The sequence below is a fragment of the Lemur catta genome, chromosome 15, assembly GCF_020740605.2.
Source record: "Lemur catta isolate mLemCat1 chromosome 15, mLemCat1.pri, whole genome shotgun sequence".
In the NCBI taxonomy this organism is placed as follows: Eukaryota; Metazoa; Chordata; class Mammalia; order Primates; family Lemuridae; genus Lemur; species Lemur catta.
Window position 1 is genome coordinate 29756396 of NC_059142.1, and position 121896 is coordinate 29878291.

General features: G+C 40.6%; 2 protein-coding genes and 1 long non-coding RNA gene across 3 annotated transcripts; all 3 read right to left on the reverse strand.

Annotated features, from left to right (window-relative positions):
• Nucleotides 1-50607: 50607 nt before the first annotated feature.
• On the reverse strand, nucleotides 50608-90589 carry ANKFN1 (ankyrin repeat and fibronectin type III domain containing 1). Its single transcript, XM_045527004.1, has 7 exons — nucleotides 90584-90589; nucleotides 86398-86564; nucleotides 83529-83679; nucleotides 81763-81931; nucleotides 72071-72237; nucleotides 65089-65302; nucleotides 50608-51410 (listed from the first exon to the last, which is right to left on the reverse strand). The coding sequence occupies exons 1-7, from the start codon at nucleotides 90587-90589 to the stop codon at nucleotides 50608-50610; spliced, it is 1677 nt and encodes a 558-aa protein (XP_045382960.1).
• A 4662-nt stretch (nucleotides 90590-95251) lies between these two features.
• On the reverse strand, nucleotides 95252-103681 carry LOC123650589. Its single transcript, XR_006739423.1, has 3 exons — nucleotides 103548-103681; nucleotides 102960-103076; nucleotides 95252-95462 (listed from the first exon to the last, which is right to left on the reverse strand). It is a non-coding gene; the product is annotated as an uncharacterized LOC123650589 (long non-coding RNA).
• Nucleotides 103682-103723: 42 nt separating this feature from the next.
• Nucleotides 103724-118160, reverse strand: LOC123621169 (ankyrin repeat and fibronectin type-III domain-containing protein 1-like). Its single transcript, XM_045527005.1, has 5 exons — nucleotides 118066-118160; nucleotides 115654-115744; nucleotides 109934-110041; nucleotides 103993-104092; nucleotides 103724-103739 (listed from the first exon to the last, which is right to left on the reverse strand). Exons 1-5 carry the CDS (start codon nucleotides 118150-118152, stop codon nucleotides 103724-103726), a joined length of 402 nt encoding a protein of 133 aa, XP_045382961.1. The 5' UTR covers nucleotides 118153-118160.
• Between the last annotated feature and the right edge of the window lie 3736 nt (nucleotides 118161-121896).

Here is a 121896-nt window from a genome sequence, read left to right on the forward strand (position 1 = left end):
ACTTAATGACATGATGCATGTTTAGACCTAGCATTGTGCCTGACTTGTGGGAGGTGCTTGGTTAGTGTTTTCATTTTGTCCCCTCTCCCATCTGTGGCTCCACCCTCTCTTCTTGGCACAGTTCATATAGATTCCTCCCCTTTTCCCCACACTTTTTTTTCTTTGTGGGTATGAGGCATAATTATGTATCATTATTGCAGCCAGACACAATTGTGTTCCAATTTCAATGTGGCCTTGAACTTTGTGTTATGATATTGAGCAAAATATTTAACCTAGCTCAGCCTCAGTTTCCCCATCTGTAGAACAGAGTTAATAAAAGCTATCACAGGATTCTCGTGAGGTTTTTAGATGAAATGATGGTGCAAGGTGGTACTTCAGTGTTTACCAACCAATGCAGTGATGTATTTTAGATGATTATCCTTCACATGAGTTTAGTCATGACAACAACAACTACCATTTTGGTGTGTAATAGCTTACAAGCCCCTGTAACCACTTTATGTTAATTTTATTCTTATAAGAAGTCATGAAATTGTGTCTGGGAGAGGTGAGGTAGCTTCCCCAATGTCCCACCACTAAAAGTTGGGGAGCCACATTTCTGCACCAGGAGGAATCCCTTCAGCTCATTCAATGGTGCTTTCCTGACTTGGCTCCTGTTCCAGCTGCAGAGACCCAGGGGCATTTGTCAAGGTTCTGAAGCAAATGGAGCACATCACCTGAGTTGGTACGAGAGGATCTCTCCTCCTTGCTGGCCTTAATCCTGCCGAGTCCTACCTGGACTCTCTCTAGGAAGTCCAGGGGGCTGGAAGGGTGTGGGTTCCTTAAGTTCACAGTTCTTAAAATAGGGAGGGCTGATCCCCAACCAAGCCTGTCTTTTTGAAGTCTGTGATGGGAGGTGATCTCATGGGGGAGCAGGTCCCCAGGGAAGAGTGAGGTTAAAGAAAGCCAGACTGGGAATGACCTCCGCACACTGGCCTCTCCCTCCTGACCTCCATCCATCACTGCTCCCCTCTCCCGGCGTCTCCAGCCTCCTGGGGGATGGCTGTCTCCTCTTTTCTTTTTTCTTTAGCATCAGGGAGGATGACTCAAACACTGCCTAAGGGCACCAAAGGCATCCACAAATTGGTCCCAATCCCAGCTAATGAGGAAGGCAAGAGAGGAGACAGGCAGGCTGGGTCCTGTGGCTTTGGGCTGGGAGAGGAGGGGAGACGGAGGCAGCCATCTAGGCCCCTCCTCTGACCCCACGCAGCTCTGAGGCCTAAGGCCCCATGCCCTGGGCCTGTGGATCAGGTTTTTCTAAAACGTCTTCTGTTCCAAACCAGTAAATAAACACATCTCTTTCCAACCTCCCCCCCCCTTTCCATGGACACATTTACCCACATGAGATCAAGTGGCTCTGGCAGTATAGTAGACGGGTCAAAAGCACATCTTTCATTCAGAGCCCAGAAGATCTTCATTTCCATCCTAGCTTGTGGGTCCCAGGATAAGCCGCTTGACATCTCTAAGCTTCAGTTTTCTCATCTGTGAAATGGACGCAGTAATACTCACTTTGAGAGAGCTGTCAGGAGGAGGTTGATTTAGACATGTGAATTGCCTGGAACCCAATCCTTCAGGAAGTGGTGTCTTTTACTATTTTAAACAACCTCTTCCCCCTGACACCACCCCAACCCTCCACCCCCCACTCCAACACACCCATTTAGAGCAGGCGACTACAGCACTGACACAAACCCAAGACCCATTTTTCAAATCACTCCCTTTCTTCTAAAATTGATCCTTATATGACTTCCGCAGGGACCTTGCTCTCCTAGGCGGAACTGAAGCATCAGCATCACTGATTAAATGCTCTTAGTGTCACATTGGCTCAGCCCACTCCCTCAAATGACACGGTTGTGGGGGAGGGGAAATACTAGCCAAATAATGGCCAAGGGTGTTCTGAACTCTTCCAAGCTAACTCCCTCCATTCCCCATTGCTACGTAATCTCTGCTAATTTAAGGTGGTCTCCTCGGTTGATAAACTCAGCTGACTTCCTTTTTTTTCTTTCACGCCTGGCTTGAAGTCGGAAATTATATTGGTAAGTCTCACTACTGTGGATGTTATTAATGTGCTTAATGGGCACTCAAGGCAGTTTAAAGATCTTAGCCTTTGCACTGCGCCTTTATCCCACCCTGGGGGTAAATAATGGGGATGCTAACACAGTCTGTAAAGGGGAAAGAGCAGAGGTGGCCTGCCTGCTTCACAGGGCAGGATGCTTTGATGGCCTGTCTGCAGGCGAGTGATGAAATCAGCTTCCCTCGTTTTTATACCCCCTTTCAAAAGGCCAATTCTCCCAACACAATGGACATTTCCAAGTCGTTTTTAATTTGGCATGAAAATGTCTTCTTTATCCCAGACAGGAGGCAGCAGAGTTAATGGGAAGCACACATCTGGGCAGCGGTGCTCTTCTGAGTGAGGAGCTGAGCAGCCGGGACAGGAGTGTGGTAAGGGATTAAAGATGATGGCACTCAGCCCCCATCAACCTATGAAGATTTAACCCATCACACTGGCATTGTGAGCTACCTGTGGCTCCCAGGAGTGCTCATAGATTCCCTCCTTTTCCTTCCTGGAGGTGAGGTATAGGGCAGTGGGGGTGTCAGTTAACCTTTTTGGTGGTCTTTAGTTCTTAGTCCCAGGCTATGGGGTGGTGGGATTCTCTTTGTGCTCTCTGCTGAGTCCAAATCCTTTCCTGGCTGGTCCCTCTTCTGCTGTAGATATTCTCCATGCCTGACCCTCTGGCATGAGTGCTAAGATGAGGGTGTTGGCAGCAGGATGATGGGACAGGCTCTGAGCACACCCATGTCAAGCTTTCAGGATACGCTATGGCTTGTTTTCCTTCTCTCCCCTGATCAGATTCTTGGTGTATGAATTCAAATTTAGCATGGATTTTTATCCAACATAAGTAGGTCTTGATGGACAACTTTATGCTAATAATGACCTAGTCTGTGAATGCTTTGGGTCCCAGAAGAGGGTTCTTTGTTTAAGCTCATCCCATCATTTTGTTGGTCTCAAGTTTTAGGCATACTTTTACCATATGGTAGTTTGTATTAATATATTATTTTTTTAAATTGCTCTTTTAGGCTGACATGTATAGCCTGAAAAACGCTGGGGTCTATTAATTCTTTGGAATTTCTGTAAAAAAAAAAAGGCTGCAGTTCCCACTGTAAGGTCCAGCCTCCAGAAAAGAGCAATCATGAAACTCTTCGAGGATGCTGGGGCCTCCCTTCACAAATTTATTTCTCAAAGTGTTGGTGAAAGTTATCTTTTCTTGATCTTCCCACTGTGGGTGAGTAGGTCTTAAATGACAAATCTACTCCTTAACATTCCAGTCTCCCTAATCCTTTGAATCTCTTCCTCTACATGAAACCAAGGGAGGCTGGACACTTCCAATTCACTCACGGTGGCCCATCCTTTGATCCAGGTTTCAGCCAACCAACCAAACTGTTAGAGCCTCCCCCAAACTTTTTTTTTTTTTTTTTTTTTGAGATAGGGTCTTGCTCTGCCACCCAGGCTGGAGTGCGGTGGCATGATCATAGCTCACTGTAATCTCAAACTCCTGGGCTCAAGCGATCCTCAGCCTCCCAAAGTGCTGGGACTATAGGTGTGAGTCACCATACCCAGCAGCTGGAGCCATTTTTAACTTTCTGAGCTGCAACATTAAATGCAGAATCTCTGCATAGTGAGTTATAGCAATAAATTGAGCCTGATCTAACTTAGTTTCTTCCATCACTATCCCACACCGTTAATAGCCATTCTTATTCATATTCCCCAAATTTCAGCTTGTATAAATTAGAAAACTCAAGTACTGTCATGTGTCACTTAATAATGGGGTATGTTTTGAGAAATGTGTCATTAGGTGATTTTGTCATACAGCGTACTTACACAAAACTGGGTGATATAGCCCACTACATACCACATACCCTGACTATATGGTATAGCCTATTGCTGCTAGTCTGCAAACCTGTACAGTGTGTTACAGTACTGAATACTGTAGGCAATTGTAACACAATTTTAAGTATTTGTATATCTAAACATAGAAAAGGTACAGTAAAAATATGGTATAAAAGATAAAAAATGGTACAGCTGTATAGGGCCCTTACAACGAGTAGAGCTTACGGGACTGGAAGTAGTTCTGGGTGAGTCAGTGAGCGACTGAAGAGTGAATGTGAAGGCCTAGGATATTACCATACACTACTGTGGACTTTATAAACACTGTACACTTAGGCTACACTAAATTTATAAAAGTCTTTCTTTAATAATGAATTAACCTACTGTAACATTTTTACTTTATAAACCCTAATTTTTTTAACTTTTTAACTCCTTTGAAATACTTTATATTCTTATTCTGTAAGCTCGTTTCCATTTTTAAACTTTTAAACTTATTCTTTTACTTTTTAAGCTTTTTTGTTAAGAACTAAGACACAAACACCCACAGTATGCTAGGCCTACACAGGGTCAGGATTATCAGTATCACTGTCCTCCACCTCCACATCCTGTCGCGCTGGAAGATCTTCAGGGGCAATAACACATGGGGAGCTGTGATCTCCTATGGTAACAATGCCTTCTTCTAGAATACCTCCTGAAGGACCTGCCCTGCCTGAGGCTGTTTTATAGTTAACTTTTTTTTATAAGTAGAAGGAGTATACTCTAAAATGATGATAAAAGTATAGTATAATTAATACATAAATAACATGGCTGTTCATTATTGTTATCAAATATTATGCACTGTACATAAGTGTATGTGCTATACTTTCATACAGCTGGCAGTACAGTAGGTTTGCTTACATCAGCATCACCACAAATACATGAGTACTGCACTGCTCTACAAAGTTAAGACATTCAAATGGCTGTGTCAGGATGTTACTAGGTGATAGGAAGTTTTCAGCTCCATTATAATCTTATGGGACCACTATCATATATGTGGTCCGTAATTGACCAATAAGTTGTTATGCAGCGCATGAATTTAGTTGTTTTGAAGCGTAGGGCACCTCCTCATGGGCCATACTTCATATCTCACCTTTAGGAGTCTGCTGAAACTTCAGTTTAGTTCTAGGTCTAGAAGCAAAGAGGGTGGTAAGGAAGGGTCCTGGGGAGAATCAGCATTGTCTTGCATGGTAGCTGCCCCATAGGAGACTATCAACATTTTCTTAGGCAATGCAGGATTAATCCCCTCAGACAGAGGTGGTAGGGCCCCACTCTGGGTGGAAATGCTGCTGCCACTGGGAGTGGGGAAGCCACTTCCACTGCGGATGGGGAGAATGTTTCTACTGGCAAACAAGACTCATTTAGGGACTCGATGGCCCCACCTTCATCAGGTCTTCCCACACATCCTCATTCCAATTTTTTTTTTTTTTTTTTTGAGACAGAGTTTCACTCTGTTGCCTGGGCTAGAGTGCCGTGGTGTCAGCCTAGCTCACAGCAACCTCAAACTTCTGGGCTCAAGCAATCCTTCTGTCTCAGCCTCCCAAGTAGCTGGCACTACAGGCATGTGCCACCATACCTGGCTAATTTTTTTTTTTCGTATGTTTTAGCTGTCCAGCTAATTTCTTTCTATTTTTGGTAGAGACAGGGTCTCACTCTTGCTCAGGTTGGTCTCGAACTCCTGAGCTCAAAGGATCCACCCACCTCGGCCTCCCAGAGTGCTAGGATTACAGACTCCAGCCACCATGCCCGGCCCCTCATTTCAATTTAAAGGATTCGATTCTTTCCCAATCAATGCCCAGACTTTAACAGCAGACACCCTGCAAAGCTGGGAATTCAGCTTGCATTGCAATTAAGCCAATCACAAAATGAGGTTCTGCATTTGCTTTTCAGCAATTTCAGCCCTGTGGCTATAGGAGATAAGGCCCTCCTTCAGTGTATGCCTAGAAGCTTCCAGGTCATTTATGCAGTGCTTGGGCTCGGAATTCAAATCCTTCAGCTCATATTTTTCTTTTACCACTTTGTTCAGTGACATTAGGAGCAACCACCCAACATCATTATATTCCTTTGATTTCCAAATGTGTTCAAAAGTATTATATACAGAGTCACTAGCACCTTGCTTCTTATAAATGCTTGATTAAGAGCGTCCAGTGCAGATATTCTTTTTATCTCTAAAACAGTTTACTCCATGGATTATCTCTGCTTAATTTACTACTGGAAATAGTCATTAGTGTCTTTAAATCTAATCAGATTGGAGAGCCAAGTCCAGAAACCCCAGAACCAATTCAGAAAACTCATCCTTAAAATTGTGTTCCTCTAGAACGACTCTCAGTACCAAAATCTGTAATTTATGGAAGCTGAGAAATCCTATGATCTCCCATCTGCCATCTGCAAGCTGGAGAACCAGGAAGGCCAGTGTTGTAACTCAGTCTGAGTCATAAGGCCTGAGAATTGGGTATGGGGTTGGGGGTAATGGTGTAAGCCCTCGTATCAGTCTGAAAGCCTGAGAATCAGGAGCGCTGATGACTGAGGGCAGGAGAAGGTGGATATCTTAGCTCAAGCAGAGAAAGTAAATTTGCACTTCCTTTGCTTTTTCCTTCTATTTGAGCCCTCAGCAGATTGAGTATTGTCCACTCACGTTAGCAAGAACAATACTCTTTACTCAGTCTACCAAATCAAATGCTAATTTCTTCCAGAAACATGCTCATGGAAATAAATTTTTACCAGCTATATAGGCATCCCTTAGCCCAGTCAAGTTGACACATAAAATTAACCATCATGGTGTCTTTAAAGAGAAACACACTATTTATAACATTATAAATTGATGGGATTATGGAAATGTTGTGACCAGAGGCTTACAGGAGCCTAACCCTGTATTTCCCCTAGGTGCAATGCCTCAGTATTTGCTAATTCAGGTGACTTGATAAAATACAAAATGAAAATTGACTGTATTGTGTCACTCTTGCTAAAATTAATTGTTTCATGAGACAACCAGGTTGCAATCAGTCAGACTTGGTTCCAAAACCCTGCTTTGCTTCTTATTAGTTTGTGACACCTTGAGTGGTCACTTCCCCTGGATAGGCATCAGTTTTCATCTCAGTAGGATGAGAATGATGCACTTGGGGTTCCCTTCTCCTTTGTCTTGAGGTGAGCAGCCTATACTTCCTCGGGGAAGTAGGCTCTCTTGTGGAAGGAAGCTCTAGATGACAATTATGGGTGCTTTCCTGTGCCTGAGACAGACTGACCTCTCTGTTAAGTCCTCTTCTGATTATGACCGGAGTGGGCTCCTCCTAGGGCCTCTTGTTGGGGGTGCTTGTCATTGCACATCACAGTGGAATCCATCCCCTCCCTTCTCTACCACTTCCTCTTTTAATGGACTGTCCTCAAATCTGCAGTTCTCAGTCCCTAGGAGCCCATGAAATAGACCTACCATACTGGTAGCATCCTGGTCTGTTTTACAGGTACACAATAAAGCCTAGTGGGGAACATCTAAATGACCCAATAAAAAACAGGAAGACAAAGGAGTCTTCACTATCATGTACAGAGTGCCACAAAGAGTTGGGTATTATACTATGTACTTTAATAAATTACCCTATGTCCCACAAAAACTTTTCAAGTTAGATATTATTATGTCCATTTAAAAACAGATGGGAAAACTGAAGCTAAAAAGAGTTAAGACGTTTGTCTATTATACTCAATAATAAGTAAGTAGCAGTGTGAAGAATTCAAACTCAAGTTTTTCTCACTCCAAATCCCATCATTTTCACTCCTCCATGGCGCCTCCAATAAAGTTTGCTTTTGGGGGTGAGGATGGGGGGGGGTCCACTTTTGAAGTCACATGATCTTTGACTCCCTGGGGAACTTTGAGAGAGAAAGCAGATCATACTGTATAATGGAAACTCCAGAGAGGTCAGTAATTTCTCAGGAACCCTGGATCCCAGTGCCCCATCTGCAGACCCTGGTGTAGGAGCAATAGTGGCCTTCCAAATTAGTTGTTTCCCCATGGGCACCGATGGCCTGTGGCTGCTGTTTGTGGAAGGTCATCCTCTTAGCCTTGCTTGCTTTCTGCTGCTTTCGAGCACCCTTTTTCAGAACAGGAGCTCAGTTGCAACACTCTCTTTTGCTTGGCTCCAGGACAACTTTTCCACTGTCACCGCCTTGTAGCCTCAGCTGGCAGAGAAATTCCAAAATAAATGAATGTGTTGTAAATCGGGAGAAAATATTGTGTCCTTGTGGTGTTGATGTTGATTGCAGCTCAGCGCTCAGGCAGCGATGACCACAGCTCAAGCTGCATATTTCTTTACCCAAACACGCAGAGAGGCTGCCGAGGCCAGGAGGTCTGCAGACGCCTCCGTTCAATATGCACTTCAGCTTCTTAAAGGTGTGTCAGGCTGACAAAGTGCTGTTGATCTGCAGTCACCAGCCAGGTCAGGGGCCCAGCCTGTCAAAGCCAGGCTGAGACAAGACGCACCAGTCTTCCCACCGTGGTGTTTGGGAACAGAGGCCTGCCGATAACACCTTGGCAGGAGGTACCCCCCGGAGCAGCGTGGTGCTGGCCTTGGGAGTGGCCCTCAGGCCTGGGATTGATTGGTGCTGGCACAGCACAGCCTGTAGCTAACCGAGGCCTTGTGGTGAGAGGTTTCCTGGGCTGAGGGTAGGGTCTGGATTTGCGTGTCAGAGTTTGGCTGCAGGCTCTGGAGGAGTCTTGAAAGTTTGACCACCCCGCATCATTTTGGCAGGGAGACGAATAAAACAGAAACAAAAATCTTTAAAAAGGGCTACAGGCAGGTGGAGGGAGAAACTGATTTGTCACAAGGATTAGTTTTCCCCCCCAGAACAAAGATTCGGACTGAATTTTTCAGGCAGCAACAGGGATTCCTGTGCAGGTTACTTTCCCAGAGTGTTTTGGATAAGACATCTGTTATTTTTCTCTCTTCCGCAACCTCCATGCGCTGCTTTAAGACATTGCTCCTCCTACCGCCCAATCATGTGACTCGGTGGTACAGCCAATCAGAGTCTCTCATGCTCCTGGGTGTGAGAACGGGGTGTGGAATTGATCTGCCAATCACAGGACTGCATTCCTCTGACAGGAATAGGCGTTTGACCCCAGCTGGACCCATCAGGATCTTTTCCTCGTACTTTTTTTCCCCTTTCTCCTTGGGATTTTGGATTTGGAGGAGGAGGCGGCTTGCCTTTTGGGCTGGAGAGCTAGCAGGATATGAACTGGGGATGGCAGGTGGCCGTCTTCTTTACAGTTTGGGGACGACCCATTTGCGAATAGGAGAGAATGAAGGCCACACGCAGAGCACGTCAGTATCAAGCCATGGAGAAGGGGGTCGGAGAGCGTCTTCAAGATTATGCTTGAATCCGTGGACGTAAGCATGCCTGAAGCCAGGTTCATCCTTAGATTTTTCTGGTTAAATGGGTCCATATAGTCTATGTCTTTTTTTTTTTTTTTTAAATCTCAACTAGTTCGAAAGTTCTGTCTAATACAAAAGTAATAGCTTGTGGCTCAGCCTTGGGCAAATCAAAAGTGGTTTCTGAGGGGGAGAAGACTGGAGTTGGGAAAGAAATATGGACAGTTATTTTATGAAAACCATGAATGACAATGGTCTGAGGTCCCACCTCTAGTCCTTCCCATTCATTTAACATGCATAGATGCACTAAATGCCCACTGTGTGCCAAGTCTGTGCCAGGGCTGCGGCTGTTGAAATGAATAAGGTTAAATCTCTGCCCTCAAGTAGTTCACAGTCCAGTTGGAAAAACAACCAGGCAACGATAATACATTGTGAGGTAATACAGTGCTAGGATTAGACTGCACTGCTAGGATGGAAGACTGGTCCCTGGGAACATGGAAGAAGCCAGCTAACCCAGGGGTGAAGGAGGATCAGAGACTACCAGAGGAGGCACACCTAAGCTGAGTGCTAAGGGGCAAGGCTTCCTGGAGGTGGCGGTGCAGATGTAGCTGGATGTTCAGGAATAGCTCACCATCCCAAGCACCTTCAAATGAGTTATCATTTCTGAGCATATTGTGGGGCGCTAGAGAAGAGCTAGTGTCCTGAGTGGTACAAAGTAAGTTGCAGCAGATTTAGTCCCTTTTGAAGTGAAAAATCTCCAACAGACTAATTTAGTAAAGAGAGAAAAGACAAATGAATATACAGCCATAGAATTAAATTCAGTAAATATGTGTCATGTTTTTTTGGTACCATCTCTGGTTGAGTTCTGAAATGGTTAAATGGCCAAGTCCCAGACAGCAAGAACCATAGGTCATTAGGGGTAAAGGTTGTGAACCATATGCTTATATGAGAGTAGAAATAACCATACAATGCTTTTTAAAAGTAACTTTATTGCTTATTTAAAATGCTTATTGCTATTTTTTTAAGAAATAAGAAGAAAACCCACAAATCCCTCAAAATACTATCATGCAGAGATTTCTACCACTAACATTTTGGTGAACTCCATCTAGGCATTTTTCTAATGATATATTTATATAGGTTATGTATACATAGAGCTATATGGCTGTGATTTTATGAAAATGGGATCATACTGTATATGCATTCTTATGTAATTTGCTTTTTATAACTTGATGATCTGTTGTGTTGAACTTTACAATTTAACAAAGAAATATAGAACTACGCTATAATTTTTTAGTGGCTGCGTAATATTCCATTGAATGGAAGTATTGTACATGAATGAATGCTATTAAACTATTTTTTATTTTATTTTTATTTTTTATTTCAGCTTATTATGGGGGTACAAAAGTTTAGGTTATATATATTGCCCATGCCCCCCCATCCCCCCGAGTCAGAGCTTCAAGCGTGTCCATTGCCTAGACAGTGTGCATCGCACTCATCATGTAGGTATACTGGACGCTTCGGGGGTTCCCAAATTTTCACTAGGTTTTCATAGCAGTGCTGTGATAAGCCCCTCTGTAAATGCAGTGGGATTCCTTAGAATATGCCACATTGGAGACCACAACAGCATTTCTCAGAAGCTCACTTTATCCTGTGTCTTCTCAAGCCTTGGAACATATCACTGATTCGCTGATTGGTTTGGATCTAGGCATCATGTTGTGGGTCATGTATTTTTAAACACTAGCTTCCCACGCAGCAGAACCAGATGCTTATTCTGTGTGAGGCAGTTGAGAGCTGAGACCAGTTTGAGAGATCAAGAGATTCATGTCTCCCACATCAAGCTTGCCCTGGACTCAGGCTCACTGGGTGGAAGTTTTTCAGAATCATGCACACTACTTAGATGATTTCTTTTCCTCTCTCTGTTGCAATCATATATTGTTGAATTTGTATTTGTTAAATGTTCATATAACATAACCTGCTTTATGTGCCGTATATCATTTTGCACTTGACCGATTATCTGCTTGGGGTAAATTCCTAGAAGTGAGATTGCTGGCCAAAAGTCTGAACAGTTTACATGCTGATACATATTGCCCAACGGCCCTCCAGAAATGTCATACCAATTTAGTGATTCCCTTTCACCATGGGGAAACACATTTGTGGTCATGCTTGGCTTGGGAGTTTTTCAACTTTTCTTGATTGTGGGAAGCCTGCATTGAAAAGGAATCCCTTTAGGCAGTGCTAATGAGAATCACTTTAATTGGGTGGCCCCATGGACATTTGCATTCAAAGTCTGGGCAAAGGACAGAGTATCTTTGCAGAAAGGGCCCTGAAATAGAGGCTGAAGATGCAGAGATGAGCCTCAGCTTATCCCTGGCCTCAACCTCTTATTCTAGGTTTGGGGCTAGAAGGGATTGGGGAGGAGACCAGCACAGAAACCATGGTAACGCATGACTGCGTGGGCAGGCACTGGGGGGCACGGCTGATGATCAATCAGGAGCTATGGACACTCACAGGATGTTCAAATATTCCTCTCAGGAGACGATCTTTCCAGGCCCATCACGATCCACCTGCTCTTCTCCTTCTTCCTCCCTCACATTCTCTCAATCCACTCCTTTGCTATCTGTCTGCTCTTTCCACAGTGATTTTTAAATATTTTGATTGTGTCTTCTTTCACCAGTAAAATAATTTTGATGAGACACCCACAATATGTATATATTTATTTATGTATTTCTAAATAAAACATATAAATAAAAGCTGCTATGCAAATATATTATGCAATCATAAAATATATTGAGAAGCAGAACATTTTAAAGGATAAGATAAAAATGAAATAATGTTTTAAATGTCTCACTAACCACACTAGCTAAATACACATCGGTGAATGTGCCTTTGAGGTAAGGTTAATTGTAAATGAAGGTGGATATATAGCCACCCATTTTTTTCAAATAGTCTTCTTAATATTTTGATTTTTATGGATAATTTTCTTATCATATTTGATAAAGTAGCTGATGGACAGCTCACCAGAAGCAGGGATAGTAGGATTATCATTTTTAATTTTCTTATTGTCACTTGTGCTTGTGTTATTGGCATTGTCCTTCACCCATACTTTATTTGCAAGAATTCTTTTAAAAGCCATTTGTCCATTCTGCAAAGATGAGTTTGCTTAAAATTAGGTAATATAAAACATTAATCTACCTAACAAGGCACATGTAAACTTTAATACATATATAGAAATGTTCTGAAATCAAGCAGACCAGGAAGGGTATCACTGTCAGCTTTCTGTGTTGTGGGAACCCCACTCAACCCTGAGCACACCTTGCACACTGTTTGTGCTATGTTACCTCTGACATATGCACCAAGGAAGACTGCAAGTGCCAATTTAGACATTAAATAGCATAAAGCTTAATGGATTTATTTTTAACAGGAAATAAATATGCATTGCAAGGCTAATATTTTCTTTCAGTCCTGGGGATTGTTGTGTGCATTCTCTGGAATGTTAAAACTATCTGTGGAGACTGTTTACTGATATCATAGTGAGATAGATTAAAGGTGGCTGCAAATTCTTTGTTCCTCCTCCCATTGAGCAGTAGAATCTCATTGCTTCTCCCTTGAATCTGAGCTGATCTAAGTGACTTGATTGCAGAAAGAACAAGTGTGGAAGTGACATTCCAGGATTTCAAAAGCAGAATCATACAAAGCCTTAAAGCTTTGGACTGGACCTCTTGGGACACTCTCCCTGGGAGCCCTGAGCTATTGCATTAGAAGTTTGATTACCCTGGCTGATACTGCCATGCTTAGCGTAGACTTCTGGCAATCCCAGAGCAGGTATTAGAAGTGGGAGTGAAGCTGTCTTCTGCCGATCCACTAGTTGAATTCTTCGTTGACACCATGAGAAACAGAATGACCAGCCAGCTGTGCCTTGCTGAAATTCCTGGCCCACAAACAAGTGAAATATAATAAAATGGTGTTGTTTAAGACAGCACATTTTGAGGCTATTTGAAGCAATAGAGAACCTGTGGCTTCTCACTTTCAGCTAGATGCATATGCAGTCTTTATTGCCTTTTAGTGAGTACTTCCATTCTAGCTTCATTTTTATCTCTAAATATACTTCCCAGTGGTGTTTATAGATTGTGATTGCGATCTCTGTGAGAGACAGCATCACTAGCAAAACTGCAGATCTTTTCAGACTCATGGGGAGATGTGACTATTCCTGTATCACCAATGCCTAAGGCTGGATGTGATCTGCAGCCCCTTCTCTGGATCCAGTTCTGTCTGGAGATTCTCAGTCCCAGGGCTTTTTCTCCTCCCTGGAGTGCTGACCACGTGGGAAGTTTTGTCTGAGGTCCTCAGCTAGTGGGGTGGGACCTGTACCCACTCCATCTTTTCTTACCAGTCCCCAGTCTCCCGGGTCTTGCTTTTGCATTGATGGAATTCTCAGAACAATTTCACTCAGAACTAGGCCTTTGATGCGTCTCTGCCTGGCAGCCTAGATGTTGTGTTCTTGTCTCTTCCCCACAGAGTGACTTTCTTTGGCTCCCTAATACTTGACTGAGATCTGGTTTGGGCCAAGGAAGTTCAGATAGGACCAAGTCTTTGGATTGTTGGTCTTTCTTTGAGGGAATGGCAACTTGTCCCCTGACGTCATGAAACAGGGAGTCCTTGCCAACTTCTCCTTCCCCAGGTTCCCTTTCCTCCTTACCACAAAGCCAGCCTGGCTGGGCATGCTTTACTTTTTCTCTGAAATGAAAAGTAATTCAGACATCATATCAGTTACCTATTTACACAATGATTCTGGTAACCAGATACCCCAAAACTGAGTGGCTTAGAACAATAGATACTTCTTATTGCTCATGAATCTGCAGTTTGCCTGTTGGTTCTTGTGGTCTCAGCTGGGCTTATTCGTGTTCTGCAGAAGCTGCAGGTCTGGTTGGTGGCTCTGCTGTTCTTGGTTGAGCATTCTCAGATGTTTGGGGGTTGACTGGCTGAGGCTGGTACAGGAAGCCTTGGCTGGAAAAATTGGACTGTCCTTATAGGCCTCCAGCAGGCTACCCCAGTCATGTTGTGAGGCTATCACCATCTTATGGTGGAAGTAGAAACATTCAAGTGTTTTTTTTTTGTTTTGTTTTGTTTTTTAGTTTCTGCTTTCCCACTGACCAAAGACCAAGATTAGAGTCAGAGTGGGAGGGGGCTATAAAGTTACAGGGCAAAAGATGGCCATAGGAGGCCATTAATTGACCATGAATGCAATCAACTTATCAATAAGATCAACTTTCTCTCTGCCAAACAGTTGCTAAAATCTGAGCTGGAACAACAGCGAGGCGGTCACTTGGTGGGAGCTGTAGTCATGAGGGAATGTGATTATTGGCAGACACACAGTGCTCAAGCAGAGAAGCAATGAAGAAACACCCTGCTCACACTCTCCCTTTTATTGGCCAAACCCAACCTGAAGCCAGCCAGTGAAAGAGCCCAGAAGACAGGGGCCATAAAGGTTAGCCTCCCTGGTCACAGAGCAGGACAGGGGAGGGGAGCAAGTGAATCTGGGTGCATGTGTCAAGCAGGTCATCCCAACTTTAGCCATACCACTGGGACAGCTACACTCAGCTCCCTGCCTCCCTCTCTCAATCCTTTCCTCCTTGCATTGGTTAGGTTCTCTGAGATGCAGATGACAAGGCAGGTTTAGATTTATTGGGAGAAGTGACTGTGAGGAGAAAAAGGGGAGGAAGCCAGAGGAGGTTTGGAGAGCCATTGGACCACGATGCAGGCCTGCCATCTGTAAAGGGAGAAAAAGGAGGGTTGGGCAGGTAGAGTCTCAGACTGCAGTGCAGTTCTAAAGATGTTTCAGCTAGGCCAATGGGAAGTCCTTGAACTGAAGTCCACATCAGAGGAGTCCCCTGTTTTGCAGCAACTGTGTGCCTTAGTATCCCCACCGTGCTTACCCTTGAACTGAGAGCAGCCGTGAGATGTGTGGTCTCTGCACACGCAGTGCTGCATTCAGAGAGTGGCAGCTGGAGTTATCAGTCAATTATGCACCTAGCAGCAGGACATCTGAGTCGTACATTTTCATGGCTTCTTCCCTCCTTCCCTCCCTCCTTTCCTTCCTCCTTTTCTTCTTTCAGTTAATATTTTTGGAGTGCTATTTAGGTTCCAGGCTTGGTGCCAGGTACTGGTGTTAAACAACAAATCAGACAAACATGATCTCCACCCTTACGGAGCTTGCATGCATTCTTCTTTATGATTTTTTGTATGTTCTGTTGAATGATCTCAACTGAAAGCACTTTTGAGTGGAGGGAGGGACACCTATCTAGTGCTTTGCCTTCTCCCCCACCTCTTTACCCCACGGAGACTAGTCAATTGCCTGGCACGTCATTAAGATGACCATATTTTCTAAGCCCAAACCAAGGCCATTCTTATTTGTGAATTTATTGACAGCAAAAGTCATAAAAAAGTGTGAAAGTTAAATCACATTTCTTTATACTTTTAATGAGTCTCCTTCAAGAATTAGGGCAAATTCATAGAATTGAACTGATCCCAGGAAATCCAGGGTTCATGTCAAATATAGCAAACAGGTTGACTTAGACAGACTTGTTTGGGTGCAAAAACAGAGATTCATCTAAGTTATTCATAGGCTTGTCATAAGTTTACATGTGCATGGGAGCTCAGGAAAGCTACTCAGCTGGCCTTGGAAGAGCAAGAACTCCAGCAGAACCTGGGCCACACAGAGACTGGAAGTGGAATTGTAAGGTCATCTGGAATCCTGGGTGGTGCCAGGAATGTCGGCCTCAGGAGTGCATGGGTCTTGACTCTGGTGTTCCACCGTTTTCATGAGTCATCTCTTCTCTCTCCGTGGCTTGTTCTTCTCTTCCTGCTGACTGATTTCCTTAACCTCTGTCCTGTATGTTCTCTTGACCTCATTGTTGCTAGCCCTCATAACTTCACCTTGTCCGTGATGCGTCATGGTCCCTCTGGCTTCTCTCTGTCTCATGATCTTTAGCCATCTGTTGTGAAATGCTTTACTGTCCTGGTATTTCTCAGTTCAAATTCTAGAAGGAAAAAATCTGATTGGCCCAAGTCTTCTTTTATAACAGTCCACCTAATTGGTGCTGGATTGAGGGACCCAGTTCTGAAGTCCAGTTGTGGTTCAATTATTAATAGCTGGGAGGATTGGGGTAGAACTCATATAATTCACACAGGTGCCCAAGGCTTTCCCTTATCCTGGGGCAATCAGTGTGCTGGTTTCCCTTAGGAGAGAGTCATGATTTTGTGAATCTGGGTGCATGTGTCAAGCAGGTCATTCCAACTTTAGCCATACCATTGGGACAGAACTAAAAAACCTGCATCATAACTCTGAGCTCAGGAACCAATGTTGAAAATATAGCATTTAAAAATCTTATTGGGCTGTGTACCATAGTCACGGTGAATGAAATAAGGGTATTATACACTTGCTATATCATGAGGCTTTTCATATAAATGAATCTACTCTTCCCATTTACCAGACTGATGGTAGGGAGGTCAATGTTAAGGGAAAATTTATCAAGTCCACGCTGTAGCAGGAGCTATGCTGGATGTTCTGCATTCATTATTTCACTTGATGGTGACAATAACTCCATGAAGTAAGCACTGTGCACATTTTACAGATGACTAAACTGAGACCCGGAGAGGTTAAGTAACTTGCCAGAGGTCACACAAATAGCAAGTGGTGGGCCCAGAATTCAAACCTCTGTTTTTGGCTCCATGTCTATACTCTTTCTTCTTCAAGAACCCACTCCCTGTGCCCTTCAAGAGGGCCACTTATATGTGGCTCATTCAGAACTCAAAACACTCCCTTCTCTGCCCTCTTTGGCCTGACACACAGGTTTCCTCAGGATCCAGGAAACTCTGTCTTTTGCTTATTTCAGAATCCCGGTGACCATCTAGTTCCTAAGGAAGGTGACTGTGTGCTGTCTGCTCCCATCTTCACGTTGTGTCGGCCCTCTACCATATACCTTCCTCTGAGGTGGCAAAAATCATTTTGCATTACAGGGTGTAGAAGGCCTGAGTTCAAGTTTTGGCTCTGCTACTAATGAGCTGGGTAATCTTGAGTCTGTTTTATCTGGTGACAAACGGGAAGGATTTTTATGCTTCTTTGAGTCTCTATAGGTCATGCCCCAGATAAAACATGGGTTTGCTCAGCTTATCTCCACATTTGAAAGACCATTGGCTTTGGCTCAGGGCCCCAAACCTCTGAAGACTCAGTCCTTCAGGGTAGATCAAGGTTCTTTCACAGCCCACTGCTGCCTGGAGCCACCATATGCAGTTTTTGGGGAATTGGAGGAGGCTAGGTTACCCTAAAAGGGCTTGAATTTTGAGTAAATGCTACTTTCCATTGGATTTAGGGCATTTCACATGGGAGGCATGGGAAATACAGCTGAGTAGGAGAGAATAATTCTCCATAGTCTGAATTCATTTTCTCTGGCTGTTTTCTAAGACCATGCTTTTGATTAGCCAAAGTCCCACGGGTTCACATGAATCATCCTAGCTTGCCTGAAGTCCCAGTCCTCAGATGCAGAAGTCCACCCAAGGGGAAGTCGTTGCCTTCTCTTTCATGCATATCGAGTGCTATGGCATACTTATTGGCACTGGGCTTACAACAGTGAGCAAAACAAATATGGCCCCTTCTTTTGGATTGCTCATGATCTGGAGGAGAAGATAGTCAATAAACAAGCGATAAATATGTGATTCTAACTTCTCAAGCAATTCTTCTTTATATATCTGGTGGGGAGTAAATCAAATGGTGCTAATATCTTTTTTTTTTTTAAACTGCTTCTTAGTATTATGCATTACAAATAAGATCTCATTGTGAATGATTCTTCCAAATATCCCAAGGGTTTTGTTATAGTAAAGCACGATCACAGTGAGACCAAGTAAATCACAGTCCAATCACAGGAGCTGATGCTATGTTAAATAGCTGACACACCCTGAGAATCTCCTGAGAAGCAGCAGGACATGGTCAAATTTGCTTGGTTCTGTAGTTAGTCAGGCCTGTGTTTAAATTCCCATTCCTCCTCTTACTAGCTGTGTAGCCATGGGCAAGTTACTTAATCTCTCTTAGCATGGATGTATCACTTATCAAATAACCCAGGTGATCGTGTAGTTTTATGTGAGATAACAAGTGAGTGTCCATTAAATATCCGTTTTCAATCTTTTCCCTGAGTGAATTAATAAGTGACAAAATGGATTTTGAACCAAACAGTTGAAGAAGGAAACGGTTATGTAGACATTTTTGAAGTAAGCCTATTGCTCCATGTAATTACTAGATAATTTTTGCATTTATTCTAATTACTCATTAAATATTTAATTAATTCTTACTGTGTGCCAAGGCTACTAGCTCTGCTAGGTTACGGGTTGCAGTGATAAGTAGGACACAGTCTTTGCCTCTGTGGAGCTCTTTTTAAATTTTTTGTTGCCTTTGATTACTTCCTTTTTTTCTTTCTCTCTCTCTTTTCCTCCCTCCCTCCCTCCCTCCCTCCCTTCCTTCCTTTCTTTCTCCCTTCCTTTCTTTTTTCCACCAGTGGGCTTTTCACATGGGATCATGTTTTAGAAAGCATGATTAAAACGATGTTTGAAATTATATGGGAAGTGGTGAACATAGAGACGTAGAAAATGAAGGCAAAATAACGGGGCGGCCAGTTTTCCTTTCTTTATCCTTTGTTTCTTATATGAGGAAGAGCCCATAATTAGGACACTATTGCTATGGAGAGTGACTCTTACATAGAAAGGATCCAGGGAGAGTATTTGTTGTGTAGGAGCATTAATTACAACCATGTGGGCCAACAGCCTGTTGTGGAAATAATCCTTTTATTTGTGTAGCTCTTTACAGCAGTGCGATGTACCATCCTGGAAGCTGACCTGTGTTACTCTCTGCAGGGATGCAGGCCAGGGACAGTTTACAAGTCTATATTCTATGGTTACTCTAAACAACTGGTAACTGTGGTGGGTGAGGAAGAGGCAGGGGCTTTGCATAAATAGAAAAGCAAATGTATATTTGTCGGCATTGGTCTCTTCTCCTTTGCTTTTCTCTCTTTCCAAAAATAAAGTGCATTGTTCCCAGGGAGTGGAATTTGAAGTGGCAGCTGTCTGCCTGGCTGACTCCTTCCCAAAGAGCAGAGCCCAAGGAAGTAACGAGGGTTAACTTGAGTTTGTTCTGTCCTCCGTAGACACTAGGATTCTAGCTGCCAAAATAGCTGCATTCACAGGGCATGTGTCAGACTGAGCCAAAAATGCCCATTTGCTCCCACATTTAAAAGTGATGCATGAGCTCTGCAGGTACCTAGGTCCTTGGGTTCTATGCAAGTGTTCCTCCTCATTGGAAAGACTGCTCCAAAATAGTGACATTTGTAAAAAAAGAAAAAAGAAAGAAAGAAAAAAAAAGTGACATAGCACTCCTTCTTCTAAAAATCACTTGCTCTGGGTCAATAACAATTCAAATGGGGTTTGATTTTGATTATGCTATTGTTTGTTCACCTGTTAATCTGAGGGGCTAGCCAAAATTAGGCAGGTGGACGTGGACGTGGTACTATGCTATAGGGCTGGCTTTGAGCAAAACTCAGTGTGTACTAGATGACAGCTCAGGGCTGCTGATCTAAGGTTGTTTGCCCAGGAGAGGGGAAATTTTATTCAGGAAAATTCTGTGGTCAAAACTTAGGTGCATAATCAATGTTTCTGGAATTGAGGTACACTGATTTGACTTAATTCAACAAACACTGATTAAACCCTTTGGTGTAGCCAGCACACTAAGATATGTGGGTAAAATAATCTAGCCTTTCTTCAAATGGCTGTTTCAGTGATTTTACGTTAGCAAGAGTATGATGAAGGGATAGTGTGCATGTGATCCCGGGAGCATCGATCTCAGGTGGTGGTGGGAGAAAAGTTCCCAAGAGATGGCATTAGAGCTTGGGAAAAACAATTCTCAGCCACATTTTTTTTTTTATCAGGTGCTAGCTAAATGTGTAAGGGATAATGGAAGATGGCAGAACCTCCATCTGTCCATCCATCCATCTACCCATCCCATTTTAAAAATAGACTATATGCTATGTGTTGGGATAAATTATAATAACATATGTCTCTCCCATAAAAAGGGCATTTACTGGGTTGAATGGTAAACCTCCCTGGCTCACCCTCCCTCCCCCAACATATATTCCTAATCTCTGGAACCTGTGAATGTGTCCTCATTTGGAAACAGGGTCTTTGCATATGTAATTAAGTTAAGGATCTCATGATGAGATCATTCTGGATTATCTGGGTGGGTCCTAAATCCAGTGACCAGTGTGCTCATAAGAGACACACAGGAGAGACACAGGGAGAAGAGGAAAAGGCCATGTGAAGATGAAGGTAGAGATCGCAGTGATACAGCCACACGCCAAGGATGTCTGGAGCTACCAGAAGCTGGAAGAGACAGGATTCTCTTCTAGAGCTCTTGGAAGGTGCTACCAACTCCTTGATTTTAGGCTTTTAGCCTCCAGAACTGTGAGAGAGTAAATTTCTGTTGTTGTAAGCCATCAAGTTGTGATAAGGTGTTGCATTCGCTCTAGTCAACTAATACAGGGCATAAGCAGGTAATTTTATTCTGGAAATCCATAGATGGAAGTTAGCTCTTTCTGAGCTTTCAGAGGCCTTTATAACTTGTTTATTCACTTCTGCGAGCAAACAACTCAGGGCCACTGTGTGCACTGTTCTTAGTGCTGAGTAAACAAAGGGCATGTGCCCTGTGGAGTGATGTGCATAAAACCAGGGGAAGTGTTCTTCCACAAAAAGCACTTCTGTGGGGTGAGCTACAGGTTCTCTACCCTAACCTCAGGCTCCCTTAAAGAAAAGAAAGGCTATGGCTCATAATTTATGGGGGCCTGTGGGGAAGAAAACAAAAGGGTCCTTCCGTAAGTAGGCTGGTGTGTGCGGAATTTATGTGTAGAATTCCCTCTGCGGTTGCCAGCCCTGGGTTCGAATCCCTAGGAGCTGGAGAAGGTAAGTGTTGATGGTGGGTGGATGGAGACCATTGGGTGGAGTGGAGGGAAGGAGAGAATGTTCTGTTGGAGCAAAGACATCCCTATCAAGAGTGAATTTTCCCAAAGCTACTCTTTTGTCTTGAAGACTTGTTCAAATGTGGTCACTCTTTTATTTACTGGAACACTGATTTACTCTCATGAGATTAACAAGATGGTGCTGTGCTAGAGGTCATGATGGGATGGTACTAGAAGGCAAGAAGATTCTATTAGGAGCTGATTAGTCATATAGGGGTGGGGGGAGGCACAGACCTTGGCTCTGGGGAGCAATTTAAAGCCAGGCTTGTTTAGATCCAAATGAGATTGTATAGACAGACATGATAATATAGCTATAGATAGTTAGAAAAGGGAGGTCCCTGAGGCCCAGCGTGGCTAGGAAAGGCTTTCTGGGAAATGAGGGACTCAAGGTGGGTGTTGAGAGGTGGAGAGGATTTAGATGAGAGCAGATGGAGGTTCATAGTTCTTTCTCCCTACTTCCTTCTCTTCCTTAAGCCTGGGGTAGGAAGAAAATAGCATGCCTAAATGTCTACCATCAACAAGGATTGTTATCTGGAAGAGCAGATGAAACATGTCTTAGCTGGAACATCAAATTCTGGTTAAAAAAACCAATCTTGGGAGACAAGAAAAAAATTAAAAAAATATGTAGAAAATATAATTTGTGGCCAGATTGTGAAGGCCTTGAGTGCCTGCTAAGGTGTTTGTATGTGATCTGAAAGACAGTGGAGAGCCACTGCTGTTTCTTTTTTTCTTTTTCCTTAAAAAGAATAAAAGTTATTTTCCATCCTAAAAGTAATAATGCTCATTACAGGAAGTAGAATGATTATGGAAAAGAAGAAAAATAAATCATCTGTAATCTCTCCTTAAAGAAATGATTACTGTCACGATTTTTCCTGCATATAATTTTTTTAAATAGTTGCAGGAATCACATATATACTATTTTATATCCTGCTTTTTAATCTTACCATTATAACACAGGCATTTCCTGATGTTATTTCAGTTCTTCAGCCACATAGTTTTTAATGCCCACATCTAGGAGATGCACATTAAATTTACTTAATCTTTCCCCTGTGGTTGAATATTTGATTTACTAGCCCTTTTTCATTATTATAAATCATGCTGGGACAATCTTCTTCCGTATTTATGACTATTTCCTTTGGCTAGATCCCTAGATGGGGAATCACTGAATCAAAGGGCATGAACATCTTTAAGGTTCTTTGAACATTCTGCCAAATGGCTTCCTTGGGGGTTGTTGAGCTTTGGAAGTACGTGATGAAAGATGAATGTCATAGCTGAGGACAGTCAGGGCCAGGCCAGAGAGAAAGAGCATTCCAAACATTCTAGCAGGAAGAGACATTCTGGAGTCACCGAAGCCACAGCCCTGGTGATGTGCTGTCCTGATATGAAATCATTGCCAGCGTCCTTGCCATTTATAGAAAGCCAGCTTTGAGTTCTTCCCTGCAAGGACAGTAGTGCTCCAGGCACACTGACCTTTTTCTCTGTTCCTAGAGCACCCCAGGCTCACTTCCACCACAGGACCTTTGCATTTGCTTTGTTCCTCTGCTGGGAGTGCTCTTTCTTCAGAACTTATCATGCCTAGTGCCTTCATATCATCCTCTACTTCCAGCCACTTCTATCAAGTTTGTTCTATTTATAGCATTTATTATTGCTGACCCATAGTCAACATTCAATAGGTATTTGTAGAATGATGGAAGTCATTCACTCATTTGTTTAATCTATGAATATTTTCTGAGGGCCACTTCAAAATATTCCCATTGCTTTTCAGATAAAAAGCAAAATACTAATGTAACCTATAGAACTGGTCCAGAACTGGTCCCTACCCCACCTCTCCTGTCTTATCTTGAATCACATCTTGCCTTAGTCTATGTACATCAATTATACTCATTTTCTTTACGTACTTGAATGTGCCACGCTTCTTACTGCTACAGGGACTTTGCACATGCTGTTCCCTCTTCCTGAAACATACTTCTTATTTTTACCTCATTAACTCCTATTCGTTTGTCAGATCTCAGATCAATAGCACTTCCTTGGAAATCTTCCCTGACCCCTTAAACGAGGTCAGATTCCTCTATTATATAATTTTTTTTAGTTTCCAAAAATTGTCCCCAATGAACCACATTTCATGCCCTTTCATGGTTCCCCATTTCTTTAATCTACTCTGGCCCTCTGACTCATTTCACTGCCCCCTCTCAGAATCCAGCCACCCTGCTGTAAGAAGTCCAAGCCACAGGGAGAGGACATAGGTAGGTGCTGTGGTTAAAAGCCCCAGCTCGAGGTCCAGCCAAAAGCTAGAATCAACAATCATGTTGAGCTTTCATGTGCCTCCAGCTCCAGCTGCCCTTTGACTGCAACTATATGACTGAGCCAAAGTCAGAACCACCTAGCTGAGCCGAGTCAGTCCACAGAATCATGAGAAACAAAAATAAAGGTTTGTGTTAAAACACCAGTTTTGGAGTTATTTGTTACGCAGCAATGGATATCTGAAACACACAACATTACATTGCTTAGAATATGTCATTCCTCTCCTGTGGAGAGCTGTGACTGTGTGTTTCTTGCCTGATTATTTAATTAATGGTTCTCTAATGATTCTTTTCTTACTAGTCTATAAGCTTTATGCAGGCAAAGACCATATTGAATATATATTTTGTTTTTACTTTTGGGTTTTGTTTTGGCTGAGCCAGTTGTCACTTCATGGCCACCAAAAAATGTTTGGGGAACCTACCATGGTGTGAATTTCAGGAGAGGGAGGGTTTTGCTTTCCAAACAAGAAAGCTGGAAAGTCAGATATTCCCTTTTTGCTCCCTGATGGACAGGGAATGCCACGTGCCCTGAGCACAGCCAATCGGATGTTCCTGCCTGTGCCATGAAATCTGGAGCTAACGATGCAGAGAAGCAGGGACGGCTTAGGATTCAGTCTGGGAGCCCTAGTAGCAGCATCTAGTGTCCAGTTGTGGCAGCACTGACACCCTAACCGACTCCTCTGAGGTGTAACCTTGGCTGTGCTTTGGTGGCCCAAATTCCCTTAGTTCCTGTCTAACCATTTTACGAGTTGGTTCTTCAAACTGGCTGGTGGTCCTCTGGTCTACTTTTTAGCCTTCCAGAAATTTTCTTTACACGTAGGTTAGCCAAAGTTGCTTTCTACTGTGTATGACCAAGGATGCTGACTAGTTACATAGTACCCAGCATGGTAACTAAGGCATGAAAGGTGTTTAAGAAGTATTCTTAAAGCAATGGATGAGTATGTGTCAGGGACCCAGGTGGATATCAGCGATTCTAGGATAAATAAATCTCTAATTCAGAGAAGCTTATATTTTACTAAGTTATAGATAAGCAAAAACAATAATTATAGATAAGTACTGCAAGAATAATAGAAACAAAATTATGGAAACTAACTATATCTAGGAGAGGGAGGAGGATAGGATCCCTTTGAGTTATGTCAGTGAGTGTAATTAGAACAGCAAATGTTTATTTGTTGACTGAATGGATGAATAAATAAATGCAATGTGGAAATAATGTATATGAAAAGATTTGTCAATTGTAGAGTGCTGCATAAGTGGAAAGTACCATGCTTAGACTAACACTGGATTTCTTAAGACTATATTGCAAATAGAAAACCCAAGGTAAACTAGCTTAAGTAAAAAGAGAATTGATTGGCTCATATAGCAGAAAAGTCCAGGGAGTATAATAATTTCAGGTGTCTGAGTATTCTTACCAAGATCTTCTTGGCTTTGATTTTACTTGGATTGGCATCATTCTCAGGTTATCTCTAAATGGTGGCTCCCATTTAAGATGTCCCTGTCTCAGGTTCAGGCTCAGAAGAAACAAACAAAAGAAGAAACTGTTTCTGGTTGTTCCAGCATAAAAGCTTGTGGTTGCATCAATTGGACAAGATTGGCCTTGTATAGATAATACATATGATATATATGTTACTCAAATTGGCCTGACCTAGTTCATGGGTCTATCCCTGGAGTTGGAGTAGAGGCCAGCCCTACAGCAGCTACTAGTGGTTCGGGTCATGGGCACTGAAAATGGTCAAATCTTGGTTCTGCCACTTAAGGGAAAATTACGTATTTATCTCTGTGTTAGCTGAGACATCTCTCAAATGGGAATTATCATAGTACCTACATCAAAGAGTTGGTGTAAGAATTAGATCCATTAATATATGTAAAATGCTTAGCCTGGCACATGGTAAGAGCTTAAGGCATGCTAGTTATCATTCTTAGCTATTACTTCATGCCCTGAGAATAGGGAAGGTATGGTTTCCAAAGGAAATTCAGGGAACTGTTACCAGAAGAGGGTATGAATGAATGCTTGAAAGGCAAAAACAACAAACGTCCACTACATTTCATCCCCAAGTTCTAAACAACCAACCAGTGGAGGGAAGAAGCCAATAATCTCTTGCATGCAGCCAGCTAGGATTCACAGCTGCCTCTTGGTGTCAGTCTTATCCCCCTAGGAGAAGTTCCAAAGCGCAATCATGCCCACCTGATCAACACCCAGCAGGGCTGAATGTCTCCCTGGCAATCAGTCCTCATTTTTCTAGGCTTCACCTTTGGGGCAATCTTAGAAAATTCATGCCCTGGCCAGCCCGAGTGCATATTAAAACCATTTCAAAATGTTGGAAGAGGAAGTCTGCATGCTTAATGTGTAATTTAGCTGAAAGAACTGCAACAACTTGCATTTTGGTATGTTCCTCATTTTGCAAATGAATGTTATTTTCATAATGGACCATAATGGCTCCCTCGGAGTTATTCTGGTCTGTCATATTAATGTGGATTATGGTGCTTTAATAACAGTTGACTTTTGACTCTTTGGGCTGTGCATCCTGGTTGTCTGGCTGCTCATATATCAAATCATCAGTCATTATTATTCTCATAAATTAATATTTATTCCTTATTTCATTACTTCTATGGGATGAGCAGGAACCTGAATAATATATCAACAAGCCCCAAGCTATGTCAAAGGCTTGCAGTGACAAAGGACTGATTTTTTAAGTCCTTCCAAAATTCTAGTCCAGGAAGCATAGTGTCTATATTGGTTAATTTTGTCTGAGGTCTTCTCTATGTCTTCATCGTTCTTCTCTTCTCTTTGGAGACAGATTCAAGAGATGGTCCCGACTTCTAATTTTGCTTAGCTCGATCTGTTTCATGATGGGGTGCTCACATCATAAAATAACCGGGTAAGAAGGATATTCAAGAATTCCTGGAGAGCACCTTTGGCAGAGAACTGGTTTTGAGCTAGGTTCCTGGAAAGAAAACATAAACCCTTTAAAAAAATTTCTTAAAGGAGTGCTAGAAAATCCACAGACCCTTCTGTGCTAAGCGTCCAATACCACTGCTTGGAGACACCTGGGGGGTGGCTGTGACAATCTACAGCTGTTGGGTGCCTGTGACACACTCTTCTGCTTAGCATACAGCAAGATTTAAGGCTTCCTTTGGTCTCCTGGTGCAGTATCTCGCGAGTTCTAGACTCGCTGCTAGAGGGTAACCACCAGCTTCTCTCTCCCCAGTATGCAGACCTTCTACCCTCCAGTGGGAACTGCTTCCACAAGCCCCGTTCTAAGTGGCACCTCTCATCATGTCCTGCTTCTCCTGTTGCCACCTACCTCGGTCTTAACCTCCTGTAGGACAACCATTTATTTTACATATTCCAGACAGACTCAATATCAAATGTTACATGGCTTTGTTACAATATGTGTCAATCTCTATACACATCCTAGGTTTGGACTAAATGGTCACGTGATTCTCTCTTCATTAGCGCCATTACTGAACAGTCCACAGTTGCTGCCCCATGGGACAGTAGACAGCATGGTCAGCAGGGTCAGAGAGACCACAGTTCTCATCTCAGCAGGACAAACTTACTAGCTGTGCAGTTTAGGGCAGCTGACATCACCTCTCTGTTCCTCAGTGTCCTCATCTGCAAAATGGGCATGCTCATATATACTGCAAGGGGCTTTGTATGAAAATCCAATGAGACCATGTCAGTAACACACTTTGCACACTGCTGGGCACACAGCAGACTTGCAGTAAATGGTTGTTGTTACTCTTTGCAAAATCATTCAGGAAGACAGGAGGTAGATTTGTCTGGTCTGTGGAGGACACTGGTGCCTAGTCTCCTTTTCTAAGCTCCATCGGATCCTTCCCTGTCTCTTTCTTTTCCTTCCTTCTTCCTCAGTCTCTAGTTTCCACCTTTTTCAATCCCACCCACAGCTTTGAGAAGATGGAAGAGGATAGAGCTGTTTATTTTGAGACTAAATTCAACATTGACCCTCAGAAAAAACAACCCCTGCAATATGCTCTATTACCACATAAGCGTCACATTTAAACAAAGCCTTTTGGCCTGAACTGAAAATTACTGTCCCGCTGGGAGGCATAAACTGGAGGGGCTGCCCGCGTGGAGGAGGGACGCGCAGCAGCTGGCAGGGCTGTGTCCGAGGGAAGGAGAAGCCGAACTCCCTGCTTTATGCATTGATTTCATTTGGAAAATTGTGCTCCCCTTTTTCCCTCCACAGACAGGGGAACAATAGCAATCTGTTAAAATGTTGGAGAGCAGGAAAGCAACTACTATATGTTGAAATTAATAAGACCCCCATTCATCTACCAGCTAGAGGATTCTGTTGGGACTGCAGAAAAGTCAGATGATAGAGTCTAAAAATGGTATGTGGATATGACTCTGCATAAAGAAATACCAAAAGCCAACCAAACAAATAACAGTGGAGCAGAGACACTTCCCTTTGCGTGGGTGAAATAATTTTAATTTTAATTTTAATTTTTTTTTTTTGAGACAGAGTCTCTCTCTGTCACCCAGGCTAGAGTGCCGTGGTATCATCATAGCTCATTGCAACCTCGAACTCCTAGGCTCAAGTGATCCTCCCATCTCGGCCTCCCAGAGTGCTAGGATGACACATGTGGGCCACCTCGCCCAACCTAATATTGATAAAAAGCAGGCATTTATTAAGCACTTTTAATGTACCAGGCATTGAGCTAGGTGGGGGCTTCATATACATGAATTCATTTAATTCTTATAACCACCCTACAAGGAAGGTACTATTTTTATCCTCAGTTTTGCAAATGAGGAAACAGGCACAGAGATGTTCAGTAACTTACCGAAAGTCACACAGTCTGTGATTTGAGCCCCACCATTCTGGCTCCAGAGTCCATGCTCTTCATTCCCTCCTGTACTGCCTCATTTGGTGTGAGATGCAAGTGAGTTTGCACACACTGTATGTGCACGTAGCTGGGGACACTGAACAAACCCTTGTAAAACTGCATGGATCTCTCTCTAGTGGACCTGGCACCATGTTGTCTTTGGTAGATTATGGTTATTTGCATGCATGTTTTGTCATCCCCTTAGACATTGTCAGATCCTTGAGGACTTTTCAATTTCAGTGTTCCCTACAGCCCCAAACGCTGCACCTGGCACAGAGCAGGGGCTCAATGATTGTGTGTTGAGTTGAGAACAGGTAGATGCTAACCAGGGTGATGCTGATTGTAAATGTGAACCAGACATTGCAGGGAAGACGGAGACCAGTGATGGACAGAGAGACTGGAGAAAGGTCTGGGGAAGAGATGGGAAAATTCAGATGGAGGGCTGAAGAGAGGGTGCTCAGGGTGGGGAAGACACATGAGAGAAGGACAGAAGTAGGAAGGAAGGTGGTGTGGCAGATGCTATAGGGATATCTGGTCAACCAGAGTGACAGCTTCAACTTGGTGCAGCCGGTGGTGCCCTGGGATGGCGCATGGGGAAGGCAGTGCTTTCAGGAGCCTGGGGGGCCAGTATGGCCCAGTGGTTAAGTGCGTGGAATCTTGGGGTCAAATCTCAACTCAGCCGTTTTCCAGTTGTGGGATCTTGAGCAAGTCACAAGCTGCACATCCCTCTCAGGGTGCTCAGAGATTAAATGAGATGATGTGTGGACAGTGCCTAACAGTTGACAGTGTCAACTGCACTATCTGAAACCATGAGGTGCAGGATGAACTGAGGAGAGAGACTGAGTGGGGTTGGGTGGAGGGTGAGTGAAGGGCAGGGCAATTACAATAACGACAAGAAGAAAATTTTAATATTTAATGGGGGCTTTACACTTAGGCACCTCGTCACGTAATGACCCAGGAGGTGAGTACTTGTCCTACAATCACACAGGGGTTCAAGCCGATTTGGGTCACATGCGCTGTCTGGCTCCCAGGTGGACAGGCTTCTTCCTACCATATCTTGCTGACATGGCTCAGGATATGAAGGAAATTTCACTGGTGCAAACATCCTTAGGCTGCAACTGGGGAACACCAGATAAGTGTGCTAACTTTCTGGAGGTCTCTATTTAACTCCTTCTGTCTTTAAGAAACATACAAGACTCCCTGCCCCTACCTCCCAGAGATTCTGCCAAGCCCACCTGCTCCTTTTCCTCCATAGAATCACCATCTTCTGTGTACCCCGTTAACTGAGAAGCTTTGTGTCGAGCTTAACTTTCTGTAGTTTGTTTTATGTTTTGTTGCCATTTCCAACCAAATTTATAACTTTTTAAAAAAATTTCTAGGAACCGTAGGTGAGCTCCAGGAGGGCAGGGGTTTTTTGGCTTGTTTACTGTTTTATCCTCTGCCTAGAACAGCTCCTGGCACGTAGTAGAGGCACAGTAAACATTTGTTGAATGAATGAGCGTGCTTCTTCAAACCACGCATACCTCCCCGGGAATGCTGTGTGTCCCTGGCACACGTGCAGACAATGGTAGCTGGTACTATTAATATTTTTGTGGCAATCAACCCACTCATCTCCCCCGCCTCACTTCCTGCAGCCCCAGTTCAGTAGCTAGACTGTCCATTCTGTTCAGTCAGTGTCCTGGGATCTTTAGGATCTTTTGTGTCTTATTTCTGAGTTTTGTAAGGGGCACAGCATGGAGTCGGCGCTCAGTCAATACTGAGAGACTGATCTGTTGGTGTCATGCAAGTGTGTGTATGTGCATGTGTGTGTGCAGGTGGACACGGGTGTGGTTTCCATACCAGCCTGCCTTCCATGGGGCAGGAGGATGTTTGCTGAACTTAGTCAGAATGGCTGGGACTCAGGACTCTTGGGTTCTCTTCCTATGATTCATGGGCATTCTGGGGAAGTCTGTGAAGCCCTTAAACTGTGGTGAAAGCTGGTATTTAAAAAAAGAGGATGACTTCGTTCCCTGTTCCTCTTTGTACATTTTTCCACTAGCACACAGGCTCCTCCAGGAAATTTTGGATCTTTAGCCATCCTTAGAACAAGTCATTTTATTATTAGTATTTATTTCTACTTTTTTTTTTCATAAGCTGTCTACTAATTAGGGATTTGCTTGTAACATTTCATTCATTGTTTTGACACTCACTTACTCTGCCCCTACTGTGTGCCGGGCACTGGCTGGAAGGACAGAGACGACACACATCTCTGCCCCTGGGGGGCTCCTGGGGTGAGATGGCTGACGAGGGGCTGGGAGCAGAGATCTGGAGGAGCGGTGTGGGAGGGTGGGGCAGGATGAGGGTCGGGGATTCAGGGATGGTGTCCAGAGGCGGGAGAACTCTCTGAAGGAGAGCTCGCAAGGTGCCAGGAATCATGCTAAGCACGTTATAGACATTATCTCATCCACGCCTCACCGCTCTATGAGGTAAGTGCTATTATCCCTGTTTTTGTGTGTCCTCGGATGAATTACTTCACCTCTCTAAATCTTAGTTTCCTCATCTGTAAAATGGGATCTGTAAAACCTCAGAAAGTTACGGTGAGGATTACGTGTTTGAAAATGTATGCAAGGTATTTAGCAACATGCTAAGTTGGCATTACTAGATGGCTTATAAATGTTACCTACTGGTATTATCATGCTGGGGAGTGAGGGGGGAAGGGGTGAATGATTTGTTCAAATTCCCTTAGAAAGTAAGGACCCAAGCAGGATCCTGTGCTCTTGGATGCAGCCCATACCACTTGCATGTCTGCTTGGGAGTGCAGGAAGGGTTTGGACAGTTTTTTTCTGGATGGAAATGTGTATTACCGAAAGATTTTTCAGCAGGGGTGGCCACCCTATACCTCTTAGTCTATGCCATGACCCCATTCATAGTAGGTATGCTAGTTACCTGCTTAATCTCTAAAACGGACATGGTCACCTCCTTCCCTGGCTTCCAGACACGGAAGCTCTTGTTCTAACGCGTCCTCTTTCTTTTGCGTTGTCAAGGAGTTATCTACAGTGGAAATCATGAAGCCAACAGAGGAGAAGGGATTCTGACCATGGAGTTTCTGGGTGGCAAATAATTAAAAGAAGTCATTTTTACAGGAGGTGGGTGGAGGGAAAGAAAAGAGCAAAAAAAAAAAATAAATAAAAAAATAAAAAAATTAAAAAAAAAAAGGGAAAATGAAAGCAATCCATTTCTGGCTCTGGTGCTGATAACTGAAATCATTTTTTATCCTCTGTACAGAGTCACCACCAGGCTCTTCTTGGAGCCACCTCCCAGGGCAGTTGTAAGGAGCCCTGATAAAGATTTATGTGGGTTGTTTTCTTTCCCCAAGCCTTTGAAGATCAACAGAGGAGGTAATGTTTACGGTTGGTTGGTTAACCCTATGGCTCTCTGGGGTCTCCTTCTGTGACCCCCGGGCTGAGTCTCCAGGCAGGAGGCAGCAGGCCTGGGCTGCCGCATCTGGGGAACTGGCTCTCTAAAGGCTGGGGTTGGAGACAATTTCAGGCCCAATATTTCTGGAGACTTTGCTCACCACAACAGCGTCATCCCAGCAGAACGCCCCCAGCATCTTCGGAATAGAACCAATTCATCCCACAGGGGAGTGAACGCTTGAAAATCAGCGTCAAGAGGGAAAAAGAGGTTGGGGGGTGATGCTTAGAAGGCTGGATTAGCAAGACAGGAATAGATGAATAGATTTGGCTCTGAAATGTCTAATCCTGGTCAGGTGAAGGCAGAGTTGCCCAGGGTTCTCTGGTGTGAAGGATGTTATAGGAAGATATGTATATGTTTAAAAAATAAACAAATCTCTGCTTTATTTTTTTAATGTTAATATTTTCCTGGCATTGCCGGTTAGTATTACTTGTCTGGGTGTCCTGAACTTCATTTCTGAGACCCAGCTGAAAACCCTGGACAGCTGGAGGGAGGCAGACACCTTGGAGAACCGAAATATTTGGTATGCCTTTCCGACCTTATTAAAAAACCAATCCGTTTGTTTTTTTTTTCACATGTTCCTCCACATCCTAGGATACTACTAAGGAGGGAACATTGGAAAAACGTGTCTTTTGGAGTTACGTTGGCCAAGAGTTCAGGGAAGCAGAGGGTTTTAGTTCTTTGCCTCATGCAGGAAACTCTGTAAATTTAAAGCTCCAAATCTTGCATTTCTAGCAGTGGGGCTCTCTAGAGTTCTTGCTCTAAATAACAGTCACAGGGATTCCTTTGAGAACTTAAGCTCAGGAGAAATGTTAGTTTACCCATTTATTGATTCATTGGTTCATTTTTCAGTCAGTGAACTGGCCACAAGGTACTCAGTAAATTTGCAAATCATGTCAAAGATCTCAGCGAATCCATGGAAGTCATTTCCCACTTGTTATGGCTGAGGAAACTGAGGCACTGTGAGTTTGAATAACTGGGTGCACAGCATTTCTGACTGTCTGCATTCCTCTGGGCTGCTTTCCCCAGAACCTGTACTGGAACAATCCTAGACTTGGGAGCCAGAGGACCTGAGCTCCTATGTCTTCCACTTACTTCAAGTGGGGCCTTGGGCAAGTTATTTAATTTCTTCAAGCCTCAGTCCATTCATCTGCAGAATGGAGACAAAAGCACTGATACCAACTTTGCCAGGGTTGTGGTGAGAGTGAAACCAGACAAGGTCTTCAGGGTCGTGTATGAATAAGTTTTCTATTGGGGAGTACGAGTATTGGCATTATTAGGTTTGCTCTCGTCCTAGGGTCCCAGAGGAGTGCTGCAAGGTGCCAGAGAGCCTAACTGGCCTTTCAAAGGTGTAGATCCCACCTTGGGTGCTGTGCTTTCTGTATTGGGCAGCGGTGGTCTTGAGAGCTGTCAGCTTTGGTTTCTCCACCAGGAGGTAGAAATATTTAACATAACACGGTGACCTCATCAGGGGCATACCAGATGCTATCATCCATAAACAGCCATTTATTCAAGTCGAGCAGGCCCCACATGCCACAGGTAAGCTGGGGAAAAAGAGATTGAATTGTTCAGTCCTGCAGGAGTGGAGGTCGAATAGAAAAGCAACACAACCCTTACTCATAACTTCCAATTGCTGCAAGTGTTTTTTTTTTTTTTTTAAACAGGTTAAACAGGTTTTCCATTGGAAAGGTGTGGAACAGACCCTAAGCAGGACAATGACAAAATTTTCTTTTTTAAAAAATTGTCTTCCTCCTACCCTTCCCCAAACTTGCTCTCATCTCAAACCATGATACTCCTGACTCCACATTTTAGCATTCATCGATTGCTGCTCCTGTTTCCCACCCCTGAAGGAACATGGAAGGCACAAGTGAGCCTGATTCAACTCTGTAAAGGCACACTCTTCCGAAATGAGCAAAAATATTCCCACTTAATAATGTACACAAAATATTTATGAAATGAGACGGGAGAGATTCAGAAGTTATCGTGGGAGCTGGAAAATGCATGTGAGAGCATCTCTGATGGTTTTCTTTGTGATTGCCATTTAAAATGTTATGTGTAGACATGTTCTTGCTCCCTCCCTGGAAGGCCCCCGACTCCCCACCCCCAGCCCCAGCTGCACACGCACACAAGAACCCACATATATATGCATGCACGCTCTGACCAAGGAATCCAGCAAAACACGGGGCTGTTCTTTATAGGCCAGGGAGCTTGTTGTTTTAGTCTGTTGTTTTCATTTCTGTGCACCTGCACCCCTTGCCTAAGACCCCCGCCACATTGCCCCCACCTTGGCCAACAACATGGGATGTGTGTTTCTGAATAAGTCACACATTATGCAATTTGGTTTCCTCAGGAATTTGGTAGGAAAACTCTGGATCCCCATGAATTGGGCTTAATTGCATCCTTTAGGTCTTGGGCATATTTCACCTGCCTTGGGTTTGCTCTTTGGGAACTCCCCGGTCCCCATTAGTTCCCTTTTTCCCTCCCTACCCCCAGGAGCTGCATGCATAATGAGGTTGAGGTTTCTCCCATTAGCAGGGCAATGAGCTGGGTATGTAGGTGGTAAGGACAGCCTAGGCTGCCCTACATTCTTGTGGCCAAAGGGTGGGTAGAGAGTGGGCTCCAGGCTCCATGTTGATGAAGAGGTATTTCCATGTATTTGATGTCCAGCCACGATGGAACCCTCTTTGCAAATGCTAAGTTACCAACCTGGTCAATATGGTACAAATTATCAATAGCAGCAGGGGGAATGTTGACTGCTGCAACTTGGGCTTTGAAGAGATTACTGTGCTCTTGGTGCAGTTCAGGGCCAATGAAGTCTTAAATCCATTTCCATTTAGTGGATCCTAAACCATGGCAAAGACAGCGTTGCAAAAACAAAGCAATGGCTTCTCCCTGGTGGGGGCAAGCCAATCTGGACCCAAATAAGACCCAGAGGAAAATCATCTCAGGGATGTCTTTGCCTTACTACGAAGGTGACCTTACTTTCTTAACCAGAGAGAGGACTGAAGTTTAGGGAATCAATGGTTGCTTGTTAGGATGTGAAGAATGAGATGAAAAATGAAGAATTCGGGTTCTAAGCTCATCCTCAGGCACCCAATGTAGACATCACCTTTACAGTCTCCCTGAGACGTGGTGGTCCTGCTTCTCATTGAACACAGGGATCTTCATATTGCTTCAGCATCATTCAGGGGGTACCATTCCACTCTTAGACAGTGGTTATCATTTGAATTTTTTTCTAGTAAGGTTAAATTGGTCTCCTTACCAGATCCATCTTTTTGGTCATTGAATTACTTATCTATTGCTGTATAACAAATTACCCTCCAAATTTAGCACCTTAAAAACAACAAACATTATTATGTCACAGTTTCTGAGGGCCAGGAATTCAGGAGCCGGGTGGTTTGGGCTTAGAGTAGCGAGTAGCTCGTGAAGTTGCAGTCAGGAAGGCAGTCAGGGCTGCAGTCGTCTGAGGCTTGACTGGGGGTTGGAAGATCAGCTTCCAAAATGGTTCACTCATATGGCTGTTGGCAGAAGGACTCAGTTCATGACTGGTTGTTGGTGGGAAGCCTCCATTCCTTACCAGGTGGGTCTCTCCATAAAGAATACAGTTTGAGTGTTCTCATGACATGGCAGCTGGTTTCCCCAAGAGAAAGTGATCCAAGGGAAAGAGCCAGGAGGAATCTGAAATGCCTTTTATGACCTAGTTTTGGAAGTCACACATCATCACTTTTGCCATGTTCTAATCAATAAAAGTATGTCACTAAGTTCAGCCCACATTCAAGGGGAGGGGAATTAGGCAGTTAGGCTCCGTCTTTTGAAGGGAGGAGTATCAAAGTGTTTCTGGACCTATTTTTAAGCTACCATAGTCATAGTTCTCCTAAATGGTGCTACATAAAATAAGTCCATTTAACAATTATCACAGTAGTCCTCCAGATATTTGACTGCAGTTATTATAACATAACACCTCTGGCTAAATATCTTCAATTCCTTTGATTATTTTGTGCATGACTTGGCATATATCTCCCTATTATCTTAGTCAGTATGACAATGAAGCTAAAACATGATACCTTGGATTGAATAGAAGACTCAAGCTGTGAACATAGACTAGTATATAATTGTTAGAACTCATTAACATGTGCTAAGCACAGTGCCTGGCGTATAGTAGGTACTCAACTAATGTTTGCTATTGAGAGAATGAACAAATGAATGACTATATGATTGGACCTGTTTCTGTTAAAATACCTAGAGACTGCATTTACATACTTTTTAAAGCTAGCTTTTAATTCTGTTGCTTAATTTGAGTTTATTAACTAAAATGGATACATCAATTTTTTTTTTCTAATCCTTTGCCCAGCGAAGATTCTCCCATTTTGTTCTTAGATTTTTAAAAATCTAACTGTGGAACTTTTCTTTAATCTCCACTAAATGATATCTGCTGGTCAAGACCATTTTGAATCATGAGTCTATCTTCTAGCATAATCCATCTCTCTTAGATTTATATGGTCCAAAAATGTCATCTAGGAGTTGCCCATACAAGTCCTCGATTAAATACTACTTCTTCAAGCAACCAAGTTATTTCATCTATGCATGTTTGTTTTGCCATCAGGGCTCCCAGTTTCCTGCCCCTCCCTCTCACTGGGCTCTGCATGCAATCAGCACTCCAAAAATGACAAACCACCCATAACTAACTTGTTCTAACTGCACTTAAATCCAAGCCATCCTCAACAGATGTAGCCCTCTCTCTTGGTAAAGACCTTTAGAAAGAAGGGGAGGTTCCACTGCCTCCCACAATTACCCATTTCCAGAGTCCAACATCTGGAGGTTAGGGAGAAAATAGTGGGGAGGATGATGTATTGGCAGAATAACTGGGCTGGAAAGGATTTATTCTTAGCCTTTTTAGCAGGCACCAAAGTCTTTTTTTGGGTGAGTGGGTGGAGGGAGAAGTGGGACTGGGGAGGATGGGTCACAACCCAAATCTTAACATCCAGTGGAGGTGTCCATTTAAAAAACTAATGCAGAAAGTAAGGAAGGGACGAGTCCCATACAGACGTCAATGTCTGGGGCCAGTTAAGAGAGTTCATTTGGATGAACCTAAAGATGTTAAGAGGAGGGATCTGAGTTTTCTTTGCTCATATCAGAAGTGACCAAATTCTGGGCTTAGTTTATTTTCATCTTGTTCTACTTTATTACTGTTTTATGTTACAGAAATAATATGTACTTTTTAAAAAAGTCAAATAATTCAGAATTGTGTAAAAATGTTAATAATCTTCTCCTTCCTTTTCCTAGCCCAAACTCTGAAGTTAACAGCTTATGTTTCTTTTCATATTTATTTCTATGTGTGTATATACAACACATGTATGCATAATTTAATAGGATTTAAGACACTTATAATACTTCTAGCAGGCTGGATCATAGGATACATTGTGCTCTTCCACCCTCCCTTTTTTCTTTCTTCCTCGTAACTCATCAAGGTTGTCTTTCCAGATCAATATAAATGGCTTTTACTCATTCGTTATAATATAATGCAGCAGAATTGGTCCAACTGTTCCTCTATTTGCACTCAGGTTGTCTCCAGTTAGTTTTGTCACAACCAGCAACTGTGCAATAAGCATGTTGTACACGTATCTTTATCTACTGATGTTTTTATCTCTATTGGGTAGATTTCCTAAAGCAGGATTTTGGTTTTACTTGGTAGCATGTTTTACGTTCTTTTATTTTGGTTAATGGCGCAATAAACAATGTACTGTCTTCTCTCCCTTCTCTCCTAACTCTCTAAGCCATTATTCTATTTTGTGATGCAGTGGTTGATTTCCCAAAGTGATGATTTGGTTGAGGTAAAATCCAGGAAAATGCGTCTGCTGTTTGGGTGGGGTTGTAGGGTGGGTTAACTTAAATGGACCCAGTTTTGAGACTGGTCTATGTGTGTTGGTGAGTGTGTATATATATATGTGTATGTCTTAAATGACTTAGCTGAAATGCAAGGACTAACCATATCTATAATAAATATCATTCCACATTAAATAAAATCAGTGGATTTCAACACTGAGGTATGGTACAGTAGAGAGACCAAAGGATTTAAAGTCAGAAGACGCGGGTCTGAATTTTCTGGTTTTTCTACCTACTGGCTATATGCTCTTAGAATTGATATCTTCATAAGAAAGATGGGCACGATCACACTGCCTACCTTACACGTTGTGAGAATTAAAAGAGAGATTACATTGTAAACCAGACAGCCTTCCCCATGTGTTTTAAATTTATTTAATGTAAGCAAAAACACTTTAGAGGAAGGTATTGGTCTTTTTCAACAAGCGAACAAACAAACAAACAAAAACACAAAGTCAGAAAGAGGCCACCAAGACCCTATGTTGGAGGGGTCTTGGGTCTTCCAGAAACCCAGGAGGGCAAATTCCAGCGGTACCCAGGGATCACAGAGGGGCTGGCTGCGTGGAGTGCAAGGAACCAGAGGCTTATGATTAAGAGTGTATTTAAAGACTGCTCAAGCATTTTCTGCATTTGAGGGCCCACATGTCACCTGGCTAACCCAGATTAGTTTCTTTTGGTTTTGGTAATTGGTCTAAAGATATATCTGATAGGCTGAGGCTATTGGCTGCAGTCTTGAAGTGAGAAGCCTTTGGATACTTTTCAGGTATTTTCTTCTTTCATTAGGCAACCAACCCATTGGTGGGCTCAGGACTGTCTTGGTTTTAAAACTGAAAGTCCAGTATCCTCAATCCTAAGCATGTTGGACAGTTGGCCATCTTATGTCCCCTCTTCATACCTGAGTGGCTAAAACTCTTCAAAGAAAATATGTCCTGACCATGAAAGTTGCTCTCTATGTCTCACTTCCCTGGAAGTTAGTCTTGATCCTTTAACTTTGCTTTAGTAGAATATTAATATTATGTGAGAGGAAAGGAGGGGTTTTTCCATTAAAATTGAATTATAGATACTTTTTCCAATTAATGAAAAAGAAAAAATTAAGATGACAGATAGAATTTCCTCAGTTTTCAGTTCTCCATGCATAATATGATTTCTGACTTACCTTCTATCACTTGGTTACAACTTACAACTTTTAAATCTATAATAGGATTGTATGTTAAACTAAAATTTCACATATAGATATCATGATATACCATGGAGAGCTGTGACTTCCAATGGGCTTTATCTTATAGAGTAAACTTTAGGGCCATTTTTAAAGGGCTTGCCTTGATGGAATGTTAAATAGGAATACTTCAAAAGGCTACAAGGAAGGGAAGTATATGTCCCAGTTTTTCCAGGTCATTCTTGGTAAGCCTATGTCCCAGGATCCTGTTCAGTTAGTGCCTACTCTCATGATCAAAAGTGTTCCTGTTTGGATGACAAAGTATAATATATTTTTCCCTAGTTATGGGGACCTGGTAGGAGGGAATATTTTTTTTTTTGTTACTGGCTAACATTTACTAGTGACATTCCAGGCCTTGGTTTGACCATTTTTTATGATTTTTCTCATTTAACCCTTGAGACCATAATTAGGTGCTAGAGATAAATAACCTAAGTCCCAGATGGGTTAGTAACTTGCCCATGTTCAAAAAGTTATTAAGTGACAGTTATTAATTAGAACCCATGTCTGGCAAACTCCAGAGCTTGTGCACTTAGTTGATGGATTCTTGTCTTCATCCTTTTTTATCAGCAAGTGGTCTGAGATGTTGGACTTGAGTCCCAGCTGCCTGAAATCCTCAGGAATTCCAAGGAAGCAGATGTAACCTCAGGTGGCCAGTGGGGCTTCCTTCTGGGGAAGCTGTGTCCCTTGGTTAGAGAAAGTGCAGTGTTTGTACTCATCTGAGTATTTCAGATAATCTGGAGGGACACCCTGTGCATCCCTCATTGGGATGAATGCCTGTTTACAGGCATGCTGAGCTTGTTTTTTTTTTTTTTTTATTTTCCCAATTAAAGTATAACGAATCTGCTAATACCTTGACCCACATAGCCCTGCCAGTTGGGCATTTTGGAGCAGGTAAAATGAAGAAGTATGAGGACAGCAGCCTGCCCTGGGGTGAGAAGAGAAAAGAGCAGATCTGTATGCGTCCTAGCAGCCGGCAGCTCTCCCTCTGCTGTGGCCTGTTCTGGGACTGTGGGCCAAAGGAGCCTTGGAATTGCTTAGACCTGCCTCTGTGCCTTTAGCTGTCCGGGTAAAAACATCACCTCTCTGGAGGCCTGTGCTGGAGCACAAACCCATGTATTGTCTGGCCCCTGGCAGGCTGGTCTGTGGAGGGGACACTCTAAGAGCTCTATTTTAATCTTTTGGAGCTGGGCCAGGGTAGGAATTCAGCTGCCAGCCCCAGGCTCCCCACCCCCCAGCTCTCACCCCGCCCCCACACCCCCTTCTCCTGGTTTCATTCGCTCTGACCTCCCATCATGAGAGGTGCTGGTGTTCCTTCTTTCTCTCTTTCTCTTTTTTAAACTACCAGGGCTCTTTCATGGATTTGACCTCCCAAAGTGAGGCAGACCAGGCTCCTCAGTGGGCTACTCGGGGCTCCAAGTTGGCATGAGGCCAACCCTTGAATCGTGAGATTTACCTCCAGATGTGTGTGCCTCTTGTTGCTTGTGTGGACGTGCGTATTTGTGTTGTGTGTGACTGAGGGATCTGTGTGTGTTTGTGTGTTTCTGTATGTTTTTTGTATCTCTATGACTTTTCTCTCCATGTGAAGAAAATGTATGGAATGGAAAAATTGAGGGGAAGAAAGGTTGGAGGGGAAAGAAAAGGGTGGCCTAAGCTCATAAACCTCCTCTTCTCCTCCCACCAACAGTACTTTCTCTGCCCGGAGTCAGATAATTTCAGCTGTCCCTCCAACTGGATCTTCTTTTTCCCGCCCTCAAGTCTCTTGGGTCTGTTCCTCTGGGTAGGAAGGAGTCTTGCAGAGAGACCACATGGTATATATAACAGGCATTGGCCTCCTATAATTGAACTTGAATTTCAGTCTTCACTCTGCCAAGTGCTGGTTGTGTGATATGGGACGTGCAATGTCACCTTCCTTTGAGCCTCAGTTTCCCAATCTGTAAAATGTGGATAATAATGCTACCAACTTTCACAAAAAGTAGAAAGTAGAAGATTTAATGGCATTCAAAAGATGACCCATAAATCTTAGCTCCTTTCCTGCCTACCCATCCTCTCCCAGGACTAAGTCCTAAGGCAGCAGTTGGGCCTGGCTCCTGGCTCCAGTGAGGAAGCCCCCAGCTGGTATGGAGAGTGAGAGGGGGCAGAGGGTGTGGACCTTTCTCCCCCACTGGGAATCTCCCACCTTCTCTCACCCCCATCCTTCTGGCCTCTGCCAATGATGTGCATTTTCCCCTCTGCACCGGCCTCCCAAACTGACTCATTACCTCGACAGGGTAGCAACTTCCAAAACAAAACTTGTTCAACCAAGGAAAATATAACTATGGAGAGGAAAACATTTCAATATCAGGCCTCCTGGGACCCAAGGAAATGTACTGAATGTTTGTCAGAGAATGATGCTGTCCTGACTTCACAGACTCTGCCGAGGGCAGAGGGAGAACAATGCCTGGCACTTGACTCTGGCCCAGCCAAAATGGCCCAGGCATCGTCCAGGCTGGTGTTCAAGATGGCCACGACTTGGAAGAGTCAGAGGTGTGTCTAACGTTGTGCCTCCCGGCAGGCCCACTGAGAAACAAGGAAGAGGAGCCCTGTGCTCTGTTCCATGCCAGTCTCTCCCCTTTTCTTCCACCCCAAAGGAGATGCCATTTCAGGCTTGCTGTCTGGCAAAGGGCCTGCTTGCTTCATGCCTGGGTTCTGGGAAATGGCTAATAGAGCACATTCCACACTTAATAATAGCACCCCCTGGAGTTGTGCAATGCTCTGACCCTTTCTGGGACACTCCAGGGAAGGGATCTTACGGCGGTGATCAGGGGAAATCTAAGAGAACAGCTGATGGATAGTGCTGGTGTCAAGTTAGATGCTGGGGAAAGTCCAAGGGATATTCCAGACCACATGGACTTTGGTTCCAGGACAGGGGAACTGCAATAGGTGGAATTGTTTTCTGAGAGAGACTGGAGTCAGGTGAGGCAGAAGACTGATTTAAATCTTTCCACCATAAAGAAGTTTTCTGTGAGCGAGGGAAATATGGGGAAAGGATGCTGAGCGTGGATTTTCACAGTTAATTCTTTATAATAGATTCAATGTCATCTACTTATCTTCCACAACCTATATTCCCCTATAAGAACTACAGTAGCACAAAACATATCAACAAAATAAAAACATTCCGAGAATCGCTACTCATCCCTCATAGGTACTCAATGTATTTTATATTGGTGGAATTTCAAAGCTGAAAAAGAGCTTACACGTTTATAGATGTCTTTGCCTGTAAGTTCAGAGAAGAGAAGTGTCTTGCTTGTAGTCACAGAGTGCCTGATCCTGAGCTAGAACCTGGGGCTGGTGGGAAACGGTCTAGATGCTTGGTTGTCTTGTTTGGCTTTATTTGCAATCATTACCTCTGTGTATGTGTGTAAATGTCCCCTGCATGTCTATCTGTGGGGGGTGCCTGTTCCACAGAGAGTGCTTCCAGTGACCAATTGTCTTCCTTTCTCAAAGGACCTAATTCGATAGCACATAGCACACGGCACACTGGAAAGTCAGGAGTCCTGGGCCCCAGTTTTCACTTTACTGAGCCTTACTGTAAAATGGAGATAAAATGTCTTGCCTGATAACCTCACAGGGCTGTTTGCCAAACTCAAATAGGATGGCGCTTGTGAAAGTGTTTTATAAACATATAGGAGATTGTAGTTATCAAAAGCTTGATGAAGAAAATGTTATGTGCAAAAGTGGCCTTATTGGGAACTGGAAGAATTTTGTAGGTTTTCTATGTACTTAGAGGATACAGCTTGGATGGGTGATCTGCATGTCATACCCAGTGGTGCCCAATCACTGGGCAAGATGTCATGACACTCAGGTACCTGATGGCTATCTGGAAGTGCACCATGCACCGTGAGAAAAGCATGTTTCTCCCCGGACCCTTAGCTTTCATCTAGGGGCCAGCCCCAATCAAAGTACTCTAGACATGGTGTGTGGGGTGGGTGGTGGACTTTCCAGGAAGTCCTAAAAAAATAACTTTCAAGGCAGCCTGAGGGACAAACTGAGCTTTATCCGAGCCATTTTATTATTATTATTATTTTTGTAGGGATAGGGTTTTGCTATGTTACCCAGGCCGGTCTCTAACTTTTGGCCTCAAGCTATCTTCCCACCTTGGCCTCTCAAAGTGCTGGGCTTACAGGCATGAACCACCCTGCCCAGTCTAAGCCATTTTAGAGAGCTCCAGGCTGGAGGCATCTGAAAAGGTCTTCAAGTACATTCTTTATGGAGAAATTAAGCAATTTATGCAATTTAAGCTGATTTTAAGTGCTCTCTCCACAATATCTGGTGGTCATCAGTTTATCACTCACTTAACAGGTCTTTGTGCCAGGAGCTATACGATGTGCTGGGGAGATGGTGTCCGAGAGAGTAGGCATTTGCTTTTGACTTAGAGCATCTGATCTAGTCTAATACACACCTGGTGCCTAACTTCCTCTAGTCAGTATCTAACACCAGTCTCTTCTTTGGCAAAATAACTTAATGCAAAGATTGACAGGACAGGCCCCTACAAGGGGCATTATGTAAAGGTGAGAATGCCATATGCTACCAGAAGAGGAAATGCATTTGCAAAAAATTATTGCAAAGATCTAACTTGACATTGTGATGATATTGGGCAAGAGAATTTCCTTATGAGTTTTTTTCTCCTGCTCAGTAGTCACTCTAAATTGATAAGAAACTCTTTGTTTAAACTTGCCTAATTCCCTAAAATGATTTTTCTTATTATGGAGAAGAAGGAATTATTTCTTGTTGGCAGGTGGAAATATTACATATTGCTTGGCATAACTTATCGAAAGGGCTCAGCATTCAGTGAAGGCATACTTCTGACTCAGCAGGTTAAATTTGAAAGGGCTCCTCTTACCGTTTAGCCCACTCTTTCCCCCCCCCAATACCTCCCAAGAGTGTTCATAGAAGACAGGGGATATTAAAGAACAGTGTCATCTGTTTGGTTTGAAAAAGAAGGTAAACTTTTATTTAGAGAAAGAATTAGGAAAAGAAAGTAATGGTTTGCTTAGAAAGATGACAATTTACATAGGGAAAACAGCACATTTGGGCAGGACAACAAAACAGCCCTCTGAGGCTGTCAGGAAAGCTGACCACAAACATGCCAAGAAAGAGTTGAATTTGTGTGTCTGTGTGTGTGTGTATGTTTAAAAGAATTCTGTAAAACAGCATAAGACAAATACGTGGTCCAAAGCAGCACATTTCCTGTCCTTGGGAATTCAGGAGAATCTTTGTGCAGGATCCTGGTACGGAAGTGATCTCTCTGTGGTGTTCTTAAACACAGAAGAAATCTCAAATCTCAGCCAGAGGGAGTGGGTGCAGAAGGAATTTCATAGGTGCAGAAATAGAAGGGATGGAGAAATTGAGATAGGACAGCACATGCAGAAATGCACTGAAGATACTTAAACATGCCATGCAGTGGAGGAAGAAGCAATATTAAGATGGCCAAGCTCCTGGATGCAATTGAATGAGAGTATTTGCCGTAGCAACCTGTTGCTCTATTCAACAGTTGGCAATAACCAGTTATGAAAGAGAAATAACCCAAATGCTATTAATTAATCAAGAGCTTACTGCTCAGACTTTGCTGATAATTGTCAAAACAATGCCCCAAATGATAACTCTTCCAAAATTTCACTGAGAAGATTTTAAAAGCTCAGGCTGAAAAAATTTTGTCTTTACTGAAACATGGAAAAAGTATTAGGTAAGCCAAGTACTAAGAACTCCATTAGTTTATTATTTAATTGACATTTCTCCACACTGAAGACAAAGGGCTTGGAAACTGTTCTTTAAACAGCAAAAAAATCTTATGAAGAATCAAAAATATTTTTGACTTCTTCACCCTTGAATTATTTAACACATATCAACAATATCAGGTGAGATATAAAGTATAATTAATGCTTATGAAACAAAGTCATTCCCTCTGATAGCGAAGATTTCTTCTGTTGACAATTTTTCTTGAAAATGCTATTAAGCAGGTAGGAAATTACCAAAAATACTTGCCATTAGAAAAATTATCTTAATTCTTGTTAATCCCTGACCTCTTCTTATAAATTGGTAGATTGAAGAAACATGCATTTTACCAGTGCTGTTTTTGATTGAGGGTACTGGCCGTTTACAATATCCATTTAAAATGTTCAAATAGTTTCCAAATGTACATCCTACAAAATATTATTGTTTCAAGATTGGAAGTCATATTTAACACACCATACATGATTCATCTGCATATTTACAGGGGGTTAAAGCACACAAAATTGTGCAGATAACATACTGAAGTCTAAACTTTTACACTCAAGTTGCATACATAGCAACAAGATACGATAAATTTTGAACAAATAACAACCAATAATCAGCCAGGTTACTATGTACCTATTGGGCAGGAAGCAATTAAATACTGCCAAATAGAATGTCACTGAAATTACTTTTTCTATGAAACATCTCTCCATCACCACACACACACACACACACACACACACACACACACACACACACACATACACAAATTCTTTAATTTTTTTTTCCATCACATCACAAACATAAAACTGATGCTTGTGGCAACATATGTGGAATATCCCCAAACATCTGATTTGTCACAAGGCAAGAGGCAACACAGCAACTCAGAGTGATTTATAATTTACCAGACTTGGATTTTGAAAATCAGTTACTGGATGATGAATACTGTAAAAATATATTCACACTTTCATGTCACAGACTGAAGGAAGAGGAGTAAAGAGCATTAACCAATAGCTTCATAAGCTTTGCCACTAGGTTAAATATTGGCTTTTGCTAAAATAATAAAAAAAGGAATATATCTGGAGGGAAGGACCCTAGGATAATATTTAAAATAACGACAACAACAAACCTCCTACTTCCTTTATCAAAACAGAATATTTTTCCACAGTCCACTTATTGTTAAGCAAAACCAACTGTTCTTTTGAATAACCATTTTACAAATTCATTTTTAATGGAAACAGAAGAAATAATTGAAATAACAAATATAACTACTGTGTGCAGATGCGGTGGAAAAACCAGAGACCTGAAATATGGCAAAATCAGTGCTTCATAAACAGTCAATGGATTTTTCTAAAAATACTTTTTGCTAATGGCAAAGTTCAACACCTCAGAAAAACTCTGAATTAAGATCTTAGAATAAGTTTCCAAGCTGTACAACATGGTTTCAAATACACTACCCTTGTTGTTTGTAAGGCCGCATTGAAGTTTAGCTTAACAGTCATAAGCCATGTGTTTGAACATCTTATGAGAGGTCACCAGCAAAGAAACAAGTTTTTTCATTGTGTACCCTACTATGAAGAGATACCATTTCTTTCCAAATAGGTCCTTAAAAAAATTTCCTTAAAGATATGATCTTGGAAGAAAAAAGTCCAGGTTTGCTTCATTGAATCATCTGGAAAAATGTTTACACTTTAAAAAGTGACAGTGTAGCACTTTGAATTCTCTGAGAGTGTTCTCTTGTTAATCTGTAAGTACCCTCTCTAATTGGTATGTTACAGTTTACAAGCAAATATACCAAGAGATGCGCATTCTCTTTGAATGTAGCTCTGCTACATACAAGGTTGAGAGAACTATAGAAAAATAGCATCATCTTCCTAACATGTATACATTTTCAGAAGCCACTGGATTCTGTGTGCTGTTGACATAACTGTGGAATTTAAATGTACCTCAGACCCCTTAACAGCTTGAGTTGACAGTTCTCCAAGAGAACATAAGTACATCTCGAGTGGAAGATGAAGAACAAGAGGAGGCCAAGGAGTTGGGATTTCTGGTCTGCCTTCTGTCTAACAAAGTTATCTTCAAGGGAAGAGCTCAAGACTCACCAGGGTTCACGTTTGTATGGCAGGATAACAATGAATGAGAGGCCAGCCCTCTTTTCCACTTGTCTGGCACGATCTCCTGGCAAGGATGGGGTAGGAGTTTGCCAGGTGGCTACTGGACAAGGTCTCTTTAGGGGAGTACAACAAGGCTTCAGTCATTGCTTTTCGTAAAGTGCTTTGGGATCCTTCAGGAAAGAGGACTGGTGAAATATTATTACTAACTGGCTTCACTTTTCAAACCAAATGGAACCATTTTCTCCAGTGTAATTATTGCTTTGAGCATTCATGAATGTTCTTAAAATGGAGTGGATCTCATTTTTAAGTATCCGCTTCTTAAAATGCTCATACTGTGGAGAGAATGCTTTTAATTACTGTCTCTCAGGTATGCTCACCAATTAAAAGGATGTGATAGCCTTGCAAATGGTTGCCAAGCATATACATGCATGGTTTGCACTTTCCAGGCTGTCCTCCCTCATGAGTCTACACAGCAAGAGCAAAATCAAAGTTGTATAGCCTAATGAGCACTAGGTCTGGCTGGCTGAGGAGACAGACTCTTGCCTCTTCTGAGACATTGCTGAGATGTATGGTGAATGTGTGGCTACATTCTTAGATCAGATAGTCAACTCCTTGTGGCCTAGAAATGTATTTTACCATGATTCTTTGGCCTCTGTGGGACTTAGAATAGAGATAGACATATGGGAGGGCCTTAGTCAATGATTTTTGAGGATTTTCACAAATGATGAGAGCTGAATATTACAAGTGAGAGTAAAGCATGTTAAGAAAACCCTTGAAAAGGATACCTGGAATAAGAAAGTTTCCTCCAGAGGCCTCAGATTGGAGTCAAAAAGAATGAAAGACAAAAGTTAATCATATACAAAATAAAGCAAAACAAAAAATCCTCAGACATTGTAAAGTGTCTATAATTAGGAGATTGGCTGAATGATTATAGGACTGGGAATTATAGAACATGGTTGTCTCTCACAAGAATGTATTATTACTAATTTAAACTGGGCTCACAAAGTGTTGCAAAGTGCAGGTACAGGAGAACATACCTGAACAAATAGCTAGTTATTGAGGATATAACGTATCCACTTTTCTATAGGAATATTGCTGAGAGATTTTTAAGTAGATTAAGTATGCCCATTGAAATCTAACATGCATTATTCATTTCATGGGCATGCCTTATTTCCTCATAGAAGATGAAAAAATAACCTTCTGTCCCCAATAGAAATTAGTGGGCTTGAAATTAATGCAGTTTTGGTCCAGTATGCCAGAACTTGCTGACCAAGTGAGGGGTCAGAAGGGTGGGTCAGTTTCTGCCTTTGCTGCTTGTTGAATGGCTCCCATCTGCTTCACAGTCACAGTCTTCCTCCCAGGTCACCACAATGGTCAGGATCAGAGAAGTGCTTGGCTTCTTAGTTCTTGACAATTCCAGAATCTTATTTCACAAACTCATTCAAAACATATACAATCTATCTTATTAATATAATTAGACATAAGTAAGAACTGAGTGTAGATGACCCTGTCGTTCCTGTTATTAACTAGGAGGCATAATTTTAAATGACATTTCTCCCAAATTTGCTTTTTAATTAATTAACTTAGCTTAGATGTCTATGACATGGAATTTATATTCCCTGGCAACAAGGAGTTTTGTGATATTGAAAACCTATTAGGTAAAGGTTTAGCAAAGGACTTGACGTTGGAATTAGAAGTAGATAGGTGATTTGCAAAATAGATAAGTATCCTGTAGACAATCAGAGTTGACTGTACCAATTCCCAGTTGCACAGCCTATTATAAAGGAAATAGCTCTGGGTTCTGATGCTAACTCTGAGACTAAACCAGCTCTGCAAACTTGAACAAGTCACTTAACTTCTCTGGGCCTTAACTGACCTATCTGTAAACCCAAGGACTTAGACAAATTTTATGGTCCATTCTAGTTCTAACATTGACTCTTTGCATACACATGGAATTCACTTAGACAGAAGAAAACTGCACTTTAAAATCCTTCCAGGCATGAAAAAGGAGCTGTAGTGATTCTGATCAAAATTCTTTGGGGGGTTCATTGAGTATAAAACCTCTTAAAAAAATAAAGACTGAGCTCTGGGCTTTAGTTTCCTAATGACCATAGGCCATGGGCCAAATCTGTACCTTTCCAGTAGGGTAATTATTTATGTTCAAATCAAATGTTTTAAAAATGGAAGGGATCAGAATAACATTGTGAACAGGGGACTTTGTGTGAACTCCCATGAGGAGGAATAGTAGAACTGTGTGGACAAGGATAGAGCCATAAAGAGCAATATTTAACTGAAATGCCTGTGAAGCAGAAAAGGACCATTTAGAATGTCAGTGAACTGAATGGGTCTTGGCTCCAGGAGATGAGAAGACTCATGACTTTTCTGAATATGCAGTGTAATTTGTCTTTCATTTGAGTTTCTTGTTTGTGAGAGATTCAGGTAAGGGGCAATGAGACCAAAGCAGGATTTCCAGGTGTTTCTGAGCATATCCTTGGAATGAACCACTGGCAGGGGCTTCTAAGGAGATTTTCCTTGAGGCCAATGGGCTGGATGATCTTGGGGCATAATTGACACAGGGAGGGATGGGTTGAAAAGGGGAAGGTAGACACCCCAGCCTGAACAATCTGTTCCTGAACCTGGGATGTGGGGTGAGTGGATGCACCTGTGAGGCTGTGAGGAGCCCATCACTGCTTGGCCATATCTGCAGGGCACATTCTTATTCAATGACAGTTTCATCACCTAAGAATCCGGAGCAGATCCACTATGATTTTTAGAGACACAGCCCCTGTGGACTTACTTTACTTATCTTAGAATTGTAGAGGAAATACACTTTTGCTCATGTTTCTCTCCCTCGCCTTGTCTTGTCTATAATTCAGGATTTCACTTAACTCAGCCATCTCCTTGCACCCTGGAACAGTTTATGAAGCTCATTTTCATGCTTGAATGGGAGCTGAGTGTATAGGAAGGACTACTTCCTGCCCTATTCTATCCTTGCAAGACAGAGCTAGAAAAGTGTCCTTTGCTTTTGTTTCTGGTGGTCTCCACACAGCACTAAGCAAAGAAAAGGTCTGTCCAAGGCCTACTTAATCAGGTAAGTGCTGATGGATAAATTGGACTAGGTGATTCCCGAGAACCTTGTACTTTGGAATAACCTGGCTTAGTTGACAGGGAACCCAGGACAAGTCCACTTGACCCCATGCCCTAGAGACACAACCTGGGTCTTTTTCCCTCAAACTCTTCTAAATGTTTGGAATGAAGGAAAAACTATGTTAATCTTATTTTCATCTATAGAACTCCTCCTTATCAATCAAATTCATGAAAGAGCCCTAAACCCGGGGTCAGATTACAGACTCAGCTGCAGAACAGAGGGTATCTCTTTGAGCTGGCCTACCTCAGCCGCAGGTGTCACCAACAGGGTGGCCAGTTTGAATCATTGCATCTCGGACTCCATGTTGACACAAAAGCTCCTCCATGGCCTTTCTAGGCTGATCTGGGAATGACACTGGCAACTCTGGCCTCCATCCCCACTTTACTCTAAAAAAGAGGGTCTTAAATTTGTAACCTTTGGATTTGTAACATTCAAAACGTTTGAAAATGGGTAGGAATGTAGTGGGGCAGGCTGGGGGTAGGGTGACGTAAAATGCAAGGAAGAGGGGTGGAACAGTGGGCAGCCAGGATGGGCCTCCCTAAAGCATGCTGCTGAGGATTTCTGACACCGGGGAGGTGGTGGGGCCCTCCTGGCTCATCTCTGGGCTTGTGGGGCTGGGCAGGCCGGAGCGGCCTCCAGGGGGTGGGCTCAAGCCGGCCCACGGCTTCGTGTCCTGGGCCACCAGGTCCTCGGGGTAGGGCTCCACGTAGATGCGGTGGACTGAAGGCCTGGCGTCATGGAGGCTGCTGTTCTGCCCCTCGGGGAGGCTGGCGGCGTGGGCCAGAGCCAGGCCCCGGGGCCCATCCAGGGCAGGTCCCGGCCGCTCGGCCTCCCCTGTGCCGAGGGCCAGCCCGCAGGCCCCCGGCAGGTGCTGGGTGTAAACGCCCTCGGAGAGCGACCGTGACTGCGTCTCGCTGTGCGCGCGCAGCCAGCGGTGTTGGCGGCTGAAGCCCCTGTAGTGCTGGTGCTTGCCCGGCTTCCGCTTTCCCAGGAAGCCCAGAGGCGGCCGCGCGCCCGGCGCCATCTTGGCGCGGTTCTTGGGCGCAAAGCCGCTCAGAGTCAGGCTGTGGAGGAACTCGGCGCACGCATGGTCTGGGTCTGGGCCCTGCACCGGGCCCTGGAGGTCCTGGCTCTGCCCCGCCGCGGTCTTCACGTCGTGCACCTGGAGGACGTCGGGAGCGCTGCCGCTTAGGCCGCTTAAGGCCTGCTGGGCGATGTCGTGCGACGACAGGTACACTAGGTCCAGGTCTCGGGGACTCAGGGCGTCACTGGAGTCATAGTCGCTGTCTGTGGGGAGGAAGACTTCCGAGCAGGCTTCTTCGTCAGAGCAGGGCTGTGAGTCTGCAAAGTCAGAAACGGATGTGAGGAAGAACATGAACACTTAGCTAGAGCCCGCTTCACAGGTGTAGGATGGGTACGTTGGGCACCTCCCCGCCCCCTAAGAAGGCCCCGCACTTCCGTTTAATGCTTCGCTGGCATCGCTTGAAATTCTTAATCATTTTCAACAAGAGGCCCTACATTTTCATTTTGCACAAGGCCCCGCGAATTATGTAGTGGGCTCTGATCTTAGATTAAGGGAAAGGAGAGGGAGGAGCTCTGACAGGTCCAACCCTGACAGCAGTGGGGAACATTCCCTCGTTCCCCACACACGCTTTTATTATTTGCTGGGTGTCTGTAGAGAGGATGAAACAGGAAACAAAGCTGGATGTTATTCATTCATTCTCTATTCTTATTTCGGAGATGATTTTTGCAGTTGACAAAGTAGCAGGAATTTAAAAGGGTGAAGGAAGAAGAGGTGGCCAAAGGCGGTCAACCTGGTTTCAAATCCTAGCTGCCCTCCACCTGCTTGCTCTGTGATCTTGGGAATGTTACTTAAATTTTTTTGTGCTTCAGTTAACTTATCTATAAAATAGGGATGATAATAGAACTTCTTACTTGTGGTGGCTGAAAAATAAATCAATTATGTATGTAAACACTTAACCACAGCACCAGGTGTTTAAAAGAAAATGCAGAAACAGAAGTAAAGTTAGAGGCAGAAATAAGCCTCAAAGTGTACACTGTAATGACCATGAGAAAGCTACAAGTTTAATTCTATAGATACTTGTCATTTAGTGCACTAGTTGTTTTTATATGTATATATTTCCCCAATCAGGTTGTATATTTCTGTAGGGCAAGGACTGTCTAAAATCCTTTGACTTTTCCACGGAATTTAGCCCATAGCAGGTACTTAGTAAATACATGTTAATTTTGAAAACCTGCAAGTGCTCTTAAAAAGAACAAATAATTGCTAATCTGTATAACTAAGGCAATCCCAATAAAAAAATCTTAACAGAATTTTTAAATGGAATTTAATAAATTAATTTTGAAATTAATCTGGAAGATAAAATTTACAAGAGTAGTCAACTTTTCTTTTTTTAAGGATACAACAGGGAGGAGCCTCGTTTAGCAGATATCAAAGAATACTATAGAGCTTTGGTTATTGAAACTTTGTAGTATTGGTGTAGAAATGGACAGATAGAGCTGTAGAATAGAAAAATAAAGTCCAGAAACAGTTTTAATTCTGTGTGATAATTTAACATATGGTAAAGATAACATTTCAAAGCAGAGGAGTGAATAGATTATTCAATTTATAGTGGGATAATTAGCTATCCTTTTATCAAAGTAATTAGAGAAAGTCCTACCTCATACCATATATAAAAATAAATTCCAGCTGAGGCGGGTGGATTGCTCGAGGTCAGGAGTTCCAGACCAGCCTGAGCAAGAGCGAGACCCCCGTCTCTACTAAAAATAGAAAGAAATTATCTGGCCAACTAAAATATATATATATAAAAAAAAAATTAGCTGGGCATGATGGCGTATGCCTGTAGTCCCAGCTACTCGGGAGGCTGAGGCAGTAGGATCGCTTAAGCCCAGGAGTGTGAGGTTGCTGTGAGCTAGGCTGATGCCACAGCACTCACTCTAGCCAGGGCAACAAAGTGACACTCTGTCTCAAAAAAAAAAAAAAAAAAAAGAAAAGAAAAAAAAAATAAATTCCATATGGGTGAAATATAACAAGCAAACCTAAAAGTATCAGAAGACAATATGTTTGTAATTTTGGGGTGGGAAGGTCTTTTTAAGCAAGACAAAACCCCAGAAGTCATAAAAGTGACTGATATATTTGGCTACATGAAAGTTTAATAGTTTATAAAATAAATGAAATCATAAAGTAAAAAGGTAAGTGATAGATTGGAAGAAAATAATAATGACATGTATAACTAAAGATTAATATCCAGAATATGTGAAGAACTTCTAGAAATCAGTAAGGAGACAATGCAAATGGGCAGAAGGTAAGAACCAATACTTTAAAGAATTACTAATTCAAATGACCAATAAACATATTATTATTATGTTCAATCTAGACAGTAATTAGGGAAATGGGAGTTGAAACTTCAATGAGGCATTTTTTTGCCCATCAAATTTAGAAAACACAAAAGAGTGATAATCTCATGTGTTGGTCATGTGTGGGAAATCAGAGACTCCCACATAATGATGGTGGGAGTATAAATTGGTACAGTTTTTTGGACAGCAATTCAGTAGACTATATTAAAAATGTTCATTTCACTTGTCCTGGCAGGTGTTTATGTTTGAGAAAGGTGTCTATGTTTGAGAAATTGTTACCATGTACACATGGAGGCATTTACAGATTGTTTACTACAGCAGGATTTGTAATATTGAAAAACTAGAAGTTACCTTGTGGTTGAGAGTGCTGTGAAAGGAAGACATGGAGGCACAGAAGCATTAAGAAATGAAGAATAATTTACTTGCTGAGTTCTGCAAGGGAGTCCATATTCTGAAGGACTAGCTTGCTGATTAAAAAATATTCAGGGATAAAATTTGTTTTGGTAGGGAGTCAGTATCATGGTTTTTTCTATTTTAGGGACTAGAGCTAGATGGAATGCTTTTTTGTCTTGTTTATTTTAGAGTCAGAGTGTAAAGCACTTTTTTTTTTTTTTTTTCTGACTGTAGAGGATGACATGCATAGTTCCTCATAATTGGCAAGGCAAGATGTCAGTTTTGCCTTCTCTCTGCTGGTTGTTACCCAATGTCCATTACCCTTTTTTAAGTTACAAAATATTAATTTTGTTTGGGACAGTGATGCACTCATATAAAAGACTACTTTTTTTTTCCAGCTTCTCTTGCAGCTAGGCATGGCTGTATAATTAAGTTCTGGCCACTGAGATGGAACTGGAAGTATTGTATCAAACTTCTGCAAGTCTGCATAAAGGGAGTTGGCTTAGCTGGGAGATGGGCCATTTCATTGCTCTTCTTTTCTTTCATCTGCCTGTAACAGGATGTGTTGGATAGGGTCATGAAACAACCTTGGAAATAGAAGCCATGTGCTAGGATGGTGGTGTTGAAAAACAGAGCTTGGTGTCTAAAGACCATAAAGTCCACATACCAACCCTTAATTGTCTACCGCTGAGCTTCTTTCACACAAGAAAGAAAGAAAATATCTTGTGTTTATCTGAACTTAATCCTAAGTGATACAAACCCAAATGTTCATCAGTAGGAGAATGGTTAAATAAATCATGGCACATCTGTACTATGGAATATTATCGAGCAGTTACAAAGGATGAGATCAATTTATATATTGTTCTTTAAATAATGGCTACCAAAAAAGGATTCCCTCTTCTGCTTTTTTGATTTCTTCTCGTCTGTTCAATGTTTTCCTCAAACATAATCTCCTTTAGGAAGCATCCCCCAACTGTCCCAAAAAGGATTGCTCACTTCTCTGTACTGCTGTAACACTCATTGTGCTTTGGCACTTAGCCTGTTTAGATTTGTATTATTAGTTATCTTTCTATGTAAATATAACATGTTTATGGTTTCCTGGTTAGACCATGAGCCCTTTTAGGGCAGAGATCTTTAATTCATCCATTCATTCACAATGAAGATTCTGTATTGCTTGAGTTCCTGCTCTGACAGAAGCACTGTACTTGGTACTTGAGTGGATATAAAATTAATAAGAAATTGTATCTGTCTCTAGGGAGTTTACTCTTTTAATGGAGGTATAAAGCAAATATGCATCCATGAGACTGTGGCAGAACATAGGTTTTATAAGAGAAGTTTAGCAAATAAGATGCAAGTATATAGGAAAGAGGGATTACATTTTATTGGGACAGGATTGATGAAATACTCTATCACTTCTTATTTAATTTTTTTTTACCTCCATTTGTTCATCTCTATTCTCTGTATAAATTTATTTCTTCATCCACTTTCAAAAAGTGACTTGAGGCATCTTTTAATAATATGCAAACAATAAGAGGATTAGAAACCAGAGTGGAAGAGGAAACAGTACAAATAGTCCTGTTTGACTAGATTATGGGGAGCAGAAATGGATTTTGGTAAAATGAAGCTACAAATGAAGGATGTCAGCAATTGCACCCTTGGCAATTTATCCCAGAAAAATTAGGGCTTATTTTCATACAAGGACCTGTGCATAAATATTCATATCAACTTTATTGGTAATAGCCTCAAACTTTTCATAGAAACTACCCAAATGTCCTTCAGAGGATGAATGGTTAAACACACTGTTTTCCATATCATAAAATACAATTCATCAATAAAAAGAAAGAACCCCATGTATGTAGCATTTGTGAAATAACATAATTTGTGGTGACGTTACACTTGAGTGTCTTGTTTATCGTGGTAGTTACCCAAGGCTACACATGATAAAATTGCATAGATTTGTACATGCAAGCCGTGTGTGTGTATATGTGCATGTGTGTATACACACACACACACATACACACACAGATAGGATTATGTAAAATGGTAACAGTGGGGGGCTGAGGGAAGGGTGCATGGGACTTCCTCTACATTTCTTTCCTGTGTCTATAATTATTTCAAAGTAAATGTTTTTTAAAAAGAGCATTTAATTTTTAAAAAAGGTAGAGTATAACCAGAGGAGTGTACTGAATGTCTAGATAAGGAGTTTGTACCTAACTTTATAGCCAGTGGGTAGTTATTAAAGAATTTTGAAGAATTAACAAGATGAGAGCTGTGATTTAGTATCCTAAAGAGTAAGGTAGCAGCCTGGATGTAAGATGAACTTGATGAGGAAGAGATATCAGAGAGGACAACTAGGAAGCTGTGGTCCAAGCTTTGTTTCCTCTAAGTATTTATTTTGTTCAGACTGTGGGGCTAAGCAAGAGCTGGGGTTGTGTGGAGGAAAGTAGAAATTCAGCAAAGTCGTTCATTCAAAGATGTTTACTGAGCAGGTCTTCTGTGCTAGGCAGAGTCTCTGCTTTCAAGTAGCTCATAGAGGATGGATTAGACAAACAACTGAGAAAATGCCTAAGATTAATTTCTGATAGTACAAAGTTCTATGAAGAAAATGAAAGTAGATTTTAGCTAGAGAGTGACTTAGAGGGAAAATTCTTTCAATAAAATGGCCAAGGGAAGGCATCTCTGCAGAACAGAGAATCTAGGTGAGACCTCAGTGATCAGAAGGAACCAGTAAAAGTTGCAGGGAAGAGTGTTCCAGACAATTGGGAGAAGTGAGTGCATAGGCCCCAAAGTTATTAATAGGTTTCAAGCTGTGTTTCCTGGGAAGACAGGAAATTAAACCAGAAAAGTTAAATTGCAACCCTTATTTGGTTTGGGCAGAAGAAGGGATGGCAAATTTAATATGGGATAAGTTGAGCATAGGGGATGGCCAAAACATCCAGAAGATGAAATGGGCGCCTGGTCGGATAGCAAGGTTGAAGGAAGATGTTTATGGGTATAGAGAAGAAGGAATTATTGGAGAGGGCATGGTTAAAGATATGAGTGGTGAGATTGATGAATGTAACAGGAGGGGTAATTAATTGTAAGTACCAGTGCTGGCATCGATCCTTAGTGAGAAAGATGGAAAGACTTGTACTCAGAGACAAATGGTTAGGGAAGAAGACAAATATAAGAAGATTTTAAGGATGCAAGGAAAGAAATGGGTAAAGACTTGGGCTGAATGACTGATATTTTTAAAAGTTTTAGACAATACATTTTTTCCATCTTTAGTGGGAAAAATAGGGCACTGAAGGTTAGAGGATCTCAAGATTGTTGGTTGTCTTCAAGGATGGCAAGGATGAAGAAGAGAAGTTAACTGGAGATTTGAAATAGGACTCATGCAAAGAATTCATAGTTGACTGTAGTTGAACTTCTTTCTCCATTTATCTCATCCGTGTTGTCTATTCAGCTGTTTGCATGTACTTGTTTACATAAACAAGTACATGCAATAATAACAATATTTGATGTTTACTTAGCACTTACTGTGATCCAGCCATAATGCTAACTGCTCTAAGTGCTTTGTTTCATTTAATACTTAACAACAATTCCTATTTTGCAGATGAGAAAACTAAAGCTTAGCCTTATTAAATTTTCCAATTCACATAGTTGATAAGTGGCAGAATAGGCAGCCAAATGCAAATTTGTCTTACTCCAAAGACCTGCTATATTGCCATCCACCTAGCATTTCCATAAGCCTTTCCATGGAAGCTTCCTGAGGGCTGAGGCCTGGTTCATCTAATTCACTTTTTGTGGTACCCACATAGTTATATTAGTTAAGCTCTTAGTAAGGGCTTCTTGACATTGCTGCTGCTAGGGAAACATGTTAGATCTTGTACTAGTTTCCTGTGGCTGCTCTAACAAATTACCACACGCTAGGCATTTTAAAACAACAGAAATTTATTCTTTTACAGCTCTGGAAGCCAGAGTCTGAAATCAAGGTGTCAACAGGGCCATGCTCTGGAGGTTCTAGGGGGAGAATACTTTTTTGCCTCTTCCAGCTTCTGGTGGCTGTTAGCATTCCTTGTGAGTGCATCATTCTAATCTCTGCTTCTGTCTTCCCATGGCCACTCTTCTATGTCTGTGTCTTCTTCTCTTTTGTCTCTTATAAGGAGACTAGTCATTGGATTTAGGGCCCACTCATATAATCCAAGATGATCTCATCTTAAGATCCTTAATTATATCTGCAATGACCCTTTTTTTCAATTAAGGTCACATTCACAGGTTATGAGGGTTAGGACATTGATATATATTTTTGGAGGCCACTATTAACCCACTAGAGGAAGGATAGTAAAAATGACTATAACTAGAAGCAACCACTGAGGAGTCTGTGATACTTTCTTCCTCTTTGCAGCCCATAGTCAGGTCAAGCACGTTGCAAAAGCAGTTTGTACTTTGCTCTGTCAGCATACAAATAGTGAGCATTATGTTTGGAGGGGACTGAGGAGTATATGAAGATGTGGTCTAAAGGAGCTAACATTTTAATATTTCAATGAAGCATCATAGTTTGAGACTGAGTCTCGGGGAGAGTCTGTGCTGGTTTCCCCAGCTCAGTTCTTTTGGCTCTTACAGCATTTTGTTTGTATCTATGTTACTGCATTTACCAAGTTTTATTATAAATTATCCATTTTCATATTTTTCTTCCTCACTGGACTGTGAACTCTAGAGAGCATGTACTATGTCTTACTCAACTCTGCTTAGTAAATACTGAATAAATCAGTCATTGAAGGAATGGACTAAGGCAGTGGTTCCCAACCTTTTTGGCACCAGGGACCAGTTTCATGGAAGACAATTCTTCCACAGACTGGGGGTGGGGTGTGGAGGGTGGTTGGGAATTGAAATTGAAATGAATATTGAAGTCTGGGAGGACATAGAGTCATGAGATTTGACTGTCTCTTAAAAACAATACTGAAAACATCCTGATGAAAGGATCTAATTTACTTAATCTGCCATAGAAGTTCCTGCAAATAATCACCCAAATCATTTTGCTTTATCTTTGGTGATATTTGACTGAAGAGTCAGCCCAAGTGTAGCAGAAAGGACAAGTGTTAGACAACCCTGGGCTGAAGTCCTGTCTTGCTGCTTACTGTGTATGTGATCTTGAGCAAATCACTTAGCCTCTCTGAACCTTTCTTCATCTGTAGCACATAGGCAATTATATTGCTTATTTTCTTGTAGGTACTATGAGGATTAAATTAGTTTGTTAAAAATACTTTAAGTCGTTTACAAACAAAAGATATTAATTACTCTTGAGATTCCTTTCACTCTTAGTGGAAAATAACTAGAAAACATATCAAGATCATTAAAATATAAACCAGTAATAAGATATGATTCAAGATTTTTCTGTAAGATTGCTGTTGATAGTAAAGGAGAACAGTAATTTCTTATATGATATCTTCTGTTGGTGGTGATCTAGTCCAGTACTGCATTTTCTAACTTATACTTAACAGTGAATTAGTGAATAATATAACTTATTTACTATAGATCTCAGGAGCATGGGAATTAGGAGATAAATCAAGAGAAGACCTAGTTATAACTGTGGTAACCCAGGGAGGAGATGCAAAAGGGCTTCAGTATGAAGTGGTAAATATTATCTTGTTGGTTCATAGACCCACACTTGGGAAACACTTCTCTAGTGGGAATCTAAATATTTGACTTGCATGGTGGTTGTATTATTTATTAGAAGACTTAGTGGAACCTATTGCTTAGAGTGGGATATCCCTCCCAGAACAGTCTGGGAAAATCTCCAGGATGCCAGCCAGGGCACTGGGGAGAATTTCCAAGGACTTAGGCCACTGCTACTCCTTCTCTTCCTGGAAAAGAACGCAAAGTGCAGCTTCCATTCCCAGATCCAGGCCATATGCTCCATTAACCATTGTAGGCACCTTGCCCAGTTGTTATTTTAATAAACCTGGTTGTACTCCTCAATTTCCCTCAGAGGGCCCACTAGGCAGGCCAGCACTGGTAGAACCTTGAGTTTCCCCTCTGCTTGACCCAGGATCTGTTTGATGAAAGTTCTGCCCATAGTATTAGTGCTGGCTTAGGAAGCTTGGCTTTCTTGCCATTGTAATGGATGTTGTAACTCCTGGTCTCTGTGGGTCAGGCCAACAACAGCAGAGAAGAGTTGGTGTGGATTTTGAGGGCGTTATGAGGAGATGACATTTCAGGAAAGAATAATTGATTTAAAGTTATTGCTTTTCTCTTAAAGGCAGGGGGCATGGCAGGACAGAAAGAAAGGAATAATAAGTCATATTTGCTCTAAAATCTAGCTTCACGTTTTTAATGTATCACTATCCATATATATAGACAATGTGTGTATATATATCTCTATATATGTGCTTCAGTGAATCTCTTTCCACTGTGTTTGAATAGAATTTAAATAATTTATAAATGAAGAATTTTACTGATTCTCTCATCAGGCCTCAGGGGTTTGTTCACTTTCTAGTTTCCCAAGAGAAATAATATCTCCAGATTCCTGTTGGTATTTTGAGCTATTTAGTTTATGCCATGATGTTCTTAACATCATCTGGGAAAAGGTTACCAGGAAGATATACATTTGGAAGATCAGGGTAATCTTCAAATGCATCTGAAGGTTGAAACAACGCCCCCCTCTCCTTTAGCCTCACCCATGCGTCACTAGGAGAAACAGCAGTATCGGAAAAAAAAATTGCTGCTGCCTGTGACCACTATACCCACAGAGAAGGAGTGGGAGAGAAAATACCCATGTGATGGACCAAATCATTCCACCCCCTGCCTTGAGCTGCCTTTTCTAGGAGCCAACTTTCCCCCTTGGATCCTTGGGAGATGCTTAATTTTAATTGACTCAGAGGAGTTCTACTTTGTGTTTTGAAAACCACACAAAAATGGGAAATAAGTTAAAGAGTTCCACTCCCCTCCTCCCCCACCCCCAACAGATATGCACAAACAAATCCATGGTACTCAATAGCCTTAAAACAGAATCTTGGACTGGCACCAGAGGCTAGGTTTGCAATAGGCTCTATATTTCCAGTAGGCTCCTTAGAAGTTAGTGAACCCTACCCACACAGAATGGAATTGTGCTGCAAACTTTGCCCTGTGAGTAACCCAGTGGGGATGTTCCTCTAAATTGGATTTTTTCCCCTTCATAAATGGTTTCCAAACAATTCAGAGTGGTCACACTCATGGAAAGGACCGAGTATGCAGTGGCAGATTTCACTGTTCTGAAAGGCTCCTGCTTTTGTGAGGGGATAGGACACTAAATGTTTCTCCCCAGCTCTCAACAGTGCTTCCCTGTCACTGGATTCCATTTGTCATTTGCTGCCCTCCGCATCTTTGTGTTTCATAGCCTGTGGAATCTTGGCTTCAAAGAAATAAATGGACCCAAGAGAGAGTTATATTTTAAGAAACAGAATGATGATTGCTCACATTTTAAGTTAATAGTAAAATCCAAATGTAATTGGCCAGATCCTCCCAGCAGGGAGTGTGTGCAACCCATCCTCAGGCCAGTGTGAGAGTTTGGCATTTCTGTAGCATAGAGAAGGCCACCCTGATACAGTGGAGGAAGAATCCACTTAGGACCCTGGGGCCAAGAGAAGATTAAACACTGGGAAAGTTCTGTGAGCTGAGAGGGTAGACAAGGGCTGTGAAGGTGGAAATAGAATTGAAGAGTTGTTTGTAGAAGTAACTGAACTGTGGAGCATCATAGCATATATAGCTTTCCTGTCTTAAAAAATCCACGAATGGATTAGTAAACTGTGGTATATGTATACCATGGAGTATCACTCAGCTATAAGAAATAATGGTGATACGACATCTCTTTGGTTCTCCTGGAGAGAATTGGAACCCATTATATTAAGTGAAGTATCCAAAGAATGGAAAAACAAGCATCACATGTACTCACCAGAAAATTGGTTTGCCTGATCATCACCTAAATGCACATCGGGGAAGGATACCAACTGGATATCAGACTGAGACGGGGGTGGGGGGAGGGGATGGGTGTATGCCTACATGATGAGTGCGCTCCATCTGGGGAATGGTCATGCTTGAAGGTGCTGACTCGGGGAGGTGGGGGGGGAGAGGGGATGGAGGTATGACTACGTGGTGAGTGCCAGGCGCACTGTCTGGAGAATGGACACGCTTGAGGCTCTGACTCGGGGATGGGCGGGACGCAGACAATGTATATAACCTGAGCTTTTGTACCCCCATGAAGAGCTGAAATAAAAAAAAAAATACTCTTTCAACCCTACACTTCTCCAGCAACTGCCTTCCCTCCTCCTTCCCTTTCACAGCCAAGATTTTAAAAGAGTGAATCTCTGTGTTCCCACTTCTTCACCTCCCATATACTCCCTGATCTACTTCTGTTCAGCTTCTATCTCTTTCATTTCAAAAACTGCTTTCATCAAGATTACTGATGATTTCCTTGTTGAAAAAAGTGAAACAACCGTTTTTCAGTTGTTTTATTTAACCTTTCTCCATTATTTGACACGCCTTGATTTCTTGATACTACTCTCTTGTTTTTTTTTTTTTTTTAATCTTCTTTGTCTGGTTGTTCCTTGTTAGTTTGTGAAGTCTCGCTGCCCCATTCCACAGGGATCCTTCCACACTCTCCTCTTCTTATTCTATCTACTCTTTCTAGGGAATCCCAAGCATTTTTGAAGCTTCGCATATCATTCACATGTCAACAAATTCTTAAATCTATATTGTTAGCCCAGTTCTCTTTTTCTTAAGTTCCAGACTCTCTACATCTTGTTTTCTCCTGAATGTTTCTTTTTGTTGAAATGTTCTAAAACTAACTCAATTTCAACATGCCCAGCCACCCAAGCTTGTTTATCCTTCTTTCTTACCTTTTTTTGGTAAATGGCATCATGATACTCTGACGCACCCATGTCAGAAAACTTGGTATCTCCTTTGTTAATAGCTTACTAATTGGTCTCCCTACTTCCAGTATTTTTCCCCTATGGTCTCTGCATGTAACAGCCAGACTTTATTTTAAAGAGTAATTCAGAGCATGTCAATCTTTGCTTAAAAGTTTTCAATAGCTTTCCATCACAAGTAGGATAAAATTCAAACCTTTTACCATGGCCTATAGAACCCTGCCCATTCTGGCCCATCTCTCTCTCTCCCCTATCTTTTACAACTCACCCTTTTGTTCACTGTGTGTCAAGGATGTTCGTTTTCTTTCCATTGCTCACTCACCTCAAGGCCTTTTGCTGTTTAATTGCCTAGAATATTCCAACTCCAGGTTACGTTACTGGCTCTTACTTCTGAGGTTGGTTCAAATAGCATATTTGCAGATAGGTCTCTGCTGATCATCCTAGTGAATTCAACACTCTCTTTGCCTACCTGCTATTTCGTATTATATATTGGAATTTTTACTATCCGAAATTATCTTGTTTGTTTATATTTTCATTGTTTGTCCTTCTCTCTAGAATATAATCTTATGGGAGCAGAGACTTTGCTTTACTTATCACTATAGCCCTGTTACTTTGAAAAGTGCTGCCACATAGTGGGTAACTAATAATTTTTTTTTAAATAAAAAAATGAATACTGTCCTTAGATCCTGAGTTTCAGCCAAACTGCTTGCAGTCCTCTAAATTACAACACAGTTGTACAGTCTTCTTCCTCTGCCTATAATAATATTCTTTTCTTTCCTCTTTTTCTGCCCAACTCCTGCTTATCCTTCAGTACTGGATTCTGTCACCTCCTCCAGGAAGTACTCTTTGATCTTATGAGTTTAAGGTTTAACGCCTCCAATAGACTCCATAGCACATATGCAATTACCATGTGATTTTTTGGTAATCTCTCTCTCTCTCTCTCTTTCATTAGCCTCACTTCTGGTAGAGATGATATTTGATTTGTATCCCTATCCCAGTGGGAGTCTATAAAAATACACTGTAGAAACTCTATTTAAATAATTCTTTTGTTGAATTATCTGTTAAATCATAGACTCCTTTGGTAGTATAAATTAGCTGTCTCCTAAGTTTTTCCATTTGCCAAGTTTTGATTTTTACACATTGGGGTTTTTAAAACATAGGATCACACACATACTTACTTATAGAAAAGGCTCATATCACCATTAAAGTTTTCTATAGTAAGAATAATAACATTAAATATGATATCTACAATATAGTGTCTATTATATGCCATGTACCTCTGATATAGATTGTCTTATTCACAAGTAACTCTTCAAGGTGTATACATTATTCTTCTCATTTTACATACATGGAAACTGAGGCTCAGATGTAGTAATCTATTCAAGCTCATACAGCTAGTAGAACAAAACTAGGATTTGAATCCAGGTCTCTGATTTGTAAGCCCAAAATCTTTCTGCTACACCATGCTGCCCCCTATGGGACAAGCTGACAAACCAAAACTATTTTTAAAATATTATTATAAAATTTAAAAAATTGGCACTCTTATAAGCTATAGAATCAAGAAAGATGCTTTGAATGGTCATTATTTTAATCGACTAGAAAGATGGCATTAGTCTCAACATGTCTAGGCAAGAGCATTATATTGCCTTTATCTAGTATGCGTTCTCTCTGCTTATAAGCATAGATATTTTGTAGAAGTTTGTGTTAACCCAGTCATGTTTTTGCTGTGAGACTTAATTCCCAAGGGTGGCGGTGCCTTGTTAGGCATCTCCTCCAGCTAGTCTATGAGGTCATCATATCTGTGATGAGGTCCAGCTGCTTATTTGGACTCAGTTTCAGGATTCTAGTTTATCCAAGGTTTCTTTCTTCCTCACCTTCCACCCCAGATCGTTGGTGCTATGTAGATGGGAAGTGTGTCCTGAGCTCTTACCCAGGTTATGACCTGCTTCGTGGCTGATTCTTGTCAGCTCCTATTTAATAGAGGTTAGGTCTGTTCTCCTTCCTTACCTGGTTTTGGTCAGATTCCCATGGCTGGTGGGGCTCTCACCTGGTACCACAGTGGTCCCCATTCTGCATCTCTGAAGCCATATCCCTGCTTTATGTTCTTTTATATCTTGGCATCATGGGCTAGAACTGGAATGAATCTTTCCTATCCTTAAATGGAGTTGATCTCAGGTTATTGCTCAGTTTCCTACTCCTCCACTGTTCTGATTTTATTCCCTCTATTCTCTTAGACTCTTACCACTGAGCAGTGTTTACTACCACTTGCTGGAACCAGTGCCTCAGCACAAACAACCTCATCAGCAAAGATAGGACCAAGAATCTGATGACTGAACAACAAAACTTAAGATCTTATTGCTTACCACTCACTGCCTTTCTTCTGTGCATCTCTGGGGATGGGGATGGGGATGGAAGACAGTCTATATGTGATGATGTAGAATTGATCTTCTTGAGGTTCTGCTCATCTGAGGGGTCTATCAGCTTAGTGATGGGCAAGCCAGAAACTGGTTGTTTATATCTTGCATACTGTAGAGCATCCATGATCCATCTCATTTCACGCCAGACTTCATCTATTTGCTTTGGAATAAAATGGTAAAAGACATTAAGTTATCAAATAGTTGTTATTAATAAAAAGGAATAAATTTCTCTGAGAGTCCCAGATGATCCATTTTCTAAAGTATTGCTTTTGAGCAAGAGTGAAATATTTTTAATGTAGGTTTGCTGAAACAGAAAATACCTCTTCTTTGTAATATCTTATGTTTTGCATATTTTTGCCTGAGATGCTGTATCATTTAGTGCAAATAGTGGAAGACCTGGATTATAGCTGGATACATCACTTATTAACTTTATAGTAACCCTTAGTAAGTCACTTGACCTTTTTCAGCCTTGGTTGCCTTATTTGTAAAATGTGGGCAAAACATTTTCATACCTCAAAACCCTTTCATACCTCCCAGGGTTGCTGTGATGATTGGCTGAAATGATGAATTTGTAAGTTCCTTGTAGTATTGCAGGGTACATTGCTCACACACATAAAGGGTTATTATTTCTTAGCATATAATGAAATATTCTTCATGGGGATATTATAGGGAAGGTATATGATAAGGTTTGAATTTCAGAATACTATAAGAAAGAAATGTAGTTCTAGTTCTTATATGTGAACTAGAAAAACAAAGTATTATTGAAATATTTTGCTAAGTAGAGATTTTTGGACACCTATGTTAATAGAAAAGAAGTAACTTTATATATTCACCTTACTACTTTCTTACATATAAAGTGCTTCTAAAGTGCAAAACAGCTTATTCTTTTTTTTTTTTTTTAAGACAAGGTCTTGCTTTGTTGCCTGGACTAGAGTACAGTGGTGTCATCATAGCTCACTGCAACCTCGAAACTCTTGGGCTCAGGTGATCCTCCTGCCTCAGCCGCCCAAGTAGCTGGGACTACAGGAACACACCACCAAGCCTAGCTAATTTTTAAATTTTTTGTAGATATGGGGTCTTGCTATGTTGCCCAGGCTGATCTTGAACTCCTGGTCTCAAGTGATCCTCCTGCCTTGGCCTCCTAACGTGCTAGCATTACAGGCATGAGCCACCATGCCCAGTCTTAAATAGTTTGTGCTTAAATAATTTAAACATCCTTACATTTTTAGGGTAGTCCATTTTAGATGGTTACATTTTGATTTCTGGGTTACCAAAGTGATTTTAATATTTACATTGTAAAGTATAATAGTAGTTTCTTTGAAGCCTATTGGTAAAAAATTCACTTATATTTTTGTGTTTTTCTCTGCAGATGACAGATATTCTCTGTTAGATCTTGATAGACACTGGCCATGAGCTTTCTGGTTATTCCATCTCCAAGGAGAGGCTGTTAGTTACACCTTTTTTTCTTAGGACTCTGGAGCTTGTAGTAGGCTTTGTATCTAATTTCACTCCATGCCTTGGGCAAGCCGTTAACAACTTTGGGCCCATTTACTCAACTATAAAAAGAAGAGGTTGGACCAGATGATGTCTAAGGTCCCTTCCAACTCTGATACTTTATGAGTTATTTTTGAGGAATATGACACCAACTTCCTAAGTTGGTGTCACTCAGCTTCCAGATAGAAGGTGTTCATTGTATGAATAATGCAAGGTTAATCTCTCTCCGATTGTAGAGGTTTTAAAAATAAAGTACTACCTAGTGTTATATTTTATTTTCAAAATTCATTCTTACATCTTTAATCTGTACTTAAAACCTACTCTTTAAAAAATATCCATAAACCTGGTACTCCCAACAAACACAGAGTGGAGTCTGAAGTTGTGACGTTCAGTCTGCCACGTTCAGAGTGAAAGGCCAGCTAGAGTGAACTAGTGAATGGCCCTATGTGGCCAATAGCCATTTTTCCTTGCTTTCTAGTTCTGTTCTGTCCTGGAATGATAGGACTTGGCATAGTATTCAGGACTAGTGACCAAAGCATGAGATTGAGCTTCAGGCTTTGTTAGCTTGGTCAGTTGGGCAGGAAGTTCAGCAGTGGGCAGGCCCATGAGGAAGCACTAAGTCATTCTGAAGGGAGAAATCTGAAGTTTGGGGTAAAGCCAATGTGGGAATCACAGATGAGACTCGGATGAATTTTTCCCAATCTGATTGTTGCTGTCTCAGCTGGCTTTTACTGGCTCCACCTCATGCAACATATGCTTATCTCAGTTATTTTAAAGGCACTACATATATGACTGGACAGCTTTTAGAGTGCCTGTCAAGGACAGGGACTGTGCTTTTGTATTTTTTGCCTTCAGATGTGCAGAGTATGTATGTACTCAAAAAATGATTGCTCAATGAATAAATAAATGAACCAATGAATGAATGGAATGGTTACCTAATTCTTTAGATCTCTACTCTCAGAGTTATTATGAGAATTAAATAAGATAATGTAGATGAGTACACTTTCTAAACTATACATTGTTAAAAAATTTTCATTTGTTATAATGACAGTCATGGTTACTGTAATGGGCTGTATGTGGACCCCCAAAAGATATGCCCGTATCCTGATCCCTAGAACCTGTGACTATTACCCAATATGATAAAAAATTAAAAATTACCTTATATGGCAAAATATGTGATTAAATTAACGATTTTGAGAGGAGGCATTTATCCTGGATTATCTGGGTGGGCCGTAATTCCAACAACAAATGTCCTCATAAGGACATTCTTATACAAGTGAAGCAGAGAGAGATTTGTCAGACATAAGAGAAGAAGGCAATGTAACCACCGAAGGAGAGATTGGAGTGATGTGGCCACAAGTCAAGGAATGCCAGCCAGCAGTTGGAAGAGGCACAGAATAGATTCTCCTCTAGAGTCTCCACAGGGAGTGCAGCTCTGCTAACATTTTAATTTCAAATTTCTGGCCTCCAGCACTGTGAAAGAATGCATTTCTGTAGTTTTAAGCCGCAGAGTATGTGGTAATTTGTTACAGTAGCCCTAGGAAATGAATATAATTGTTAATAAATAACCTACCCATTCTCTTTGGATAAGATTGGTTCAGCCTTATTGCTGAGGATGGGTAGAGCGACTTAGTGTAGATATTTACAAAATTTGTATACAAACAATATTTACTTAATTTTTTTTCAGTGATGAGGTGAAGAGGCCTTAACTGAAGAAAAGAAAAATATAGGTACCGGGAGGCCTGTAGATTGAGTTTAACAGGAGTTAGCTAATTGCTCCAAAAGAAGTCCAATTTTCACCCATTTTACCTTATACTGTTGATCTAAAAGTAACTGACAACATAATCCCCCCTGATTTTAAGGTCCAAATTCAGCTTCTAAAGACTTGCTGACACATTTTGAAAAAGAAAGACCATGAACTACCTAGGTCTGTTGATTAAAAGTTCTGCATCCATTTCTCACCCTGCCCTTTAAAAATTTCAGTTTTCATCCCATAAATTATACTCCTTTCTCTGTACTCAGGCAAGATAATATTTTTATTAAAATGTAAAGGTGATTGGTTTTCTCACAAGCGCAGCTGCAAGGTGCTTGAGGGGATGATAGATTGGCTATATTTAATGAGCTGTGTTTCTATTACAGCTTAGGAGAATTTGGAGCATTACACTATATAAATTATAGCCTAATTGCCCTTTAGGCTTTAGCAGCTCAAAATATGCCAAGCTCCAGGTCTCCACACTTTGACATTTGTGCTGCGTGTGCTGTCTCTAAAGCCTATGTACCTTATCTATGATTTTCTACACCTCCCCCTGGTCCAGCCTTCCCCTCCTTTCTCGCTGTGCTTCTTGGCTTCTTTTCCTAACTTTATTTACATAGACTCCCTTGCTCTTTACAATGTTTGGTTTGTGTAGTGACTTCAACACTGTCTTAGATCTGGAATCATACAAATGCTCTCACGACTGGCGGTCGCCTCTGCAGGCTATGGTGTGCGGTGGGCTGAGCTGTGAACACCAATGAGTGAGTGGCTGCAGCTGGTTTTCATTTTGGGAGAGAGGGGAGAGAGACAGAGAGACAGAGAGAGAGAGAGAGAGAGAGAGAGAAAGAGAGAGACTGAGACGTCAACGTAGATAAGGGGAGAGATGACATCGAATGATCTCCACTCAGTGAAGTTATCCATGTTGCCTAGAGCAAGATGGTCCACTGAAGGCTATGGGTGCAGGGAGATAGTATGGTTTTACCCTGGCCAAGAAGTTATTTTTTGAACCTTTTAGGAATTGGCTTTTATCCAAGTCTATGTATACCTGGCTGGCTAGAAGGGGAGTATGTAGAGGGGGCTCTCAAATTACCTGCTTTGGGAGACCACAGCAGGATAGAACTTTGAAAAATCCCTGGCCTGGCCTGCCTTTATCCAGCCCACTTAATGGTGTGATAAAAAGGAAAGAGAAAAAGGCAGTGGAGCCTGAGGCTAGATAAAAAAGAAAGGAGCAAGGATAATAGGGAGTAAGGATGGAGCCAGGAATTCCAGGAGGGATTTTGAGACCACAATAGACTGAAGAAAGTCAGCCCTCTCATTGGGTGAACATACTGGATCCAGGGAGGCTTAAGTAGAATGAGGCAAAATAGAACTCAAGGCATGGTTAGAGAAGTGTTTCTCTAAAAATATTTCTGGTTGTTAAGTCATAAAATGTTAGAGCTGACTAGACCTGTAAAGGTCACCTAGTCCAATCCTTTCATTTTACACACGAGGAAATTTAGGCACCTGGAGATCCAGTGAATTGTCCCAATACTCTAGAGTTTATCAGAAGATTCAGGACTAAAAATGTGTGCTTGTTGACTTCTGGTCCGTTATTATTCTTACTATGTTCCATTGTCCTTTATTTTGGGTTCAAAAGATAAGCCAGTCTTTCCTGTTCTTCCCATGCTGCATCCCTCCTTTTTTCCCACCCCTTCCCCACCATTTATATTCCATTTTTACTGAAAATGAAATAGATAAGGTCAATGTTTTGAATTTTTAAAAACTATGTTTTCAGGTCAAGAAAGCAAGTAACTTCTTGAAAGTTTATTTCCTTAGTCTGCAAGGTCATCTAAGATCTCATTTATAGGACAAGGAAAGTAAGATAATCCTAAAGATTTGCCAGTTTACCACTTGCAAGTAAATTATAATATCTTCCTCCTGAGGACTTCAAAACCCCCGAATCTTGCATATTCATATTTCAAAGGATTTTTCCTTCTTGTTAATGAATGAATATATGACTTATACATACTTATTATTAGGATGTGCCAGGCATTTTACATGTGTTGTCTCATTAAATTCTGTCAGTAACACTATGAGGTAGTGCTATTATTATCATCCCTATTTAACAGGTGAGGAGATTGGGACTTGGATTTATTTGTTCAAACTTCACAGCATTTCCTCATCTTAAGTTGTCATTACCTCTTGTCTGGATAGTTGTAATAGCTTCTTATCTGGTTTCCCTGCTTTTAGTATCTTTCTTAAATCCAGGAAAGAAATGCAAATTATTTGTAAACACGACCAATCAGAATGAATGCTTACAATAAACAACCAGTATGGTTATACCCAATATATGTGGGAGGAATATCCTCCCTGCTTTTATCTATCCTAACCAGAGCTGTGAAAGCCTCTAACTTAACTTTCTCCAAAACTTTGGCTAGTTCCTTATTGCCTACAGAATAAAATGCAAATGTCTTACCTTGGGCTTTTATAAAGCCCTTGGGATTTGATCTCATGGCTATCTTTCATTCTTGCCTAGTTTCTTACTACCTTTTGTCACTCAATTTATGCCCCAACCAACCTTGCCTATTTATCATTCCCCAAATACTATTTTTCTATTCTCTCTGCCTTATCTGTTTATACTGTCTCTTTGTTCCACATTCTATTTTACCTCACTATAATCTAACCTATCCCTGTAGGCTGAACTCAGATATCAATTACATTCTCCATAGCAACTTTCTGATATCCACAAGTGAAAGTAAATTTTTACTTTGTGTTGACACAGAACTGTTTTGGGGGGGTGGGGTGTATTATCTCTTTTGACACCTAACATATTTTACAAATAGCATTTATACACATTTCTTGTCTACCCTGATAGATTTTAAACTCCTTAAGGTTAGAGACCATGTCTAATTCAACTTTATATCTCCCATATAGTACCTGATACCTGATGGTTTAATAAATATTTATCAAATTGAACTGAATATATATCATAGTGATACTTATCATGGGGCTATTGCTATTATACTCATTTTGTGAATTTGGTAACTGATGGACAGAAAGATCATAAGAGTTGGGCAAGGGATTTAGAGGCAATTTCAGGCCAGATCCAAATTTTCTAGACCACTAGTCAGTACCCCTTTCACAAGACCCTCAGATGTCACCCTAAGGCCTTTCCACACAAGACCATGGACAGGGAACATATTTTTTAACTTCAGTAGCCACATATTAAAGTGTCAGCTCTGTTGGAAAGAAGTCCAGAACATGAGGAATCTTAGGTCTAACTGGATTTGGGTTAATATAAACTGGTGGGTCATTTTCATTTTTTTTTTTCTCTGAGATATTGAGTTAATTAATACAATTTTTCTTTTTGTGGAAATTATCAGTGGCCTACCAAGTAAGAATAATATTCTGGTCACTATTTCTGGGGGTAATTTTTCTCTCTAGCATGGAAAGCCACCACTACCTACCATGCTGCCTAATATAGTTCTTAGTAATGTTGTGATTTACCTGTAACTTTTTCTTAAGCCTTTGTTTGAGAAATCACATCTCTCTGAGCTCCACATTTTAACCAACTCAACAGGCTACTTGTATACTGTGTTCTTTGAATCAGCCCAGACTGCTGGTCTTTCCTATGTTTGGTGTTTACCCCTCCCACCCTGCCTCTTCTTCCTTCCTCTTACTTCAGAAGAAACAAACAATTACCTGAATGAAATCTAAAACTTGCTGGTGTCTTTGTTTGGCAGCTGCAACCTCGCTGTCTGAGATCGCTTCCCTCAGGGACTGTTGGGTATTCAGAGAATCCAGCTCTATGACAGCAGAAAGGCGGCAATACAGACTAATAAATTTCTCCCTGTAGCTGCAAAAATGAACTGGAAAATGGACAAGCAAAATAAAACATGTTAAGATCTGGTATCAAAATAGAGAAATTCATACCTCAGAGAAAACAAGTTGAATGAAAACATGATTTATTAATCCTATCAGTGGAAAATATTAAGCCATAAATAAATTATAAATGTACTCTTAAGGGGCCAGTTGTCTGGCTTTAGTCAGACAGTATTCCCTTTTAAGGTTTACCAACTCCTAGTAAGGTATGGGGAAATGAGATTGGCTCAAGCTGCTGTTTATGTGGACTTTTCTCTAAAGTTGGGGTTGATTATACATATGTATACACACACTGGGAAAATATGCTTGCTTATCACTTTAAAGAAAAAAAGCCAAGTAGCAATTTGAAACCTAGTTTTGGTTTTTATGTCTGATTTCCAGTATGTATCTCACTTGCTCTTTTCCAAGGCCAGAACCCCCAGAAGATACAAGACATGCTTTTTTCAGAGTGTCTTTTGTCTGACTGCAAAACTTCCCTAAGGACCAATTATGATGAGCTTTGGTCCTCCTCTGTCTCTTCCCTTCTCAGTTCCTCTGGAGGGATGATGCGAGCTGTTGCCTGGGCAGACCATCTTCATCTTCAGCAGACTTGGTCTTTCTCTCTCAAAAGATAATGGGCCACAGGCAAGAGTCTAACCTTCATCTCCATCATTTGCCCTTTTCCAGGAGGAACAGAGCAGTATAGGACTGAGCCTGGTGCAGGCAGCCTGAGGGGATCAGATTTTCTATATTTGTCTGATCAGCTCTAATCGTATGCCATAACTTCAGATTCCAATGGAATGAGGAAAGCACCCTGATTCGGACTACTGTACCAGTTTCTTCCTGGGCATTGTTGAACTTGGAGACTTACTCTCCAGCAACCTCTCTTACTCTGGGTACCTCTGACCTATACCAGTGTGTTTCATACTTTGGAAATAGGGCTGTAATAATTCAGTAAGTCTATTAAAATGTTTTTATTCTGGCTTCTTTGGTGAGGAATTCTAGGAAGAATATCCTTTACTGTTCTTGTGCCCTTCTGCTATTGATTCCTGAGACCTAGATCTGGCCATTAAGGGAAGCTAAAAGCACATTACCTGAAAATGAGGCATCTGGTCATCTCTATGTCTCAGTGAGGAGGCCCTACTTCTCTGCATATTGAGAGATTTCTGTGTACCCTGCACTTCTAATCTTGCCACTGCCTGCTTCCTTCTTGATTTCCTCTCAGGATGAATTTTAGTTGGGTGCAAGGGTAAGCTGCTCTGTTTGTCTTTCCTCATATGGAAGTGGAAGAGAAGAGAGGATGGGGGCATCAGTGGCTCACCCTTACTCCAGCTGTGCCCCATTTCGGGGAGGTGTTGCTTAACTCAGGCAGTCTCTGTCCTGGGTTTGATTTTTCGCTGTGGTGTCAGATCCTTCCTTCCCATCTTCTCTGCTCTTTTTAGCACTTTCTTGCCCAACACACAGAAGACCTAATTTCACATGCTGTCTCAGTAAATGACAAACTATGGAGCTTCTCCCAATTGATCTAATTCTCATACTATTTCCCTGCTTAAAGACCTCTACAAAGCTTCTTCTTTACGTCAGGATCAAATCCAAACATGTCCCCATAAGGAAAGCTCCTTGTGATCTGGGATTTGCATATATCTTCAATCCCATCTTCCGTCATGTGTCTACCCTCCAGCCCCAGCCCCACATCAATCCTAAACTTTGGTCCAGCTGAACTTATTACAAATCCTTTTGTACTTCCGTGTTTTTAAACATGCCTTTTCCTCATCCTCACATAGCTTTCTCTACCAATACCTTCAGTTCAGCTTCTGATACTTGAAGATTAAGTATAAATGTTTTCTCCTCAGTGAAGTTTTCACTGACATCTCCCTTGCAGGTGGAACTAGTTTCTCCCACTTGTTTCTAAATGTATGATGACACTTGTCCTGCTACATTGTACTTATGTGTTTACTTGATTGCCTTGGCGTTAACTGTGATTTCTTTGAGGGCCAGAACCATGTCTCCTATTAACTTTTATTTCCTCAAAACCTGGAACATCATAGCTTCTCAACTAATGTTTATTGACTAAATGAATAAATAAATGCATTAGCTAATCTGAAGAGGTAGACCCATCCCCCAAAGGCTCCTCTTTCCCTCCATTCTCTTTTTTCTCAGGGTGTGCTTGAGTTTCCTGTTTCGAAAGGTGTGTTTCAGGCCTGTGATATTTACTGGCAGCTCCTCAGGATGGAGTCACCATTACTTTGTAGCTTAGTTTTGACCCTTGCAGCTCCCTGAATGTGTCTTTATGCCTTTCAAGGAGGGATTATGTCCTGTTAGCACTTGACAGATGTCCTCTCTTGGCTGGAGAGTGAGGAGAGTGAAGTGTTTCACACTTTGCCTTTCCAAAGCAAGTGGTTACAAAAGAAAACACCCTCCCTTTTTTTTTTCTTTCTAAAATATGGCTGGGAAGATAGGGAGAGGCACTGAGTAACTTTTTTAAAAGAAACACTATTAGTCCCATCTGAATTCTTAAAATCCAGGGTGTTCACAGCTATCTCTTGTTGTGTCTCTTTGCAGGGGGAGCCCTGCATCAGTGGGTGGTCCTGCAGCACACAGCACCCACACCATCCACGCCATGTACCACAAGTGAGTTATGAGGAGGTTTCAACTATAACGCTTCAGTTTCCCACTCTGGTGGTTTTCATCTAGAGCCTTTTATGTTACTTTAACAGACGTTACTTTAACATAGTCTTTTGTGGTTTAGCAATGATACATTTGGTAGCCATCACTGAGGCAGGGAGGAATAGACTGGAAGCTTCTAATTTTTTAAAATGTGAATCACATGCATTTTACAGACAAAATGGTATAAGGCTACAATAATGTCGTTATCTGGACCACATGATTTGTTAGTAATTCACAAACTAAGACTTTTTTTTTTTTTTGCGGTGTTTTTACTCCTTGTTTTTTCTATATAAGATAGTGACAGATTACAGTGTGGCCGGCATCAATATTAGTATAGTAGAGTGGAAAGTGCATGGGCTTAGATTATCAGGCAGACCTGAGTTTGAGTCATAGTTTTGCCACTTGCTACCCGTGTGGTGGTGGGCATGTAACCTCTGGGGGCCTCAGTTTTCTCATGTTTAAGACAGGGATAATAATGCCTACCAAGGATTAAATAATAAAATGTATAGAAAGTGCCCAGCACAGCATCTGGCATGTGCCAGATACAGAATAAATGTTTCTCTCTCCCCCACCATTCCCTTACCCCTCTGGAAGAATGAGACATTTAGTGCTTAGAATATTAGAACAGGATTGGGATTCAAATATTCTTCCTAAGCATCTCTAATTCACTAAAATCCACCAGTTTGGGTCATGTGGCCTAGTTTGGAAGCCAAGGAATCAATGAGATAAGCTCCTGGGGTCAGTTTAATTCCATGATTCTTTGCCAAGGTGTCAGAAAGAACCAGGGCACAAGGTGCCCCTCTAAAGATTCCTGGTAGCGAATGAACTGGCAGTTGGAATATGGAAATGTTCTCCTAAATCATGTAAAATGGGCATTTGGAATGAAGGTTGAGACTATGCCATTTCTTGTAAGCCTGTGGCCTGGATTACATTAGGCTCACCGCCTGGAGATTCCATAGGCACCTCAAAACTCATCATTTGTCAAACTGAACTCATCATTTCTCCTCTTCTCTCCTCTTGCCCAAACCTGTTACTCCTTCTGCCAATTTCAGTAGATGGCAATATTCACCATCTCAGCACCCTTATTCAGACTCTCTGGCTTTTCCATCTTGCTCTTCAACCACATCAGATCAATCACGAAGTCCTATTGATTTTAACTCCTAAATTCCTCTTGCCTCTGCTCTCTCCTCTACATTCCCACTGTGGCTGCCTTGGTTGGGGCTCTTATCATTGCTCACCTGGACTAGTGAGGTGGTATCTTAATTGTTTCATCACTTCTAGTCTCAGCCTCCTCCTTCTGCTGTTTTTTTTTTTTTTTTTTTAATTTAACTCTCCTGCAATCCATACTCCTTAGAGCTGCAAAATCTAGTAAGACCGTATCATCCCTATTCTTAAAATTTTTTCACGGGCTCCCCATTGCCTACAGGCTAAAGTCTAACCTCCTTAGGATTATAAGGAAGTTTGATTTTGATCTTTTTAACTTTTAGCTCTCCTGCCATTCTTCCTCAAATGCCTTAAGCATCCATCACAATGAGCTACTAAGAGTATACTTAATTGGGCTGCACTTTCCTAGGTCTCTGAGCCTTTGTGCAGGCTGTTCCTTCTGCTTAAAATGATTTCCTTTTCTGCTCTGCCCTTTCTTTCCCTTTCTGAATGTTTACTTATCCTTCAAGATCCAGCTCAAGTATTATCTCTGTAAAGGAATGATTAGATGTTTTTCCTCTGAAACTCAACATCCTACCTCTTACAGCAGTGCTTTCATTGTATTAGGACTCTTGGTGGAGATGCCTTTATCTCCAACTGGTTTCTGAGCTTCTGGTGGGCAGACTGTACTTTATTAATGTCTGTGTGTCCAGCCCCAGCACAGTGCCTTGCATGCAGTGTAAGGTCAGTAAATGTTTGTTGAATGAAGGATGCAGCCAAGCACAAGCCAAGTATGAAATATATACTAGCCCTCAAGCTATTAAAAACATTCCCCAGTTTTTGTCTTTCTAGTCCAATTAATATGAATCATAAAGCCAATGAAATCAATAAAAATCAACTTTCCTCATCATAGGCCTGCTGTCAATTGTGATTGCCCACAGTGTCAGGGCAGGGTGACCTCCCCAGTGCAGGCCAGTCAAATCCTCAGGAGTTTACAGTTTCTAAGGGCTCATGATGCTGCTTTTCCTTTTGTTCCCAGGAACTGTGTAAATGGTGATGCTTGTGGGCCCCCAGGCATATGCTTTATTACTGCAGCAAGGTCCTATCCTGTGCCCACCCAAGGGATGGTAAAGTGTCAGCCCTCGGGCTGTGGAGAGGGGAGTGGGTCTTTCATGAAATTGTACCATTTTGTCTCAGCTAACCCTGCTCATCCAGGTCGCACAACATCCTCCTATAGGACAGTCTCTCTCGATCCCACAGTAATCCTGTGAAGGAATAGCCTGCAGTTTTGCCTCAGTCTAGTCTTTACTCCAGGAGAGAGAGGGCTAAGCTCCTTTATCATTTTGTCCTTGCTAGATCTGTTCAGTGCTATACAGTTTTCCATAGCTGGTTAGCAAGTTATTTATGATTCATTTAGGCCACTGGCAGTTTGCCAAATCTCAAGTCCTTTCATGGGGATAGGGATGACTTATACAAGTCAAACCAAAATATAGTGCAACCCTTTATTCTATTATAATTTACATATTCCCATAATTCACACCTTTTCAAGTTTCATTAGAATTCCCACATGGTTATTAAAATTTTCTGAGTTCTGACTGAATTTCCAAAAACATTCTCTTCCTTTCGCAGAAATGCTTACTGTATCTCTTGACCCTTTACTATGGAACTACCAATAAATGGAAATTTCTACATATAAAAATAAAAATAAAGACAAAAATGCTTAGCATCCTTCATAGAGAGGCTTAGGTTTACTGTATCAAGCCCTTAGAAGTCCTATATAAGATGTTATGAAATGCTTAGTGGGCTGATGCCTAATGTAGGTGGTAGCTATGGTAATATGCCTCTTGGAAAGCTGTGATTGCTTGGGGATAAGATAGTTTGTCATGATTCTTATTAAGACTCAGAAATGTTTTTGAAATTGTTGCTGGTGGTGCTGAAGTATATTAATTTCCTGTTACTGGCAACATTTCCCCCTGAAAAAAAAAAAAAAGAAAAAAAAGACTAATAGAATTGTGTACATCAATGAAACCAAACCCAATTAAATGGTGTTTTCTGGAAACTTACATGGTCCTCATTAATCAGTTGGATTACCAATGATATGGCAGCAAGGGTGGACCACAAGGGTAAGAAGGTATGTCTTACTCTAGGATAAACCATCTTAAAGTCAGGAACTACTGAGACACAGGCTTTGATCTACGGGCCTGTTTTTCATAGAGGAAGGATAGTATCTGATGGTCTTACATTGCTTTTAACAATAAGAAGAGGTAAAGCAGATCAAAGAGACAGACACAGTTAAATTCTACTGTATTACGATGCTACACATATCTCTAGTTCTATGTTTATGTATTTATCTCTGTGACCTATGCAGTAGTGCTTAAAGTGTGGTCCATGGATTGGCAGCATAAGTATTACCTGAGAGCTTATTAGAAATGTAAAATTTCCAGCCTCTTCCTAGACCTACTTACTTCACATTTCTGTTCTTGGGCTCCAGGAATCTGTGTTTTAATAAGCTCTCCAAGTGATTCTTATGCAGGTTAAAGTTTGAAAAGCACTGTCCTCGGGCACCATACCCCACAGTATGTGTTTTGTGGGGTTTTAATAGGTTCCGTGCCAAAAATGGCTCCAGTCATAGTCATATGAATTTGGAAAAGGCTGGGTTAAACAAAGTTAATCTTTTTTTTGAGGGGAAAGACTACTGGATTTTGTAGAACTTTTAATATGTTACTCAATTGCTCAAAATCCTCCATTGCATTTCTGATACACTTAAAGCAAAATCTAAATTCTTTATCATGGCCTATGAAGCCCTGCATGATCTGGCTCCCATGACCCTCTGATCTCATCTCCTATCTTTGTTGCTCTTATTTACTACACTCCAGTTATGCTGATTTCTTAGCTAAGCACACTCTTACTCTAAGGCCATTGCACTTGCTATTCCCATTGCCTGGAAATGTCAGGTCTCTGGTCAAATGTCTCTTTAGAGAGGACTTCCCAGATCATCCTGTATAAAATTGCAGCTCCCATCACTTCACTCTAGTCCCTTACCATGATTTATTTTTCTTTTTAGCCCTCAATTTTCTGACATTTATAATATCATTTGTTGATTGCTTTATTATTTGTCTCCCTCACTAGAACGCAAGCTCCAAGAGGAGTTTGTTCATTGTTGATCCTTCAGTGTCTGGAATAGTTCCTGGCACATAGTAGGTTACTCAATGAATAATTGGTGAATGAATGAAAAATGAATAGAGAGAAGAAATGGATGCTAACAGACTTCACCAAATTATAGAACAGAGAGTAATAACAGTGAGACAAAGAGTGGTTGCCCAAGAAGAGCATGTAAGCCTCAAAGAAAGCAGGCTAGAGAGGACATTTGCATGGCTTGGACCTCCAGAGACTTAGGAGTCATATATTATTACAGTTGACATCAGATCATCAATTGTTCCCACCAAGGCCATTGAGGCATGGAAAAATGAATGTCAAGTATTTTTACCTGTAATCATGGAACAACAATGACTGTTTCACATGGAATGTAATCCAGGTTAGCTCTCCAGTGAAGTATTTTCCTTAGTTCTTTTCTCTGTTAATTGTCTATCCCTGGGAAATCATTCACTTTCATGGCTTCAGCTGTTTTTAGTAGACACTGGACAGATTTCTGTACCTAGCACCCAATTTTCTCTTCTGCATTTCTACTGCAATGGGATATGTCCACTTGGATGTTGACTTCGTACCTTCAGACTCAACATAAAAAGCACCACTTTCTTCCCCAAACTATTTTACCCTCTGATTTCCTTATTTCTGGTAAAGGAAACAATATCTGTATAGTCACTGAGGCTGAAAACTATGGGGGTGCTCTCCAGACTTCTTTCCTTGTTTAAACAGTTGTCCACTCTTACTGATTACTCTCAATGTTTTTTATATCTGTATTTTTTTTTTTTGGTTTCTACCCTAATGCTGAACTAATATAATGATCTCCATCCATCTCAAACAGATTCCTCAGCCTGACTCTCGAGATACTGCCCAATATGGCCCCACCTTGTCTGTACAGTTTTATGTTCCACCATTTCTTACATTTCTCTAGCCAAACTGAACCACTTGTCCTTTTCGTGACTTTTTCTGAGTCCTTCTCTTCTCATATCTTTGCTCCCTCTACTCTCCCTGACAAGAAAGCTCTTATTTTTATACATGTTTATTAGCATCATGTTTATTCATTAATATCTAAGTCAAATATCAAATAATGCTCCACAAAGCCTTTCTCATATCTTCTTAGAAAAAATGGGCTTTCTTTTCTTTTTAAAATATCACTAAATACTTATGATTTCTGGCAGATTCTACCTCATTTTATAACAATTTGTATTTTTATTTTACTCCTACCATCATACGGAAAGCCCCTTGAGGGCAGAGACTTTGTCTTACTCAACTCTAAATCTCCACTGTAGGCGCCCAGGAGATATTGAAATACCTTTCCCCAAACTACATTTGAAACCAACAATGCTGTTATATCATGGAATAATAATGCTCTTTGGCTGGGGAACTCATTAAATGGTCACAGTCACATCCAAGCCTCTTGGGAGTGGTATGGCCAATGTTATTAATTGTGTGACACACAAAAGGTGCCGAAAGGTTAAGTGATTGCCAGTGTCACACAACAGGGGAGCCAGGACTTCTCTTAAGAACCCTCCTTCCTCTGAAAATAACAATTGCTACTTAGCAGCTTTTGGGTATCCAAACTACTTGGAGCAAGGGAAACTGAGAGGCTTAAGCAATTCTCAGTTCTCAAAATGAAACATCAGGCAGTTACCTTGTCTGTTTCTAAATCTGGTGGCTGGGGAGCAATCCAAAGAGGGTCTGCCTCCATTCCACCCACCCACTCACTCACTCATTGTACAATTCATTTGAACTGATGGAACTCTTGCTAATTGCCTGTTATTGGCCTGTTACAAGATAAAGCATGGGAAGAGGACAAAGCCTCCCTATTCACATTCTCAGTGGGCAGCAGGGGTCTCTGCAAAAGTAGAGAAACTGGAGCCCAAGCTATTCATTTTTGAAAGTCAGGACAAGATCTTCCACCATTCAGAATCCCACATTATAATCACAATATTGCATCATAAGAGAAGCTGTCCTTTTCTCAAATGGTCTGTCAGAAATTTAGAGTCTATTTAACATTAGAGTCTATTTAATAAATCAGTGCTACTTAAAACTATAGACTTTTTTCCTCCAAAGTGATACACATTCTCCATTTTAATTTCATTATTATTTTTTCCCAGTTGGGGGTAGGGACCAGGCGGAGGGATAGAGAGAAAGAAGGGGGAAGGGAGGTTGAAGGAAGGGAAGGGGAGAGGGAAAGGGGGAAGGAGAGGGAGAGGGAGGGAGGGGGAGATAAAGAGAGAGAAAGAAGGGCAGTGCTTTTCATGAAAACATCAGTTCTTATATTTATGTTTTAAGAAAGCAAAGGGGAGGCAAGAAGTACAGCCTGATAACTGAACTTTCTGTTTAGAATTCCTTCCTCTCCATTGGGCCTTAGCTGGGTTTCAGTAATTATTGCTCAGGCACATAGTCTTGGAGCTTTGCTTTTTCTCAGACTTGTACACAGTTCTAGGAAGGGTTGTTGCCAAAGCCATCATGTGATTTATTGACCCTCCACTGGGACAAGGGGGAACAGATATAACTTTGTGATTTTATTATAAGGAGGCTGGGTTAATATTTCTAGGTGAAACAAGCTACTATACCAAGTTCAAACATCTGAAGAGGGAGGTTAAGAAACCCTGAGTGTGGGGTGTAAGGATTATTCTGTCCTGGGGCTGTACAGACGTCGTCTGAGGCAGGGAGCAGGAGAAGAAAGGACACATTGTGACCCATTTCCAACACCTCCTGTGTGTAGAGGCGGAAGTTCCTTGCCTGCAGAGGGACACGCGCAGAGGAAAAATAGGAGAGTTACAACATGGCACTTACATAAACAACACCAAACTGGCATAAAACATCTAACAAAATTACACGACTTCAAGCTTGGGATTTTTATACAACATAAATATTAGGGTTCAGCCCATTTAATAATGCTATATAAAATCAAGATTTAAGGCAGTAATGTTCCACATAAACTCTGAAAACAACATTTATGCTTCTTATAAAAGCAAAAAATGATTGCATTCTGTGGGCTTTTCAAAATGATGAATATAATTACATGAAGCAACAAAAATGGATTGAATTAAAAATCCACTAGTTTCAATTTAAGTTGGTTAAGGGGGAAAAATGTAGTTTCTGGCCAAGGACTGAGAAAATTTTACAAGTATCCAAAAAAAAAAAAAAAAAAAAAGTCATATGCACTGTTAGGCAGCTTTCTCCCAACATGTATATGTAGCCCAAGAGTCACCAATGAAATATGAGCTGCTTCAAACCTGCTAAGTCCAAGAAACCCTTTAATAGTATCTACTGTCACAAGTAGAGCTGGTATTTTTTTTTCTCCTACTGAACACACGGCCACCCCTGGACTAATCCATTTGCTCCCCTAGTATCTTTATGGCATCTTGATGAATTTAGTTTTCATCAGTTTTGGCTATTTTGGACTAGCCTTGCAGTATTGACTTAAAATTCAAGCACTATCCCAATGGAAGGACACTCCTGGAATCTCTAATTTATCGCCTTGCCTCCATGGGCCTGAGGCCAGTTCATGGTGCTCTCTATTACTTAAAGACAGCCAGTCACTCCTGTAATGGCCTTCTGGTTTATAGGCTAAATTTGGTTCAGAGTGTGTGTGTGTGTGTGTGTGTGTGTGTGTGTGTGTGTGTGCGTGCGCCTGGTCTATGTTTTGGGGAGAGAGGCAGGAATGATGAACATAGACCAAAAAAACCAAAAAAAGTTCAATCTAATGCTACATCATGTTAACCTACTAGACAGAGTCCAACAAACATTTACTATTCTCTTTTGTGCCAATAGTTTTTCTCAAAGTTGCTTATTAGTGGAGATTAGATTAGCACATTTTATTTAGATAAGACAATAATTTTGACAGCAAATTCTCTGTTTATGAAAAGACAGCCAGGCATAGCCTGATCATTGTAGTATAATCTGTTATTCTTCTGCTCTTAGATAAATCATTTGTACATCTGAGTACACCCTTATTTACTTATTTATTCTCCTTGCCTTATGCTATCCTGAAGCTGAGCTTTGTTGTCTTTCAAAGTAGACTAGCCAGTGATTTTTCCTTGCTTGAGTACAGTGGGGGCCAGAAAACTTGGGATAAGTCAATACAGAGGAGCTAGAGAAAAGGAACAGAAGTATAGCCTGTGTCTGCTGGCGGGCATCAAATGTAAATGTGCAAGTATTTGAAAAGTGTTTAAATAAATGAAAATACACACATAAATATATATCTTTATATATGCAAATATATGTCTCATATATATATATCATATACATTTGATATATATGTTCAGTAAGTTTAATGCTACAATACAGTTTCCATAAGCCATAAAAAGAAGATAAAAATGCTAAAGTCTAGTACCTGATGTGGAGGTATATTGATCTGCTGAAGGAGAGCTTTCACTGCCATCTGGAGCTCGTAGAAGAACAATTGCATGGGGCAGTCAGAAGTATGATCCACACTTTCCATAGATTCCGAGCCAGAAAGCTTTTGGATCCATTCCCACTCCTCTCTGTATGTTGAGTCAAGTTAAAATTAGAAATATAACAAAAGTTCAGAACACAGCTCAGAACTTTCTTAGTGTATATGTCCAGAACCTGGATAACAAATCCTTGGTGGTTACAACTCAATGCAATTCATGAAATTTGAACTTTTTGCCACCCAAAAGGAGTTTAAAATGAGCTCTTTCTAATTTAAGCTTAGTTCACCTATCAAACCACATATACCACAGAACACCAGGTTTAATTTGTATGAATCAGTTTTTGAGATTGGAGCTTTCAAATACTTTGTAATATTAATAATTTCCTGACTGTCCTCATTTTTCTTTCCCTGCAGATTCTCTGTAAGTTCTAAGACCCTACATTTTACCACAGGGGCATCTACTGGTTAATTCCACAGTTGGGTAACCACAGGACTCTGGTCCAACTCAGGCAACAAACCACATGGCACATTTCAACCCTGGCCTGTTGTAATCGTGGGGACTATTTTGGTTTCTCTCCCCTTCCAAAAGCTTGAGGAGAATCACAAACAGGAACACCAGACAATTCCAATAAAAGGAACAGGGGACACACATCACTGCTTCCATCCTCCTTACAAACCACTCATCTGTGTCTTTATTCTGCATGCTCTATTAATTCTTCCTAATGAACTTTTCCAAATGTCATGCAGAAGGGAAGGGAAAAGAATGGCGGTGGGAGGAAAGCACATCTGTTTTGCTCCCAAAGGCTGCTCTTTGGAAGGAGCTTGAAAAGATCAAGGTAAATGCCTCTTGGGGAACATTGTTTCCACAGGTATTTTAGCACAAGTCTCTAAACACATTCAGTTGGCCCAGTTTCTCCCTCGAACTCTGCAGGGAGCAGCAACATACTCTCAAGAGCAGGGTAGAGAGGAAAGCCCTCCTCTCAGGGGAATGGAAAAAAAGGAGGTGCTGACATATGTCCCCTCCCTTGTGAAAACCCTCTGAGGCTCTCCCAAAGGGATATACCAGCCTGGGATCCAATCTGTGGGTCAGAAAACCAAATTGATTGTGGCATGAGCTTTTCATCAAAAACCACTCTCTTTTAAGTAACTACCCTCTTAGAAAAGTTCTTATTTTCAAGATATCTGTTTCGTTTCACACTGGATAAGACTATGGAAAATTTACCCTTTATCCCAATAAGAGAAAAAAAAATCAAAATTAAATCCAACTTAAACCTGGGCATACTGTTGGCTTCACAAATAATTGAAATTTTTGAAAACCTGCTTGGGAACTATTTTTTTGTCCCATAACTGATACTAAACTAACCGAAAGGTTTATGGCTATAATAAGCATACACAAAGCCTAAAGGACAACATTGCTAAAATAAGATATGTAATCAAGTTAGAAAATAAATTACCAGTAGGAATACCATGAAACACCTACCACTAATCAGTTTCAGCTAGAAGAATGAGGGAGATGGAACTGGTAGAGTAAAGGCTATTGGAATCTTCTGTTCAAATGAAACTTGGATCCTTGGCAGGGGGAAATCAGTTGGTGTAACCGCTAAGAGATACAGTTTAAGCTCTTAAGACACAAATCTAGAAAATGGATACAAGTATGCATTCCTAAATCAACCCCCAAATGAGCCATGTAACCTTTTGGGAAAGACTGAGGAGATAACCAATGTTGCTTGTGGAAGTGACCACCAGATGGCAGACTTAAAGTCCAGGTGTAGTTGATAAGGGAAAGGAGAGAACATGGTAGTCAGTGAGTTCTTCAAAGAGACCATCATCATCATCTCCTCCAATGTCATCAAGTATTATTTAATAAACCTTGTGAGACATTATAATTAATAAAGTCTTGCCATTTTAGGGACCACATTTTAAATGACCAAATTAGAGTCTCCTTTCGTTAAGCAAATCCATAAGTGTAACTAGAATTTGAGAATCTAGTTCATATTCTTTGAAGCTTGAAGAACTCTGGAGAATTTTTTTCTTTTCTTATCTATTTCTTCTTTTCTGTTTTTTCTCTCTCTCTCTCTCTCTCTCTCTCTTTCTTTCATCTTTCTTTCTTTTGTTATGCTGAGCCCAATTCAGTTCATGAGAGTTGACTTTCAGGGGCTTGCTGTGAGGATTAGTTGTAAAGTTGAGCCAGATTACCAAGGTTGGGCAACTTTCCCAAAGCTAACAGGTTAATTCACCAAATGCCAAACCATAGAGCAAGTTTCTAGAAGCTCAAGCCTTGTTACCTCATTTCTTCCCTAGAGAATCCTAAGGGGTGTAGAAACATACAAGGTCCTCAGGCCAGAGGGTTAGGGGTAGGGAGATTGAGGGTGAGAGGGTCCTTTAAGATCAGGGGGAATTGTTAACTCTATGAAACCCATTCCTATAGGTGATATTTAAAAACAAAAGAAAAAAAGAAAATGTTTTAGATTATAAGGAAAAGATATTAGAAATAGCAATGTTGAAAGAAAAGGTCATCTATTCATTAAGCAATTGAGCATCGGTGATTGCACCATGAATAATGCAGAGGGGAAAGTGAAAAGATAGTGCCTGCCTCTGATGGGGTTACTCTTCCCATCAACTGACAGGTAAGCCCTCCTTGTCCTAGTGTTAAAACTCGGCTCTGCCCTGTTCCACTGTCCTCCCTGAGGTTATCTCACCACAGAAACTACACTGGGAAGTTAACACCTCACTTTCCTTCTGGCACATCAAATTAGTCACTTGAGCCATTGTTTCATTACAAAAAAGATCTCAACTCCTGACAACTTACCTGGAAATGTTATTGTTTTCACGGATCTTCACATGGCAGAGAATGTTGGGTAACTTTTGGGTAACGAGGACTTTGATTTGATCCACAGAGCTACATAGCTTTAGGTAACCCAGATATAATCCAGGAGAGAGACGCTGATGACTCCTCTTGTGATAGGAGAGAATATCCTGTTGGGTGAAAAACAAACAAACAGAAAAACATCTCAAAAGGCAATTTCAAAACGTTTTCCTTTCTAAGGTAGGCATGTCATGAATGAAAGGAGCTGTGGCTAAGTAATTAGGTGAGAAACCTCAGGTACCACCATGAATTCTGGGGAAATGTTCATGGTACAGCTAGTCTTACCTTTAGGAGAATTCTCTTCCAGGTCAGGTAATCAGTCTTTAATATAGTCTACATCCTTGTTTTCCTCAGTTCTGTGCTGGGGTAGGTGTGTGTGTTGTAATTGGGAATAGGCTGGTGGTGGTGAAAGCCTAAAGAAAAATTGAATTCATAATTTCTGTCCTTGGAGGGCTTACTGTTTAGCTGGGTGAAACAGACATTTGCAAGTGTACAAGCTGAAAAAGCAGTTACAGGGTGCTTTGTAGTTTCTGGATGGTTAAAAAGTCCATTTTAAAATGAAACCATTTAAAATAAAATCAAATTTGTAGTAGATAGGAAAAAAGGCTTGACTGATCCTTATCTTGAAAATTAAAACAAAAAATAATGCCAAGAGTCTTATTTATATTATTAACATTTAAGTTGTTGTTATAATTATGTGTTAATACTGACAATGAAGAAAGTGAATCATGCATTGATTTTTTTTGGCTTAACTTTTTAGACTAAATTGTAGCTGAAATGATACTTCTCATATTTGACTGTCACAGTATGATCATGAAGAAGATAATTTTTGCAAAAGTATTTGAAGGCTTCATAATTTCTTCTCTGGCATCTTTTCAAATTTTGATATTCTATTATTTTCTTATGTAGTCCTTATTCATTTTAATGCTCTTCATGAGCTAACCGGTCTACCACTTTCAGATTCTCAATTGTCAATGGCTTTGCATGTGATTTGATTAGGTCTCCATATCATCTTCATCAGTTTCACAAAATTCTGTATCTTTTACAAGATTTTAAATTTTGCCTTGTAATGGATTTACATTGCATTTGCATTGTACTGTCACATCACAGTATTCCACAAGCAGCAGAGACTGAACAAAGTTGCTTATACAATAGGAAGTGCCAACCACGTTAAGCACAGAGGGATGTTTGAATGGAATCTGTTGTATATGTGGTCAGTTCTCTAGTGAATTATTTGAGTTATGAATTTTGCTTCCCTACACAACTGCAGGGGCTCAGATAATGAATAATTGGAAAAAACAGACACTCTCCCTCCTTGGCCATATCAGTAGATAAGACTACTTAAACATTTGGGCAGTGGGGTGTGTGATACAAAGTTAGGAGTGATGAGTCGGGTAACTGATTTTAAGGGAAGGTTTCCTATAGGCTAGAATTTAGCCTGGTTTCTAACAAGGGTAAAATAACTATGAGAGTAAATTTCAAATGGCCTCACTACAAAAAAATGGTAAGTAAGTGAGATGATAGAAATGTTAATTAGGTTGACTTAATTATTGCACATTGTATACATATATCAAAACATCAGTTTGTACCCCATAATTATTTGTCAGTTACAAATAATATTAATAAAATAAATAAACAAAATTTTTATAAGGTAAAATGAAATCATCTCTACCACTAAATGCAGGAAAGGTGAGAAGGAAAACAAAAACAAACATTTAAACTTCCTATGGAACTCTATATGGAGTGGAAAGGTGTGAGGCCCTCCTTGACCACTATATTCTGAAGGTGTGATCTCTTCTCTGTAGAATTAACTATCTGCAACATCTAACATATGCTGCTGTGTACCATCTCTTCTATCCTACCTTTTATCAAAACATATTGAGTTCCTGTAGTGTGTAAGGCACTATGGGCGACACTGGCATTTCAGGTGAACATAATGTGATCCCTACTCTTGAGGAGGCCAAGAAAGACAAGATCACAATATGGTGAAGTCGGTTTTATAACAGAGGCAATGTAGGCATACAGCAGAAGGAGTACTTAACTTATATTTTTCTTCCTTTCTGTTCTCTTCTTAAATTAGACTATGAAAGTAATGGTAGGACTGTGTTTTTTATTGCTTTGTGTCCTTAGTATCCAGTACTATTTCTGTGTAAAATAGGTGCACAGTGTGGAAATCAGGCCAGATCCCTTAAACAGAACATATGGGAATAGAGTAAGAGGGACAAAATGAGAATGGTCACAATTGGGAGCAGGATATAAGGAGCATGTACAGAAAAGCAAAATCTAAACAACTTTTAAAAACATTTGGTAAAAAAATAGATTAGAAATAAAATTGATTTTTATGATCAAGAAGGAAGGAATTCTCATTTATATCAGGGGATAGACAAGACTGAACTTTTTAATGTTTTCTATCTTGTCTCTTCAGAACAGATCACAGGTAAGTAGTTGACTGGAAGCAAATTCACTCTGTGGAATTTTGGTAAATGAATAGCTAATCAAAGGGAGAGAAATGGTTAATGAGGGAAGAAAACAATGGAAGTATTCAAATCAACTGAATTTGATGATACACACCCCAGGGATACTTGCTGAGCAAGCAGATGTGGCTACAGACTCATGGGTCATTATTTTTGAGAAGTCATGGAGAACTAGAGAAGTCCCTAAAGACTAGGAAAGGATAAATATGCCTGCCTTTGAAACAGGAAGGGGAGAAACACAAGTTGGCCCTAGTAATTAAAGACTGACAACTTATTGATCTTTGGGAAAAATGAGAAAGAACCATCAAATAATCAATTTTCAGTCACCCAGGAAATCCTGAGACACCAAAGTGGAGTCAACATAGTTTTGTGAAGAGCAAATCATATGGACAACTTTAATTTCTAACAGCAAAAGAACAGGGTCCACAGACCAGGGAGAAGTCTCCAGTGCAATCGGTTTCACTAGATAACCTGGGAAAAGTAGGATCTTGACCACACTACTTTAACAAGCTGAATATCTGGGTGGAAGATTTGTGGGTGATGGAGATGATGTGGAAATAGACATATTGAATGATGGCCCAGGAGGGATTGGTCCTGAGGACCAGTCTGTTCAGCTCATTTATTGTTGTTCCAGACAAAGAAATCAAGAGTATGTGTATCAAATTTGTGGGTCTCAAATTTGGTGTGGTTTTGATTTTCTGGAAAATAGTAATAAAGCTCTGAATGACCCTATGCATTGGAAAAATAAGTCTACAATAATTAAGGTTGAAACTTAATAAGAAAATGTGCTTGTAAAGATCTGAACCCAAGAGTACAAATATAGGATGGGCAGCCGTGTAAGAGAAAAACATGTGGGGGTCAGAACTGACCACAAATAGAATATGAGTTAGGAACACATTGTGGTTATATAAAAACAAACACCATTCTGGGATGGAGGAATTCACTCTTTTAATCAATTTTTAAAAAGGTGATTACTGAGAATCTACTATGTGTTTTCTTGGCTTTACATTGTCATTTATCCCTCATTAGTCAGAATGTTTTAGAGCCTGAGAAATACATGGGAAGAGAAAGAAGCTGTCTCATTCACATAACCTAAGTATACCAGAAGAGCCTTCTAACACCAAATTGAATACCTATGGGTCTACATATTGCCTTATTTGACCTCTAACTTACATTTCTAACCCCAGTTCCACTATAACCTCTTTGTGTCCCTAATCTCCAGACAAAATGAACTGGTTTTTTCTTTCCCCATACGTGTCCTAATCTCTCTTTTTTGATTGTGTGTTGTTTCATAAATTCATTCATTCTATCAATTATTATTGAGCACCTACTATGTATCAGGCATTAAGCTAGGATGTTACAGACACCAAGATGATTAAGACATGATCTTTCTCATCATGGAACTCACATTTCAGTGTGTGAGAGAAACGTGTAAGCAAGTTTTTCTAAGCCAGCATGATAAAGAGCATGAAAAGACTGTGTAAGGTCCACTGTAGGCCCAAGGGAGAGTGAGCTCTCCTCTTCCAGCTTCTGCCTCATTTCTTTACCGTGCCCCCTCTTTAATTTCATCTATTTGAATCCTTCCTTCCTTCCTCCGTTCCTCTTTTCTTTCTTTCCCTCTTTCTTTTTTTCTCTATCTGGTGAACTTAACTTACCTTCATGGCTCAGCCAAATGCCACCTCTTCTGCAATGCCTTCCCAGGTATTCCCTGGCAGAATTAATAGCTGCTTTGTCTGTGCTCCTATAGTATGCTGTTTGTACTGCTATCAGGCTCTGGTTTAATTCCACCTTCTATTACCTTGATTTGTTTACAAGTCTGTCTCCCTCCTTTGACTGAACTCCTTCAGAGCAGGGACTGTGACTTACTCATTTGTTTTTCCTATAGCACCTAGAAGAGTGCTTGGCGTCTAGTTGATGTTGAAAAAAAAATGTTTATTAAATAGAAAGTGAGAGGACGAGAGGAGTTGGGAGAGAATATGTTGTGCTGCTACAGTGACTAGGAAGGGCATATCCATCCTCTCTTCACTGATCAGATATCCTGAGAACTCATTAGAGGAACAATAAATAGTTGCTTTTCCAATAACTACAGTGCTTTTACTTTGCCTGATGGGGTATGGAAGCTGAATTGTCCAGGATGGCAGACGTCACAATATGGCAGCTGGTGGTCTTTGTGGGTCCAAGATTATATGGACTGCAAATAATTCAATGTTCTGAATCATTTTATAAATTATAAATATAAAAATATTTCATCCAAAATTCTGGATTTCCAACTTCTTTTCAAAAAATGGGAAATATTTCAATACTGGGACCATATTCTTCTACTGTAATTGAGGCTGAATACGTGCTTCTCTCTTTAGATGGGACAAGGGATCTCCAGATTAATATAGTCTCTATTACTTCCACTTCTTTCTTTTTTAAAAAAATGAGATATAAGTCATATACCATAAAATTCATCCTGTTCAAGTGTGCAATTCAGTGGTTTTAGTACATTCTCAAGGTTGTGCAACTATCGCCACTAATTCCAGATTTTCACAACTCTAGGAAGAAATCTCACATTCATTAGCTGTAATTTCCCAATCTCTCCTCCCCCTGCCCCTGGAATCACTAATCTACTTTCTGTCTCTATGGATTTGCCTGTTCTGGACATATCATCTAAATGGAATCACAATATGTAGCATTTTATGTCTGGCTCTGTAGCATGTATCATACTTTAGTCATTTTCTATGGCTGAATGATACTCCATTATATGGATATGTCACATTTTGTTTACCCATTAATTCATCAGTTTTTGGGCATTTAGGTTGTTTCTACTGTTTGCCTATTATGAATAATGCTTCTATGAACATTGGTGAACAAATTTTTGTGTGAACCCAGTTTTTTCTTAAGTCCAGCGCAATTGGTTCATTTCCATCAGTCTCTCTGATTCCTGCAGTTTTTGACCCCTGTGTTTGGAGCTGCTTGGGGATATAACGAGTAGGAATGTGTTGGCAAAAAGCAGAAAAAGGCAGAAGAGTTATTGAGCACCTAATGCATAAGAAGACACTGGGTACCTGGAGGTGACAAGGAATGCCACAGGAGAAGAGAAGGAAAGCAGGGATGGGAGGGGATAGAAGGCAAACTTTACCATAGCTTCCCTAAGATCACACTTTACAAAAAGGATGCAGAGAAAAGGAGGGGGGAGGCTATGCAAAGCAATTTGGTGGAATGGGAAGGGCACCAGGCCAGCAGTCAGAAGACATGGGTCCTGGTCCCTCTTCTACTGTTTTTTGACTGATATAACCTTGTCAGGTTATTTCCTTGAAATCCATGGCTTCATCTGCAAACTGGACACAAAATTTCTCACTCAACCTCATTAGGTTTGCATGAAGATCAAATGATATAAAAAATACGATAAAGTGTTACAAACTTGAATATGTAGTACACATGTGAGAGCTTAATCTTCAGAGAACACTTCACATGTGAAGCTTCCAGTGAGCGAAGTGATCCCTGAAGAGCATGGTCAGAGTAACTCGGCACCTGGGAGGGGCGTCCCTATTGGAAATACTCTCATTGCCAATTAGTTTGCCCAGAGGGACTCTAACTTGTCCATAGTAACTCTTTTTCCCTTCCCAGGTAAGTGTGAAAAGAATTTTTCTCTCTTTTGCATATATATGAGAGAGGCCTGTTTTTAAGGTGTGGGGTTTGACAGGGTCAGAAATTTGAGGGAGTTGGACACTGGAGTTTCCCTGGGGCCCTAGGGATTAGTAGATTAGTTATGGGCCCAGATTTTGTTAAAGCCCTTACCTGTTTTGAAAATCCCATTGTGCATTATATAGTTTGTATACAGCATTTCCTTAATCACTACGTATGAAAAGGTAGAGAGAGTGATGAAATACCCCACGGGGTGATTGGGCCAGTATCAGAGGTCTCCTAGGGGAGCAGGGCAGAGAAGATGGACTGAATGTGTCCCAAGGGCAGCCTAACATTGCTTGAATTTTTCTGAATAGAGAAATAACAAAAATCACTAACATTTATTGAGTACTTACTTTGTGTTATTCTTCTAATGCTTTACGTATTAACTCAACTTAATCTTCACTGGAGCCCTATGAAGTAGGTTTTTTTGCAGAGGAGGAAATACAAGGGTGGGAATTTAATAACATGTCCTAGTCACATAACCAGAAAGGGTGGGCTCAGGAATAATGCCTAGTCAGCCTGATTCCAAAGTAGTGTCCCAGAGTGTGATCTGATTGTAGCATCAGAGGGCCTGGTGGTCATGTCTCCATGCCCCTGAGAAAAGAGAGTTGTCTGTGGCCTGTTATTGTGGGAATCACCCAGCCTGCTTTGGACACCACCAAGACCTATCTCTCCCTTCATGTTGAGTTGGTGGCGCCAACTCCTGACGTAATTAAATTCTAAGTCTAGGAGGGATTGGATACCAGCCCTCATAGTTCTATTCCCCATTTCCTCTCCAGTGTAAGACGTGTATGGGAAGGAGGGGAGAGAGGAAAAAGTGGGGGGAGGAGAAGGGAGAGTGGGAGTGGGTGGGAATGACATCAAGCAGGAATGTGCCAGTCAGCGGGGGTAAATTTTCCACTTGGATCTGTGTGGAAACCTGATCCTGCCTCTATTTTTGGTCTCCTTCTCTAACAACCTTTCACCAGATTGGAATTTTTCTGCACCTGTAACACATTTTTAATGTAATAAGTCTAGGAGAAACCAGGTATTATATCATGCTGAGGCCTGTGCTGTGTTTCTAGGAGCAAAGGTAGCCCAGACTCCAGTTTATCCCTATAGGGGATTAGTGTATTAGTCACCCTGTAAAAGCTCAATTTATTATGATTTTTTAAATGTTTCTTTTAACACTTGCTTATAAAAGGTGAAGAGGGGAGCCACGGATGTGCCTGTGTTCCCTGCCCCCACCTCCTTCCCACATGCACACACTATCAATTTCCTATGAACCCAAATTCTAGAAAATCAAATCCAGAGGTATTGGCTTTGAGCAATTAACTTGCCTTTGCTACACTGGACTTTGTCCTGGTCTGGGCCAGTGCAAGTAATGAAAAGGTGAGATTATTGTATTAGCCACCCCTTGGTGGGGAATGAAAGTAAGTTATAGAGTAAGTTAGCTGTTTAGGGTGACCATGAGTGGCTCCTGGAGCTGAGGCTTGAATTTGGCTTATTTCTGTGTGACTGGGCCCTTCTTCCCCTCTTACTTCAGATTAGCTGTTGTGAATATATGCCATCAGTGGTAAGGAGCTCGATGTAGATGTTTCTGCCAGCTTTTCTACCGAACTGGAGAGTTCTACACCATTCATCCCCATCACTGGGTTTAATAAAAGAAAGAAAAATGAACAAGAAACAGCTTGAAGCCTATGTTCGCATAAGAACGCATGAGACAGCAGGGTAGCAGGGAGAGAGCTTTGGGTGCAGGAGCAGACATGGTGTCCAGGTTCCACTCTCCGAGCTAAAAGTCTGAATGTCAGCTGCCTAGATTTTGAATTTTGGTGGACATTCAGTACACAGTGGAATCTTTCATCCTTTATTTAATCTCCCATCCCTCACTCACTAAAACTTGAACTCCTACCCTAGAATGAGATATAACCTAGCAGAAAGAAGCCTGCTTCCAATCAGCAGATCTGAATTGAAGTCTCAGCTCTACCATCTTCCCAAGAACAAATCCAAGCCTTGAGGGGCCTGAAGCTAATATAGTTTCTGGTGCCCTCTTTAAGGAAAAGAATATAAAATTATGAATACAAAATTGCTAGAGTCTCTGCCAGGGCCTACAAGGGGCTTGTGCAAGTGAAGAGCTGAATGCCATTGAAGCTTCATTAGCTTCATTAAATTGTCTCTTTGTGTAGCCCTATGTGACTTAACTTCTTTGAGCTCCAGTTATTTCAATCCTAAAATGGACTTAATTATGCCAGTCTGTCCCAAGGGAGTATTGTAAGGAACAAGCAAGAATAAATATGTATAAGAGTGTTTTTGTTCAAAGTGCCATATATTACAATCCATTCAGGTATTAATGTTTTGATTATACTATCTATGGATCCCCTACTCAATTATTTGTCTCAGTGTTTCTCATTGGTTCGTTGGTCAGGGCATCTTCAGGGTACCCACTATTTGTATTGCTTGATGAATTTCAGATCTAAAGAGTGATAAATAAAAATCAGGTTCTGCATCTTTCCTATGTGTGTAATACGAGCAGCTACATGTCCCTGCACCCTCTCTACCCGATCACTGCATATGATAGTGGCTCTTGGTATGTTTCACTAGGGCCTCAATAATTGTGCTTGAAATTTCACATATATTTTGAACTTTAAAAAAAAAACAACTACATACCTGGATGGTTATCAGTAAAATGTCTAAGGCTGTTGGCTCCTCGGGTGTTGATAGAGACTTCCTCTGGCTTTGCAGCTTTGAGATCTGCATCCATTTGCCATTAAAAAATGAATAAAGCATCTCCACTTCCCTGATGGTGACTATGAGTATATTTCCATGTCGATCTTTAATGGGCTCATAGTAAACTCTTCCCAAGTTGTGTGTTCCAAGTAAATTCTAGAAACAAATAGATTACTGGTAGCTTAGATATTGTGCAAACAAATCAACACAACTGCAACAAAAGACACTGTAAATAATTACCTGATTTCTGAGAAGTGCTTTTTTTTTTTTTGCCCTTAAACCTATAATAAGTGGCATCATTGAAATGTACTTAACAGAAGCTCAAAGAAAATGTCTTCACTATGAGTCTGCAAAGATTATAGCAAGAGGCTCAAAAATCATGTTTTTTTTACAGCAAATTCAATATCTGTAAATATCTCTTACCCACATAGACACACCAGCACATAAACCTCAGTTACCAGTACTTGAAGAGAATCCCAGATGTTTTAAAGAAAAATGCCTGATATTTAAAGTATGCAACTTGTGGAGTTCTCAAGAGATCTACAGAAAGCTGGTATGAGGTGGGGTTGTTTAAAATGAAGAAGTGAATTGACAATGTAGCACATTGTACAGGTCCCCAAATGACTACACATTCCCTTCAAGATACTTTAATTGGAAGATTGGCCTGGTTTGACTTATCTGCATTTCAGGGAGTTCTATTTATTTACAAGTTTGTTAAAGTTGCTTGTAAACTAGGTCAACTGAGGCAGACAATCCTTTTAGAAAGGTAGGAAGGGAAGGATGCCACATTAAATGTGGAGAGGCCTAGGTAGTTGTTACTGAAATAAACAGGAGTTTTACAAATATTCAGGGTTTGAAGATTTCTAACCTAGAGCCCTGAATGAATAGTATAAAATCTCCTCTTGTTTTAAATATCTATGATTTTTTAAAATTATAAATCATACCAGAGCTCCTAGCTGTTATTTTTGTGAGCTCACATAAATGGTGGTTAAGATGCCCTGTTAGCATGACAGCAAAAGTGAAACTGGAATTTGTGAAAGTGACATGGATGATCTAAAAATGAATGAGCCAGGTGGTCAATATCCATATCTATGAAAACACTGGAATGTTCCCTCACACGTAGGTAGGAACTATGTCTTAACCCTTTTATTCTTCTTCACAAAGATTAGGCACATAACAAGTTTAGAATTTCATACATAATTACTGACATGTCATAAATATTTATTTGGCAAGATTATTATTTTTTTAAAAATGGCCTAATTAGTCAGATTTTTTTCTTTCCAATAATTTACTTCCAAATCATAGAGAAGTAGCTTGGGTATGGCTTTTAGTCAAGCCCTATGCAGTACTATAGTTTTCTATAGAGGAAGTTTGCTTCTAGGAAGCAGTGTGATGCTGGTAAACTGACTAGAAAAAAAAAAGGGACTGATTTGTAGCATATGCCAATTTCTGTGGTGTAAATATTCCTGCTAAAGTGGATTTCAAGCTACCAAGGGTTTGATACAGGCTTTCAAAATTCCTGAATGTTCTACAGTTGGCCCTCCTAGGTCAGTGCAAGTTAACTCCAGCCTACCATTGCTATTAAGCTTTTACTTATACTTGGTGTTGAGTTTCAGGGCTGGCTGCCGTTCATTAAGTGCTGGACTTCTGAAAAATTATTTACCCTGTCTAGTCCTGAGTTTCATCATCTAAAATTGAGTCCTTCAGCTCAGACATTGATTATGCTAATCTTTACCTCATTGAGTGTTTGAGGAATTAAATCAAGCAGTGCATGAAAAAGTGCTTTGTAAGCTCTCAGGCTTGATACAGTGTACAGTGTAGAGTATGGGCTTTCTTTATTGCTCTAATTGGAATCCAACCCTGGTTTACACCTACTCATTTTCAAGAGGCAGCCCAGATTTCTCCTTCTCTGGGAAGACTTTCCCAACTCTCCTAGGTAGAATTTACCATCGCCTCTCTTGGCCCCTACTGCTTCCTGTACAAACTTCCATCTTAGCGTGTCTCTGGCTTTACTGCCTACATTTGTGTATGTGTCATGAGATAATGGTGGTTTCATCTCTGTGTCTCTGGGTCCCTTCCTTGCACAGTGCCTGTCACATAGTAAGAGATCAGCAACTTTTTGTTGACCAAATTAACATATTATATTAAGACATTGGAAAATATGGTTCACTTTGAATTGAAGCTTATGGGTAGACATTGATTGAGGTGATCGTGTCACTTAAACAAAGTTATTGTCCGTGGTTCATTATGAGCTTTGGATAGGTTTTTTAATGGGATGAATAAGAAAGAACTAGAAATCTTCCTGATATTTTTCATTGACATCAACTTGGGTTGGAGAGCTAGCTTTGGGGAGATCCCAATTTAAAAGTAGGAAATTATTTTGAAAATAAATTGCAACCATGTTCCAAGGGGCAAATTCAGGGTTGTTAGGGCCTGAAAAATAGACCATGTTAATACCTGTCATGCTATATAATTGAAGTTAAATGACCTGGGCCCCTGATGACCCTATGAAAGGTGGAAAGGAACAAGAGCCACCTGATGGCTAACAGGAATGCATCTAGGTTATGACCAGAACAAATTACAGGACTATCAATAAGCCCTAGACAGAGGCATCATATTAAGAGACCTTTATTCAGTTTGGGGTAACATGGGAAAGTTAAAGGAAGTCCAGACTCAGAATAAGAAGGCCTGAAAAAGAAGAGTAAAAATTTGGGGAAAAATCTTTTTTCCCTTTACAAATAAAAAAGATATAGTATTCATAAGTTGTTACCTAGCTCTTACTTAACTAACACTCATTTCTAAAAGCTATGGAGGAGGAAAGTTTAATGTAACACAATTTATAATGTCAGATTATTACTGTCTTTGAGGGTAAGTAGTTTAGACACTTCTCAATGTAAGAGCAATGTACACTTCTCCTGCTAGAGGCCTCTGCCATTTTCCTAAGAGGAAGAAAAACAATGTGGGCTTTTGGTCACTTACAAGCTTTCTCATCTTAATTATTTTTATCCAAATGCTGACAGATACTTGTCTCTCCTTCTGCCTTGGTAATTTTAATTAATTAACTAGTTAATGCACACTTCATCTTCTCTCAAATAAAATTTAAGGCCACTTCTACTGATGCACAATAGACTTCTACTTTTTCTTTTTTACTACAATGTGGATAGTTCTTTTTATTTAAAAAATTTTTCTGCTTTTTGTAAATTAACACACAGTAAGATGATGAAGTACTGGAAAGAATGCAGGCTTTGGGGTTATATAAATCTGGATTTGAATCAAAACTCTTCTACTTCCTATCTGTGCAAACTTGGGCACAAATTAATCTTTCTAGGCCTCAGTTTTATCATGTTAAAGGAATATCAATAATATTATATTAGTACTTTCTCATTAGGTTGTGGTGAAGCTTAGATGAGATAAAGTTTGTAAAGTACTTAGCAAAGTGCCTGGCACCTTGACTGTTAAATGAAAATAGTCATTTCACTATTATTACTTATTATTATATATTAAAGGACCTCATAGAGCAGAAACACTCTGAGTCTTACACTCACAGGAAAGCAAGGTACAAATTGCATAGTGGTTGGTGTGCACGGTGATGAAGGTAAGTCAGAGTATTATGGGCACAGAAAAGGGGGAGAAAGATCATGATTAATGCCTTTTGGGCCATGATAAAATGTCTGAGCCACTACTGAAGGAGTCTAAGTCAGAGAATGCCTTGGTCAGAATCTTTTAAATTGGCTACTCTGGCAAAAGTGTGGAGAATGGATCAAAGGGTGTTAAGGCTGGAAGCAGAGGGACAACTTTGGAGGCTTTAGACCTAACTGGAGTAATTGGGCTGTAGTAGTAAAATCAGAAAGGAGAGGAGAGTAAAATGAGATAGCCCAGAGGTAAGTCAACAGGATGTATGATTGATGCCAATCAAGCTATATATTAATATAATGCATTTTTACTTTCCTCAGAACACTGTAAAAATTTTAGATTAGTAAAGTGGCCTAAAATATTAAGTATGTATAAATCCACAAATTTCTTTTTCTTCCCCTTCTGAAAAGTTTTTTCTATACTTTACCCCCATGCCCACTCTTCCCCCCCAAAAGGTGCCTTCAATATTTTCAGACATTTTCATTCTAGAGACCAGTAAATAGTTTGGGAAATAGGTCCTACAAGAAAAAAAAAAAAAGATGAAAGCAACTCCTGTTATTTAACCAGGTGAAATGCAACATGGAGAGAAGGGAATGCGTAACAGTGCTTAGGCCTTGATGGAGGTACTATGAGGGGTGATAATTTATTGAGGACTCTGAGGCTCTGGTCACTGTGCAGGAGTGGGGAACTATCCAGATGGTAACTATGGTACAAAACATTTCTGTGATCCCTTTTCCCTTTGGTTAGATAGGGATTCCCACAAGTGTGATCTTTGGGGTCCATGGGGTTAGACTGACAAATACATTTATTTATGCAACCTGTACTTACTAAGAGTCAGTCTACCACATGCCAGCCATTGGGGATATGGTGGTAACCAAGACAGATACAGTCCCTTAACTCAAGAACTCACAGTCCAAGTGGGTCACTAAACAGACAATAATACAAATAATTAACTTATGGGATTATGATCATTGTTCTAAATGAAGAATACAAGCTACTATGAGAGTGATTTGCTTAATCAGGAGACAGGGAAAGGCTTTCTGAGGATGTATAAAAATTAAGCTGAGACCTGAAAGATATGTAGGAATTAGCAAGGCAAAGAGGTGGAAGAAGAGGATTCTAAGTGGAGGAAACAGCGTGTGAGCTAGCAAAGGAGACTGAGAATGACAGGCCAGGAAGTTGGAAGAAAACCAGGAGAGTGTGAAATCAGGAGAGTGGAAGCCAATGGATGTGGCAGTTTACAAAAGGAGAGGAGGACCAAGTGTATCAGATGCTGCTGAAACGTCAGTTGTGAAAAGGACTTCTAAGTGTTCATTGGATTTAGTTAAACTAAAGTCATTGGCAAGGATGGACGTAGGTTTTTGTGGGGTCTTGAACCACATAATTTTGGAGCCATCTTTAAGACAAGGAATACAAAATTACAAATGTAAAATTGGGTGTAAAAGTAAATATTTATTTAGAATGATAAAAGAAATCCTGCTCCGCACCCCCCCCCCCCCCCCGCCGCCCCCCAGCAAATACTAGAGTATTTGGAATTTTGAGTCTCCTTTTCTCCTGGAAATTTCTTAGGCAGTTTACCAGAAATGCTTCCTGACTGCGACCTACTTTTCCCTCCCTACCTAAAACACTCTGAGTCCTGCACTCACAGGGGCTCATGCAAGTGAGGGACCCTGAAACTCCGGCTTCATTAGCATCATCTGCCTCTGATTACTGATGCCCTTAGAGAGCAGTTTTGTAGGCATGATGGTAACAAAAGACAGAGAAAGCGCTGAGAACTGATGGGAAAAGAAGTCAGTGGAGAATGCGGATGTAGGTAACTCTTTGAAGAAGTTTGGGTATAAGGAGGAAAAGAAAGATAGTTTGGTAGCTGAAGGGGCATGGGGGGCTAAGGGTGGAATTTGGGGGGAGATTAAATTGGAGAGACTTGAGTATTTTTAAATAAAAATGGGAGGAAAGAGATGGGATCCAGTGCACATGTGGAGGAATGAACTTGTGGTAGAAGGAGTGAGACTTTTATCTGTTGGAATAGGAGGGAAGAAAGAGAAGGTAGGGACAGTACAAGGAGGCTTGTAAATTTGGCAATGGAGAAATCATCAATTCACATTTTTTCTTAATGAGTTATACAGTGAAGTCATCACCTGAGATAGGGATGGAGAGTATGGGGAAGGGGAAGGGATGTGAGAGAATGGAGAAGGTTTTAAATAGTTGCTTCATAGTGTGGGAGACTAAATTTAGTAGAGAAATGAAATGGGACCACTAAAGAACATTACATGTGAGAACTGTAGTCGTAATTTAACATACAACCAGTCAGCTTTTTTTTTTTTTTTTTGATTTTTCTGCAGCAATGTGCACTACTTCAGTATAAATATGTTGGATTCATCCAGGCTTGGAATTTTTCCAAATAAAAAATATGGAGGGGGAAAATTTAGAGTATTTTCAAGGGAGTGACTAAGATAGACCAAGGAATCTAAGCTGGACAAGGAGGGAAATGGTTTGAGAAGTGGGCTGGTGCATTATGAAAAATGGTAGAGTCAATAGATTTGGGGATTGAGGAAATCCAAGATCTATTGCAATGGAATAGTTGAGTAGGATCACACTGGTCATGATGGTGTCCCTCAGTGTCTGGCTGCACTGACTTGTAAAAGCCTGATCCTTCTCATGTTACTGCTATATCAGATGAAAGTGTTCTAGGAAGCCTCCAATAAACACATAATAAAGATCCCCACTTGAAATTCTAAAGTTGTTCAATCTGTGATCCAGGCATGTCTGGATTGTATGGTGGGCTAATGGGAGGGTCCACTAAGGAGTCTGAACCCCCTGGGAATGTACTTTATCTTCAAGAAAGAGTAGGTTTGAGGTACAGTGCCATAGTCCAATTCAACTGGTCAGTGACAAAACGAAGCGGCACTTTGAATTCAGCATAGTTATCATGGCCGAGCTTCAAGAACTTGAGTTGGAGGCGAAGATTCTGCAATCAAGAGTTGAAATGAAGAACACTCTTTGCCAAAATGTCATTGAAGATACAAGGCAGTAAACCACCTATGTAATGTTGTATAGCATAGAGGGGCAAAATTTACATTTCAGAATTAATTATAATAGCAACACAGTAATTCTTATTATTGCAGAGGGTGGAATTATTATTTTGGGGTTCAAGGAATGAAGTTCTTATAATTGCAGGTGGGGGTGGAGCCATAGAAAATTTTTTTTTTGTTAATGTGACCCTATTTTTATAGTGTGGCTGGTATGGCCTGGCCAGACACAACTTAGATTTCTGTTATGCATAGTTCTGTGGTTGATGTAACTGACAGCTTTGTATGTGGATACCCATCACTGATAAAGGCTCAGCAATCTCTTAAGGACACCACCTCCATGTAGCAGATGTTTTTCTGTACTAAGAACCACAAATTCTGTTAATACCAGAAAACAATGAGAGGAAAACCCAGAGAGCTTGGTTAGAATTCAGTGCTTTTTACTAGGAGGAGCTCTGTGACCTACAAAGACTGGGGACTTGATCTGATTTGATTGATAGTATGGAAGGATGAATACATGCAGGATTAAAGATAATCTTTTCAGAGTTGTTTTTTGTTTGTTTTCATAACTATGCAAAAATGTACACAAATCCTTGTGCTTTACCAAGAAACTCTTCAGAACATCTGCTGGTCTCTTTCTTCATCTCCACACACTCATAGATGCATAGGATACCAGAGCAGCAAGGGTTCTTCAAGTGTTCAAACTTCTCTTATTTTGCAAGTGATGAAAGGAGAAATGAGTTGACTAATTAATATCAAATCTAGAGCTCAAGTCTCTTTATTCCTTATTTAGTGGGATACTCATAGACTTTTCAAGAGAGACCCTCTTAGAGGAGATTGCCAAATGCACAGCTTCCCTATGTGAGCCTGTATGCAGCTCAAACTGTCCAAGAAGCATTCTTGTGCCTAGGGATGTGAATGAGGAAGGAGCTGAACTGTCCACTTTTTAAAAAGTTTCCTTCAAGCTCTGGGTTGAAACCTGGCCCCTCACCTGTAGCTGGGCTGCTGCTGCGAGCATCTTCTGCCGAGTTTGCAGCACTGTGGATGAAGACATGGAGGTAGGTACGCTTTGCCTCAACCACCTTATATCTTCCCACATACAAGACAGCTGCAAAAGAAGTCATGAGGTCATATCATCGTCCAAGCCAGTACATGATTTAGGTTGTGGCATCAAAGCAAAGCAGGGAGAAGGAAACCTGACCCCTGATGTTTGTTCTCTAGTCCATTTTCAGATACATGCGAAACAACTTTTTGATCTCTGTCCAATTGGAAAAAGATCTGAATGCTAATGAAACAGTCAGATCCACATTTTAGTCTTTGCCAAATGATCCCATAACTCAGAATAGTGGAGACACAATTTGACAGTATGCAAGCCTCTTTGCTTTGAAACTGTAGTGTAGACACTACTTTGGCATTTTTTAAGACATAGGGCATATTAGAGCTGAAGGGGACCTTTGAGATAATTTACTTTTACCCCCAAACTTTGATCACTGGAAACCCCTCAACTAAGATTTCAGAGATTTGTGTGCAGTAACATTGGTGCAAAGTGGGGGAAAAGGGAAATCAGAACTCAGAATACCTTTGTGAACCACAGAAAATCTTGTGTAATGGAGCTGGTGTGAGAGTCGTCTATTTCAACAATCGGTATTTGATCTTCATTGGTGACTAAGATATTGTCTTTGTAATAAAATATAACAGCTATGTAGAGTCCCCTAAAAAGAAAAGGAAAATAAAAATTGTCCTCAACTGTCTCCTCTACCGAGCTTTAGTCCTAGAAAAAAAATTTTTTTGGACATGATAAAAGATGAGTTTAAAATATACCCAGGAACATATTCCTGCTAAATAACCATAAATTTACTGGCTAGAACTCAGAGAAATTACTATCTTGCCCAAATTCTCAGGAGAAAAGTAAACTTCATTCTTTTACTAACAAAAAAGTAATTTCTACCAAGTTTCCACTCAGGACCCAAACCAGCTCATTCCTGAGAAGTTAAGACTTCCTGGAAGAACTACATAGGACCCACCGTTTTAAGGTCTTCACAAACTTGTTTGAGGAATGGAATAGGTGTTTCAGGCTCCTTGAGACTGACTGCTTTCGGCCTGTGGTTTGTAATTTTGAACTTTCTGGAACATAGAAAAAAAATAGCATAAATTCCATTTGGCAGACCAACACCACCAATTCCTTCTTCCTCCCTTCCCCTCCCCTGTCCCCTCAGTGCCACTTATCCTCAGTTTCATGTAGGGACTTAGCTCATTTATTCCCACAAGAAGCTCTTGTATCTTAAGATGCCAGCAGTTAATTAATGAACAACTCCTCAAACATGTTGGAAATGAGTGATATTTATAACTGCAAGGGAAACCAATTAGGTGTTTTGTTGATATTTTTGGGATGGGTGATGTATTATAAGATAGAATGAGAAGAAATGGAATCAAATCCATTGCTGTGCTCTCCCCACCCCCAGTTGCCTTTTAGTATTCATATACTTCTCAATGCTGGCAAAGCTCTCCTTGTTAGTCTACACATTCCATTAAATTTTTTCATTATGAAATTAATACAAGCACATTGTAGAAAGTCTAGAGAATAGAAAAAAGGAAGAAAACCCCACCCATATTATCCTTTTGTATAACCGCTGCTAGCATTCTGGGGCACTTTTTTCATTGTGTATGTTGGCTTACAAAAATAGTTGTAGGAATAGGTATGATTATCATCCTCATTACTCAGAAGAAGAAACTGAGTCTGAGAAGTGAAATGAATTGCCCAAGCTTGAAAAGCCAGTACCTAGGGAAACTGAGACATTCATTCATTGAATAAATATTTACTGGGACACTTCTACGTGTGAGGCAATGATATGGACCATGAGAACATGGTCCATATCATTGCTGTCAGGCACAGAAACTTGACCAGGTGGCCCATGGCTGAGGCCCAGTGTGGCCCTGCCTATGATTATATAGGAACAGCTGACTGACACAAGTATTCATGTCAGTTTCAAGCTTATACTGGTAATGATTATTCCTGGCAGAATAAAGCAAAAGCATTTTTTTCCCTCTGACTTGAACATGAGTTTGGCTGCTTGAAAATGATGCTGCTGGGACTTCCAGTTAAACGCTGCACAGTGAACATACTTATTACATACCACTCTCTCCCAAAACCTCACTAAAACCAGAGTACAGATTACAAAAAAAAAAAAAAGGAAACAACATAAATCTGTAAACACAAAAAGATGGGAAAGGAGACGAAGCAAGTAAATTTTGGTAGCTGGAAAGCAGATGGACAGATGGATTTAACAGACTTGAGAAAGATGAAGCCCAAGCCAGCAGTGGAGAAAGCTGAGAAGTAACCTGATTCACCCATGGGCACCATGGACTGCTGGAAGTGAGGGGTGAGTGTGAGCTAAAAATCAGGAGGATTCGTGGAAGTCTATTTAAAAAGCAGTTAGACTACTCAATCTTCTCCCCTCCTGCATAGTTAGACAAATACCCCTTCCCCACTCTGGAAGAAAGCTAATGGCTGATTCTCTGGAAATCAAACAACAAAACAAAAACAGGAAACAACAGAGATTTCTGGAGTGGGAGATATCAGGTACTGTTGAAAATGGGTTGATAGTGGTCGTGGTGCAGGTGGATTGAATGAAAGTTTTCATACATGATATTTCCCCATTGGGCTCTCAGAACACTGGTACCCAAGCCTACACCCTTTATGCAGGGCACTGGAAGAAACTTCTCAGGAGAATTTGACCAGCCTGGGAAAACATGCCCAAAGATTCTCCTAATGGGAAAGGCAGTGCTAGATCACCCTACAGTGGAGGATATAAATAAAGAGCCCTATGCATGTGCTTAGAGATTCCCAGTGGTTATTGATTTCCCTTCTCTTAAATCTAAGCAAACATCCAAGGATCACCAGGCAGTTGGGGAAAGCAAATAACGTGAAATGTAAAGGCCCAAAATAAATAAACAATAGAACAACTTAGAGGAAAGAGAGATTATGCTGAAAAAAGAAAATATAAAATGAAACAATGCCTATCATTAATAATCTGAGAGAAGAGAAGACATTGTCTTCTTGTAAAAAGATAGATGTCTATAAAAAGAACCAATCAGAGAATAAAAGAGAGCATTGGGAATTAAAAATGTTATCAAAAACTGAGAAACCCAATAGGAGGCTTAGCAAATAAAGCTGATGAAATCTCCAAGAAAGTAGAGTAAAAATATGAGGATTGAAAGTAGAAGGAAAAAAAAAGAAAATTAAAGAACGAGTGTGGGAAATTCAACAGCTGAATAATAACAAGAGTTCTAGTAGAAGAGAGAAGAAGAAAAGAAGGGGAAGAAATAATTAAATAATTTATGAAAATGTCTCACAATTGAAGTGTATAAATTTTCATATTGAACGAAATTGCCAAGTGCCCAGTACAACAGACAACAGATACTAAGGCATGTCACAGTGAAATTTTAGAACATGGAAGATAAAAGAAAACTTAAAACCTTCCAGAGAGGAAAAAAATAGGTTTCATGTAGAACCTCTGGAATCAAAGTGGCCTCAGACTGCTCAGCCCTGAAAGCTAGAAGAAAATGAAGCAATGCCTTGAAAATCTGAAGGAAGATTATTTCAACCAACAATTCTATACTATCCAAACCTTGAATAAATATTAAGTAGAATAAATACATCTTTAGACATGCAATGTCCCCCAAAATTAGGTTCCAAACACCCTTTCAGGAAGCTACCAGAGGAAAGGCTCCACCAAAATGAGGGACCAACACAAGAGAAAGGAAGACATAGGATACAAAAAGAAGAAACCCAATATTGGAGAGTGGTAAGAGGAGTTTGCAGTATGGTGATGAAAAAAGTGATGCCAGAGTGACAGTTGTGTGCGCTAGGCATGGAGGCAACCAGTAGCCAGTCTAGACTGGAGCAGGACAGAGAGCTCCATGAAAGATTTCCTCAAGAAGATGCAATTGAAACATCTACTGCATCTGATTGTATTGAGAGAAGACAGTTTGGGGATTAATTAATATAACCACATGGAAAGACAAGCAAATACAATAAAAGATTATTAATGACAGGATAAACAAAAAGGTATTAAGGAAAGGAAAATAATCATGACATTTTCATTATCATTATAATATAAACAATAAACATTGATCTTACTAAAATCCAATATAACTATATTAGGAGAATGAGAAGCTAGGAATTGTGTGTGTACATAAGAGGGCAGTGGGGTAAAAAAAGATACATCATCATTTTCTTGAGTGAGATAATACCTAAAATTGAAAAACAAATTAGAAATATAAACATGTCACTTGGAGATATGGGGAAAATACTAAAAGAATTAGCTAAAAGTTAAGAGGTTGCCTTTGGGGACTAAAAAATGGAGGATGGAAGAAATTGCTTTTTTAAAAATGATAAAGCTGTTTTAAGTGCTTTTACTTAAGTCAGTCAATCCTTAAACGATGGGATGCTGAGTAGGATGTAAACGAAGGATGGAGAGTAGCCCCATTCTCCATCTGGAAGGACACTGGAAGAAAAATAAGCTAGAATTTGCTAGTGGCTTACACTGTGCCAGGTGAATTTAAGCTGTTAGCTAATCTTGATAGCAACCAGGCAAGATAGAAATTATTATCCTAATTTTGTTGATGAAGAAGTGATGGCTCAGAGGGGTTATATACTTTTCCCGAGAACACACAGCTAGTCAGTGGTAAAACTGGGATTTGAAATAACTATTTTTTCTGATTGTAAAGTTTGTAAAGGTTTGTGCCCCCAATAAAGCACATAGTATTTCAATGTAGTGGAATATTTTAAATAATAATTTTGTACTTCTCTGTAAGCAATACTTATCCTTCATTTATCCTTTTAAACTTATAGACAGTTATGTTAAATCATCTTAGAATCATTCCTTTTTTGTGTGAGGTAATTTCTTCTATTTTAGAATGTTATAAATCAGTGTTCTCCAAAGTTTGTGCCTTGGAATACTAATTTTGTGAAAAAAGTTTTCCGTCACTAAAGAAGTTTAGAAAATGCTTGTTTAACAAAATTCAACATATCTTTTTATTAGTGTCTTTACTATTCTAATGCATATTTCATATTTCTAACAGAGGGATATAGAATGCAACATTTCCCAAACTTACCTGACAATAAAATCTTGTCAGCTGAGCATTTTATAGGACCACTGTTCTGTGGAACACACTTTGAGCTATTGTTTAAGTGTCCAGAGTACATTTAATATAAAACAATATTCCTCCTTTTTGGGAAATTCTATCTTATGTCTTATTTAAATCTTTCCTGATATTGTGTATATATTTACATTGCTGTGGGGGAAAAGCATGTACATGACAGAAGTTGGATGGACACTATAGAAATAATTGGTCTGTCTAGACAATCATTTCTTGACTATTAGATAGTAATCCAATAGTAATGGGGAGAGCATCTGAATCTTCAGATAATGTTTAAAAAAATCCTTCATTCTCATGAGTAGTGTCAGCTTTCTCTCTCTGATATAGACCAAACACACAGTGGTTTATGAATTGCAAAGAATCATCAGTCCAATTGCTTTATTACCTTTGCTGCCATACAAAAACCAATGGGCAGGGCAGTGATAGAGAGGCAGAAGATAAGAAAGGAGCCCCAGTAACAACTGGCCTAGTTCAATGAGTCCTAGATAACTGAGAACTGAGTGTCCTTTGGTCAGTATAGAAAGTTGAAGGCCCCAGTCTGGGTAAAGTCTTCCTTAGGGATCTGGGAATGGAAATCACTTTTGGGTTTCCTTCTCAACCTACTTACGTGCATATTTACATCTCTTAATGAACCATTGATTCGATCAACATTATTTTGTTGCCAACACTTATCCTCATTTCTCACTAGAACCAACATTTCTGAAGGGCTCTGTTGTCACAACTATAGAGATATACAGTAATTGAGAACAACCCTTTGCTAATGTTCAGTATGATTTCTTTATACCTAGCCCAAATGCAGCCAGCATCTCTTAGTTTCAACTGTGGATTTCTTGCCCAGCTGGTCCAGCAGGGCCCTGAATCCAGAGAGTACAGTGCAGTCGGAGATCTGATGGAGAGCATGGAAAATTAAAACTTTATGGAGGCTTTAATTCTCCAAATAAAACTAAGTGCCTCTTCCACGAATCATTACACAGATCAGAAACCTGACCCTGTCCCATTTGAACAGCCCAAGTAGAAGAGATGCTTTTAAAAGCTTCTCAGAAATTCCCTGGGTGTAGTTGGCGAAAGTCTAGAGAAAGTATGCTCTACTTTCCCTCGAGCAGTAGTACTGGGGAAGATTAAAATTCAGGGCGAGATTAAAGTTCAGTGCCCAGTCCTGATGTAAGGGTGGGAGACAAAAATGAAGTGTGACAGGAAGACTGGACTTGGAACCAGAAAACCCAGGTTGGAGTTCCCGATTTTGTCTTTTCCTGGCATTGTGACCTTGGGCAAACCACTTAGCTTCAGCAGTAACTGCCAAGATGAGGATCAAAAAGAGATACTGGATGTAAAATTGCATTGTAAACTGTATTATTCATAGCTGTGAAGGTTTATTGTTATTGTTATAATTGGTCGAGCTTCCTTAGGGATGCTCAGGAAATTTTCCTTGGGGGTGAAAAGTTTGAATACCCCAAAGACTCAGCACCACCAAGGAGTCTTGCGAAGGGTCAATTCAAAGAGAAAGGAACTAATGGAAGCTGCTGTTTTTCTTGTGCTTATTTTCAAACTGTTCATATGGAGAGAGTGAGAGAGAAAGCAGAGAGAGAGAGAGAGCGCGAGAGTGAAAGGGAGGGAAGGAAGAAGAGGGAAGTCACTTCTGAAGGGTTAAAGCAAGATAGTGCTGTAAAGTGATTCCAGATGTACAAATATTAATATCTCTCTCTCCCTGATGAATGAGAAGGTATGACCCAGTTAGGAAACTGCTAAAATTACCGGCGCCACCGAGACCTCAGTCGATGGCCCAGTGCAGATTTTTATCCTTACCCCGGCAACTGTAATGCTGATGAAGGGCTCGGACCTGCTGCAGCAGACCTTCCAAAACTTCACTCTGTCCCTTGTGTCTGGGCTCTCTGTCGTCATAGTCTTTCCAGTCTATTGAACAAAAGAAACAAACAGAGTGAAGTTTTAAAGCAGGGGAGGCCTCTTCCCTGCCCTGCCTCTGGAGCCGGCGTGTTGCTCATGCTACCCACAGACTCCGTGGATGAGCACCCAGCACATGCAGAGCTAGCAGGCAGTGCCAAGTACTTGGAAGCTGCCATTGTTCAGAACCCTGTGCAAAATAGTAATTGTGGTTGGTTTCTTGTGTTGGGCAGTTTTAGGGCAAGAGAAAATGGTAATTGAAAGCCAAAAGAAAATAGGAAATTTGGGAGTCCAATCTCCCCTCTCCCTACCCCTTCCCCCCCTTTCAGCATCCCATATCCTAATCAGTTCCTCTGCCACCTCTCCACTTAGCACCCCAAGTTTCAACTAGATTTTCACAGTAGGAAAGAAAAGGGGTGGGAATGTGCAGACTAGATGAAATCCACAGTCCCAATGCTTTTATTGTAGGTTTCACACTTTTGGCCAAATTGACATTTCTTTCCAAGGAAAGAGCCCATGTCAGATGCCAAGAAATGGAAATCTACATTTTGCTCTAATGAATGTCTGCTTTGGTTAGCTGGCACAGCTACCCCCACACATACTCTGAGCCACCAACCACCCTGTCTGCTCAGTCTCTAAATATACAGTATTAGCTTACATGGCAAATTTAAATTGCAATACCCACTGAGATTTTTCTCTCCCTTCTATTTTCATTCCATTTGGCTATAATGATATCAAGAGTAATAACTCATATGGGACTAATGTCAAGATTGTAATTCTGCTGTCTCCAACTCTTGATTTTTTTTTTTTTTCCAGCAGGTCACTCATTTCATAGTCCATCCCTTCTTCCTTCTATTTTCTTTCCCCCTTATTTTCCTTTCTGAACCTTTCAAAAGCAACAACTTAAAGCGCTTTTTAGTTGAAATGCTTTCTCTAAAATTGCTAGTCATTCTTCCCTAGAAAAGCCAGTTAGTTCATGAGTGTATCTTGGGCTTAAATTCTAGTTGAACGAGTTTCAAATTCCTTCCCCCACAGATTTTATTTTCAAATATGGGGTCTCCTTCATTTAGAAACTTAAGTCAATGTCATGATAGTTAAAGTAAGGTAAAAGCATCTTGCGATGGTTCATCCAAGGCCCAGGAGTATAGCATTGTTAGGAGGAGCTCAAGTTCTGGGGTCAGATAAAGCTGGGTGTGAATCTTGGCTTCCTGATTCCTAGCTCTGTGTCTGCAGGCGAGTTACCTACACTGATAGGGCCTCTATGTCCTACCATGAAAAACGAGGATAGTGTCTACTTTGCAGGACTTTTGTAAGGATTAAATGAGAAGTAGATTAGGTATCTGGCACAATGCCCATTATACACTAGGAATTCTGTAAATAATTACTTAAATGAAGGGAATTCATGATGGAAACACCATTTCTTACCTTATCAGATGATTACCTATGAAGAAGGGGGCCTCAGAGATTTTCTAGTCTTTTTTCCTTCCTATCCTCCTCCATCTCCATTTTACCTTTCAGAAGACTGAGGCCCAGCGATAACCGTTCCAGTCCTATATTACTCCACTTGTCAGGGCCACAGCCAGGACAGTAACATTGCCGTATGACCCTCCCTATAGTGCTCATTTTGTAATACCATGGACATGTTTTGTTTTGTTTCTTTCAGGAAGAAGGATCAGAATCTTGGTTGGAGTTTGTGTGGTGTGGCTTAGTTGTGGTCAACGTGGAGACAGGGAATTGGCACAGGTGCCTTTTGTAGACTCTTTGTTTCTTGTGGTCAAGAACCATGACTTAATTTCTCCTTGCCTCATGTTTCTTCTCCATAAAATGAGTTTTACACAGTCTCTTTTTAGACTAAGGTTTAAAAGAAATGATGTAGTAAAGCACCATCCTAGGTACACAGGGAACACTCAAGTGTTGGTGAGGCATTGTAAACAGAAGCATGATGGTGATAATGGGATAGGGAAGGGTTTTTACTGGAAAATTTGAAAATGTTTGAGGAAATAAATACCCAATGGCCCTTAGACTATTTGTAGTGCCCCTGGCACCCGAGCACAGTGAGAGAAAATGTAGTCCTTATGGATTTTCAAAGGCCTTTATGAGTTCTCCTAGTTGAACGAATGCATCTGAAATGCTCACGGTAAGATGAGCAAGACTGTGTGTTTGAGTAAGACTCCTGGGTGGCTGAATTACTTCGTGGCCCTGAACATGTTAATGCATCGTAATGAGTGTTAATGCTGCCATCAATGCAAGGGGAGCCGAAATGCGCCTGCCTCTTTCAGCTCAGCCCTATTACATCAGAGGCAAGCTCGATCCTGATGACTTTATGATACATTAGAAAATTGCTAATGCTAAATTGCAGCCCAAGTGAGCACTGGACATGATGCCAAGGTTTTTGGAAAGAATGAGTTTTTCTCATAGATGTTTGGAAGGTTCTGACGACTACATAAAATAGGAGACTTTAGGGATGAGGGAGAAAATTGAAAATATATTAAGAAATCAGGAACCTGACATGAATAAACTTAGCATGGTAGGAAAAGAGCAGATTGTGCCACATAATACAGTTCACTGTTCTGGTAATGAGACACTTCAGTTGCAACACAATGCAAAGCTTACATTCACTGGCGATATCGGGATTTTCCTGATCGTAACTCAGACAAGCCTGTCTGGGTCCTTTTCTCTTATTATGTACCATACCATATAACATAAGTCTATAAAAACACATTAAGGCCTTTTGTAAAAATATAAAAAAAGTTTTTATAGCTTACTGGAACATATTACCAAATTTCCAATTACTCTGTCATGTTAGAATACATTGTCCTCTAGTAAATAAATACTGATATATGTTACATCACAATGTCATACTCTGTTTATAAATAGAACAGGAGTGTTTTTATATTGTTCTTTCAAAGTGATATGGCATGTCTGCAGCAACTATAACCACATGTTAGGATTTCAGTTGTTTGCCAGTTACCCCTACTGATCAAATGTACGGTTTTAGAAAGCACTGCTAGTTGATATGTTAATTACCAGTTAATAAGTTACTCCTTCCAGTCCTGAACAGCTATTCTTATCATTCTGGAGAGAACTCTTCATATGGGCTGTGAGAGACAGTGTTTGAATAGAATTTATAGTTTATGGAATCTGAACATCTGACCTTTATCAGTAAATGCATCCATACACAGATCAGAATTTGCATGGGGTATGCATTTAGAATAGGGTTCCTCTGCTTCACTTTCAGATCAACTGAGACTAGTATTTTTGTGCTTTTCTGTCCTTTCTGTCCCTTCAATAATATACATTCATCCCCTCTCCCCAAATGGGATAGGTTCCCTTATTATCTGAATCGTGCAATTCCCAATATATGTTTCTGATAAATCTCCAATAAGAAAGATGTCCAAATAAGACAGGAATAATGAAATCATCAAATGTAGGAGAGTTAGGGGCCTTAAAGATCTCTGGCTTTGGTGGTTCAAGGCTCTGTCTGACCTTATGCAGCTATCAGAATCCACCAGAGGTGTTTGGCTAGCTCTGAGTCTGCTTGTCTGGCTGCTAGCAGGGCACTAGTTACCACAGCATAGTAGACATGGCTGAGCCTTGACCAATTCAGACTTGAATCCTGGTTCAGCCATGTACCAGTGTTGTGACCTTGGGAAAGGCACCATCCTCTCTGAATCCCAGTTCAGACTTTGGATTCTGTATGCATATGCCTCTATGTTTATAGTTCCCTCATTAGTAAAATGGATCTAACAATAAAAGTCACCTCAGAGATCTATTATGTGGATTAAATGTGTTAAACCATGTCCAGTACTTAGTCTTATAAAGGTAATGTCTGCTGCAGATAGTGATGCAGATGATAATGGCAATGGTGCTTATCCACAAGACAGGAACAGTGATGAAGGATAGCTGCGAGGATTAAGAGGTACTGAATGTGAAAGCCCCCATAATATACTGCCTGATTCATGGTTGGTCTTGGGTAAAGGGTTGTTATAAAACTTGAAAAATACATAAACAAATTAAAAAAAAAACCTGAAAGAGCCCATAATCTCATCACCTGAATGTCCACTGCTAAATTTTGTTGAGACTTATCAAGACACAGACACATGCTACCTAATTATAGGCAAACCTACAGTTTAAATGTGGAAAGGCTCCCACATTTTGCATTTTTTTAACATAAAACTTATACTGTAGGAATTTCTTCCACACTATGAATGTTCTTTTAAAAGACTATTTTTAGTGGTTGTATTTTGTTTGTAGTATGGATATAAATACATATATTATCATACTTGCTCTCTCTACTACACGTATTTCACTATGCTCAGTACACTGCTGCTGTGCACATCATTGTACAGAACTGTTTGTCTGCTTCTCTGTGTACTTAGGTTAGATTCCTAGATGTGTAATTATGGGGTAAAAGGAAATGGATTTTCTTAAGGCAGTTGATATGGTGAATTGTATTCCATAAAGGATATAGCAGTTGCACTGTCACATAGCAGTTGCACTGTCACAAGAAGCATATGATATCATTTTTAGCTATCATATTAGAGAAGTATTTTTAAAAAATAAAAATATGATTCAGAACATTGGGCTCATTAAATAGAAAAATTTATCTTATGGTATGTCTAGAGGTGTTTGTTCTAGCTGGTTAAATTTTTTCGGTAATGGAGAGTTACCAAACATACCAGGCATACATTTTTAATCTTCGAATAATTAGAAGAGGTCTTTGTTGGGTTTATCAGATACAACTACAGATTTTATAGATTATATTTGTAGCAGAGTGCCTGTTAGTAACAAAGCTTTTCTTCTGACAGAGTGTCAGAGGAGTAAGATTTGTTAGATTTCATTCTCTTATCCATTTGATGTGGCTGTGGCTGTGTCCCCTGGGGATGAGGAAAAGAAGATGAGAGCCACGATGGACTGCATGTATTCTGGCCCAGCCACTCTGACTGTGTCATCTCACTCCATCCCCACAAAAGCCCTGTGAAAGTATATGATTAGACCCATTCTACAGATTTTGAATTGAGGCTCAGAGAGCTTTATGCAACTTCTTAAGGCCAAACAGGTGATAAAAGGTATAATGGGGCTGGGTGCAGTACCTCATGCCTGTAATGCCAGCATTTTGAGAGGCCGAGGTGGGAGGATTGCTTAAGCCCAGGAGTTAAAGAACAGCCTGGGCACTATAGCGAGACCTCATTGCTACAAAAAAAAAAAAAAAAAAAAAAAAAAAAAAATTAGCCAGGCATGGTGGTGTGTGCGGTAGTCCCAGCTACTTGGGAGGCTAAGGCAGGAGGATTGCTTAGCCTAGGGTTGAAGGTTGCAGTGAGCTATGATTGTGCCACTGCACTCTAGCCTGGGTGACAGGTGAGACCTTGTCTCAATAGAAAAAGTATAATGGGTATCAAATTCTGGCATTTTGGTTCCAAATTCTCTCTCGTTTCCCTCCACTGAGCTGCCTCCCCAGGGCCATTTCTGCAGAGGAATCATTCATTGTATGGCCCAGATGCTGCCCTGAGAAGGTCTTGTTGGTTGCAAGTGGTGGGGGGAAGGAGAATGGCAATGGCACCCTGAGGGTGAAGTTGCAGTTGGACCCGTGGCCATGCTGGGGAGAATTCACAGCCACCACCTACTAGAAGGAGAGGCATATGCCGGTGTCGCGGTCTGAGCAGGTCCCCATCCTTTCATGTTATAAGCTGAGACTTGAACAAAATACTGTTGGCCCTGCAAAGTATGGAAATAGAATGATGCATCAGGAATTTTATTTAATCACTTTACTCAGGATGCAAATCTCTATCTGATTAAGTTCATCCCTTTGGAACGCCACTGCCCATACTTTAGCCTTCTGGCTTTTCTTTACTATTATGCTTGTATGTCATAGTGACAATATATGGGATGCCTTCTTAGTTTCCATGTACTTTCATTTTTTCAAAATTGGAATATGATAATTGCTCTTTTTGATCCCCCCCAAAATTATATGCCAATTTTTAAAAGTCACTCAGTTCTACAAGGTTTACCCAAAACAGCAATCCCTCACCCTCAGCTTTCTCCTTATTTTTCCCTCCCCAGAGGCAACAACCATCACCTCTTTAGCTGATCAACTTGCTCTGGGAAATTAGTAAGTGATAACGAATATCTTTTGAGATTTGTGCATGAAAGACATGGGTCATTCTTTTAGTGGCGGCATAGTACTTCACTTTGAGCAAATACTATCATTTATTTAACCAATCCCTCATTGGTGGACACTTAAGTTGTGCCCACATTTTATGCCACAGTAAATAAAGCTGTGATAAATACTGTTTACTCAGATGTTTAAATATTTTAAAAATTAACTCTTTGATGTGACTTCAATTTTGAAACCATTATTAAAACAATGGCTTATATTCTTTAATGACTTTTTATGACATTAAGAATTAAGGAGTTTATTTTGTTTGCTGATAATCTTTTAAAATGTTTTGTGTGGTTTTATATTTTGCTCTGAGAAGTTTTTTTTTTTTTGATAAACCCAAAAGCGCATTTGAGAAGGCAGTATTCGATGAAACATTGCTCACAAAAATTGTAAAATGGTGTTCAAAGGTAAAACAAAATAGCGTATCTTTGCAGAACCTTTGCTAGGGATTTAATAATGGTGACCTTACCATATCATGAAGTTAATTTTTTTTTAACATTAAAAATTGGTTTCTATGAACCTCGAGGTTGTAGAGATTGTGTAGAAGTGTAAATCTACTTTTAGGCTTTGAAATGATTAGGATAGGGTCTGCTTTGCTCTCACTGGATGGTCAAGTGGAAAAACTTAATCCCTATAGAATTAGTTCAGATATTAGAGAAACTTTTTTATGGAGAATTTTCCATTTTTATGACAGTATCACTTTTTCTTTTAAGCAATGGAAATTCCCTAGGGTTCCTTCTGGCCCTCTTCCATCCCGTGAGCCATAGGGTTGGAGTCAGGCTTCTACTGATAGCATCTCGGGGGCCACCCACTCAGGGGATTGTTTCTTCTGATAATCCACAGTTTGGGCCCCTGGTATAGATGTGCGATTAGGACTAAAAGTCAGGATTCTGTGGTGGTTACCACAAGAATTCTATTAGAATAAACTGCGTCAAACTTGAAGCGATGTATCTTTTTAATGTTGGGTTTCAGAATTATACTTTATAGATAATTATTTTAATGGATTAACCTTTAAGAAAACAACAACAACAAAATTATCTTTCTACCATCCCCATATGAAGTCTAAGATATTACTTAGTTGAATTGGACTGAAACAAATATAGGTTTAAGTTTACTTTAAAAAGATTTTGAGAAAAAAAGATTTTTTTTTTATCTTTTACACTTCAGTTGTTTTAGGAATTACAGTGTTCCAGTTTGAAATGATTTGAGAGGTGTTTTTGTTTTTTGTATTTTGTATGCTCATATGGTTCATAATTCTATAAATAATTAATGTTTGAGTTTAGATTGGTTAAACAAATAAGGAGTTTGTTCCAGTTTTTCATTCACAGTTTAAATTGGTTTAGGTTACAGAGAAATGTAGCTCCACCATATATAGTTTCTTTTTTGTGAAAGTGTATTTAGACAGATTTTTTTTTTTTTTTAATCAAGGGAAAAGGATTTCTCTCAGGAAATTGTGTGACTGCAATTGATGACTGATCTCAACTGAGGCTGTAGGGGTGAGGGTGAGATGTTATTTTTATTATACCATCAGACAGGGAGTCAAAATTGGATCTCTCTGAGCGTTTGATCCGCAACCCCCCCACCAAAGATTAGACTGTGATCCAGAAAGCAGCAGCTTTCAAGGCTTGCATGAGGCCAGTCTTTTTATGATCTCCTTAGAACATGGCCGTTTACAAAGTGATTCATGCTGTCTGCTTACTCCTTTGTGAAATTTAGATTATGGATGCCAGACATATCACACTTAATGAGTGGCAGTTGTTGCCAGAGGACTGGGCGTTGGCTGTTGCTTCCAGAATAGGCATTTGCTACTAACATCCCAGCACAAACATCAGCGACAGGGGAATGGGAAGTCTGCTGGGGGTGGGGGGACATTTACCGTCATAAGTCCTGTGATCGTGCATCTCAGGGTCTGTAGGTTATCCATGATGATTTCTCCAGCCAAAGGAGAGAAGTCTTTAGACATGCTCCATTCCACTGGAAGGAGGGTGTGTATGTGGTGGGGGGTGGGGGTGGTGGGGGTGGTGGGGGTGGGGAGAGAGAGAGAAAGAGAATAAAATTCAGTCCTATCTCAAGAAGCACTATAGTAACTCTAGCATATAATCCCTCTCAAAAACAGTACGTTTAAGTTTACCCTCCCTTATATTGGCTCATCTAACAATCTTCCTTGGGATGTCAAGTCAGTCTCCAAGTTTACAATTATTTTTTAAAAGAGCATAAAAAACCAAAAAAACAAACTTATAAGATTTTTGGCTCTCGATAGATATAATATTTATTATGAAGTGAGTATATTTATGAGATGTTCTTAATGTGAGATATAATTTATATTAAATATATTGCCCATGAGGCCATTGCTATATAAAGATACCGTGTGTGTGTGTGTGTGTGTGTGTGTGTGTGTGTGTGTGTGTACTTTTGGCAATTTTCTTTCCCCTTGGTTTTAGTTGTACCTTCTCTTTTCCTTCTCTTACCTTTTAACTGCCTCTTTCTAGGCTGGCTCTGCCCCTTTGCCTTCTCCCTTTGATGTGATGTTCCTTGGGGGTTTGGTGTTTGGCTCTTTTATTCACTCTACATGCTTGCTCCTGGTGTTGACTTTGTCCACTTTTATGGCTCCAACTAAAATTGTGATTCTAGGTCAAGCCTCCCTCTTGAGTTCTAACTTCCTCCTGTAAATCTCCACTTGAGGGCTTCCCACTCATTTGAGTGTCCCTTAAGTACTTCTCTGTACCAAAATGTGTTTCTCCTCTTGTCTTCTCAACTTTAACTCATGATACTTTCATGTATCCAATCACCCACCCAAAAGTCTCAGCACATCCTTGCACCCCCTTTCCCCCCAATTCCTCACAACCAGTTGATCACTAAACCCAGTAGTTTCCCCTTGTAAAATGACTCCTCTAAGTTCCCCTCTCCCCCGATGCTGTAATTACTTTATGAATATGAGCATCAACTTTGTAATAGCTTCCTAATTGATTTTTCTTGCTTGTCTCCTCATCCTTACATATAATCCTCTAACTATAGCCTGAGTTATAGTTTAAAAATACAGATGTGAGGATTTCATTCTGACATCTCAAATCTTTTCATAGTGTCCAGTTGCTTTCAAAATAAAATGAAATCTTAAGAAGGCCTTCAAGGACCTTCGTATCTGGTCCCAACCTTACACTACTGTCTTCACCCCATACCACTGACCAGAAGAAAGTCTTTGATAAGTCCCAGGTACTTGATTATTTTGTGTACTTTTCTGCTTCTATGTCTTTTGCTTATCTTCCAAGCTTTTCTTTGTGAAACTCTACTAATTTTTTAATGCCTAGCAAAGTCAACTCTAAATTCCTCAGGAGTAATTAATTAAATACACCTGTTTTTGTGCTCCCAAAGTCCTTTATTCATATAAAAACAAGATTTCTTACACTATATTATATTTTATGGTATATATCCCTTTCTCTTATTAGATCATAAGAAACTTGAGAAGAGGAAAAGTATCATTCATTTTTTTTTTTCCTTTCTAGTACCTGGATCAGTGCTTGGCGCATGGAGGGTGCTTACTAGATATTTACGAACCAAATGCATATATATGTACATACACACACACTCATACATGCATACATATATATCCCTAGAATAGACTGTTTTTCCAACATGGATATATTTTTCTTCCATGTGAATCTTCTCCTTTTCTACTCACTTGTCCTTTGAAGCTCTCAGGTATGTTATAAAATCCAATCATAATCAAATGATTAAGATTATATATTAACTCTGAAACCAGGCCTATATCTCCTTACAAACATATATTCTAAAACACATATATAATTATATATATGTATATATCATATATATGTATCTAGTTTTAAAAAATGTTTTATTCCATGTATGAGCTACCAGCTCTTGAAGAAGCCAAGTCCCTGAAAGTTAAATTGGGGAGGAATTTGTAATCAGGAAATAATGTTGCACCTAATTTTAGCTATAGGAAAAAAGGGAATGATTGAGGGAGTTATTACAAATAAAATAAAACAAAAATAAGTAGCAAGAGTGTAAGGACATCTAGAAAAAGCAAAGACTGTAGGAGAATTCTGTAAAGAAAAATGTGTTTGGTTATCATTGAGACAGCACGATTGATTGGTATGGGGAACTCCAAGCTGAAGGTTGGGAATCGAAGGCTGTGACTCCAGACTAAGAAGTCAGGATGAGTTCCTAAAAGAAGAGCAAGGGCTTAGTGGGAATAATACCAGATTATCTTGCAAGTGACTAATGACTAGTTGCTCAAAGATACAATTTTTAAAATTTCTAAAGAAACCACAATTTATTTTTGAAACTGTTGATGTTATTGAAATATGTTTTACAAAGCATATTTCAGGTGGAAAAGACGGCCTGGCTTCTTGAAAAGCAAAACAAAAATAGAAGCAGGTTTGTAAAGAGGTGTAATTCTGTTTTTGAAGTTAATAGCAGGTTTTAAGCAGTTAAGTCTAATTAGATCTTATAACACTTCTGAGTTTCAAAGGGGAAGGGGTTAGAGAAAGAGAAGATTCACATCAAAGGAAAAAAATTCTCCACGTTGGAACAGCCAAATCTGTTCTAGGGCAAATTTTTCCCTCCAAGTACTTCCATGGGTTGGTGGACTCCTTTTGGCAGGAAACCACATAGAGAAGAAAGGAGTTTCTGGTCCTTTACAGAACTAGTAGGGGCTGGGTCCAGTGGCTCATGCCTATAATCCCAGCACTTTGGGAGGCTGAGGCAGGAGGATCTCTTGAGGCCAGGAATTTGAGACCAGCCTGGGCAACATAGCGAGACCCCATCTCTACAAAAAAATTAACTGGGTGTGGTAGTATGTACCTATAGTCCTACCTACTCAGGAAGCTGAGGTGGGAGGATCACTTGAACCCAGGAGTTCCAGGCTGCAGTGAGCTATGATTGTGCCACTGCACTCCAGCCTGGGCAACAGAGTGAAAACTTGTCTTTAAAGAAAAAAAAAAAACAAAACAGAAAGAAAAAGAACAAGGAGGGAAATAGAGTGAGCAAAAGCAGGAGCAGTAGAAGTCACTTTGAGAGTAACAAGGAATTCTAAGAAGGCAACTCATCATGGTCTCTCCAAAAAGTTGTACGTAGGTAGTTTGAAGACTTAATACTAAAGCCCTGAGAAAATCACTTATAAGCCTGCTCTAAATCCCTGAAGGTCTGGAGTCATGTATATGAACTTTAAAACCATTTAAGACTTATAATTTTTAAGATAAAGATCAGAGAAACTGTTTCTACTTAGGTCTGGGAAATAGAAGCAGGGTTTAATCATGCAATGGCTCAGAGCAGTTGAAATTAGCAAGAAAGGTACCAGACAAAACCTAGGTGTTAGTATTCCTTAAAATTTGGCTGTGGCTCAAAATGTGATTCACTATATTTATATCAAATAACTATGAATACTTTAAATGGGATTCTTTGTTATTTTAACAAATATTTAATTTTTATCAAAGTTTCAGAAATGTAGTCATTTGGCCAGGAAAATTCTAGCTGAATACCACCAATACTTGATGGTGGCTGTATAAAGTACAGGCCAAAGCTTAAGAAGAGAAAGAGCTCCTGAAGTCTATAATGTGAAGAGAAATGTCACAGAATCAGTGACAACAGTGGAAAATTCATGACTCAAAGTGTTAGGGTACACAAGTAGAGAATATAGTCTAAAGCTTAGGGAAATTTCAAGGCTTATGGTGTAGACTATGTGATTCAA

Bases quoted from the DNA above. Each gene is read 5' to 3' on its own strand.
- LOC123621169 (XM_045527005.1), bottom strand. From the start codon at position 118,152: ATGTCTAAAGACTTCTCTCCTTTGGCTGGAGAAATCATCATGGATAAC. The intron at 115,745-118,065 runs GTAAATGTCCCC...CATACTTTGCAG, and splicing joins CGATCACAGGACTTATGACG to GGCCAACAGTATTTTGTTCA. The intron at 104,093-109,933 runs GTAAGGATAAAA...TCTATGTTCCAG, and splicing joins TCAGCATTACAGTTGCCGGG to AAAGTTCAAAATTACAAACC.
- ANKFN1 (XM_045527004.1), bottom strand. The intron at 81,932-83,528 runs GTACTAGACTTT...GTCCCTCTGCAG, and splicing joins TCAATATACCTCCACATCAG to GCAAGGAACTTCCGCCTCTA. The intron at 72,238-81,762 runs GTATAGTAGCTT...TCCATTTTCCAG, and splicing joins TCTTCAGATGTTTGAACTTG to TTCATTTTTGCAGCTACAGG.